Source organism: Vipera ursinii (genome assembly GCF_947247035.1).
Source record: "Vipera ursinii genome assembly, chromosome: 1".
Classification (NCBI taxonomy): domain Eukaryota; kingdom Metazoa; phylum Chordata; class Lepidosauria; order Squamata; family Viperidae; genus Vipera; species Vipera ursinii.
In genome coordinates this window covers 206,457,364-206,578,603 of record NC_139512.1, presented here as the reverse complement: position 1 = coordinate 206,578,603, position 121,240 = coordinate 206,457,364, and the positions used below count along the sequence as shown (strand labels likewise).

The 121,240-nt window shown below is 39.6% G+C and overlaps 2 protein-coding genes across 2 annotated transcripts; one reads left to right on the top strand and one right to left on the bottom strand.

The window, feature by feature from the left end:
- Window positions 1-31,999: 31,999 nt before the first annotated feature.
- CTNNA1 (catenin alpha 1) lies at window positions 32,000-102,298 on the bottom strand. Its single transcript, XM_083379552.1, has 18 exons — window positions 102,054-102,298; window positions 92,246-92,352; window positions 91,809-92,004; window positions 89,914-90,080; window positions 89,231-89,350; window positions 87,609-87,875; window positions 85,288-85,491; window positions 64,422-64,502; window positions 63,321-63,473; window positions 55,252-55,344; window positions 53,495-53,651; window positions 44,479-44,679; window positions 43,360-43,511; window positions 40,981-41,091; window positions 39,446-39,627; window positions 37,296-37,401; window positions 35,622-35,756; window positions 32,000-33,360 (listed from the first exon to the last, which is right to left on the bottom strand). Exons 2-18 carry the CDS (start codon window positions 92,348-92,350, stop codon window positions 33,073-33,075), a joined length of 2,718 nt encoding a protein of 905 aa, XP_083235678.1. The 5' UTR covers window positions 92,351-92,352; window positions 102,054-102,298; the 3' UTR covers window positions 32,000-33,072.
- LRRTM2 (leucine rich repeat transmembrane neuronal 2) lies at window positions 71,758-74,115 on the top strand (the record flags this gene model as incomplete). Its single annotated transcript, XM_083349824.1, is given in 2 exon segments — window positions 71,758-71,898; window positions 71,900-74,115. Coding segments are annotated over 2 exon segments (1,827 nt in total). The 3' UTR covers window positions 73,586-74,115.
- Window positions 102,299-121,240: the final 18,942 nt, after the last annotated feature.

Sequence of the window (121,240 nt, the reverse complement as noted above, 5' to 3'; positions counted from 1 at the left end):
CCTGGTTGGTTCGTAGTTTCTCCCTTTTTCTTGGTTTATTTTTGAGCGTTCCCTCTATTTTACAGAGGATCTAAGGAAGAACAATTTTAAAATGAAAGAAAACAAGAATAGCCAAACAAGTTTATCAGCAAACCTGAATTGTTCAACAAACCTTGTTAAAAGAAAAACACCTCTCCCAGACCCCAGATTACGTTTCTCCAGATATGTTGGATTCCAGTGCCTAGGGAACACATTTGGGAATGATTGCCTTATTGCAATGCATGGATTGCAACTGGAGTATGGTGTTTATGAATGAATTAACAAACCATTTATTTATTTGATTTTTATCCCACCTTCTCTACTTTATAAATAACTCAAGTTGGCAAACGTACCTAATACTCTTTCCTCCTCGTAGCTTCCCCAGAAAGAAAACCCTATAAGATGAGTTGGGCTGAAAGAGAGTGAGTGACTATCCCAAAGTCACCCAGCCGGTTTTTCAATCCTTGCCTATGAATGTCTCCTTGTATCCATGCAAAGCATCTGACTTGCCAGTCCCAGTAGATCTCTGATGGCGAACCTTTTAGAGACCGAGTGCCCAAAAACCGTCCGCGCCCCATCCCCTGTCCCACTGTGCCCCTGCCCTGCTCCACCACCCGCCCCGCCCCACCCACCCACAGGGCCACCCACTGCCTCCACGGCCTGTCGCAGCAGATCGCCCCAGCAGCCCAGCAGCACCATGGTGGCCACACTACTCCGCGTGGGCTGCGCCCAGGGGCGACTCTGCTCCAGGGGGCTGCTGGTGAGGAGGGGGCCGTGGGGGTAAGCAGGGCTGGGGTGACGGCATGCGTGTCCACAGAGAGGGCTCTGAGTGCCCCCCCCCAGCAGGCGTGCCATAGGTTCGCCACCACTGCACTAGATAGACCAAGGCTAGGAAATCAACTCCACAGGGAAGCTAACTGTATGGAAATTGGCTATAAAAACAGAATGTTGCAAGTCTGACCTCCTCCTCCACCTTATATAGGCAGTCCTCGACTTACGGCCACAATTGAGCCAAAGTTTCTGTTATTGAGACATGTGTTAAGTGAGTTTTGCCCCATTTTTATGACCTTTCTTGCCACAGTTGTTAAGTGAGTCACTGCAGTTGATAAGTTAGTAATCCAGCTATTAAGTGATTGATTTTGCTTGTTAAAAGTTTACAAAAGGTGATCACATGACCTTGGGACACAGCAACAGTCGTAAGTATGAGTCAGTTGCCAAGCATCTGAATTTTCCTCACACAATCACATGCCCCAAAGGTCGCAAGTGTGAAAAAAGGTCACCAGTCACTTTTTTCAGTGCCGTTGTAATTTTAAACGACAGTCACTAAACAAACTTGTAAATCGAAGACTATTTGTACTGAATTAGGGAGGTGACTGAGCCACTTCTGATTGTTATCTGGCCATTCTGGACTCAAAAAAAAATGCTTCCACCCCTTTTGCCAAGACAGGAGCTCTTGGATATCTCTGTCAAGATCATCTTCCTTATGCCCTGCAGGACCTGCCCAGAGTGTAAGGTCCTGCCTCAGCTATCTTCTTAGGAAAGCAGGACTCTTGAAATGAGCGTTATTTCAGAAGGGTCTTTTACTGAGAGAAAGTGATTGCAGAGAAGCCAGGCGGAGTCTGAAGTTCCCGTGCAAATCATTAAGCTAATCCCCCCTTGTTCAAACCCCACCCAATGCCCCAGTCCACCAGGAGCTAATTGCTGGTGTGAAGGTGTTGTGAGAACTCCGAGAGGAGAAAGTGATAACAAGTCATTCCCTGGTGCTGCGACCTTGGTAACAGGTGGGAGCTGGCCGGAAAATGAGTCCATCCAGTTGGCCCTGATGTGAAAGCCTCAGAGACTTCAATCCCCAAGTAACAGTAAGGAGCAGCTTTCCGACAGGAGTCTCTCATTTGGGATTTCCTTTGCCTTCTGGAGGGCAGAATTGTTCTGGAAGCTAGAAGTGCTCGATCAAGCAGTTTCCGTTTCCTTCCTTAATATTTATTTATTTATTTATTTTTATTTTTATTCCATTTATATCCCGCCCTTCTCCGAAGACTCAGGGCGGCTTACAAGCTTAGCAGTAGCCTTCATTCTATGTATATGCCTGCTTATTAGGGCTTTCACCCCCCCCCCCAAGCGGCATTATTACAAAGTCAGCTTAATTGCCCCCAACAATCTGGGTCCTCATGGCACAATAAAAACCAAGAGCAATCTTATGATATTTTAAACAAATTGGAAAGGACAGCCCACTTCTAAAAATCACAGCAGCAGAATCATGAGCACCCTGGGAATGTATTAGGGAGCCGGGACTCGATTGATTATGCAGGGGCTATTCCAAGTGGAAAAGGTCCTGTTTATAACATCATCTCTTTGCTGATGTTCCCTGACTCACAATCCCTCTGAGCTCACTCAGGAGGTGTTCTATCAAAAACTGGGTCACTGCAGTCATTTATCAGAGCCATCAAGCACGGATCTCTCTTTTTATTGCAGTTTTCTATCAGGTCTGCTGCTTGCAAGCCTCACATTTTCCAGATTCCTTTTCTGCTTGGCAGTCCTGCTTTAATACTGTAAAAATGATGGGGCTTCTTATCTGTAGGAACTGGGCATAGCTGAGATAGGAATATCTTCCCCTGCACGATAGACTCATTGTACAGGACTCACATAGATTTCTTGACATTGGATAGGTCCTTCTTTCATCCCTGCCATGTCAAAAAAAAAAAAGATCATACGAAAGCAGATGGCTACGTTCTTTGACCCAGGGATCATTTCTGTTCTTGGGGAATATGAACAGATTTTTTTTTTGCCAAAAATTTAACCTCAGAGCCTCTTTCTTCAGTTTTTAATTCAGCATGACCACCAAAGAGGGCATACTGACTCCAAAATTAAACATTTCCTCTTGATCAATCGGCAACAATATTGGCACATTTTATTACATATTCCAGCCTTGTTAGAATGATAGCTACATTAAGAATCCGTTACAGGAATATGCCTTAGCAGGTGGCAATATACAGCCCACTGGCTCATCTCAGAAGCATAGAAAAATTTAAAGTTGACTTGTACTTGATGGGTGATGAACTTCTAGGACAAATGCATTCCAGAAGGAAGCAGTAGAAAATGCCTTTTGAACTGCTGTCAAGAAACAGGCAGGATTGTAATCATTAGGAGTTAAGCTGTACTTGAGAGTGTGGTCTAGGAGAACTCACCAAGGCCAATTCACTGCAGGACAATTCCCCATGGGATAATTCCTCACAGGACAACTCAAAGCTGTATTAATAATTTCATTTAATTACTTTTATTATTGGTGACCACGTTTTCAACAAAATTATTGTAACTCTTGTATTTTTGGATTGACTTTTTTATTATTATTATTGGCTACAATTCCATTGAATTTAACTTTTGTATTTGTTGAATTGTCTGGCGAGTTGTCCCATGCCAGTTGGCAATGATGAGTTGGCCATGGTTAGTTGGTCCATTTCGTGAGAGTGTCCTCAGTTATTTTAACAGCAGAGTTTATGGCTGCGGCTGTCTTAAAACATCTCCCTAGTGAAAGAAACAACCATCAATTTTTAGGAAGCAAAGGTGGGGTGGGAGTGGTCCCAAGCTGAAAAGCTTTTACTTTATTTTATTTTGGCAGTCTAACCAAGGTTATGTCAGTTATATCAAATAATGGCCACAACCCAATTTTCTCTTAAAGCTATTGATGTATCTGATTATTTCACTGTTCGACTTTTAAACAATGAAATTAATGTGAGTGAGTCATATCTTTGGAGTGCATTGTCGTGTCAGGGCTGTAGAAGAGAATTCAACACAAGGCCCACCTCTCCTTTCCTACATACTCTGAGGACTGAATGGTCTCAAGAGCAGGACTTTGGGGAAATGGAAAGAGTGAACTTGGTTGAATCAGAGATAGAAGTACCAGCTTTTTCCCCACATGTGATAGGATGGGAACCGAGAATGAGACCTACTCCCTGTTCTGTTGGTCTGATGGATCAGCCTGGAGGCTGGCTTTATTCCCTGGAAAATTGCAGTGACTTCTGAATGGTATTGGAATCAGTCCGTAGGCAAAAGTCTTCCTCCTGGATGGTGGTGTCATGCATGCTTGCTTGCTGTTGATTTTTTTTGGGTGGGTGGGTGGGTGGGAACAGAGTAATTTTTCCATGCCATTGAACACAGAGTTTAAATTAGCCATTTTTTAGGACATTGCAAACTTTAGCTTAACTATTTGCACAATTCATCTACTCCTGGAATCAGCACTGACTTTTTTGAGTAGACTCCTTGAAAGGGAGAATCATACCGAAACATGGAAAAACTAAGAAATTGAAGTTGTCAATATTACCAATAGTTTTTTAATCAAGTTCCAAGATTGAGAAGAAAAAGTATCTAATTCCAATCACATTATATTCTCTCCCTCTCCCTCTCCCTCCCTCCCTCTCTCTCTCTCTCTCTCTCTCTCTCTCTCTCTCTCTCTCTCTCTCTCTCTCTCTCTCTCTCTCTCTCTCTCTCTCTCTCTCTCTCTTCCTAGTATTGTAAGAATGGACCAAAGAAGAATTTCTTCCACTCAAGAAAAAACTCTCTAGAAACCTGTGAAAAACCTGAAATGATTATAACAGCTGTACTGTATCCTATTTTGGATTATACAGCCCTATAGTAGAAAACAGCATTTTTGGCAGTGCGTTTCTAAAAACGAATAGGTATAGGTATATTTTGAAAATGTTATTTTCTTTAAGCATAACAAAGATGAGCCTTAGCCATTTTAGACCAAGCTCTGTCTTTGTGGAGCCATTGTCATAGCATTGAGAATCTGTTAAAAAAAGCAAGAGACAAGTTAACTGGACTTCGGAAAGGAGGATCATTTTCCAGGGTCACCAAACAATTATTGATTTAGGGGGGCTTAACATGGCCATAGTTTCTTCTGGTAGGATATGAAAAATCTACAAATCAGGACCATCTCTAAGATTTTTGCTGCCTAATGTGGGGCAGCAACTGGTTTTCCCCTCACCATAACGAAGAGTGCCTTAGGCAAAACAAAATACTTTGGCAAAAAAATCAAATCAACACAACTCCTCTTGGGCAGTAAGAAAGCAAGAATCATACTTTAAATGGTTGTGGAATTAAGAACTGTATATTTATCCTGAATTCCAAGGGGTGAGACTAGATAAATATCTTAATAAAAAACAAAGAGAAGTTATAATTATATTGGAATATTGCAAGGAATAAAAGAGGTTGCTTTGCTTTTATGAGCCACATAAACCATTATTTTTTTCTTCAGAGCAAAGTCTTAGGTGAAAAGCAATCCAAAGGCAAAAGGACAAATTTAGGGGCTAAGGACTCCAAAAGTAGACAAACCCAACATTTTAATATAGTATATACCTGTACGTCTTGAGGTCCTAGATCAGTCTTCCCCAAACTGCAAATTCTCAGAAAATCTGGGAATTTAAGTCTATATATTTGGAGAGCACCACATTTGAGGAAGGTGGCCCTCCATGGTGGCCTCCAGTGGTGGTGTTTCTTGGAAAACTAATGTACTCTTAAAAGTATTTTATTTTGATATGCTGGGAAAATTAGGTTGGTTTACCAACCCCAGCTCAGGGAAATGAGAATCTCCTGGGGTTAAAAAAATGGTACAAATGCTTTCTTATTGAATAATACTATTCCTCTTTTCGTTTTTGTTTTTCAATATAAATCTCTCTCAAGGTGGCTTTCCTGTCCCAGAGAAAGGAACGGATAAAGGAAGAAGTGAGATGGTGGAAGATAGGGTGGGTCTCTGTTTACTTCCTCCCAGAGATGAGAGAGCTGCTAAGGAAGGAGGGTGTGCTTTTCTTTTAGGTTAATACGCCATTCAACAAAGAGAACAGATCTGAACGATTATAAGAGACAAGGCTGCAGTGAACGCCAAGTCATTTGCAATAGAGTATTATTCATTAAAAACAAATGCACAGTTGTGAGGCGAAAGATGGAGAGCATCTTTCATTCATAAACATTTGTAATCATTCTCAAAGAAGCTGCTTGTACTTGCTTGTACTCCTTGATAGACTTGTATGTTTATGTATGTATGTATTTCCTGCCCTTATTTTTTTATTATTATAACTCAAGGTGGTGAACATATCTAATACTTCTTCCTCCTCCTATTTTCTTCACAACAGCAACCTTATGATGTGACTGGGACTGAGAGAAAGGGACTGGCTCAAGTCAACCAGCTGGCTTTCACACACACACACACACACACACACAACAGAGAGAGAGAGAGAGAGAGAGAGAGAGAGAGAGAGAGAGAGAGAATTACATAGTATTTTCAATAAAAGATGAGCATATTTCATTGTAATTGTCCAAACAATTATATCTGTAAGCAACATGTTTGTAAATTCCAGATGACATCTTCAATCTACAAAGAGACCACCTGTTGATCTTTCCAATATTAAAAGGTAAGAAGGATGCAGAGAAAGAAATGTTAGCTTTGTCTCCTGCTAAGGCAGTAACAATATAGTGGGCACCATCTTCCACCTCTATTTACTTCTGTCAGCTTGCTAACCTGCCCTGATTATCTACAAAGTATACTCCAGGGATAATTTGCCTCAGAGAAGACATTTTTGTCATTACCAGGAATTTCCTCTTTTCAACATTTGTTAAAAGTTCCTTACATTTTTAGGTCACTGCTCAGGCTGTCATTAGTCATTATATTTGCGCATGTGCCTTTAAGCCTTTTATCCAGGGGTCTGCACCATCACCACCATCACCTCCCTGCAAAATAGCAGATCCCAATTTCCATTAAGCCTGAGAAAGGGGAAGATGAGATGTGACAGCAGCAAACTTGTGCTTCTTTTCAAGCAGGAGTGGGAGTGGCAAAAAGACAGGGTGGAGTTTTCCTCTGCTTCTACATCTCTGCTCACCAATGACTTTTTAGCTTTCGTCTGTGGCTGCTAAAAACCAAATCTTAATATAGTGTTAGAAAGATTAATATTTTATTATAATGGAGCAGTGGTTAAAATGCAGTATTGCAGACTAACTCTGCCGACTGCCCGCAGTTCGATCCTGACCGGCTCAAGGTTGACTCAGCCTTCCATCCCTCCAAGGATAGTAAAATGAGGACCCAGATTGTTGGAGACAATATGTTAATATTTGTAAACTGCTCAGAGAGTGCTGTAAAGCACTGTGGAGTGGTATATACAGTGCATTCAGAAAGTATTCAGACCTCCCTTCACTTTTGTCAATTTTTTATGCTGCAGCCTGATTCTACAGTTGTTGAAATTAATTTTTTCTCATTAATCTACATTCAGTAACCTATAATGACAAAGTGAAAACAAAATTTTAGAAATGTCTGTGTTGTGTAGTGAGTTCGTTGCGCAGGAATGAAGACAAGGTGAATGAGTTCAGCAATGGTCATGTTTATTTGCTTGCAGGATCTGAACTGAGGAACTGAGCTGCAGCCTACAGCAATTTATAGCCTGGCCCCTAGGTGGCAGCCAATAGCAGCACTGGAGACGGGGTGTCTGAGTTTCTGGGAGCTGTTAGCTAGCTCCAGCTTACCACGGGGTGTTACAATTAAGCCCAAAACATAACACCCCTCCCCTCTTAGAATGAACAAACATCATAGCAACAATAAGCGTGAAAATAACAAATTACAAGATTTAACAATAGTATGAATAGGTTTCCATTAACTATACAATAAGACAGTTAACGACATTATAGCTCCATCATTGTTTTAGTACAGTTTCATAGTCAACAATTATCACAAGTACATACAACATTATAGTTCCTTTATTTTACTATATAATCTGCTAAATAAGCAGGAGGATTGCGTCCCCTTGTGGAACGCCTCAGGGGTTCAGTCACTTTCTGGTCTACCAGCTTACCCACCGGGCTGGGCAGACCAGTGTCATTTGATGCACTTGAGCCAGAAAGATTTGGTGCTCTCTGTCTGGCCTTTCCAGGTTGGCCCACCCCAGAGTCAGACTGTTCAGCAGAGTTGGCACAGCGGTTGTGAAAGTCAGGTTGGCTTGCTCCATCAGGGGATCCATGTTGCACTTCCGGACTCCCCTCCTCTATGGCCAACTCCTCATTGCTTGTGCTGTGAGAGTCTTCAGCGTCTATGCATGGGCTGACTTGGTTGCCAGTTTGGGGACCTTGGGAGGGACTTATGATGCATTCCTCGCTTAGTGGCCATTCTGGAAACTGCTTTCTAAGTTGGTCAATGTGGCGTCTGACAGCTCGCCCTCCCTCTAGCCCCACTTCGTAAGAGAGGGGACCAGATGATTTAGTGATTTTTCCAGGAACCCACAGATTCCCATGCCCATAGTTTCTAGCCCACACCCCATCACCCACTTGCAGCCCCCTTGGGGGTTTGGTCGAGAGGCTTCTGCTGCCACTCTATCTGGATGCAACCTGTCCAGTTTCATGATCAGGTGTCTCCCCCAACGTAGTTCTGCTGGGCTTTTCCCAGTAGCAGTGCAGGGCGTGGAATGCTGGCAAACTAAAAAATCTGCCAATCTGTGATGCCAGTCCCCAGTTACTATGTGTTTTAGTGACTCCTTTGTGGTCCTTACCATACGTTCAGCTTGACCATTACTGGTCGGGTGAAATGGGGCAAACGTTGCATGTCTGATGAGATTTGCTCTCAGGAAAGCCTGAAATTCAGCAGCAGTGAATTGGGCCCCATTGTCTGATACTAAGACATCTGGCAACCCATGTGTGGCAAAGAGTTTTCTCAGCACCTGGATGGTCCTAGCAGTAGTCATGTTTGCAACCGGGATTACTTCAAGCCATTTAGACTGGCTGTCTACCACTATGAGGAAGAGCTGTCCCTGAAAGGGCCCAGCAAAGTCTATGTGAATTCTAGACCAGGGAGTGTGCGTTTCCTCCCACCTGTGAACTGGAGTTTGTCAGTAAGCTCCTTGCAGTCTGTTTCTTTGCAAGTTGAATTGTTATCTTATCATTGTAACCATGGTGTGTCACATGTTCAGCCATGTATTTTGTTTGGTTTTATATTTATTACTGTGTGCGCATGTCCAAAACAAAAGTTATTTTCTCTTTCCTTTCCTTTGTGCTCTCTGGTGAGATAGACATGTAGCCATGAGTCTTTCTGTGTTTTTACAAGTTTCTTTGTAATTAAAAGGTTAATAGTAGAATATATGCTTCAGGTTTTCTTTCTTTTACCTGTTGTTTATCATGCATCAAATGAACCACGGTTCATCGCCCTCTGATAAAGTTTTGTTTGATTTACTCTTCTGACAATTTCTTTGCCGGGTTTGTGAATCAGTTTAAATGTGTAAAGGTAAAGGTTCCCCTGCACATGTGTACTAGTTGTTTCCAACTCTAGGGGCTGGTGCTCATCTCTGTTTCAAAGCCGAAGAGCCAGTGCTTGTCCTAGGACGTCTCCATGGTCATGTGGCTGGCATGACTAGACACCAAAGGCGCATGGAACGCTATTACTTTCCCACTGTAGTGGTCCCTATTTTTCTACTTGCATTTTTACGTGCTTTCGAGCTGCTAGATTGGCAGAAGCTGGGACAAGTAACAGGTGCTCACTCTGTTACACGGCACTCGGGATTCGACCCACCAAACTGCCAACCTTCTGATCGACAAGTTAAACGTGTAGGCTGATAGAAAAATAGACCATCTCAACATTCTTGGGGAAAGTATGTGGGGTGTTTGTTGTCTGTTGTAAAGAGTCCCAGTAGTGGTTTGTGGTCTGTGAAGACCGTGAAGTTCCTGCCATATAAATAGTCATGGAATTTTTAAATTCCTGCTACAATGGCTAAGGCCTCTTTGTCAATTTGAGCGTAGTTACGCTCAGCAGAGGACAGTGTCCTTGAATAAAATGCAGTAGGAACTTGTGTTCCATTCTTCTCTAAATGACTCAAGACTGCTCCCACCCCATAAGGGGATGCATCAGATGCTAAACAGATTGGTTTAGACTCCCTAAAATGAGTGACAGTAGATTTAACTGACAAAAGTGCCTTTAGGTCTTGGAAACTTTTCTCGTGAATGCTGGTCCATTTCCATGAAGCTTTTTTATCTAAGAGCCTGTGAAGTGGCTCTGCCAATGCGGCCTTGTTAGGCAGAAACACATGGTAGAAGTTGAGGAGGCCCAAGAATGCTTGTAGCTCTCCTTTTGATTTTGGGCTAGGTGCCATTTGAATGGCCTTCACTTTGGACTCAGCTGGGTTAATGCCATTAGCTTCAATGCAAAATCCCAAAAATTTGGTTGAAGAAACCCCAATACTGCATTTACTCTTTTTTAATTTGAGGCCTGCTTCATGCAGCCTCTGTAGGATGGCTCTGAGCCTGCTGGCTAACACCTCTATGGATTCCCCTGTAATAAGCACATCATCAAAATAAGGGCAAACACCCTGAATGCCTTTAAGCGTGCGTTCCATGATTCCCTGGAAAATGCCTGGTGCAACACTAACCCCAAATTGTAAACACTTCACTTTAAAAGCCCCCCTGTGAGTCACGATCATCTGAGCTGTGGCTGTGGCCTCATCAACCAGCAGTTGCTGATAGGCTTGTGCCAAATCTAACTTTGCAAAAATGGTGCCCCCTTGCATAGATGCAAAGATGTGGTTCACCACTGGGACAGGGTGTGCGTATTGCTTAAGGGCTTTGTTAATTGTGCATTTGTAGTCTGCAAATATTCTAATTTCTCCGTTGGCCTTAAGTGGTGTTACTATAGGAGTTTCCCACTCCCCACCATCAACTGGTTGCAAAACGCCCTGTTCTACAAGCTTGTCTATTTCTGTGTCAATTTTATGTTTGAGGGCAAAGGGAAACCTTCGAGGCTTAATCCTAATAGGGACCATGTTTAGCTTGAATGATATAGGATGGCCTGTGTATGTTCCTAGGGCTGAATCAAATACGTCTGCAAATTCCTCGCAAACACGTTAGATTCGCGGCTTGTGTCCGGTTGATACCAGTTACTTGGATGCCTAATGCATCAAACCAATCGAGTCCAATTAGACTTGTTCTCTGGCCCCCTACTACTATGACATCCAGGTGCCCAAAAATCCCTTAAATTTAATGGCCAAGGTAGCTTCACCCTTGACTGTGACTTTCGCGTTTTGAAAATCTGTTAAAATCATGTCAGAGGGCCTTAGCTTGGCCCATTTTCTACTGTGACTGCACACGAAATTAAATGTGTCCAGAGAAATGATGGAAACGGCTGAGCCTGTGTCCAACTCCATTTTACAGGGGATGCCTTGTAGCTCCACGTGAAGTTTAAATTTGGGTCTGAGGGGGTGTCAGGCCCCGGTGTGGCATACATTCTGTGGCTTGCACAAAACCCCATGCTAAACAGCCCCTGGGCCCCTGTACCTCTCCTGGTCAGATCTTCTAACTGGCACTTCGATGGCCGGTCCCTCTGGCGGGCTCTGCATACTGCTGTGATGTGGCCGGTTTTGTTGCAGGCCCGGCACATGGCTGACCGGAATCTGCGGTCTGCGTGTTGGTGGCGGCTGCCACAACCTTTACATCTAGGTAAGAGATCTGCCTTGTAAGGAGTCTCTTGTTGCTTGCTGCTGCGGTGCTGAGTGTTGGGTTGTTTGTGCAGCTTGTCGACTTTGGCATCTTCTTCATCTGATTCTTCGGTGCGTTCGGCGTCCTCATGGTGGACGGTTTCTTCACGCTGCATTGTTTTGGTGGGCCGGATTGTTCGGACGGCTCCCCTGGCGGCTTCATCTGCCATGACTTTATCCTGGGCTTCAGTGAACAACAGGTAGGCTCTATCAAAAACTTTTTGCTGCAGCTCTCGATTTTGTAGGCTGCAGAAGAGCCGGTCTCGAAGTCGCTCTTTGACATCAGAAAATGTACACAGGCGTGCGGCCTGCCTCAAGGCTGCGATATACTCCAACACAGTCTCACCGAGCTGCTGTATTCATTGTTCGAAGGCGTAGTGCCAGGCAATCACCAACATCTTCAGTTGGAAATGTTCTCTGAGCTTCTTCTTTAGATCAGCGTAGGAGACTGATTCCAGCAGTGTTGGCACAAACAGGTTTTCAGCCAGATCGAATGTTGCTGGGCCGCTGTTAGCTAGCTCCAGCTTACCACATGGTGTTACAATTAATCCCAATACATAACAGTCTGTAAATTTATTAAAAAGAAAAAACTGAAATATCACATTGGCATAACTATTCAGACTCTTCACTCAGTACTTTGTTGAAGCACCCTTGGCAGCAATTACAGCCTTGAGTCTTTTTGGGTGAGACATGACAAGCTTTGCAAAGCTGGATTGGTGGATTTTCTGTCATTCTTCCTTGAAAATTTTCTCAAGCTCAGGCTGTCCACTGATGGTGACCATCAGTGGACAGCCATTTTCAAGTCCCTCCAGAGATTTTCAATAGGGTTCAAGTCAGGGCTCTGGCTGGGCCATTCTAGGACATTCACAGAGTTGTTCCAATGTTACAAATGTTAACATATTGTCCCCAATATGTTGTCTTGGCTGTATACTTAGCATTGTTGTCATATTGGGAAGTGAACCTTCAGTCCAGTCTGAGGTCCTGAGCACTGTGGAACAGGTTTTCATTGAGGATATCCATGTACTTTGCTCCATTCAGCTTTCCCTCAACCCTGACCAGTCTTCCAGTCCCTGCTATTGAAAAACACCCCCTCAGCATGATGTTGCCACCACCATGCTGATATTGGGCAGGGGAAGAGCAGTGCCTGTTTTCCTCCAAACATAATGTTTAGAAATGAGGCCAAACAGTTCAATCTTAGTATCCTCAGACCAGAGAATCTTGTTCCTCGCAGTCTGAGAGTCCTTCAGGTGCTTTTTTGCAAACTCCAAGCTGACTTTCATGTGTTTTGCACTGAGAAGAGGCCTCCATCTAGCCACAATGGTATAAAGCCCAGATTAGTGGAGGGCTGCAGTGATCGTTGTCCTTCTGGAACTCTGCTCCATCTTTACACACGATCTCTGGAGCTCAATCAGAGTGACCATCGAGTTCTTGATCACCTGTCTTACTAAGGCCCTTCTCCCTTGATTGTTCAATTTGACTAGGCGACCAGATCTTGAGAATTACGAAGGCCACTGTGCCCTTAGGAACCTTCACGGCAGCAGAAAGTTTACTGTAGCCTTCCCCAGATCTGAGCCTTGCAATAATCCTGTCTCTGAGCTTTGCAGGTAGTTCCTTTGACCTCATGGCCTTTTGCTCTGCTACAGTATGCATTGTCAGCTGTGGGGCCTTCTTATAGAGAGGTATGTGCCTTTCCAAATCATGTCCAATCAATTTAATTTACCACAGGTTGACTTCAATCAAGGTGTAGAAACATGTCAGCAATGAACAAGAAAAATGGGAGGTGCCTGAGCTAAATTTCACCTGTTGTTGCAAAAGGTCTGAATACTTATGCCAATGTGATATTTCAGTTTTTTCTTTTTATTAAATTTACAGATATTATCAACTCTGTTTTCACTTTGTTATTATGGGGTACTGAGTGTAGATTAATGAGAAACAAAATGAATTTCAACAATTGTAGAACCAGACTGCAGCATAACAAAACTGACAAAAGTGAAGGAGTCTGAATACTTTCTGAATGCACTTTAAATCTATAAGTCTAAGTTGAACCAAAGTCTCACAATGGAGATGGCATACAAATAAATATTGCTTCAAAATGTGAGTGTACTTAATTATGCAACAAAACCTTGGAACGTTGTCACAGTATGAATAACTAGAGATTTATCACTCATTGGAGACAGTGAAAACATTTTTCTCTTCAGTGTAGGAAGATGGATATATGTTCATATATGTTGATTAGCTATGAACGGATGCAATGGAAAGACGTATCAGTATTATTTTGTATGGTCAAGATCAATGATATATTTAAAAATTAGTTTCAACCATTTCCTATAGGTAGCATAGTGTGTTTCTGTTATTCCCCTTTAATTCCCTTTTTGTCCCTGTCTTAATACAAAAACGGTGACAGAATATATCTTTTTAGCATATTCATGCTGACTCAATTGCATTGTTTCCAAGATACAGACAGGTCCATCATTTTATGAATTGTTCTAGATTTGTCCAGGAAATCATATCAGATTGATTGGTCTACAATTTCCAAGATCTTCCTTTTCCCTTTTTTTGAAAACAGGGACAACATTTGCTTTCCTCCAGGGATCTAAAACATCACTCTGTTCTTCAGGCTATCTCAAAGAGAATATATAAAGGATCATCAGCAAATTCCTTTAGAACTTTAAGGTGTCATCTGTCAGAGCCCCGGAGATTCAAATCATTCATAATAAAGAGGCATTTTTGATTCCCCCCCCTATTGGGTTGAAGCTTTAATTCTGCTCCTCTGTTCTTTACTTCCCAACAACCTGGTGGAAGCTGAGGATCTCCACTGAAGATAGAGAAGAACAGGACCCAAGAAACCAACAGATGGTGCTGCGCTAAATTCATACCTATTGGCTTTTGAAATGATCATGCATAAAATGATCATGCATAAAGTATGGTCCTGTGTGGGATAATAAAAATTCATATTCCAAGAAAAGTACCTAAGTCAGCTCATTGACAAATGTTAATACGGCAAGGGGATTATGCAACAGCACCTACTGTATTATATTCATCCGTTTGGCAGCTGTTAAAACACTATGGACCACTGAATACAGTGAGATGCACAAGCCTATGTTAGGAGGAAATATAGAGCAGATGAGTTTGGAGAGGAAGGTCACCATTGGATATAAAGGAAGAGATTACAAGAAGAGATGCGAACTGAACATAATAAGCTTGATGAGCTTTCATTTCTTAGAAAAATGCATCAGTTTAGATGGATGATAATTCAGTACAAGCAGGAGGATAAAAAGAGCTTTTCACTGTCAGATAATGTGGCTTTGCCTCTAAGTGGGATGATGCCTTGAAAGAATGTGAACTTGCTTGAAATAAAATGTGACTGTGTCTAGAAAACAGGCCACACATCTCCCATCCTCTTCCCAGATAGGTGGAAACCAGCAGTATAGTACTGGATATGCTTGCCTTCTATGTCAACATGTTTTATCTAATTTTCGTTTCGTGGACCTCAGTTTGTAATTTTTTTCTAGAAAATGGAAGGGGTAGTCAAATCACACTGGAGTCTAGCCCTTAGGAACTGTTAATATATAAAAAGAGGAAACACATAATTTGTATTTGTTTCAAAAACAAAATGTTCTGTACTACATAATTAATTGAAACTTCACAGAGCTGCCTTAGACCAATTATGGTTTATAAAGATGGATTTCCAGCAGTATTAAAATACAATGATACCTCAATATTCATTGTTACTTGGCTCCAGGAGGTGCAATGAGTATCAAAAACGATGAATATCAAACATTTTTTCCCATAAGGAATAATGTAGTGAGTCACAAAGCAGCCAACATTGACAAGTTCTGGCTTGTGTGTTGAGTACTAAACAAATGATGAGTACTGGAACAAAGTTTTTCTGTCAAAATGCATTGAGTTCCAAATTCAATGAGTTTCAAAGCAGTTAACTACCAACGTGCCACTGCAGTATGTTTAATCTTTTCTCATATATGTTTAAAAGTGGCTTTTTCATGAAGAAATATTTGAATTCAGAATTACATTCTTAGTCTCTGGCCAAAGTCAAGAGGCACAGCTATTCTCAGCATGGGAAAGACCACAATATACCTGTTTGCCAAATAACTCAGAGATAAGGATTCTGTCAAAGACAGGGGGAAAGACCATTTAGTACCCTTGACAGAGCTGAATATATAGAGTTTTAAACAGGTTTTAAAGAAGTATACTCAAAAGCTTTCTACTTGGATGAATGAATCTGTTATTTTTACTATCTCCAACATCTATTTTTAACCATCTTACATTCTTTTAGTCCCATTTCTTATGGAGTAGATTTTGGGCGATGGTGGTGGTGGTAAACCGCCTTGGTTCATGATAATTTAATTTTGACACTGCACCTACACAGAGAGATTATTTAGAATTTTTGTGGAGGGTAGCCAGGAGCTTGGAGAGTCGGATATAGCAATAGCAGTCATTGTCTGATGGGCCTCATCCAGTAAGTCCCAAATTTTCCATCATGTTTATAGAAAGCTGTTGCATATGGGGCAGAGAGAACAAGGTATGGTTTTGGGATTTTCTCTCTGGCATTTCCTATTTCTAGGCCTTTGGAGTGCTGGCCTTAAAAGTCTAAAGCAGAGGTCCCCAAACTTTTGGGCATCAGGGACCGGTTCCGTGGAGAGAGGTTTTTCCACGGACTGGACGGTGTGTGGTTTTGTGTGCTGCCTGCATCTCGCAGATGGGGCTTTGCCTTTTTGTGCAGACCGGTTGCTGACATGCTGAGGCCCGGTACCAGTCCACAGACCAGGGGTTGGGGACCCTTTGGTCTAAAGTGGCCAGGCTTCAGGAAAACTGAATGTGAATCTCAGAATAGGACATCTAAACAGATCTATATTTCATATTTTTATTTATAGGTAGTACTTGTTTTATGGCTGGTTGCTTAGCTACCATTTGAAGTTGTAAGGGGCCTTCCAGGGTGCTTATGACACACTTCTGAAGTTCTAATGCCTGGCTGCCCCCACGGTCATGTGACTGCATTTTGGGGGCTTGATAACTGACCTGTATTTATAGCCATTTGGAGTGTCTTGAAGTCACGGGTCTTTTATGATGTTTTTGCTGAAACTCAGCATTTACTTCTGGTTTTCAGGCTTGTAGGGAACCATTGGTTCCCTTAATGATCACTTATGGTTGTATGTTTAAGACTAGATGTAATTATGCACTTTGAAATAGTTAATAAACCTGTTTTGACTGCTATTTCAATTTTCCCTAAATTCCAAGGGGAAAGTTTCCGGTGTCATGCCTTTCATCAGATGACTTAAAGATTATTCCTCAGTTTTTCACTGAACACAGTTATGGAAATGATGCTTGGGGAACATTATACCCATTGCTTGTTTAGTGATTATCTTGGTTAGTGACCATTCGCAAATACAATGGTAATAAAGGGCAATTTAAAAATCATTTCCCAACCAATGTGCACATTTATGACCAAATTTCATGCATCTGATAACAGCACACATGGGAGAATTGGACTAGATGATCTCTGAAATCTCCTCCAAACAATTCCATCCAACATTGACTCCAGGAGCCCAGTTGTCTATCCCAGCTCAGGACTACCTATTATAGGTAAGTTAAGTTGGGTGGTTGTGCCAACTGCAAAAATAATTTGAGAGCATAAACTAACAAAGCTCTCCTCTTATTAAGTCTGCATTGGCTACATGGAGAGTATCGCTTGTAGTTGAGACATCCAAATTCAAGAACGATTCTGCTGTACAGTGGAAGAAAGTAATCCTATAGCACTTAGCAACAGCACTTGGACTTATATACCGCTTCACAGAGCTTTACAGCCCTCTCTAGGTGATTTATATAGTCAGCTTTCTGTGTGTCAATTTCATCTCCCTGGCAAAGATATTTAAAGCTGCTTTTCTCAAAAGAGAAGAGCAGAAAACTAAAGCTTCAAAACCAGACTGAAGCTTTTCCCCTCCTCTTATTATTATATTCCCGTTGACCTCGGTCGAGCTATCACTTTTCTTTACTTACTGAACTCAGAGACATGAAAAGGTCTTTATTTAAGAGCATGTTCTGAGATACTGATGTATGTGCCAGGAGGGGAACTTCCTGGACATTGAAGCACTGCCCAGTTGCATTTCGTCCAGGTTCTGGCTGCAAAGTGTGGTATGTTCTTTTTTTGCCTTTCCTCTTTCTCTTATAAGCTTGGGTAATTTCAGCTGCCCTATCTGCCTTTTCATTCTGAAGCCGTGCATTTCTCTTTTGTGAAGCCTTTCAATTTTTCCTACATCATTAACTCCGAAGCCCCACCAGGCAAAAGGTACAGAACCATCTTCAGTGGCTTGACAGATACCCTAATTTAGACATGCAGTTTTAAAAGGGTAACCTGACTTAGCACCACAGAAGCAGAGGAAGTATGTGAAATCGCCTTTAGCATATATTTGGTAAAACAGCTTAAGCATCATCAAACAATTTATCAATGACTTGTACACATTTCAACCCACGTTCTATAACAACATTCACAGCAACAAAGCCGAATGTTGTTCGGTCAGTATTATTTGGTACTGATGGCAGAATGCATTCAAATACTGAATTGGCTTTTTCACCTCAAGAAACTTGTTTTGCAGGAAAGTGATAAGCAAACTTATGTTGATTCATTGGATCGTGATATGGATGTGGTTGTTAGACTTAAATCTAGAGAAGAATTGGAGAACGAGGATTATACTTCCCCCTGATTTACACACACGCAATTGTCTGAAAGGTTTAAAGTAGATTAAAAGAAATTGTTTTTGCAGACAAGAAAATGAGGTACGAAAAAAAAGTACTAATGATGAACATCTTTTTGCAAAGGCTTATAAAGTGTCATTGCATTTTAATCTTAAATGATCATAAATATGTTAAAGATTGTATGGTTAAATAGGCTAACAAATTGGTTATATTACAGTATGCTTGATCAATGGGAAAATATGTGGACACAAGGTTTGAGATTTGCACTGAACTATAATTTGAAAGAATGTTTTAATAAAATGATCTATTGATGGTATTTAACTCCTGAAAAATTGCCAAGATGTATAAGGGAGTCTTAAACCAATGTTGGAAATGTAATCAATTTGAAGGAATTTTTACTACCTTTGGGAGACAGGTAAAAAGATATTTTGGAATTAGATATCTTTTTTTAGAATATTTTGAAAATGAATGTAAAACTGAAACCTGAAACTTTTCTTTTAGGGACAGCTGATAAACAGGGGGAAAGAAAACATGGGATTTTGTTTTCATATCTGCCATCAGCTCCAAGGTTACTATAAGGTTACCCTTTCAATACGCATGCCCAAGATGGCGGACGTGCTCGGCTGAGCTCCGCGAGCACCAGCTGCTAGGCGTCTCTTGGGAGCCCCTCACGAGCCTTCGGGCTTTTTTGAGATGGGGATTGGGGGATTATGGCATTAGGCAGCGAGGCAATTAGGAGGTCGACGAAGCTGGCAGTGACCTACTTCATCTGCCGAGCTGCCCGTCTGCTGGCCCTGCTGTCCTCCGGCTGTTTCCTGCTGTCCTCCGGCTGTTTCCTTTGCTGCTGCCTTTCCGGACCATTTGCGGCTGCTTGTGGCCGACGCCGGCTGTTTTCTTTCTTGCTGAGCTGTTCCTTCCCGGTCTGTCTGCAGCTGCTCGTGGCCGACGCCGGCGTTTCCTGCTCTTCGGGCTGTTTTCGGCTGCCTTTGGCGCTCCCGGACTGGCCCCGGTTGGCAGGGAGGACGCCCGTGAGTCTGCTCGGGCGGCGGCGATTTCGGGCGGCGGCGATGGCGGCGATGGCGGCGATGGCGTGGGCGTTGTCTCCGGTGCTGGCTGCGGTGGTCTTTGGGCTGCGCTTGGCGCCGATGGCGGCCCGCGCTCGGCGGCAGCGGCGGCAGCATGTGTTCGGCGGCGACGGCGAAGATGGTGTGTTCTGGCCGTCTTCGGTGGCCAACAGCTGGTGGGACGTTTCTGGGGCCTGCTTTCGTACTGCTTTCGGTGGCACCGGCGCTCCTGGGACTGTGTGGCCCGTTTGCAGTGGCCGGTGGCTGGCTTTGTGCTTTTTGGGCTTTTGGCCCTCTCGCCGGCGGTGGGGTCCCCATGTTGCCCTAGGTCGCCTTGGGCCGCTTTTTAGCGGCAGTGTCGCCCTCGGGCCGTTTCGGCGGTGGAGAGGGCGATTGTCAGTCATCTTGGCGGCGACGGCGTCTTCAGGCCATTTAGTGGCGGAGAAGACGACTGCGGGTCATCATAATGGTGCAAAGATGACGTGGTTCCTGCACCGCTTTTGGACTGCTTTTGCAGCGACGACGGCGACTTTGGACCATCTTCACTATTCTGGCCTGCCTACCCTTTTTGCCTCGGACATATGGACATATATACTTATCATCTTCCTGCCTACCCTCCCCCCTCTCCCCTTGGATTTTGGACACACCTGGGTATCGGCCACGGTGGGAGAGTGGCTTGACTTTTCCATTTGCAGCCCCATAGAGGTGGGAGCTCTATGGGGTTTGCCTACCCAGAGGATATCTGGTCCACCTCCAGGAACAGAGTTGCAACCCGTCGTGAGAGGGCGGGGGGCGGCCTGTCTCTGGGGGCACCCAACTGAGTGGCAGTGAAGTTGGGTGGGGACCTAGATATCTGTCTTCATGTTTCGATCCTCCCATGGACATAACTAATGGGACGCCTATCCTGGACTTGCTAGACTCATGCGACAATACACCAGCACGGACTTATATGCCCTCAGGGGAGCCCCCCTCTCCTGGGTGCGACCCGCCTCTTTAAACACTCTTAACCTCGATGACGGGCCCGAGTTTTGGGACCCTGAGAGATGGCTGGGCAGGGGCAGGGGCCGTCAACACAAATTTAATAGAAGGCCTCTGATTATTTTTTTATCTAAATTTTTTACGGGGTTAGGGAGAGGGGTGGGAGATAGGGGTTGTCTGGCTATGGGGGGTGGCCAAGCAACCATGGCTCAGGCCAGACTTGGGTCCGACCGCTTGGGGGGAGAACGGGATGTGGTTGTCTCCGGGGCTCATGAGCGGGTCGTGGGATTACCGATTCCCACGATGGGGAATGGCAGCAGGTGGATAGACAGAGGGCCGTATCGTTACTGGGAGGGCCATCTCCGCTATTTGCAAGCGGTGAGGCGCTCTGACCCTCTGCCTCTTCCTCGAGGTTCCGGGAGCGAGGATGTGCAGCCTCCTGAGCTCCGGCTGGTGTACCTGAATGCCAGGTCCGTGGTTAACAAAGCTCCCCTCGTCAGGGATTTAGTTGAGGGTGAGCATGCAGACCTGGCTTGCATCACGGAGACTTGGTTGGGCCCAGAGGGTGGGGTCCCTTTGGTTGACCTCTGCCCACCAGGCTTCCGGGTGCTACATCGGCCACGAGCTCATGGTAGGGGTGGGGGTGTGGCGGTGACCATGAGGGAGACCTTATGTCCGCGGGAGACCACCGTTCCTCAGATAGTCGGGTGTGAGTCTCTCTTTGTGAGATTTGGTTCTGAGGCGCAGTTGGGCTTGCTGCTGGTGTACATCTTGCCTAGTCGCACAGCGGCAGCCCTGCCCGAGCTGCTCGATATCCTCTCAGGGTTGGTGGTTGAGTTTCCCAAACTTATTGTTTTGGGAGACTTCAATCTACCATCCCTGGGAGGTTCATCTGAGCTAGCTCGAGAGTTCATGGCTTCCATGACGGCCATAGACCTGAAGCAAGTAATTTCTGAACCTACTCATGAGGGAGGCCACACCCTTGACCTGATTTTTTTATCTGGACGGTGGTTGGATGATCTTGGTGGGGGCTCTCCATTTATTATGCCCCTGTCATGGACCGATCATCACCTCCTGCGGCTGGTCTTCCGTTTTGCCACCCCCCGCCGTGGGGGTACGGAGCCAATTAGATGGTACCGCCCCAGACGCTTAATGGATCCTGATAGATTCCAAGCGGCGCTGGGGTCCCCACCTGCCTCCACTGCTCACAACTCGGCGGATGCCTTAGTGGAAGCCTGGGAAAGGGCAGCCACTGAGGCACTTGACTGGGTTGTACCCTTGCGGCCCCTGACCCGGTGCAGATCCCAGCGAGCTCCATGGTTCTCTGCGGAGCTCCGGGAGATGAAGCGTCGGAAATGGGGCCTAGAGAGCTGTTGGAGGTCTAGCCGATCCGAACCCGACCGGTTGCGGTTAAGAACCCATATTAGGTCTTATCTCGCAGCGATGAGGGTGGCGAGGTGTAATTACTTCTCCACCCTCATCGCATCCGCAGATAATCGCCCGGCCGCCCTGTTTAGGGTGACTCGCTCACTTCTTAATCAGGAGGTGAGGGAGGATCCCTTGCAGGGTCGTGCCGAGGAATTTAGTCAACATCTGTCGGATAAAATCGCTTGGATTCGGACCGGTTTGGACTCCAGCTGGGCAGAGTCTGGCAATCAGGACACGGGCGGTCTTGTCAATGTTATCTGGGAAGAGTTTGATGCTGTGACCCCTGATGAAGTGGACAGGATTATGGGGAGGCTGAGCTCCACCACATGTTTATTGGACCCGTGCCCTTCCTGGCTGGTTTATGCAGCTAGGGAGAGGACACGTGGCTGGCTCCAGGCGGTTATATCTGCTTCCCTGAGTGAGGGTTATTTCCCCACCGTCTTGAAGGAGGCGGTGGTGAGACCTCTCCTCAAGAAGCCTGCCTTGGACCCAGCTGTATTGAACAACTTTCGTCCAGTCTCCAACCTTCGCTTTCTTGCGAAGGTTGTTGAGAGTGTGGTGGCGCATCAGCTCCCTCTGGTCCTGGATGAAGCGGATTATTTGGACCCCTACCAATCGGGTTTCAGGCCCGGGTACAGCACGGAGACGGCATTGGTCGCTCTGGTGAATGATCTCTGGAGGGCTCGGGATAGGGGATATTCCTCTGTCCTAGTCCTATTAGACCTCTCGGCGGCTTTCGATACCATCGACCATGGTATCTTGCTGCGGCGTCTCAGGGGATTGGGAGTGGGAGGCACAGTTCTTCAGTGGTTCTCCTCCTATCTCCTGGGGCGCTCGCAGTCGGTGTTGGCAGGGGGGCAGAGATCGGCCCCTAGGTCTCTCGTTTGTGGAGTTCCTCAGGGGTCGGTTCTCTCGCCTCTCCTGTTCAACATCTACATGAAACCGCTGGGTGAGATCATTCGTGGTTTTGGAGTTGGGTATCATCAATACGCCGATGATACCCAACTTTTCTTTTCGACCCCAAACCACCCCAGTGATGCCCTCGCTGTGATGTCCCATTGCCTGGAGGCGGTTCGGGTCTGGATGGGGAGGAACAGACTTCAACTCAACCCTGACAAGACTGAGTGGCTGTACATTCCGGCATCCCGGGACATTCAAAATGTTCCATCTCTTTCTATGGGGGGGTGAGCTTTTACCCCCCGTGGATAGGGCTCGCAACTTGGGAGTCCTCCTAGATTCACGGCTTACTCTGGAAGATCATATAGTGGCCGTGACTAGGGGGGCTTTCGCCCAGGTTCGCCTGGTGCGCCAGTTGCGGCCCTATCTGGACCGGGATGCTATGTGTACGGTAACTCATGCGCTCGTGACCTCTCGCCTTGACTACTGTAATGCTCTCTACATGGGGCTTCCCTTGAAGACCACTCGGAGGCTCCAACTGGTACAGAATGCGGCCGCGAGAGTTGTCCTGGGAGTTTCCCGGTACTCCCATGTTACACCTTTGCTCCGTGAGCTGCATTGGCTACCAGTTGTCTTCCGGGTGAGGTTCAAGGTCCTAGTCATGATCTTTAAGTCCTTACATGGCATGGGTCCGGGTTACCTCGGGGACCACCTGCTGCCGGCGTCAACTTCCCTCCGCCCAGTACGTGCCCACAGAGAGGGCCTCCTCAGGGTGCCTCCGGTCAGGGAATGTCGACTGGTGGCCCCCAGGGGGAGGGCCTTCTCTGTGGGCGCTCCGGCATTATGGAACCAACTGACCTCCGATCCTTCCGTCGCGGGTTGAAGACCCACTTATTTGAATTAGCTGGTCTGGCCTGATGGGGGAATATGGGTTTTTAAATTGATTTTTAGTATTTATTATTGTTGTTTTAACTGGGCACTGGTTTAATTTCCTTTTAACTTTTGTATTGTTATTTATATATGCCCTGTGAACCGCCCTGAGTCCCTAGGGAGAAGGGCAGTATAGAAATCAAATAAAACTAAAACTACTAAACTAAACTATAAGCACAAAGAGTGAAAGGGGGCCATACACCCACAATGGAAGAATGGACTTTGAAACTATTGGAGCTAATCATGGTGGCGAAATTGACAGCCTCGATTAGAGACAATAATTTGATTAAATTTCTTGCGATTGGAAACCACTGTGAGATTTCTTACAAGACAAGGAGAAAAATCAACTTACAACAACTTTCGGTTTTGAGGATTAGATTTGATTTGATCAGATAAATATTGTGTATTAATATTTGTATGGTGATTCATATTTGACAATAAACATAGTATAGAGAAGAATATATTATGAAAGTTGGGTATTTGGATTGTAGGATATTAGTTTTCTATGATATTTTAATTATTGGTATTATTCATTTAAACTTGAGAGGATGTTTTATTGTAATATTGTCTATATTGAAAAAAGTGAAAGGTCGCTATTGTTATGTATTTGTTTTCTGTATTGTTTTTGCCACTTTACAACATGTCCATATAAAGTCAATGGGGGAGCTGCTTATGTTTAACAAGTGCATGGTTCACTTAACAACTGGGGCAAAATGGTCATAAAATAGGATGAGACTCACTTAACAACCATGTCACATTGCAATAGGAATTCCACTTCCAATTCTGGTTATAAATTGAGGAGTTACTTGTAGCTTGTTAGCTTGAGGGCAACAATGCTCAATTTTTTTCCTAGACAGCAAGTCTGTAGCTTTTTCCTAGACAGCAAGTCTGTAGCTCCCACATAGCTGCTACTGGTAGCAAGGAGGAGGATTACCAAAGGTTGAAGCAAGCAAGCAAGCAAGCAAGCAAACAAACAAACCCTGAACAGGCCCTGGAGTTACCTTTATATATTCATTTTTAAAAGTTACTTATTTGCATTTCTGCTGTGTGGTTTCTTGACATTACAGTGTTCCATTCATTCGCATTTCTGAATGGTAATTTTTCTTTCTGAAACCAAGACATTAAGAGCTGGAGCTTGCTCCGAGCAAATCTGCACTTCTTTAGTAGTGTTAGAGCCTTAGAAATCCAGTGCATATCAATCCTTGAGTACATTTAGTGTCTGGCTGAAACAAAAAAAGGCCTCTTTATCTTTGGATTCTTTAATCTCCAAGCATTGACAAAAACTAATATAGCCATATACTGAAAAACCTTTTTGTGGGGCTGCCCATTCCACCCACTCATGCCATTCACATCTCCTACAATAATTCCTTCCTGCTCTGCAGTTCCTAGTAACATCTAGGAGAAACTTTCATATAATTATTCCTTATCTCTATTCGGAACATAGATAATAATAATAATAATAATAATAATAATAATAATAATAATAATAATAATAATAATAATAATATAAAGTTGGAAGGGACCTTGGAGGTCATCTAGTCCAACCCCCTGCTCAGGCAGGAAACCCTATACCATTTCAGGCAAATGGCTGTCCAGTCTCTTCTTAAAAACTTCCAGTGTTGGAGCATTCAGTGTTAAAATCTTACCTCATTTTTTTTAATTTCAGGATGAAAATTCTTGTCTTTTGATTGTTCTAGTATTTCCCAGGAAGATGATTTGAGATAAATTTGCTATTCTGTTTTTCTGTTTTCTCCCAATTTCTCCAGTATTGATTGCCAAATTAGACAATCCATGCTCTAATTGTTTGAAATGTGCTGATTGAGTTGGTTTATTTTTCCATATGTGTTGGCCTGATTTACCTTCCATTATTTCCTTATTTTTATATTGCCTCATACTAAATTACATCATTCATGCTGATTAATTTATTAAATGTACATAAATAGCCTTATGCTTAAATGTGTATTCTCAACGTGTATTTTTTTTTAAAGCAGATTTGTGCTTCTAGATGCTAAACCATTTTTTTCCTATATTCGGGTCTCAATTCGCACTCATTCTTTTACAACCCCCACATCTCATTCATTCACAATCTTGCTTCAAAACCAATTCCTGGTTCTTTTGTTATAATTCTTGGGATTGTAACATGACTTATCATCAGTTACTTTCATATGCACTTCAAAAATTCAGTTTCTGACATACATTTCACATCTTCCATTTCCTTGTGTAGTGCATCAGATCATTGTCCTTCAGTTCTATTACATCTTTTTTATATATTTTCTTTCCCTTTCCTTTCAGTTTCACATATGCACTTTTCATTAGATTGATTAATTCAAGGTCTTTAACATTTATTCATCCTTGGCTTCAAGTTGCAGCTTTCAATATGCCCACAAGTGGACCCACAAATGTTGATTTTCAACCAAGTTAATTGAGGCTTTCATAAAATGCTTTTATTAAGCTTGACTATGTTATCAGCCTTAATGTACCTGAACCACATTTATAATTTCCTGCTATCAGTAAGTTCTGTGGTCTTGTCAGTTTGGGCACACTTTATCCAGTATATCAGAGGCAACCAAGACCTAAGCACTCTTATACTATTTGATGCAATCTAGAACCTCCAATCTCATGCTAGTAAAGTTATGCTTAAAATCCTACAAGCTAGACTTCAGCAGTATGTGGATCGAGAACTACCAGAAGTACAGGAAGGATTTTGAAGAGGCAGAGGAACTAGAGATCAAATTGCCAACATACGCTGGATCATGGAGAAAGCTGGAGAGTTCCAGAAAAACATCTACTTCTGCTTCATTGACTATGCTAAAGCCTTTGATTGTGTGGATCATAACAAACTGTGGCAAGTCCTTAAAGAGATGGGAGTTACAGACCATCTTATTTGTCTCTTGAGAAACCTATATGCGGGCCAAGAAGCAACAGTGAGAACTGGACACGGAACCACTGATTGGTTCAAAATTGGGAAAGGAGTCTGGCAAGGCTGTATACTGTCGCCTTGCCTATTTAACTTACCGTATATACTTGAGTATAAGCCGAATTTTTCAGCCCACTTTTTGGGCTGAAAAACTCCACTTCGGCTTATACTCCAGTCAACAAAAAAAAGAACTGTCCCTTCGTTCGGAACAGGCTGCTGGGAGAAGCTGCCTCGCCTGCTGCGCCCCCAACAACCGCCGCTGCCGCTTTCCCCCCCATCACTCACCCGCTGCCCCCGAAAATGCCGCTGCCGCTTCCCCCCCATCGCTCACCCGCTGCCCCCGAAAATGCCACTGCCGCTTCCCCCCCATCGCTCACCCGCTGCCCCCGAAAATGCCGCTGCCGCTTTCCCCCCCATCGCTCACCCGCTGCTCCCGAAAATGCCGCTGCCGCTTCCCCCCATCGCTCACCCGCTGCTCCCGAAAATGCCGCTGCCGCTTTTCCCCCATCACTCACCCGCTGCTCCCGAAAATGCCGCTGCCGCTTTTCCCCCCCCCCATCGCTCACCCGTGCCGCCCCGAAAATGCCGCTGCCGCTCGCCCGCTCGCTCGCTGCCTCGCCCGGGGACCAGCACCAGCCAGCCAGCCCGCCGGCGAGAAGCCCGGCCCGGAGGTGAGGGGAGGGAGCGGAGTCGCTCACCCGTGCTTTCCCCCCCCATCACTCACCCGTGCTTTCCCCCCCATCGCTCACCCGTGCTTTCCCCATCGCTCACCCGTGCTTTCCCCCCATCGCTCACCCGTGCTTCCCCCCATCGCTCACCCGTGCTTTCCCCCCCATCGCTCACCCGTGCTTTCCCCCCCCATCGCTCACCCGTGCTTTCTCTCCCCATCGCTCACCCGTGCTTTCTCTCCCCATCGCTCACCCGTGCTTTCTCTCCCCATCGCTCACCCGTGCTTTTCCCCCCCATCGCTCACCCGTGCTTTCCCCCCCATCGCTCACCCGTGCTTTCCCCCCCATCGCTCACCTGTGCTTTCTCTCCCCATCGCTCACCCGTGCTTTCCCCCCCATCGCTCACCCGTGCTTTCCCCCCCATCGCTCAACCGTGCTTTCTCTCCCCATCGCTCACCCGTGCTTTCTCTCCCCATCGCTCACCCGTGCTTTCTCTCCCCATCGCTCACCCGTGCTTTCTCTCCCCATCGCTCACCCGTGCCGCCCCGAAAATGCCGCTGCCGCTCGCCCGCTTGCTCGCTTCCTCGCCCGGGGACCAGCACCAGCCAGCCAGCCCGCCGGCGAGAAGCCCGGCCCGGAGTTGAGGTGAGGGAGCGGAGTCGCTCACCCGTGCTTCCCCCCCCATCGCTCACCCGTGCTTTCTCTCCCCATCGCTCACCCGTGCTTTCTCTCCCTATCGCTCACCCGTGCCGCCCCGAAAATGCCGCTGCCGCTCGCCCGCTTCCTCGCTTCCTCGCCCGGGGACCAGCACCAGCCAGCCAGCCCGCCGGTGAGAAGCCCGGCCCGGAGGTGAGGGGAGGGAGTGGAGTCGCTCACCCGTGCTTTCCCCCCCCATCGCTCACCCGTGCCGCCCCGAAAATGCTGCTGCCGCTCGCCCGCTTGCTCGCTTCCTCGCCCAGGGACCAGCACCAGCCAGCCAGCCCGCCGGCGAGAAGCCCGGCCCGGAGGTGAGGGGAGGGAGCGGAGTCGCTCACCCGTGCTTTCCCCCCCCATCGCTCACCCGTGCCGCCCCGAAAATGCCGCTGCCGCTCGCCCGCTTGCTCGCTTCCTCGCCCAGGGACCAGCACCAGCCAGCCAGCCCGCTGGTGAGAAGCCCGGCCCGGAGGTGAGGGGAGGGAGCGGAGTCGCTCACCCGTGCTTTCCCCCCCATCGCTCACCCGTGCCGCCCCGAAAATGCCACTGCCGCTCGCCCGCTTGCTCGCTTCCTCGCCCGGGGACCAGCACCAGCCAGCCAGCCCGCCGGCGAGAAGCCCGGCTCGGAGGTGAGGGGAGGGAGCGGAGTCGCCGGGGACGCAGCCCGGGGCCCACGTGGAAACAACACAACGCTTGACACACACACACACACACACACACACACATGCACGCACGCACGAGGAGGGAAACAAGCTTGACTGAGGAGGGAAACAAGCCCCTCCCCCACACACACACGCACGCACGAAGAGGGAAACAAGCTTGACTGAGGAGGGAAACAAGCCCCTCCCCCCCCCACACACGCACGCACGAGGAGGGAAACAAGCTTGACTGAGGAGGGAAACAACGCTTGACTGCCCCCTCCCCCCCACACACACACACCCACGAGGAGGGAAACAACGCTTGACTGCCGCCTCCCTAGCAGACCTCCCCATTCCTGTTAGAAATGGAGCCCAGTACTTCTAGTACTCCTGCACCAATGGAGCCCAGTACTTCTAGTACTCCTGCACCAAAACAAAGACGCAGGTCATACGAAGCTGCTTTCAAACTAAAGGTTGTGTTAAGAGCAGAAAAAAGCAATAACAGTATTGCAAGTAGGGAATTTGGTGTTGATGAAAAACAAGTGAGGGAGTGGCGGAAAATGAAAGCTGAGTTGGAAAAGATTCCAAAGGCAAAAAAAGCTCGACGTGGTTTAACAACTCCATATGTGGCTCTAGAGACTGAATTGCATGAATGGGTTATGGAGTGTCGTCAAAATGGTTACTGCGTAACACGCATGGGAATTCGCTTACGTGCCCTTCAAATGGCTAAAGATGACAAATTAAAAGTACCAGGCATTGAAAATTTTGTTGTGTCAGCAGGATGGTGTACTGGCTTCATGAATAGGTATGGCCTATGTTTGCGGCAAAGAACAAAGATTTCACAGAAGTTGCCAAAAGACCTTGATGAAAAAGTGATGTTATTCCATTCATTCATCATAAAACAAAGAAAGATCCATAACTATGACCTGGGAGATATTGGGAATATGGATGAAACACCTATGACCTTTGATCTTCCAAGCAACAGAACCGTGGCAAGTTTGGGAGACAAAACTGTTTTACTCAGAACCACAGGTAATGAGAAAAACCATTTTACAGTTGTTCTGTCATGTTTGGCTAATGGAACTAAGCTGCGGCCTGTCATTATTTTTAAAAGAAAGACCTTGCCTAAAAAGGTCAAATTCCCACCACGAATTACAGTGCACCCACATGTTAAAGGCTGGATGGATGAAGATGGAACAAAAAAGTGGCTGGAAGAAGTTTGGAATGGACGACCAGGAGCAGCCTTAAAGAAAAAACCATCATTGCTAGTTTGGGATATGTTCAGAGCCCACACATCTGATGACATAAAAACATTGGCAAAGTCTTCTCAAGTTACTTTAGCCGTTATTCCAGGTGGGCTTACATCTGTATTACAGCCCTTAGATGTGTGTTTAAATAAACCTTTCCAAGACCGTGTGCGAAAGATGTGGTGCGAATGGATGTCATCTGGTCAAGCCCGACTAACAAAAGGTGGAAATATGATGAAGCCTGACATAGAACTGATAGCAAAGTGGGTTCGTGATGCATGGGAAGAGATTCCAGAGGACATGGTGAAGCACGCCTTCAGGAAATGTGGCATAAGTAATGCTATGGATGGCAGTGAAGACACTGCTTTGCATGAGGAGGACAACTGTGATAGTGATGACAGCGAACTCTGTGACAATGTATATGATGATAACCTCACACCAGCTACAGCTGAAGCTCTGTTTGCAGATACAGATGAGGAGGAGGAATCCAGTTTTGAAGGATTTTGATGCTTGTGTTTTAGCTTGGTTGCTTATTGAGTTAAGGTTTTTGTACATTTAAAGTTATTGTTAATACTTTAATATTATATATTGTTTTTGTTGAATATACTGATAATATATTGTTTTTGTTGAATATACTGATAATATATTGTTTTTGTTGACCCTCTTTTCCACATGCCTCAATTAAAGCAATTTCATTGTTATCTACCTGTATTTTTATTTTTGAAATTTACCGTGAGCTGCTGCATTTCCCAGCCTCGGCTTATACTCGAGTCACCAACTTTTTCCAGTTTTTTGGGGTAAAATTAGGGGTCTCGGCTTATAATCGAGTCGGCTTATACTCAAGTATATACGGTATATGCAGAGCACATCATGAGAAAGGCAGGGCTAGATGAATCAAAAGTTGGAATTAAGATTGCTGGAAGAAATATCAACAACCTAAGATATGCAGATGATACCACTCTAATGGCAGAAAGAAAAGACGAACTAAAGAACCTCTTGTTGCGAGTGAAGGAGAGTGCAAAACTTGGGTTGAAACTAAACATTAAGAAAACCAAGATCATGGCATCCAGCCCTCTCAATTCCTGGCAGGTAGATGGGGAAGAAATGGAGGTAGTGACAGATTCTATTTTCCTGGGCTCCAAGATCACTGCAGATGGGGACTGTAGCCAAGAAATTAAAAGACGCTTGCTCCTCGGGAGGAAAGCAGTGGCAAATCTAGACAGCACACTAAAAAGCAGAGACATCACCCTGTCAACAAAAATGCGTATAGTCAAGGCTACGGTCTTCCCAGTTGCAATGTATGGCAGTGAAAGTTGGACCATAAAAAAGGCTGAGCGCCAAAGAATTGAGGCCTTTGAACTGTGGTGCTGGAGAAGACTCCTGCGAGTCCCTTGGACTGCAAGGTGATCAAACCGGTCAGTCCTAGAGGAGATCAACCCTGACTGCTCTTTAGAAGGTCTGTGGTCAGTAAATGAGGACCCAGATTGTTGCAGGCAATATGCTTTGTAAAACCACTTAGAGAGGGCTGTAAACCACTGTGAAGTGGTATATAAGTCTAAATGCTATTGCTAAGCATAATCTTCCGATGAAAGATTAAAAAGTATGTTTAATTGAATGCTATTTGGATCTGAAAGAAGTTAAAAATGGAATTCTTAAGTGATCAGCCTCTTTCACATGTTACTTTCTCCCAAAGTGCCAAAACTCATCTTTTTTATTATTCTGTCATTAACCCCTAGAATTATTAATTTTAAACGTGTAACCCACTGTTACTCTAGCAGGGGTAGGCAACCTTGGCTCTTTTATGACTCTTAGACTTCAACTCCCAGAATTCCTGAGCCAGCTACACTGGCTCAGGAATTCTGGGAATTGAAGTCCACGAGTCATAAAAGAGCCAAGGTTGCCTACCCCTAGTGGTTCAATTGCCAATGAAATTTTGGAGATCACAAAACTGCAGTATGTAAACCAAAGAGAGAAAACAGGTCCCCCATGTAATATAAAACATCTTTAATTTAAAAATGTATTGTGAACATACAAGGACACGACACTACTAACTCTCTGGAACGAATGAAGCTAGGACCCCAGCTGATTTAACTCTTGAGTGTCTTTTTCTCTACTGGAAGTTACAAAAGAGGTGATTAATTTTTCCCTTTTGTGCACTGAATCTCAGAGCAGGGCCTCTTGTTGACTTTCAACAAAACCACTTAAGAAAATTATGTATGAGTCATTCAATACTGGCCTCTTAAAAGTTAACTCAAATTAGTCAGTACACTATAGGATTAAGCTTACTTTACCAACTGCCAAAGAAAACTCTGACTAGTACAACAGGTTTTTATACTTTATTGGAAAAGATATAAAAACAGAAATCCATAAAAAATTTAAAACAGCAAAATTATGCCATGAAGCTCTCATTATGACAATTCATACCTAGGCTGCAGCCTGAATAAACATTATTTGCTAAGTTTCTCTTTAAGCTTAAAGGAAAATGACTAGCAATTATTACAAGAACACAGTGATGGATTTGCATTTGAATGCCGAGGAAAAACAGGCAACATTTACAGCACCTACTGGTAGCAGGAATTTTATTAGTTTTGTGATAAAGAGTATCAGTAATCTGTAACCAAGCATTGACATTATCACATCCCAAAAGTAAGTAGAAACTTTGTGTTCTAATACATTGCACAATATGCATAAAGTTCCTTTTATAATGACCTCTGTTCCCGAGAGCCAAGGAAAACTACCCTGGAAATGCTGGGTTGGCTACAACTTGTCACTCACTATTATCTACTCCTAATGTGTATTCCCTTAAGAGTTACTTAGAATAAATGCATCAATGTGTTCAGGCTGGAAAGAAGTCAATACCTACTTAAATTAGAAAGAATGCTACAGTATATTACTCCTTCAAAGTCATCTTCTATTGTTGCCTTAGTGTTCTAAGAAGCAATTAGTGCTTCCACTTTCCCAATTATTAAGCAGAGCAAAATTCACCTTTATCCACCCAGCATATATATACTTTTTAAAAAAAAACAAAAAACCCCACATGTTCGATTCCCCGAGACGGCTCAATTTCCCCCCTCATAGAATGACATGATCCAGCTACGTGAAGGATGATTGTTACTGTGAATTTATCTTTGGTTATAGAACAGATTTAAAACAGGGCTTATTTATGCAACACAGGAGCTAGAAATATCACAGAAGCATGTCTAGACAGCATTTCCATATAACATTATCATGCTTGCAGACTGAAAGTTGAACTGTCGTGCTTCCTAAACCCTGTTTATTTCTTTTTACTCTAAGTGATTTTGTCATAATATTAGGTAAATAAACTTTAACATATTCCAGAATGGCAGAAATTCTGAAGGGAAGGGAAGGGAAGGAAGGAAACTGAAATGACAAATTAAATGTTCTCCATTGCTTTGAATTCACTGAGTGCTTGCACTGGGTTAACATGTTTCTTCTGGGAAGCTCGCTTGATTTTGGTCTGGGTCTCATCTTGTTTCTCTCGCTTGACTAGAGGCTTCTTTTCGGGAGCTTTCATTTTCCAGGACACAGCAGGAAGGTTCAGAGAAGCCATCCCTTGAGACTTCTGGTATTTAGTGGAGGCCACGTAGGAAGCCTTCACGGTTTGCACCACAGCATTCATCAGGTTCTTGGCAGCCTGGATCAGTGACATGGCACTATCCACCTTAACAAACACATCCGGAAAAGAGAGTAGCTTTAGTCTGAGACACAGTTTGCTATACAAAGCTTAAGGATAAGGTTCAAATATATCAGAGATGCAAGAATTCCCAAATTTATGAATCTCAGAACAAATGCTAAGAGGAATCTAAGGTTCAGGTTCCTTTACCAAGAAAATTCTTTTTAAATCCAAGGGTGCGACTGCCGTGGTGCTGCAACATTCGTAACCTCGGGACTGTATAGTAAGCGGTTGGGGGTGGGGTGGGCTTATGTCACAACTTTGAACGGTTGCTACTGTAAGTAAACTGTCATAACTCAAAGGATTACCTGTATTTTTATTTCTCATTAACAGAAGAACTTACAGAAATAAAATTATATAATGTGCATGACTTCTGTTTGGTAAGATTTAATTCTTTTGGTTTTCTAAATAGTTTGAAAACAATTTAATGGGAGGGCAAGAGCAGCGCATTCCATTATTGTTTAACTATCCGCTGTGTGAAAGGGGGTACTTACATTATGTGACATGCTTGCTTTTTATTCAATTATATATTACTGGATCTAGCTTCAAGAAAAATTTCTGCAGCAGAAGAGCTCAAAGTTAAATATGCATTTTATAGTCATTATAAAACCTCAGAGGGTTTTTTTGTAAAACTTTTCCCTCCCCTTTTATTCAATTGTGTCTGATTCTCAAAGACTGCTTAGACAAGTCCCTGCAGTTTTCTTGCTAGGTTTTGTTTCTCAGAATGGTTTGCCACTGCCTTTTTCCTAGAGTTGAGAGAAAGTGACTAACCCAAGGTCACCCAGCTGGCTTTGTGCTTAAGGCAAGACTAGAACTCAAGTTCTCCTAGTTTCCAGCCTGATGCCTTAACTATTACACCAAATTGGCTCTCTACTGTAAAGTTAGCAAGTCTCTATTCAATGCCAACATTCTTGCCAAAGATGTCCCAGGATCTTTGGTAGTATTAATTTGGTATACAATATATTTGTTTGTATTGGCGCTCATCCATCCATCCATCCATCCATCCATCCATCCATCCATCCATCCATATTTCACTTTGCCATTATTTAACCAAAGCAGAATTTGCTATTATCACATTTATGCTAGTTGTCTCTTCCCTATAGCTTGCTATGTGATTTTATCTCCCTGAAAATAATTGTCTAACCCAAAGGTGAGTGCAAACTTTTCATATTTAGTAAGTACCCAAATGCAAATAAAAGTATAATCAGAAAATTTATGGGGCAACAGAAATGTTATCCTCACTACTGAGATTTCTAGACAGAGGTATAGATAAAGGGACCCCTTTCTTCAGTGAAATTAGGACTATATTGTTTGTAATGAAAGAAACTGCCTCTTCCATGTAAATAAAACTCAGAAAATGCCAACTTTGGTGATGAAGAAGGGAAGTACAGTGCTTTGGAAAAGAAACTTGAACATGGCTCCTCAGGCTTACATTTTAACTTCACAGTCAATTCAATAAAGACTTTCAAAATATTACAAAAATCACTGCCATTTTGAAGAAGGGTTGGTGATCCTGACTATCAATTTGTTTTTCTTTCCATAGAGAATAAATTAGCTCTATCCAAGTACAATCTGAGGTGTGCTAAAATGGTTGGTAGACTACAAAATTATATACATGAGAAGAAAAGATAAACAAGATATTAATGTGGGCTGGCTCTGTTGGAATTAAGGATGAGGATTAAAATGCATTCACAGCCTGGAAGAAAGTTTTCAGAGAGAGTTGGAGAAGAGGAAGTCTTCTGATTGTAGAAGATAGAAATGGATGTAAGTGGCTGACTGTGAGAAGGCCTGAGGGGAAAAAAATCGCTAGAAAATATATAACAGAAATTTACACTCAAAAATACATGGGAAGTTTGAAAGAAGCATAGTTTCTGTGTAAATACACAGGAACCTGATAAGACAGTATACAGTCACTGAATGATTTGAGAATCCAACAGATGATGGCTTTGGCCTTGGAGTACTGGATGAAAATGAGACTTACTTCAGGGTACTTTAGCAAAGAAAGCCATTTTCATCATAATGAAATCTATGCACTGGATTGTTTTAAACCAGTTTGGACCACACAATCTTTCTGAAGGAAAAAAGATAGTATAAATGTCTCCAATCCTGGGACAAAAACCTTGAGAGGATTTGAAGATGCTGAAAGAACAGCTTTACATTCTACACCTAGAATTTCACAAAGGAAGCAAACTAAGCTTTAAGAGCTGAACCTAGAAAGACACAAAATGAACGTGAGCACGTGTACATACCCCAGATACCACAAGCTCTCCTCCAAGGTTCTGAACTTCTGCCTTCACTTTGCTACAAATGTTCAGCTGGTGACAGTATAAAGCAATACGCTGCAGATAGGCGAGCAGGTCTTGTTTGCAAGCAGAATCTGGGCACTGTGCAGAGGAAAAAAAGACAATTCATTCTTTAAGAGAGTTTTGTACACTCCAAATGCATTGTAATACAAGTCAGTATTTTGGTCCTTTTACTTAGTGTTAAGCCTTAATTCTAAATAGAACTGTAACAGAGATATGGAGTAAGAAATAATTTACTACTATAGAATTCCAAATAAAATTCTTCAAGGGCTCACCCGACCCCCTAGACAGGTTTTCAGTGATTTTTAAAAAAAACATTACTGGGGGAGCCATATGGATCTCTGTGGGGAGGTGGATTCAGAGGCAGGCATCACAACAGAGAAGACATAATTCCCAGGTGCCAACAGATGGCATGTTTGCTTGAGGGGACTGGAAGTATACACTCTGTTGCCCAATCTTACAGGATGGACAGAAACTAGTGGAGATAGGCAGCCTCTCTGATAACCAGGCCCTATGTCATGAATTACACCTATAAACCAATTAGCAACAAGAGAAGCTTAAGAAGTACTGGTGACACATAAGTGTATCAAGGCACATCCATTATTGCCTGTGGTACTTCATTCTGGACCAGTCGTAGTTTCAAGTGATCTTCAAAGGCATCCCCAAATAGAGCATGCTGAAATAATCCACCAAACAGAATTTAATTTCCATCAATCTTTATTCTTAAAAGATTCAGGTAACAATAGTCCCATTTTGTTTACCTAATGAAACTTGCAGATATTTAAAAGAAATGTTCTAGAACAGCAGTCCCCAAACTCTGCAACTTGGTGGCCTGGCTTTTTTTGGGGGGGGGGAGAAAGAGGGAACAAGGCCGCGCGAGCGGTGGGCTGGCGCACACGCAGCTCAATCTGCACAAGTTGAGTTGTGTGTGCATGCATGCGGGCTCACTGCTTGCACAGCCCAGTTCCAAATAGGCCACAGCCCAGGGGTTAGGGGCCCCTGTTCTAGAACGCAGGGAGAAAAATCCCAGATAAATCTTGAAAAGCTAAGGTAAGGCTAATATCCTTATCTACTATATTGGCAAAAATATGGACACCACCATGTTTATTCTCCCAGCAAGGGCAATATACATGCATTATCTTTTCCCTATAGAGAGGCAGTGACAGAAAAATGAAGTGGACTGAGAATCCCTGTCTTTTTTAGGTGCCACACATTAGATTTTTCTACAATAAAAGAGTCTGTGCTCCAAAATAAAAAAAAATAATTATCTGGTGGCATCAAAAAGAAAACATTAGTACATGTTAGTGCCTCGAATTAAGCGGGTATAAATGTGAAACTCTGTATGTGACAGAGTATTTTTTTTTCATTCATGCATGTGGTATATATGCATCTGGAAGTTTTTATCTGCAGTGATTATTTGGAAAATAAGTTATCAGTATAGAATCCAAACCTATAAATGTTGGGAGCAAGCGATGAAGAAAGCTTCTTAGTGGAGGAGGATACAGAATTAAGATCCTTAGATAGATTCCATAAAGCAAACTACTGACCCCTGAGTTCATAAATATATTGTAAAATTAAAGGTGATAGAAGATTCATAAAAAGAAATCAGTTACAGCTTACATGATCAGCAATTGTCCGCCCTAGTTTATCCATTCTTGATCCTGCTTCTGCAATTTTCTTTGCTGCACTGATGACATCAGATGTATTTTTTAGAGGTCCTTTACCTCTGCAAAGGGGAACAGAATATTTGTCTTCTAGAATCAAGGGCACACAGTATTTCCTTGCACATTATTTCCCTATGACAGACATGTCAAACACAAGGCCCGGGGGCCGGATCTGGCCCGCAAAGTGGTTTCATGTGGCCCGTGAAGCCATCCTGGAAACAGTGAGGGAACAGCTCCCACTGCCTTGGCCCTGGCCCAGAGACCCTCCTTTTGCCAGAGACCCTCAGATCTGCCCCACTCCTGCCCAGGCCCCCATAGGCACCCTTGATGTGAACGATGTAGAGCTGGCCACGCCCACCCAGTAGGCCATACGCACTCTAGCCACGCCCACCCAGTAGGCCACGCCCACCCTGGCCATACCCACCTGGCCCCTTGAGGGCAACCACAATGCTGATGCGGCCCCCAATGAAATTGAGTTTGACACCCCTGCCCTATGATAAAGGATTCACTACAAGGTAGTCAAGTAGTCCTCGTGTAATGACTGTTTGAAGCTATGACAGACTCCCCCCTCCCAAAAGTGACTGATGATCCATCCTCAAAGTTACGACTGCTGTGCTCCTGGGTCACGTGATTGTATTTTAGGCACCTATGATTGGTTGCTGCATGCTGTGGTCATGTGACCGTGATTTATGATCCCCCCCAAAAAAATTTGCTGGCAAAAAACAAATGCCCATTTGGAATAACGGATTTGCTTAATGACCTAATGACCATGGTGACTCATTTTATAACCATTGTAAAAGTAGTTGTAAAATTGAGTCAGTTCATGTGGAGACAGGATTAACAACTGCAATGACTTATGACCAAAATTCTAGCCTCAGTTGGGATCATTAAGTGAGGACTACTTGCATTAACAGTGATACTAAAATACTTCAGTTTCATGAAAATGAAATGTATCATTACAATATCCTTAGAAATAGCTTTTCCTCCTTAAACAATCACATTTTAATATCTTATTAAAAATTACTTAAGCTTGGCCATGGTTTATTTGATCATGGTGCACTTAACAAGCCAAATTAGTTTTACAGAGCAAAGTAAATGTAGCTTGTTCTTGTGTGTGTGTTTTTTTCTTTTTTTGAGCTGCTCTTACATTGCCCCTTGCGATTAGAAACTTGGGTAGGACATCCTTTAGGCATTACCTCATCAAGATTTCCCTTATCAGAGCTTTCCTAAATGATTTGATTCTGTGGCAGGTTCTATATGGTGTTCAAAGTCACAATCATAGAAGAGAAGCCCAAATCCAAGGAATATCTTTGAGGTCTATCCATTAATCTATAACAAAACATGGGCTACACCTCAAATAATTTCAACAGGACCAGACAATAAAAGTTGTTTAATTATTAATTGCCCACAATTTACTGTCAGTTTAAAACAAATTGTATTTCAGCCCAGAAACGAAGACTACCAAAACTGTTCCAGCTTTGTGCAGTTACTAAAAAAACTTGACTCAAAACTCATTTAACTCTAATTTTCTAAGCCAACTCTTCAGAAGATATAGGATTAAAATTATTTTAAGTTTACATTTAATTATGCATGTGCTAAGAGAATTTCCTATACAGTTTATATGTCTCTCTGTAACAAGCTAAACAAAGGAAAATCAGAAGGCAAAGTTATAACAAAAAATACTGTTAAATACAGGCAATGAAATCTTATTAAGCAAAATTTAGCATTTCTCTGTTAGGGGGGAACCTGAAAAAACAGGTTAGCTGGCACAGCAGACAAACTACCCAATCTTAGCATCTCTACCTTGCCTAGATTGAATTGTAACTTTAACTGGTCCTCCTTCAGTACATGACCCAACTCTGGAACAGTTGAATGAAATGAAAAAGAAAATTTGATATCGTACTTATATTAATGACCCTGCTCTCTTTTAGTAATGTCTTCAGAATGAGAGATGGGAGAGAATAAATAAGATCATTTTACAAGGTGTCCAAGACTGTTTCAGGCATATGCCCAACTGCAGTGGATACTGTCAAGGCAAACTAGCTGAGATACAAGGAACATGAACTAAGGTTGCCCTTGAAAAGCCTACTTATACAGAATGCTTACCTGGTGAAGTCTGTCATCTCCATCATAATCATGCACATTTGTTTTGCCAGAACAATAATATCATTACCGCTGTCATCCCATTTGGATACTTCAGCATCCAATTTACTCTTTTCTTCTTGGAAGCTGGCAACTTGTTCAGCAATTTTGGCTTTATGTTCTTGAGGGAGTTGAGCCATGATGGCCTGGAATGAACAATTATTCTATATATAAAATGCTTTTCAATAACTGGCTATTCAGATATTTTCATTAGCCAACCTAAGAGTCAAAGTACTGTATATTCAAAGGATGAACGGGAACGTTATTTTTTTTTTAACTCTCTACTATATGGAAAGATGTACTAGTGAAAGATGACTTTTTAAGCATCCCATAGGAAAAAAAAATTGGCAACATAGGAAATTTATGTTTTCTTCTCCATTTTTACACCGTATGGATGCATATTTTGAAATTGCTACAGGGGATGAAAAATAAAGAGTTTTCAGACAAGAAAACTGACATATTTTTGAAAGCCAGATTGTAAATACTGATCAAATCTTATTCAAATCTTCCAAATATATGCAAAATTGGAGGGAAAGACAAAAACCCAGGCTACAGTGTAATTATTAGATCATGATTATATGATTCAGATCTTTAAATCACCTGAGATACATTTTGAGGCAGCCAGGTTCAGGTTGCCTACACACAAAATGTAAGGCTATTGCAATAAGTGAAAGCAAATTTATAACAGAAAAGTTACAAAAGTGTTGAGCTTTGTGAAATAACCAAGACGGCAGTCTTAAATACTCGCTTGGAAGACCACCTCTTCAGAAATGTATCTGATGGCAAGAAACCACCCCCACCTGAACTTTCAAGTAGCATGAACTGTGGGAACACTTGAAAAAGTGAAATATTACTTTGAGGTTCCTTCTGAACTATATTTTGTATAGTATTTATTGATGCTTAACACAGCAAACATTCCATGAGTTTCTCTTTCATTGTTAAGCACACAAGAAACAAGATAGGATTCAGAACTTTTTTTTTAAGAAAACATTCAAAGAATGGGAAAGCTTAGCACTTCCATGCAGTTTTATCTAATTGTAACTATAACCTACAAGGACACTCTCATGCAAGTGGAGAATAAAACTGCTATCAGAAAGAATAAGATAGCCATTTATGTGTGTATAGAAGATAAAAATATAATGGTATTAAATGGCAACATGTTATATTGGAGATAATTTTTCTCAATAGAATTATATTAAATAAAAATAATTCCAGTTTGAAGAAATATTCCTTATTCCAGGGCTAGGCTTAAGTTTTAATCAAGGATTGACAATTCAGAAATCAGATTAGATGATGTTTACAGTTATGTGATTTATATCTATACCGAAGAAACACAAATAAAGGAAGAAGATAATCCCAAACAAGAAGATAAATAAATAATGCTATACAGATAAACAAGATATACTGGAAATGACAAAAATTATGGCGTCTTGATTTTAATGTGGCCAGGGCTATATACAAATGAGATTAAAGCAGATAATTAAATAGGTATCTCTTACTCTTGCACTATGACCGTGAATAAGTTGATCATCTTCAGTTTGAACACTTGTTCGGCTTCTAACATCAAAATCTTCTGTCTCAAAGTCAGAATCATCAAGTTCCTCGGGTGTCTGCAAAAACAGTTTAAGCCCAAATCAAACTTAAAGAGTAGTCTAGGGGAGCAAATGTTTCCATGGTTTTGGAACACACTGAATTTAAAACCTGTCAAACTGCATTTTTTAAAGACAGATGAATAATTAACAATGCCAACCACCATGTACATTTTATACATGTTTATCTAACACAACTGGGAGATAGTTTGATAAAAAGGTTAAACACTTTAAAAAGTAATTGTCATTTAATATTGCCTACTTATATTTGCTATATTGATTTTTCTTGAGCTTGAGCAAACAGATATAAAAATATTATTACTAGTAGCTTCCTATATTGCTGTATTTGTAACTTTATTTAATACAATTTTTGTAGACGTAAAATAACTCATTCCTGTGCTAGATTAAACCAAAGCAATCCATTTTTCTTGTAGCTTCAGAAATCTGCAGTTTGTACTGCTTTTATAGTAGGTGTTTTTGCTGATTTCTTTCTTCTAGAAAATCTGTTTCCTGGCTTACCATAATTAGAATGTGTACTAGCTGCTGATAGTAGGAACGTTGGTAGTATTGCAGTGTATAAACTATCTACAGATGGCAATGGGAAATAGGGTGGGGGAAATCAATTCTCTTTTAGCTTCATCTCATTTGAATAAATTGCTTTGTGCATATCTCTATTCTTTATTTTCAAAGTGACTAATCCCTAATGGCATTATACAAGTATTTATAATACTTCATTTGGGGGCTTGCTTTGAAAATACATCCAATTAAATGCAGAGCTGTTACTAATTAGGTCTCTTAACAAACACCTAAGAAAAAAGGCATTTGCCTCTTATAATTTATTCATTTTTTAAATTTTTGCTGCCTCATCTCCATCAAAAACAGATAAGATTTTGAATATGATTTCTGGATAGTAAGAGAATCCTGTCCTTAGTCCTTATAAATTCTTCTTTACTGAGATTTTGTTTTCCAATGCAAAGGGGAAAACTTTGCAATGAGCCTATTATCTCATCCTTTGACACTTCTAACTTGTTATGTCAGCCATTTATGCACACTTAAACAATCAAAAGAGCATTATAATAGCATTATAAAACCATTAAGATACAAAACTCCACAAATAGATGATAATCTAAATATAGTTAAATATGTGCAACTTTTTCAATCATCACTGAACACTCAAAACAATGGCAAGTACAATTTGGATTCATGAATCACATCAAGTAAAGTATAAAATATGTTTTACAAACTTGTAATAGCTGGGTTGATCAAGCACATAAAAAGAAGTTTGTCTGTGGTCTGGTATAATGCAGAAACACTGAACTTTTTCAGTTTGGGCTTTGAGTGACATGTTGACTGCTTACATTCTAAAGTGGATGGGTCTGGGATAACTCCAATTTTTGGACATGGACAGTGTTTTTATGGCAACAGTTTTGCTCTTTGAAATCCTCCCAAACTTCAAATAATGAAACTCCTTTAGTTATTGGCCTTTCCCACTCTGGAATATGACATCTGCCTAACATAAATACTATACAATGGAAGCCTTGTTCTAAATACAATCCAAATGCATATTTAAAAATGTGTTGGTTTACATTGGAAAAGGGAACAGCTGAAATAGCAACACATAAAGAGCTGGACAGACTGTACGCCAAGCAGTAAATTAAATTGTGACCAGAGTACTAACAGGCCCAAAAAACTGAGGTACTTTAGCTTTATACCATCTTTCTCTTCTATGTGGGGAAGTGATGTAAATACAACAAACAGCTGCCTGTACTCATATCCTGTCCAACTGGGACACCAGGCACCAAAAGTCATTTCAAACATCCTAACTTTTGTAGTCTCCATCACTTTCCACAATTGCATACAATTTAATTGCATTTATTACTGAGGTTAGAAGAATGGAAAGTGATTAAAGTGATTCCGCACTGTACAAAGAACTGCACGTCAATATATAGGTAACGGGTGGAATTCAGAATACAAAACATTTAGCTGCAGATACTGGAGCTGCTCAGGTTATTAAGCTGTTATGTAAATTACGTTTTGTAATTTTTTAAATTGGGCTATTGTATTTAATATATTTTTTAATTTTTATATATTGTTATTGTATTGCCCTGTACACCGCCCTGAGTCCTTCGGGAGAAGGGCGGTATAAAAATTAAATTAAATAAATAAATAAATAAATTATGCACTATATGCGTGCATGAATTTACACAGAGTTTAGTATATGTTTTAAATTTTTAATAAAACTCATTTTGAAAACTGAATGCTATTTTAAGAAAGCTGAAGTTCACTCACTCTGATCATCAGTACTGCTTTTCTGATATCACGAATTCCATCATATACTAGTCGTGAAGCATCAATAAATTCATTTTCATCCATTGGCTGAGCAGGGTCAGAACTTAATGCTTCTACCGCAGCTTCTACTTGTTCAGTAAAACGTGGCATAACTACAGAACACACAGAAAAAAAGAATTGGGGAGAACCAGAAGAGAGAAAAATTATACAACACAATACTCAGTTTTAATTCATATGTATTATTTGGAGGAACACTGTGAGCAGAGAAAGTTATGTTTATACTGGTAGTAAAGAATAAGACATATACATGAGAAGATATATATATTTCAGAGGGCAGAGGGCAGGCCATTGTGTATTATATAAACATGGGAACTGTAAAAAGGATGGCCAAGAGCTGTATGATTCAAAATGATGCCTATTTTCTGCTTTACATTGTATAAGCAACCTTTTCATGGCTGACAGTCATATGTAACATTTAAGGGACCAGGATGAGAATGCAAATACTAAAAACCAATATTCTGGTAGGATTTTTCATTTCTTGTTTTTAAATTTCATTTCATTTTTAAGATACTTCTTTTAAAGTATATACACCTATTTTAGGACATACACTATCAAGCATAGCTCTAGGGAATGTTTCTCAACCTCAGTAACATTAAGCTATGTGGACTTCACTTCCTAGAATTCCCCAGCATGTAAGGACCATGCTTGAGAAACATTGCCCTATAGCAGTAGCACTTAAAGACTACTCCACAGTACTTTACAGCACTCTCTGAGCGGTTTACAAATGTCAGAATATTGCCCCCAACAATTTGGGTCATTTTACTGATGGAAGGCTGAGTCAACCTTGAGCCAATCAGGATCGAACTCCTGGCAGTTGGCAGAGTCAGCCTGCAGTACTGCATTCTAACCACTGCACTATCAGGGCTCTATGGCATTAGTCTGCCTATTTCTGCCTCTAACTTAAAACAATTAATTGGTATTTTATGACAGCGACTTCCTAACTATTAGACAATAGTTATACACTTACAAAGGGGCTGCAGAAAGAAGTGAGGAACATATTGTCCTGGCTGTTTCATTAAGACTATCAAATTAAAAGCATGATTATGTTGTTTACTTTACCTGTGTTTGACAGCAGTTTTGTTGCTTCCAAAACCTTTTCTGTATAAACTCCAGGTTCATAATTATCCATTTCAGAAGTGACAACATGAATTACTCTTGCTGCACGACCACGGATTGCACCAGCAGTGCGATCTAAACCATCAACATCTTTTTCTTGGAGAGCAATGACACATTTATTTACATCTTCTAGAATATGATTTTCTGGTGATTAAAAAAAGAAATGGGAAAATTGCATTTGCCATTGATAATGTGTAAATCAATACCAGTAAGCTAAAAAGAAATTGCTACGTATATTTGAAATACAAAGTTAGCATGAAATACACCACTTAAAACATTCTCATTGATAAAGAAAACTCTCTCATTTCTTTCATTGAAAATTAGCATAAATATAGGATGGCATAAATATATGCCAATCTTTAAAAAAAAAGATTCACAAGCTGAATCTTGTCAGAGACTGTATGCAGTCTTATAGTGCCACAGATTCCAGCTAATGACGAAAAGCAGAGGAAGTAATTTGATTACTTAATAGACAGTGACCCTCTCCCTTTATTTAGAAGCTTCCAGTTACCAGGTGAAACACCATATCCAAAATTCAGCCCTATCTTTTTCTTTGGGGAGGGGGATGCTCTCTATAGAATCCTGATTCTTGCAAAGCTTCTCTCGTATCTTCACAAAATAAAACTCTGCATATCAAGCTGGGTAAGAGGGAACCTTTTCTTAAGCTACACATGGCTAATGAAAGGTTAAGATGATGATGTCAAATGCAATTGATAAAACTGGGCAATGCAGAAAAAAAGAAAAATAAAAATTAATACAGCAGGAACTACTACTTGCTCAGCTCCAGCTTGAACAATATTTAAAAATATTTATTGTGGCAGAAGAAGATAGAAGAGAAAGGCTGGTGAACGAGGCAAGTTATCAACTAGCACAGGACATAAGCATATTTCTTTAAGGTACAAGATTTGGAATACGCTTTTATTAAGACTATTGAGGCTTTTCGCCTCATTCCTTCACCAGGATACCTTGCTTTAGGTGACAAGTAGAAAAAAGCAATCTGTCACTGTTATTTTAATAGCCACTTTCTGCCATGAGTGGAGAAAAAGAATTGTAAGAATAGGCCATCATTTTATCCATTCAAAAGTATTCCTAACAGAATACTGTCTCCCCCCCTTTTTTTAAGTCTGGGAGCTTACCAAAGCCTTCAGGAAGTAATAAGATTCTATACACTATTACATTGTCAAATGCTGGTGAAATTTGATCCTTAAATTCACATTAAAAAATCTTTATTTTACTTTCATCTTTAAAATTGTTTTTTTAACTTTTGTATGGTTGATTTTTAACTCCCTGTAAACCGCCCTGAGTCCTCAGGGAAAGGGCAGTATATAAATGCAATAAAATAAAATAAATAAATAAATAATAAAATAAAATAGCCCCAGCTACAGGCTATTTTAACCTATGAAATAATATGCAAGATATTCCTGAATACACAAAAATGGGTTTTCCAGAAAATTGTAAAAAAGCATTTCTATGGTAAAATATCAGTTCTAAACAAAATGGCAGCAGAAACTTAACCATAACAATTTATTTACGCTCACTATCTATATGAACGTGTTAAGTGAGGCCATCCACAAATTGTGGGGGTTGGTAACATCGGCATGCTTCACTTGGGGTTGCCTGTGAAGAACCCTTGGAAGCTTTAAATGCTTTAAATGCAAAACAAGACAGTGATAAGCGCTTCTTGGTTATGTCCCTTTTGCACCTTCTGGGTGCAATTAAAGCCCTAATTGGTCTACAATCTGGCTAACTGAGGGATCATCTATCTTCATGCCATTGCCCAGCCAGTTAAGAGGAGACAGGATCTCTTCAATTAAACAGTGACAACTATTGGGATCTAAGAAGTGTCCTACCACCTGCCTTCTTAAGCAAGATTCCCCCAGAGAGCCGTATGTTCTCTCCCTGATGGCATCCTGTAAAGCCTTAAAAACCTGGCTGTTTTCCCAGGCCTGTTTGTTTTTATTGTGAATTACCCCATAATAGTCTGGAGTTGGGCATGGCCTATACTGAGTAAACAAAACACAACAAATAAAGCCCGTTTATCAGAAGAGATTTTCTGTGGTAGTACTAGCATCGTGAAATTCTCTCTGTCCTTCCCCACTCACCCAATTCTAAAGGACGCTACTATTACCCCTTTTCCTGGAGGAAGTATTCCAGGTATAAAAATTAGCTGAACACTCGTATGTCCTCTTTCCCATCCCATCTTCTTAAAGATGGAATTGCATGGAAAACGCAGAAACAGACTAGGAAGCTAAGAAATGAATTAAAATTATGAATAAAACATTTCACATTCAAAATACTCTACGAGAAACAGTCACTTCCAATTTGAACTGGACTGCTTAGATCATGTATTGTAAGTTCTTAACTAATTAAAACAATAGCAGTAGAAATTCAGCATATATATATATGTGTGTGTGTGTGTGTGTGTGTGTGTGTGTGTGTGTGTGTGTGTGTCTAGGAACTGTTTTACCCAGTTAAACAATTCAAACAACTGTATGCAAATCCTGCAACACGATGAACAAAATCTGTAGGATGCCCAGCAGAATTAATGGAATTACATAGATCAAGCAATTAAAAACAACTTAGTCGAGACATGGGCATACTGGCATGTCTGGCAGAAAGTAAAGTTCCTACTCAGTCTTGAAGAAGGTAGTGATGCTGAATTTATATGCTTTTAGCATTTACCTGTGTTGTGTATACAAAATACAGATGTAAAAACTTCAGCGCTATTTATGTATTAAATCACACTACAGAAGCTGCAGAACCTGCTTGGAGCAACACAAGTTTTGTAAAAACAAAGCTAGCGTAACAGATGTGAACCAAAAACTATGAAGGATACTGAGTGAGGAATACCAATTATAGTCCATAATATGAAAGGATGGTTAATTACAGCCACTTTTTCCTTTCATACGTCTGCTGAAAACTTTTACTTAATTATACAAGGAATTATATGAAGGAAAATAAAATGATAATGCTACAGCTGCTGGTCGACCAATTCAAATGTCTGAGATTCTAATACCCAAAGGCCTAGTGCTGTTGTTGCTTGCAAAGGGACAAGGGCAGATAAGTAACGTGCCAAATACAGACTGTAATCATATTCTTATTATTGAAATGCATACTACACGAGGGCCCAGTCAGATCAGGAAAAAGGCATGTGCGTGTTGAATTTGAACTATAGAAAAATTTTCAAATGTCTCTTATCAGTTGATGTTCTTTACTTGCTTAGTGTGTGTCCTTGGAGCCAAGTACATTGTTGTGGATCCTGCTGGACAGCAGACAAGATGTTTTATAATGGTTTTCTCCATGTTTCCAACTGAGGCTGTGTGATTTAGGTTGAATCTTATGTTTTTCAGATCATCTTCAATTTGCTTTGCCCCTATTGTCTTTGGTGCTGATGTTGGACTTTATGCAGGCCACTTTCCCATGGAAAGGTAATATTCTGCCATTCTGCATATGTGTAACTGAAGCATCTTAATTTGCATTTCTGCATTTAGTTCTCAAATGTAGATAGTTCACTGCATCTATCTGATATCATTCCTGAGAAGGCTGTTTAAAGACTCCCAGTATGCACCACAGATACATTAATTTTATTTAGTTTTGGTTTTAATAGTGTCCGTGTCTCAAAATCCACATAAGAAGACTGGCAGGACTAGTGCCAAGATTTGCATCCTGGTTTTCACAAAAATGTTTCATTCCTTCCATAGGTACTACAGGGCCGTAACAATCTAAAGAGAGGTGTGGCTGTTCTTCTTCTTCCCCTGATGATTCACGATATTTCAAGTGCTTCACTAACCCCAGTCATCTGCCATATGATTGATAGATTGATCAATCGATCAATCGATCAATCAATCAATCTTGGAGTAGGCTTTTGTGGACACGTACTTAATTATTTTTATTTATTTATTTTTATTCCATTTATATCCCGCCCTTCTCCGAAGACTCAGGGCGGCTTACAAGCTTAGCAGTAGCCTTCATTCTATGTATATGCCTGCTTATTAGGGCTTTCACACACACCCCCAAGCGGCATTATTACAAAGTCAGTCAACAAAAATAATTTACTTATTTTCAAGGCTTTTCTTAAAGTTGGCCAGTATACACTGTTGAAGGTTGCTCGAAAGTCAACAAAGTCAGCGAGTGACAGTTTGTCACATCAAATTCTCTTCCATTAGTTGTTTGATGATGAAACTTTGGTCACTGCCTCATTGGGTTGGGTGGAAATCGGGTGCTCTTCTTTAGTTATCTGTTCCTGCTGTTTCTGGAAGAAAATTGAATCATCCTCATGAAGACCTTTCCAATGATTGATAGAAGGCTTATATACCAGTAGCTTTGGTATTAGCAGCTGTCATCTTTTTTCAAATTAGTGATGTATGTGCTCCTTTCCACCCAATGGAGAGTTTTTCTGAGTGCCAGATGAGTCGTAACAGTGAACGCACTCACCAAGTCAGATAGTTTCCACCAATTCTGAGTGCCTCAGCCATGACTTCATCCATTCCAACTGTTTTACCATTTCTCAGTAGTTTTATTGCCACTTTTATTTCATCTATTGTGGCTCTGCGTTCAAGGTCTAATTTTATGGTCTTTGAATGAGTACTGGATTTCACTGATAGTCCCAGCAGCTCTCTCTATTTACACATTTATCACATCCTGGAAATTAGTCATTTAAAGATCTTACAATATCTTATCAGCTTAGTTGATGTAGTCCTTCCCTGTTGATATCTGAGAGGGGTAACAAACACATGGTACTTGTGTTCTTGTGAAGCCTCTTTCAGTTCTAGGATCATTTCATATTTTTTATGTTAAGCTTTTTAAAAATAAGTTTTATTGATGAAAGTTTACCAAGTTAAGAATTTAAACCTCAAACAAAATAAAAAGAAAAGATAAAGATAAAAGTGTTAAAGGAATAAAGAGAAAAAAATAGACAACTGCTTTTAATAGATTTTTAGATAAAGATATAAAACAAAGACTAAAGACTGAGAAAAAAACTGTAGAAGAAAACATTATAGAAATACTTTTTAATGATGTTTTCTCCCCTTCCTTTCCATTTTCAAATGCTTCTCCAACTGCTAATCAAAATATTAACATGGAGGATGATTTGTTAGTAGCTAACAAATAATTTGTCAGTTTTATCGATCTCTAGACTAGAGGAGTGCAGTGGCTCCTGAGGTGAGAAAGCTGGGCTGACAATCAGCAGGTTCATGTTCGAGACTCGTTGCTGCCACAGGGTGGGGTGAGCTCCTATCACATGTTGCAGCTCCTGCCAATCCAGCAGTTTGAAAACAGATGACCGCGAGTAGATAAATGGGTACCACTTCGCAAGGCTCATTAATGGGGACATGAAAGGACCCCCCAACTGTGCATCTCCCAGGCAACGGTGATGTCACCAGCTAATCCTTTCACCATGGAAGAGCTTCAGTGTTTCCAACATGGAAGTAGTATCAATCGCCTAATCCCCCCCCCTTAAAACCACTTTTCTTTTTTGCCTTGCTATATGATGTGTAATACTGTATATAAAGGAGACCCTCCTGCTTAAATTTGGTTAAACTTCTATTATGAATATATATTGTCAGTTTTGCTATTGCAACATACTCTTCAATTTTGGTCTCTCAGTTCCATTTCACCAGCAAAGTTTTTCTTTTCCAAATTTGTCTTTGCAGCTGTCCACATACAGTATATATTAGTAAATGGGGATATTTCTCATTTATGTTTTCTGGAATTATATCCAATAGAAATATTAGTGGCTTTAGTTCAAATTTTATTTTAAAATTTTGTGAAAGATTTTGGCATATTTTCTTTCAGTATTTTTTTAAAAAAATTATGTGATCACCACATTGTGCAATGTGAACAAACTTAGCTCATTTGCATTGGCTCAGTGGGTTAGGCTGCTGAGCTTGTCAATCAGATGGTCGGCAGTTTGACAGGTCGAATCCCGAGTGCCGCGTAACAGAGTGAGCGCCTGTTACTCGTCCCAGCTTCTGCCAACCTAGCAGTTCGAAAGCACGTAAAAATGCAACTACAGTGGGAAGGTAACAGTGTTCCGTGCGCCTTTGGCGTCATGCCGGCCACATGACCACGGAGACGTCCTCGGACAAGCGCTGGCTCTTCGGCTTGGAAACGGAGATGAGCACCGGCCCCTAGAGTTGGAAACGACTAGCACACATGTGTGGGGGAACCTTTGCCTTTACCTTTTTATCAAGTTTAAGCATTTGTCCAAGATTTCTATTTAGTACTATATAGTCAGGCACACACTTGGGACATTTATAGATAGCTTCTATAAAAAGAACAGAAAGCATTTGGAAGGTGGGTGTATTTAGATGTCATTTGGGATAATTTCAATAGGTGTGTCAATAAGAACATGCATGTTTGAACAGAATAGTTAGGTGGCTCCAAATTGGTTGGAATGCCAGCATACGTTTGACTAGCCCAATATCTAGAACAGACCTGGGCATATCAAGCTCTTTGGCTGTCCCTATCAAGCCTGCATCGATTGCTTTCAGTTTGAAGGTGACTGCTATATTTTTCAGTTTACATGTGTGCGTGTGCATGCCTACGGTCGTCACAGCCCTGTTGGTTAAGTCTTCCACAACAGTCAAAAGTTTCTCATGTGGCCCCTGGGTGGAATTAATTGTCCACTCTGATCTAGAATGAAGGCCATGCCCTTAGAATGGTTTCTCACATCAAAATAAAACAATACATCTTCACTGTTATCTGGTACCTGTAAGATTTTGGTTTCTAATTCAGTGTAATTCAGATATTACCACATTACAACACTTTGACATATATCTCAAAATGTTGTAATGTGATAATCTCAAGCAATGAATTCCTTCTTGCCAACACAGAGTTCAGTGTGTCCATTCGAAGAGACTGTGCAGATGTTTAATTTTGGTATAATCAATTAATAGTTTGTTATGTAACCAGCTTTTTGGCTAGCTGCAAACTTTCACTAGCATTCTGGCTTCAGTTATCTGCTGGGGTTGGCACATCAGAAGCCCCAAATTTGGCAGTATTTCTACGTATGATTAGTCTAATGTCCATGGATTAATGTCTGCAGCTGGCCTCAACTGTGGAATGATGTACAATAAAGGAATCTTGTTATGCTAAATACAGCTTCAATATTAAACAAAGCAGATAATTTTGACAGTCTTAAAATTCTAATAAAGTGATTTGGGATTTGAACTTTACAAAAATTCTTTGTGTCAGAGTTCTCTTTAAATGTTTCAGCAATTCACCAAAAATTGATCATGAAGTTTATTCATAAGTGATTCTATAATCCACTAAAATTATACCATATAAACAGTCCCATTTGTATATTATGTGGGTGGGACTGACATCAAATGGGTACATTTTATTATGCTAGATGGCCATGCATAATCTGTCAGTCCTTTTATTGAAATTTCTAATAAAACTGGGAAAGAACATCCCAAAATCCTTTTTAATGAATGCAGCTGTCAGTTTATCATCTATTTTCCTAAGCCACTTAAGGTTTGTTATTGCAAAATGCTAAAAACTTGTTGTCACTGAATCAGAAGTACTTAAAAATGTGGGAACCTAACAAATATAAAAATGTGGTAATTTCGCAAAAGGGAGCTTTTAAAAATTCTTTACTACAAGTAATTGGTCACCATAGCATTAACTATATTGCTGAAGCTTTATGCCTTAGAACTCTGGATATTGAATATTTATTAAAACAAATTATATGGTCACCCATCTCACTGTAGCAACTCTGGCCAATTAACAGTAATAAAACAAAACAAAAGCAATTCCAAACAATTACAGTAACAATTGATATGCCCGTTGTTCAAATAAATCCGTTTAAAAACTAACCAACTGGACTCCCCTGACCACAATACTTAAGGGAAAAGTTAGGTCTTTAATGTCTTACTTAAAGGGCAATAGACTCAGGACTGTCAGAATCTTGGGTAGGAGGAAGGGAATGCTATTCCATAGGGCAGGCCCCACAATACTGAAGGCACATCTTCTTGGTCTTGTGAAGGGCATTGTTTAATAAAAGAAATCAGCAGTATGGCTACCCCGTTGGAACTGGTGGTGCGAAGAAGTAATTGGAGACATAAAAGTCCTGCAAATAACCTGGCCCTGAATGAGAATGACAGATGTCCCATTTGATTCAGCACTGATTTCTTCTGGACAGGACAGACTACTGCTTGTTTCAGACCCTCCCTCTGAAGAAAGCGTTAACTACTTCATTGACTCACTTGAAAGTGAGAAAGTGTTAACTACTTCATTGACTCACTCTTCTTTTTAAATGGTCCCTTGTAAGAGGCTTTGTTTCAGTGGGATCAAGGTGGAAGTACTCACAGCTATTTATATTCAAGAAACTTCTAACCTTCTCTTTTATGTGTTTAATTTATTTCAAATAATAGGCTCTTTTGCACAATATATTAATGTGTTAAAAATATATTTTCCAAGCAGATAAATCAACAAAACTTGCAGGGTACACAATAAACACAATTACAAAGTGATTAAGTAAAAACAGTGTAACTTGAAACACGCAATGTCTTAACTCCTTTTGTAAAGACAAAAAGAATGGAGACTATCCATAACTCCTGAAGGAATGAATGCATGCCACAGCTTAAGAGTCACACAAAAGAAGCTTCCCCCATATTGCCCACAAGAATGATTCCGAAAATAAGGTCAATGGATTTGCTCATAAAAACAGAAGTTCCCCCTGGATAAAGACTGTTACGGCTTTAAATACTACAAGTTTAAATTCTGCCCAGAAATCAACTGGGCATTGCCTCAAATATTTAGGTGCAGGGACAATGTAATACAAACACTCTATGACCGTTAGCAGTCTGTCACATTCTGTACTATTTTCATTTTTGGGACTCCCTTCAGAAGTAGTATATTAATAGGAATATTTTCAGGATTCCTTAAGGCAATCTTCAACATTCATAAAATTTGATCAACTTCAAAAAATAAAATTTAAGCAATGTATAACTATTACCTGATACTGCCAGAAAATCATCAATGGAAGTGATGTCATCCACAGCATCTGTTAACACACGCACTTGCTTTTCCCACTGTTCTTTAAACATCTCCATGTTCTCTTGAGCCAGTTTACTTTGTGGCTTGGCAGCCAAAGCCAATGCTGCATTAATTACCTGCAAAGCAAAATGTCCAGAGTTGTTGACTTACCAATTTTCACACCATGCCTGGTTTTCTATGAAACTGACAAGTCACTCAGTAAAAGCCTTTCTCCTATGGCAGGGGTATTAAACTGCCGGCCTGCAAGCCGGATGCATTATGCTGAAACCCACCCACCCCAGCTCCGGCAATGGGGAAAAAGTCGCAATACGTGGCAAGTTTGACACCCTTGTCCTATGGAGCACTGAGAAAGCCAAGTGATTTAGTTATGCTAACTACAGGTAGGTTTAGATTTAATAATCTCCCAATTCCTAATGCATATCTTATGTTCCCTTACTTTTATTTTTTTTATTTTAAACCTATAGCCACCTTTTCAACAGGGCAGCTAACAAATCAAATGCAAAAGAACCTGAACTCTCCTCCCTATAATAAATTTTGGTTTGCTTAAGATGTTTTGGAGGGCTTTTGTTCGCTTATGTCAGGCACAGCCAATCAGAACCACTCACAAATAGGCCCAAGTAGATATTTTGTTGTTGATCCCTTATATTACAAGAATCTCACCAGACTACCTGCCTTCCCTTTGGAAGGGGTAGATGTGGACCTAAGGGTTTGACTCTAAAATATCTCTATTCTTTCTAAGGGGCAGTGATTCCACCACAATTTGTGTGCTGTGGTGGTAGTAATCTATTGGTTGCTTTTGAGATGTTTTTGATGTACAGTAGTGTTATCTTTTTCACAGCTTGTGCTGGTTGTGCTGTAGTGGATAGAGTGATGAAGATCTTTACCCACAGGTATTAGGATCTGGTCCTTGAATAGAATGCAGTCAAGTGGATAGAAGTTCAAGTGATAGAGGTTGTAATTGGCTATCAGTGTAGTGATTTGTGTTTGGCAGGGAATGAAATTGGCTTGCCATGGCCATATACGTCCTACTATAAATCCCATTAATTGGGAAACTACAATACCCTAACTAGATGAAGTTTTGGAATGCCCTTCAAAGGCCATCTCAAGTAGTATACATTATAGTACTGCTCAAGACTCGTTCTTTCAAATATGACAGAATTTTCTGCCAGGGGCTTCATTTCCATAAGAATGAAGTCTTAGGAATAAAGCAAGTTTTGGGCAGGGCCAAAACCAAAGACTTGTACACACTTGTTTTCAATGATGCATTTTTAAATTTTAATAATACCCTTTTCTCTTTCTTCAATTGTAAGCTTCAAGAAAAGCATAGAGAGCTTGCATGAGTGATGTCATCTCTAATAGTGGAGTCCTGAAATAGTGCGTTGCATACAATTAGCCTGATAAAAGCTATAGGTAGCTTTCCCCTATGTTGCAATCTTCAAAAATATATCATTCCTGCTGGATCTGGCAAGTTATTAAATTAAATGTTTACGCTTTTTAATAAATTACTTCTAGAAAGATCCAGTTTCTTGAATATAGCCAATAAATGTATGTTTTTATAGCTTCTTGAATGAGCTTCTGTGTTCTATCTAAAAAATCAACCTACCCACAAAATTGTTATTTCAGACAATAAATTAGATTTTTTCTAAAGGTACTTATATTCCACAGCTCTGATATACAATTGGAACATGAAAATGATGTATCAAGCTTGCAATTTACCTGAGGACAAAGTGCTTCAAGCTGACTTGCTGACATGTGAACCAATTTTACACCTTCTTCGTTATTTGAGATAGAACAGGCCAAGTTGGCAACCTGGTAAAAAGAGCACATTGATTAAATTTATATCCCATCTTTCTACTAAAATGGTTTTCAGGGTAGCTAATAATAACAGACAGGGAATTTTAATAATGTAAACATATATTCATAACATTGTAAGACTGGTGTCCTGTATTTTTTTTCATAAAAATCTAGTAAAATTTTAAAATCTTTTACAATTATTATCCATGAAAATTTGACAATTTAACTGAACAGATTCAATTCTCTTAATCTTGCCTACTTACAAGTGAAAAGCAACTTTTAAATATATAAATCATCATCTAATTAAGGTATGCTTAAAGTTCTTTACAACATAACAAGATTAACAATGTACCAGCCAATTAAACTGATTATTCTCAATCTTTGTTTCTCAAACTTTCTCTAAATGTGAACCATTAAATATTGAGAAAATGTAGGGATCACCCAACAAACTCTTTACTGTTTTTTTTTTAATCTTAAAGGACAAGGACCTTTACGTTATTCTATAAACAATGAATATAACTGCATTTTTGTATGGCTTGTATTTATATTGGACAGATCTCCAGACCAATTACATTCCATCTTTAGACATTTACCATTTTATGTCCTATTTTGCATTTTGATCTTCTGGCTGCTTGTGTGAGATCACAAGCCAACATAACACAGTACAGGTAAACTCAGTCATTAATTAGGTTTAAGACCTGCTCACTATTTAGTTTTCTGAACTATAGAACTTGTGTTGCTACTTCAGTAAATAAATATGCTGTTGGAACCTATTTGTGAATCAGATGATTAGTGATAGATAGAGGTAGTGAGGGAGCAAGGACTATTGGGCTATGCAGGGTTGGCAGATGTGGAAAGGTGGAATGGAGGCCTCTGAGAGAGGAATATGAAGAACCGCAATGAACCACCTGCTAGAACTGCACTGACCTCATGAAGTAAAAAATATATAGAGAATTCTACCTATAATTGCAGTTGAACCATTTAACTTCTCAAAGGAATGCGGTACATGATCGTCTCCTTTTTGTGCAGGCAGTTCATATGTATCCAACTTCAATGCAGAAGAGTACATACTGCTGCCAACTGGTGCAGAAAAATACCACAACCAGCTGTTTCTAGAGAATTGCTTGAAAACTTGTCCTGTTGTCTAGGGACAAGTCTTTCCATTTGCTTTCAGGCATGGTAGTAAAAGGTCACACAAAGATACGTTACTTTTTAAGTGAAAAGTGTTTTATATTTTGGAACATACCCTCATAGAGCATTCTATAATGTTTATATATGTTTATATATATTAACTGACCAAGCATATGACAGCCTGCTACTGAAAGCCTTATTCGTACACGGAAATACACAATAGTAGTGCAAAAAGACAAGAACAGTGTGTCCATCCCTCTGGGAAATGGCAATCTTTTCCCTCCATTTAGCAGTAATTCTCAAGAAATAAAACATGGTTAGTAAACCAGGTGGATCTACCATGTTTTCCCCAAAATAAGACCCGGTCTTCCCCCCCCCCCCTATTTTCGGGAGATGTCTCTTCCATTGCCTCACCTCGCCGTGATGGCAATGAAAGGCCCGCCCAGCTGGCCACTTCTTCTGTGGCATTGTCCCAGGGCTCCATTTCACTGTTAAGGGCCTTCAGGAAATGCCTCTGCAGCTGAGAATGGACCTTTGGATTGATGCGCGCATCACCCCCGGGCTACATTTCACCATCAGAGGCCTTCAGAAAGGCCTCTGCAGCCGAGAACTGAGCTCCACATTGACACGTGCTGTACAGCCCCCCCCTGGCCTCCATGCTAAAAGTTATTTGATAAAAATGCTTTACACACAGGTATTTATTTTACATGATTCCACAAGGATCATCCTACAGAGATCAGTTATGACTCATGCTGATAGAACTGATTCAATTGGTTATTAATAAATTTTCAGGCTTTATTTAAAACAACTGTGTTATGCAGCAGTTATATATTTATATCAACTGAATTTTTATTAACGCATAAGATCCCAACTATGATTAAAGGATCATAGATTTCTTTGCTTGCTCTGTTATTTGTGTTTTCATAAATATGAAAACATAAACTTAACAGCTCTCCCACAGAATGAGGTAACTATTAAGAAAAAATTAGAAAATGCTAGGAAAAACCTCCCCGTCCCTTCCATTACTAAGTTTCACCTTTGATTTGTCTAAAAACATAATTCACTGGTTCTTTTTTAAAGCCATGCTTAACTGGATTGCCCCAAACTGAAAAGAGTCACAAATGCATTGGATCATGGATGGCTGCTTTCTTTGTATCTCCCTATAGGAGTTTGGCAGATGTTTTATTTTATATTAAAAAAATATATATAAAAGTGATGTGTTTCCTACATCTATTCTATTGCTATCTTTATACTATTATGACAATTATGATATATATTCAATTACTATGACAGTGTTTATACTAATATAGTATTACTATTCAATATACAGATAGTCCTCAACTTATGATCGGTCACTTAGCAACCTTTTGAAGCTACGACAGATGCCCCCCAGCTACTTATGACTCAGTTCTGAAATTATGATGGCCACTTCCCCAGACGGTCATGTGACTGCATTGTGGGCACTCAGCAACCAGCCCACATTTACAGTTTTTTTGCAGTGCCCTGCAGTCACATGACTAAAATTCACATCATCCCCCCCCCCCCGAAACAGGTGTTTACTTTTTTCTGGGGGAAAAATGCACATAGCAAACAATGAGTTTGCTTAATGACCACCGCAAAAAAGATCATAGCATCGGGTCCAGTCATTGCCAGACTCAATTACAGTCGCAAGTTGAGGACTACCTGTATGGTATTCTATTACTATTACTTATTACTCTATCACAAGACTCCATATTATTATTCGTACAGTTCAACATTTCTTCCTTAAACCTGTTCTATCTTCAGTCTCCTCTTGAGATTTTTTTTCTTTTTCCGTTAATGGACAGCACGTTTTTAAATTGTACTTTCTCGTTTATGTTGGGCCTTTACACTTCTTTTCCTCTCTTTTGAACGGTCCATTCCTTCTCAACGAAAAACAACTTCTTTGATTTGGCTACTATTCTCAGTTTGCTGGAAGCTGCACAGCTTCAAAACACCTGTTTCCTCCCCAAAACCATGTCAAGTTTGCTGCCTCATTGGCAACTTTGCTGTGCTGACAAGGGCGGCGGGGGGAGGGGGAGAAAGCTAAACTGGGAGGGAAAGAACTACAATGCAGGAGCCTGCAAATTTCCCCCCCCAAGCAGCCCACTCTTCCACACAACCCTGAAAAACTCACAACCCTAAAGAAATAGAAATTGCTACAGTTTCAGATGGCAAAATACGGTATTTATGCTAGGCATTGATTTCTCCTATAGTTTCCCCTCACATTTCTTTTTCTGAAAATTATGGTGTTATATCTGTTTGAAGTTGTAGAATGTAAGAAGAAAAATAAATTTTCCATATTGTAATACAGCATTCGTATTTTCCCGTTTTATAGCTTGTCGAAAAATGTGGTGTTCTAGAGTACAACGCGTACAGGTAGTAGTCAATTTATGAGCATTCATTCAGTGACCATTTTGAATTATGTCGGTGCTCAACCAAGGGACATATGTACCCTGCCTGAAGTTACGGCCCCTGCGATCACAAGAACAAAATTCAGGTGCCTGGTAATCTATCTGGGCTTAAAAACACTGCAGTGGGCTTTGCCTATCTTTCTCCCCACATCCCCACTGAGCCTGCTTCCCACCTCACTGGGTCCCTGCAGGCCTCAGTTTGCTTCCTACCCTGCTGATCCAACATCCTCCTCCTTCCTGTCACGGCTTGGTCCACTTAGCTTTTCTGTAGATCTTCTATAACACGGGTGTCAAACTCGATTGCGTCATGTAACATATCATGACATTTTATGCCTTTGCGGAGGTGGAGATGGCCTACGTGTGAGGCATCCGGCCCGTGGGCCGCCAGTTTGACACCCCCTTCTATGGGAAGCAGCCTACACAGAGGACATATGTTGCTGCCCTGGGAGCGGGCATGTGGGGAGCAGCTGCAAAACGGTGCCCACTTCTGGGATGGCACCACGTGGCCTCTGTCCTGTTACCATACGAAGGCTGAGGGTGGACTGGCTGGTTCTCTGTTCCAAAGGCAAACTCTGATCTCTCAAGGCCAGCAGGAATCAAGTGAGGCAGGAAGCAGGACCAAAGCCTGCAGGGAGGCAACAGGGAAAAGCTGAGTGCCGGATGCTTCAGGGATTGGAGGAGGACTTGGGAGGCCCAAGGCAGATCACGTGTGAGCTGAGGAGGTGCTGCAATGCATGTCCTGGCCTCACCCCACTCCTGGCGCACTCCATGCTCTTCTTAACAACTGCAACGGGGAGAGGCAGAGATTGTGGTGGTTAAGCAAGGCCATCACATGGGCACCTCGCTTAATAACCACCACAACCTATGATCATAATGGGAGGGCTCCATTATGGTTGTAAGTCGAGGACTACCCGCATCGATCCTTACTGCATACACAAACCACTCTCACGAAAAAAAATATAACCACGAATGAACACATGCCCCTCTCTCTTTCCAGCAGGAACAGGAAAAGGAAGAAAAAAATTACAAAAGAAATGAGGTTAAAAAGGGGACTGTTTAACACACACAAACACAGCACAGACAAAAACAAGTGGAAAAAGATAAAACTGGATGGAGGTAAGGAAGAGTTAATTGGACCAAGAAAGACTGGAAAGAGAAGCCTTGTTTTAGTGTTCTAAAAGAGTTAAAGCAACCAGGTAAACAGCATCTCCCAGGCTGCAGCTAATTACCAGGCTAATTGCCTTCTCCTTTCAAAGCATCAATCACTTCTCCCCCAGATTCACAGGTTTTGAAAAAGGAACAAACTAACTTCCTACTCTGAAAAGGTATTACATGTCTTCCGATTCCAGCCCCCATCTTTCCCCTTTTGTTACTTTGAAACGTCTAGAAAGTTTTAGAGTTTTATTTGCCATGCATGGAATTCTACTCTGGAATCTGAAACTAAGGCGATGGAAACTTGCTCCTCTCAGTGGAGGCAGAAATTTGGCAGGTTTGCTCATCTGAGCTCTGACTGAATTATTAGGCTTCCAGAATAAGCACCACCAAAATATATGGTTCCATCTATCCATTCAGAATAGTGAAGAACCTGACAACAAGCATTTGCTCAGGAAACACAGCATTAGTGTTTCATGTGATCAAAGTTTAAGAAGTGATCTTGGTTTGCCTACAAACTATAGGTAAAACATTGTTTGTAACTGGGCGGATGGTCAACACTTCAATAAAAAAAAATGTAAGTCCACCCAAGACCACAGTACTGTAAGTAATCTCACATTTTAATATGGAAGTGATAATGAAAACAGCAAAGAGTGATTTTATTGGCTTGGCAGCACCAGATTCTTGTTCTTCTGGTGGGGATTGAATCTCCCTCTAGCCCAGACATGTCAAACACAAGGCCCGGGGGCCGGATGCAGCCCGCGAAGTGGTTTCATGTGGCCCACAAAGTCATCCCGGAAACAGTGAGGGAGCAGCCCCCACTGCCTTGGCCCTGGTCCAGAGACCCTCCTTCTGCCAGAGACCCTCAGATCTGTCCCACTCCTGCCCAGGCCCCCATAGGCACCCTTGATGCGAAAGATGTAGAGCTGGCCACGCCCACCCAGTAGGCCATGCCCACCCTGGCCATACCCACCCGGCCCCCTGAGGGAAACTGCAGTGCTGATGCGGCCCTCAATGAAATTGAGTTTGACACCCCTGCTCTAGCCATTTATTTTAAAGTGGCTGCCACTCTGTCTGTCCACTCATCCTTTAGTTCAGGGGTGTCAAACTGCTGGCCTGCGGGCCAGATGCATCATGGCAAAACTGCGCCCACCCCATTGCCTGCAATGGAAAAAAAGTTGTGACATGTTGCAATACGTCACGTGACGTTGCAAGTTTGACATCCCTGCTTTAGCTGAAAGTTTTTCACCTTGCTAAGCATTGTATATCGTTCAGTCTCAGGATAATAAACTTCCTGAAGATCTGGTTGGCTTTGTCCATTGATACAAATATGCAAATAAGACAAAGAACCAAAGCATATACCTCATGTACCAAAGGAAGGCAGAAGGTAGAATAGGATTTACTAAACCAAGAAGAATTTATTTTTAATCTACTTATTTCCAATCTGTCATAAATCATATTGCTAAGATGAAGAAAACTGAGGTAGGGGATTAAGAAGAGATTTCTGTACATGAAAAGACTGCATTTTCTTAATCTCCGGTACTAAAAATAAATTTCTGGGCTCAAATACTAAAGTCTAATTTTGTGTTTTCTGTCAAGCGCTGACTGATGGATTTTAAGGTTCTCGTAAAAGTAAATAAGAAAGTCATTTGCCATCAATCTGGATTCTGTCTATCCTGTCATGCACTGTTTTATGAACTAGGAAGGAACATTTATAGAAATCAATGACTAAAACATTTTTCATAGTAGGTAAGAGATATATACTTTTATGAGAACTTGCATAATGCAAAAATAATTAATAGCTTGAAATAGGGAAATGCTTCTTGTAGTGCAGACAAGGCAAATTAAATTTCAGTATAATTCTCTAATAATGCTTTTTGTCAAATTTGTAATATCCTCTCAGAATCTGTCTATTACATTTTAAGAGGCATGGATGACCTCAGGCTGACTATTGCTGCTACCAATAGTCTGATGAACAGGTTTTCTATTTACTTTCATCTTCCCAGATATATGGATAAGTATAAGTGTTTGTCTAAAATATTTTGTGCCAATTTGAGCTAATGTGTTGGGTAATCTAGACTATGATCCAGTCCAAGTGCAGATCAAGTCTTTTAAATTTTGCTTTGAAATTAACAAGTACAAATGAATAAGGTTGAAGTGCAAACACATCTTAAGTCTAAGAATCTATTTGCATAAAAATGTATTATACTTAAATATTTGAATAAGCAAGTGGGCTTGGGTTTTTTGGGTGTGTGTGTGTGGTGGGATTACATTCCCAATGGATTGTAAAAATCAATTGTCAAAAAGGGCTACTAGAACATTAAGTACCCCAAATCCATCAGGTTGATGTTGTAAAATTGTAACTCATAGTTATTGGCTATCCTTTGTGGAAAAAGCTAGACCGAAAAAAAAACTTTTATACTGCTTATAGAACACTTAGTAAATGACTTTTCTCAAGGACTTTTCAATTACCCTCATCTTTAAACTTTTGGGCTAAGGTAAACAAGCCAAGGTAAACAAGGGGGACGCGGTGGCTCAGTGGGTTAAGACGCTGAGCTTGTCGATCAGAAGGTCAGCAGTTTGGCAGGTCGAATCCCAAGTGCCGCGTAACAGAGTGAGTGCCTGTTACTCATCCCAGCTTCTGCCAACCTAGCAGTCCGAAAGCACGTAAAAATGCAAGTAGAAAAATAGGGACCACTACGGTGGGAAGGTAACAGCGTTCCATGCGCCTTTGGTGTCTAGTCATGCCGGCCACATGACCACGGAGAGGTCCTCGGACAAGCGCTGGCTCTTCGGCTTTGAAACGGGAGATGAGCACCGGCCCCTAGAGTCGGAAACGACTAGCACGCATGTGCGGGGGAACCTTTACTTTACCTTTAAACAAGCCAAGCTCATAATCTTCATGCATATGTTTGCTTACTTGAGAAATGATGAATCTTAAGCTGTTTTGAACACTTTACAGTGATTTCTAAATTCAGAAATTTGTACAGGGATTTGTTATTTGCTTTAAACTCCTACATTGAAATTACATGAGTGCTTAAACTTTAAAAGAGAGATAACTATTCTACTATGTTCATAACTGACATTTCAATTGCCCTGTATAAACTATGTATTTTTCTGTGCTTCAGATAATGTATTTTCCTTTCCACAACGTAAGAAATAAACTTGAGATAATTCACTGAATTTTGCAAAGAGCTCAGGATAAAATACTTCAAAGAAGGCATAATCTATTTCCCACAATACTCATGTGGCATCCAGATTTAATTATCATAGTACCTCAATCAGCTTGTTGGCATGTTCACGGAAAACCTGTGCATATTCCTTAACTTCTTTCTCATTTCCATTTTTAGCAGCTTCAATCAAAACAAGGAGTGGCACATTTGTTTCCAGAAAAGAATCTGAAACGTGGTCCATAACTGCTTTACGGAGCTAAGAAGAGAAATCAAAACAAAATTCAATTGTTCAACAAGGTAAAATACTATTTTCAACTTCTGCATTACTTAAATATACTTTACCAGTGATTCTTCTAAAACATATGTGGCCTTTCATGGAGAATGATTATTTCAATGTACGGTAGGTGGGATTTTGTTTTTGAAATCTCAAAAAATTACTTGCTTAATTACTTTCAGAACAAACCTAGGTCAAAACACAGGTTTAGCTTCCATTTTGGTGTGACCAAAGACAAAAATATAAAACTGCTTTAACTAATGCCTCTAATGATAAAAAAAAACCCTAATGATTTTATATTTTTTTTCAAAAAAGAAAATTCATTCACCGTTATAGCAGGGAATGGTAACCTATACTGATCCCTAAAGAATCTGTCAAGGGCTGAACAAGTGATCAAGAATGTCTAGCCACTTACTGCCCAGCGGTCTGTCTTATACACATCTGAAATCACTAAAGAGAGGAGTTAATCATGGCTACTCCAGATGACAATTTCCTTGTTGGTTGTGCATTAGTGTTTCCTGAGGTGAAGAAACAAAGCATTCAATCCCATCTTCCAAGAATCCATACAAGGGCTACTACTAACAGTTGTGGAGAAAAATTCTAGGTTCTCCTGCCCAGCTAATGGCCAATATAAAGGAATATGCTTTCTGGGGTGTACAGGGAAGGCCAACATTTACTGGCAGCATTGGCTTTCTCAGTTTGGTCCTGTCACTGGGCTGAGGGGAAGAGAAAAAAAAATATTACACTCGTGAATGTGACAGAATGAAGAAAGCATCATACTCGAGACTTAAGGTTAGCCTACCCAGTTTTAATGAAATCCAAGCATTTAGTTTTCTATAATTGACTGATTTTAAAAAAATTGCTAGAAGAAATGATATGCTATGTACATAGCAGACTACGTGAGCACTTCATGCATATTTAATACTATACCTGTCTGCGCAAATCTCTTGTCTTTTTTGTCATTTTGTCTATTGCCGAGTTTAGGGCATCACTTCTTTCTTTGCGTCCAGCCTAGAAAAATCAAATAAAGCAGCATTAGTTTAAAATACTATAATTATACAATAGCCAAAGTCTAAATTCCATTGACTTTTCCACTCATTCAGTATTAATGGCAAACTGAAATCAGCAGAAGTCTTGTATATCAAAACAGTAGTACGTAGGAAAAGTGTTCCTGAACAGATCTAGAAACTAGAATACAGTATTTGTATCATATATCTGATAATGCACATGGTTTAGATTTCATATTTGGTTTCCTTAGTTGCACTTTATAGGCTTGAGTATGGATTGTAGCAATGTTCCTAACCAGCTGTCTGAGTCAGTTGCGATATTGTATTCATTTTGCCCAACATCCAGGAAGCCGCTATATCAGTCATTGGTGGAACAATATCATGGTTAGATTCAGACTAAAGAATGAGGCTGGTTTATTATGGAAAGGAAATGGTGTCATGGGTCACAATGGGTCCTTGAAGATGTCCTATTTGCCTAATGTATATGATGGACAAAAACTCTGCCATCTTAAAATTTGCACAACTATGTAGTATAGGGCACATGGAAGAGGTTAATTCTCTGGCACAATCATTTAATCTAGTTGAAACTATATTTTTCCTATTAAACATTTCAGAAGATAAACTTTAGAGAGATATCATTTTCGAGTATCTCCAAAACAAAGCACTAATGCTTTGGTATACTTATTTTACTTATTTGTATGTTTAGCACAGGCAATATGTAAAATCACTGCCGCACAATGTATATGTAAGGGTACAAAGTATATGTAGTTACAGTATGTTCAACAATTTTTGTTGAGTATGCTTAGAATTGCACACTTAGTTCCTGTAGATTTCGAGCTTTGTTAGGTGTGGCAGAATCTCCCATTACTTTAAGACAGACATGTCAAACACAAGGCCCGGGGGCCAGATCCGGCCCGCGAAGTGGTTTCATGCGGCCCGCAAAGCCATCCTGGAAACAGTGAGGGAATGGCCCCCGCTGCCTTGGCCCTGGCCCAGAGACCCTCCTTCTGCCAGAGACCCCCAGATCTGTCCCACTCCTGCCCAGGCCCCCATAGGCACCCTTGATGCGAACGATGTAGAGCTGGCCACGCCCACCCAGTAGGCCATACGCACTATAGCCACGCCCACCCAGGCCATACCCACCCAGCTCCCTGAGGGCAACCGCAATGCTGATGCGGCCCTCAATGAAATTGAGTTTGACACCCCTGCTTTAAGAGGAGGCTGAGCTTAGAATTCTTGCACTGCAGAAGGCAACACAAGCCCCCTGAAATCTCTGAAGCCTTTTGACTGATCCCAAGAGAAAATGCAATCAGTCTGGCAAGATTCTTGTAACATAGGTGACTAACAATAAAACCTCTGCTTGAGACTACTCACGAATGATTCTGGTTGTTTGTGCCTCAAACTAAAGGTGGTTTGTACATTTCACTATGATATAACATGGTTGTTTAGTTTCAACATAATTAACCATTATGGGCTATTAGCAAATCATAGTTAAATAAAGCATAACTTGGAATAATGTATGAATCCAGATGCAAAATTAGTTGAATTAAAAAGAAACCTGAATAAAGATGAACCTCTTAATTACATGGGCAGATTGTTCTAACTCCTAGGAAAATTAATAATCTTGTTTGATTAAATAGCCCTTAGGGATCTTTTTCTGATTAGTTCCATCTGTTTAGAAGTGGTCATCTTTTTCAGAAAATGATGGAGACATCACTGTTTTCACTTAACGTAGCAACTGTTTCTGTCCCCAGCTATTTCTTAAGCTCCTTGTGGCCAACAGCTCTTGTGTCGGGTTTACAAATATGGCATCTGTCTATAAACATGGCAAGCTTTGTTACATTATGACAGTATAGAGAAGGAGATGCATGAACCCAAGATTCTGTGTCCAGAATCTTTTCTGTGCAAAAAGTCAAGGGAAATCGAAGATTTATTTCTAAGGAAAAATGTTTAGTACTAGTAAAGCACAAGGCCCCTTTTTATACAGGTGGCAGTATTGTACTAGAAAAACATCTGTTGAATTTCACTAAGCAAGCAGGATATGCTTATGCTAGGATATAAGGCTACTTATAGAGGGACGCGGTGGCTCAGTGGATTAGGATGCTGAGCTTGTCGATCATAAGGTCGGCAGTTTGGCAGGTCGAATCCTGAGTGCCGCGTAACAGAGTGAGTGCCTGTTACTCGTCCCAGCTTCTGCCAACCTAGCAGTTCGAAAGCACGTAAAAATGCAAGTAGAAAAATAGGGACTACTACGGTGGGAGGGTAACAGCATTCTGTGCGCCTTTGGCATCTAGTCATGCCAGCCACATGACCATGGAGACGTCCTCGGACAAGCGCTGGCTCTTTGGCTTTGAAACGGAGACGATCACTGGCCCCTAGACTTGGAAACGTCTAGCACGCATGTGCGGGGGAACCTTTACCTTTAAGGCTAGTTATAGTTATTTAAAATATTTTGAAAAGAAAACATGACAAACATTACTATCTTTGAGAGCTTTTAAGTTAAAAAGGCAGGATAAAAATAACATTCTCCAGGAAATAAAGCATTAAGATACAACAGAAGATGTAAACAATAATATGTAAGTAACTCTAGCCAACCCAGATTATGTTAAAATGAAAACATGCATGTGGAAATGCAATTTCTGTCTTTATATCCTTGCATCCGTGCAAGTACAAAGTTGTAGGTTTGGCATCAAGTCTGTTTTGTCATACCCCTGTCAGGTATCTCTAATACTTATGGATAATGGGATCAGGAAAGTGGAGGGCAACAAGGAATATAATTATGCTGCCATCATATATTGTGCAAACACTTGAGATATGGGGAGCCCCCTCAGAAATTCAAATTTAACCTCATCAATCTGGATGCTAGATTGCCTGGGTATCCTATGATAAACGATTTTATTTTTTAATCTAAGGCAAACACATTACTGCATTTCTAACCCAGGGTTTCCGAAATTGGCATACTCTAGCTGACTCCATGTTTTTCTGCTTAAGAGTTATTGACTATATGTCAAAACAATAAATTGAGCTCTTGAAAGGATGGAATCTCATAAAACGAAGACAAATTCCAATAGCTGGATTCAAACCAATGATCTGCTTCCAAAAAGTCTATGCACCTATTTGCTGGATTAAATTAATTCATGTATTTTAAGTGGAAGTTTAGACTAGTAGCACAAGTGGAAATATATTTGAACTGGGATTTAAACTTGTATATCACTATTATAGTAAGATATTTTTATTGTATGATATTGACCTATGATATATATTTTAATGATGTGCACAGTGTCTAAAATACTGTAGTTGGTGGGTAGTCTAGAAATATAATAAGCAAATGAACATACAAATGGAGAAACCACTCCTATTTTTATGCATGTTCCCTTTGAATATGCTACCAATGTATAATAATTCTGGTCCTACATATGATTTTTACCTAAGATAAACTACAGTACTATCCATCTTGGAAAACGGTTCTTGGAATTCTAATGTCCATTTGGAAGCCAAATGGCTTGGCTCATTCTTTCAAATCATTTATAATCTGAATTCCCAACCCCACAAATGCTAGCTATATGCAATATTAACCTCATTTTCTTTATGTCTTCATTACTATCATTTGTTGGAATATTTCTCTTTAAACTTCACTTTTAAGATTTCCCCTTCTTCAGTTGCCTTTGCAAGTACCTGCCATTGTTATTTCTATTTTGGTCTTCCTTTAGCTCTTCTAAGATCTGAGCAGTTAACTAACAGCAGCCAAATGGCCTGCTTGACTATCATAAGGGCATCAGGCAATTGCAAGAAAATTTTGTGGACACTAAGTTGATGTTGAATTTAATTACGGCAGCAAGACTTTTAGTAGGGCAATATTGGAAGAAGGAAGAACTGCCGACTATAGAAGAATGGACTCTAAAAGTTTCCAACCTGGCGGAAATGGCAAAGATCTCAGCGTACTTGAAAGACCATTCGCAACAGAGATATATTGTGGAGTGGAAAAAATGGATTGATTATATCCAGAATAAATATGGGACTAAAAAGTTTCATTTAGCATTTGAATAAGTTTTGATGTGATATTTATATTGCTTGTAGTTATTTTATAAGAGTTAAAGTGCGATAGATTTAATAGTTTATTGTTGTTTGCATAAGGTAGATTATGATTGTTTCTACTTTTATACCCTGTATTTAGCTCTGGGAAGTCGGGGAGGGGGGAGGGGGAGGGAGGGGTTGGGGAGGGTTGGGGAGAGGGGAGGTGGTTGGGAGGGGTTTTGTTTTGTTAAAAATAAAATGTACTGTAAAACTTTTCAATTAAAAAAAAAGAATTTTGAGAAATTTACACATCACAGAAGCAACTCTATCCAAATATACTGTCAATAATCTAAATTGTTCAATTCAATTACATAAAAAGACAGCAAAACCGAGAAGAAAATAATTACTATCTTTATTTTAAATGATTCCCTTAATTAAAGTGGAGATGCATTTTTCTTTCATAAATAGTACTATTTAAACAAGACACTTTCGTCCCATATTCATACTCTCTCTCTCTCTCTCTCTCTCTCTCTCTCTCACACACACACACACACACACACACACACACACACACACACACACACACCAGCTGTGTGGCAGAAAGGATGATAGCTACTTAGCCTCCTCTTTTGACTTACAAATGGAGGGCCAACAGTTTTTTTCTCTCAATTATTTTGTCTCCTCTCTTCCTGTTTGGTTCACCTTTTTTTTCATTCCAAATATGACTATCCCTTTTTCACACCCTTTCTCCATCCCGCTTTTCTCTCTTTTGTTTTTGCTGCTCATCTGAAATGAAGATGTGTGTGCGTACTTGCATCTTTATGCAAGAGGGAATACTTTGTATGTGTGTATGCAGAGAATCAATTTAAAAAACTGGAACACCTTATTTTACATACAACTAGGAATTAATTCAATTTTAGCTTTTATCCTTTTTTAGATTGTGGCTTCTGGCAAGTATCTATAAACCCGAGTAGAAGTATGCCATATGCACAGTTCCTTTGGAAGGGAAAAACCTCCAGGACTGGCTTCAGTTGATGGTATACTTATAATAAATGAGCATGCTCATAGTTTTTTTTTTTTTTAAAAAAATCTCTTTGTTTCTCGGACATTGTTTAAAATTCAGGGACTCTTCTTTTCATGTACCTCGAATAACTGAAAACAATTATGCATGATTTAAGAATATTAGTTTCAAGATCTAAAATAAAAAGGACTCTGCTAAGATAGTGGGGAGTTTAGTACTTTAAGATAGCCATGCAGAGCATCGAGCTACCTTTCAGTGGGTATTTGAAAGTCTGGCATCTTCAGTTTCAAAACCACAACTCTGAAAACATATTTTCTTCCCAATCACAAAGTTCAGCAGAATGTTTAATCTGATTTGGAAGTTTCTTTATGACTTAGAACCAGACACAAGAGCTCCACATCCCACTGCTTTTGGTCTAGAACAGGAAAGAGCTTCTTCAGCTCAAACTCCTCTATCTTTTTTCAAGGAGGTACTTTTCCCTATTTTGTCAAGTCTGCTAACTACTAGTCACTATTTCAACTCAGAGCCTCTTTGGACTTTGCGTGCTTCCTTGGTTGCTGTTGAACAGCTTCCATCATTCTAACTGTGGATGGACCACCACAGTTTTTGGCTTGGTTAATGAGATCTGGTAAAATAACCTCTCCCACCCCACTAACAAAATCTAAAGATCAGATTTAACAGTAACTTTCTGAAAAGTACTGCATATTCAAAATTCTAAGAACAGTAACTGAAACTTCCTGATAGATTATCTTCCATAAATACTTGATCAAGAATTCTACAAGTGTCAGCTGAAAAGGAAGTAATTTCCCTGAGAAAAACAAGCATAGAAAAAGTAGCATAGTTATCTACACTGCTAAATTGTAGTTTTACCATCATGTGTACACACACACACACACACACACACACACACACACACTCTATAAAAAATTACAGGCTACTTTAGGAGTTAAAAAATTGTTGCAGTGACAGAATAATACTCAAAATACAAAGTGAGAGTTAGGTTCTGTTAGCATTAATTCTTATTAACTGAGAATTATGTTTCAATGCTGCCAAATTTGAATAAAACTACTATATTACCATTTCCAAATCAAATATTTACCAGGTTACTCACATTATTTGAGCTGCTAACTACAAAGCTGAGCATGCAGTTAAATACTACCGCCTTTGGCTCACCTTACTATCCTGCACATTTTCAGGCAGGGACACAATCCTTTGGAATGGAATCCACGTATGTATGTATACATGTTTCTAAATTCTGTCTGAACTATCCAGATGAAGAATCATCAAAGCCCAGTGCAATTGATTTTCACATACTACTTTACAGTTTTTAAAATCTTGCCTTTTTAATATAAGCTATACATTTATAAATATCTTCCCTTTTTTTAAAAAAAAAACTTTATAAGTGAATGGTACTAATTTCTAAAGTGCTATATCGTGTGCAAATTTTTCCTGTTAAGTTTTTTTTGGGGGACAAAAAGTATGCGTGAGGTGTAATGCTCTTATGTACCACCTCTACAGTTTTCATACAGAACACCAACACAAATACTAAATCACAAAAACCAAAATCTGTACAGCTTAAAATTGTAGCAATAGGCACGTAATCTGCAAGAGACACTCTTGAAAAATCATTCCCATCTCCTGGATATTGGCTGAAGAATTCTTACTTTTTTTTCCTCTTAGTGGTAGTCTAATCTCACAATTCAGAGTTTGCACTATAGTGCTTTAAACTGCAAAAGCTTCTGGAAAACCCAAACAAAAAGGAACGTCACGGGATGACGTCAGCCTATATACAGTTGTGTGGTAGCAGCACATAAGCAAATGCGTTCTGTACCTTAGCCCTGAAAGCTTTTCAGCAAATGCATTCAAGCGACTACAGAAGCTTCTCTCAGTGATGATAAGCTACCCATCTGCCATCAACAAGTTAAGAGTAAAAAAGCCATAGCTGTGGAAAGCGTTTGCAATTAAGCAGCTGTACAGTATAAGAAAACCTGCCAATCAACTCAGCACTGATTCAGGAATTAACAGCTCTGCCACTGGAAACCAAGGTCATGAATTCAAAGGAATATATTAGAAATGGAATGTGAAGCCTTTTTTTTTACTTCAATATCAAAGAACAGTAAAGAGAGTAAATGATTTAAAAGCTGTCAACATTAGAGCTTTTTACAGACTCACTGTGTTGAGTCTAAAACTACGACTGAATGCAACCTCCAACGTACTCAAAAGAATGGGTAAGTTTCCATTATTTGACTTGTTTTATAATGTGCAGTTAATCCAGCTCTTGAAATGCACGTTTAGGGAGCAATACTTTTTTAAGACTGGGAAATTGCTTATCAGTAATTCCAGTAACTTAGATAGCTCTACCAAGAATATTTTTTAAAATAAAAATTAAAGCTCCAAAACAATTTAATGCATGTCACTATTTGCAGCAATCTTTCTCCTCTTGTTCTAAGCATACCTCTGATAAGAATATCCTATTTTGTTGTTTCCCTGAATTATATTCTGCAGGCTTACATTTCAAGTGGCCATTAGGGGCTCCTATGCTGGCAGCAGTATATGCAATGAGTATTGTTTTTAAAATGCTGCCTGCCTTGGGCACGGCTTGTCCACCAAAATGCCGTTGTGAGAAGCTGCTCTTTTACTGTGACTCTCAGGGGTTTCACTCGGTGCCAAACACCACTGACAAGGGCTGTCTAGGTTTGTCATTGAGGCACAATTTTATTATGGAACTTGAAGGGGATCAGTTTGCAAGCTTCAGTCAACTTACCTGGCTTCATTTAGACCATAATCAAATTGGTACAGTAAGAGAAGATGCTTTTCAAGGACTATATAAACTCAAGGAATTAATTTTAAGTTCAAACAAAATATCTTATTTATCGAACACAACTTTTAGCCAGCTGCTTAACCTGCAACATTTGGATCTGTCTTTCAATCAATTATCTGCTTTGAATCCTGAATTGTTCTATGGCCTTCGTAAACTGCAAACCCTGAGTTTACGTTCCAATTCTCTGAGGACTATTCCAGTCCGCCTGTTTTCAGACTGTCGTAGTTTGGATTTTTTGGATTTGAGCACAAATCGCTTGCGAAGTTTGGCACGCAATGGATTTGCAGGATTAACCAAACTAAGGGAGCTTCACCTAGAGCACAACCAGCTGACAAAGATTAACTTTGCTCACTTCCTTCGGCTAAGCAACCTGCACATGCTCTTCTTACAGGGGAATAAAATTAGCAACCTGACCTGTGGGATGGAATGGACCTGGAGCACTTTAGAAAAGCTAGATTTGTCTGGAAATGAGATCAAAGCCATTGATATGACAGTTTTTGAAATAATGCCTAATCTTAAAGTTCTCCTAATGGATAATAACAAGCTAACCACTCTGGAGTCCAAGGTTTTATATTCACTCAAAACCCTAACGACTGTGGGTCTCTCCAGCAACCCCTGGGAATGCAGCCCCAAAATATGCGCACTAGCCACATGGCTCGGTGGCTTCCAAGGTCGGTGGGAATACTCCATCCTTTGTCATAGCCCAAACCATACCCAGGGAGAGGATATTCTAGATGCAGTTTATGGTTTTCAGCTTTGCTGGAATGTATCAACTGTTGTTACACCCATTGCTACAACTCACAGAGCTCCAACAACTGAATATACAAAACGAATAAGCTCCTCAAATTTCCATGTGGGAGATAAAGAAATTTCAACCACCACAGGCATACCCTTTACCACAGAAGAGCAGATGCCTGAACCAAACAATGTCATTTTCACCCAGCAGGTAATTACAGGAACAATGGCTTTATTATTTTCTTTCTTTTTTATCATTTTTGTAGTGTTCATCTCCAGGAAGTGCTGTCCTCCCACATTAAGAAAAATTAGGCAGTGTTCAATTATTCAAAGCCACAGGCAACTACGATCTCAAACACGGCTACATATGTCAAATATGTCAGATCAAGGACCATATAATGAATATGAACCTGCCCATGAAGGACCCTTCATCATCATTAATGGCTACGGACAATGCAAATGTCAGCAGTTACCCTATAAAGAATGTGAAGTGTAATATCTACAGGTAATCAAAGAACACAAAGGAGATAAACTTATTTTAAATTGCAGGGATCTGATACATTTTTTTAAAAACTCAAAAACTGAGAAAGCCTAGATTTTTTTTTCCTAAGCAACTTGTTTTGAGTGATGCAGTAGTATTTCAGGGTGTGTGTGTGTTGTTGTTTTTTTTAAAATAAACCCACAATATTTTCAGTGTTCAAATAACAGTGTTGGCATTACATTTGCATTCCTGATGTTTGGAATCTAAATATGCTCAGCCCAAAATATGTATATTGTTTCATGTTATGTAATTATATATGTATTTTTTATTTTTTTTACTCCCAAGCCTCCAGATATAATTTAGAAAAATAATTTGGATGGAAAATATTGCTGGGGATATATTTAATGGACTTAAGGGGAAATATTTTACCAAATGATGCATTGTAATTACTAAATTTTACCAACATTTCAACCAGTTCAGTGTTTCATGAAATACATACTAACCAAAAAAACCCCCAAAAGGTAATTTCCTTAAAATATTGTTCTCTGTCTTGTGATCTATAGTAGAAAGGTGCAGAAAAGGGATTTTTTCAGTCTACTACAGCATGAAATTTTAGTACAATTTTAACTCTATAGTAAGAATTCAGAATTCTAAATGTGTTGCAAATTCAGAATATAGCTACTGCCACTTCTAAATAAAGATCACATTCATTACTTCAAAATATTAACCTGCTACAACTATTCAGTAGCATTTAGTGTGGTCTCCAAATATTACATGAGTTTCAACTTTTGTTAAATCTGTCCTGACTTTAATGGGATACATTTCATACCAAGGAACAACATATAAAGAAATGAACACTAAGGATTTGTTAAAGCAAAAAGCCCTCTTTCTTTTCCTCAATAAGCCTAACTGCCTACTTAATACTAGAAAACTATTTTCTATATTCATTACTATTCCTCTGGCACCAAATTACGGTATTCTCACAGAATGAATTCTCAATTACCACTGTAAATTTCAAGCCTGGATAATTTAAACACAAATCCAATATTCAAGGAGAGGGCTCTACTGATTGCAATATAATTAATTAATTAAATTACACTTGTGGAAAGAATAAGAACTTTTAAAACTCAGATTGGTGGTTTTTTTGTGTGTGTGTGGAGAAAATTATAATGTCATTTAAAGTAGGACAAAATTTCTCTGAAAAGCAAAATAATCAGTTTTTGGATCTTATAAATTCAAGATTTGGTGTTTATGAAACTTACTTTACTACACATTTGTGTAGTTTAAATGTAATACAATTAAGAAATTATTTAGTAAAACTCTCAAAAATCATGAACACGTAATCAAAGGTATAATAGTTTGAAGAAAATGTACATATGTAGTTCTAACCATCATGCCAAGTTCAACAATGACATTTGTTAGTGGGGAAAAGAAATATTGATGCTTGGATTCTTTAAATCAGTATATCACATTGTATATTGTACTATGCTATAAGGTTTTCAAGCAAACCATCCTTTTTCTGATGCATATGCTATATAAGCATCCCTGAATAAATATTGCAAAGGTCTGAACAGGGTGAAAAGGATGGAAATTTCAGGCTTTAAAAAGCCAGTGCATCAAATCCCAGTACTTGCACATTTTATAATTGACATTACTTTAGCTCAATATATTGGATTGTATTACTTAAAGCTCTATTAAACCAAACTATTAGTGAAAAGCAGATAAAATCTAGAAATCCTCTACATGATAAGCCATTATCTTTCAGCCATATACAGTATGTTCTATGCATCTGGTAACGAGATTTTCTCTGCATCGAAACATATCTATTAAGGATCTATGTTCCACTTATCAAGTTGAGAATTGCCTATGTTTTGGTCTATATTTCCATCTACTAATTTAACAAGAACAAACTGTGTGTAAGCAAATTGGTTTGAAGGTGAAAAGAGAGGTATAAACTGCAAAACATTTGGAAGGCAACTGAGTAACAATTATGTTAACAATCACATTCTAACAGAACATTTTTCTCAGCGTCTTAATGACATTTGTATCTCATAAGATACTCCATCAGAATACAGCCCAACATTATTTCATCAGCATTACTTAACTACTATATGGAGTTGCAACAATTGGCTTACTAATTGGTCAAAAACCTTTGTTATTACTAACCCTTCTCTTCAGGCTAGTTCACTAAGTCAGGAGATGCTGCAGGAAGTACCAGTAGCTAAGAGATGTTATTTTCTCCTATGTCAATCTGTTAGCTTTTCCTTCTGAATTACCTGAAAATACCTAGACAGTCTAATATAATTTTCATAGATATACAAGATTTGAGAATACAAATTTTAGCCCCTTAGCTAGTATCTCATATTATCATGTCTACATATTTGATTGCTTTAATCTAAAGAGAAAGTGCAGGACAATATTATGCATTAATCCTATAACCTCAGTCATATGGGCTGCATGGTACAATTATATAATTACCAAAATATATTAGCTTGTAGACCAGTTTGGTTCTAGTTATGTTAGTTGGATTTCTCTACTTTACTTTTCTTTACGAGTCTAACAAGAGGGCATTTTTTAAAGTGGCAAAATTAACAGCTACTGGTATCACATTCAGTAATGCGGCAAGTATTATTTTAAGACTGTGACCAGTCCCAATATGTATTTTCACACTGACAGGGTCATTAAATAAGAGTTTGAATAGGTGAAAAAGCCATAGGCAAAATACTAACATCACCTCATAGCAATTGAAACACAATTTTCAGTGCCCCCCCCTTTGATTATTACTTATTCATAGGAAGATGGGTATGATATAACCTTGGAAAAGATCCAAATGCTGAATCATTAACTATAATTTTAGGTGATATGCTAACTTGCACGAATTAATTCTAAACTGGTGTTAAATTACAAGCCTATTGATTACACCCAGCCCAAAGCATCATCTCTCTCTCAAATGCTCCAACCAAAGCTGAAATACAGATTTTGCCATTTTTATTTAGTAGTTCTTAACAGAATGCCGTCTTGAATTACTTCATCTTCTATAGTTGATATTTCAAGTGATGATTACACCAAGCCCAGAAGGAAAATAAATATTGGACCTATCACTTATTTTAGCACTGTTCAATCAATCCTTGAACATATAAATTATTTCCATTATTTCAGAAAGCAAAGTTCCTGAATTAAATATTCTCTGCTACCTATAGGAAGAACAAGCTATGATGGTTAATTATGTTCTATATCACTTCCAGTCCAAGATCCAATACAAAGACTGAACTTTATAAGTTTTTAGCTGGCATAGTATTGTACTATAAATTCATATTAATTTAATATTACAGGATCTATTTAATGGAGAAATAATTCTGCAAGAGTACAAAACTTATTGAGACATCATATAATACAAATCATGTCATCTAAATGAAAATCAAATAATGGTCATATCTGCATCATCACTTTCAAAGATATATGCTATACCTTTTTCAGTTATCATTCTATCTTCCCCCTCAAATTTTTAAATGTTCAAAATATTAATAGAAAATTCAAATGATTTCTACTAGCAATATTCCAAGTGCATTTTCAATGGTGGTGGTGGGAAGTTCATAATGCAGTAAGTGCAGTGTACAAAAACATTAAAAAAATCTATACATTATAAAACTAGAAGCTGACTCTTTCTTGGTGCCCTTTCAAAATAAGAAACTGTTTGATTTTTTTTTCTTGGTTATAAGTTTGCTTTCCTTATAATTACAGGTTGTAGGAAAATCTTTTTTTTAATCATATTGTTTTGCCCTCTTGTTTTGGATATTATCAATGTCATGGCATCATGATATCAAGATCAAATAGACATTATTTTGCTACATATCAGATAAACAGAAAATTTCTGGTATCACAATCATCTAGATTTTTCTTAAGGATGACAAATTGTAGAGGGCTGCCTTTTTTAAATTCCAAGAACACACTATTGAATTTGAATGTGAAGGAGCACAGTATCATTAAATTAAATATTTTCACAAATTTTCATATTCTTCATGTTCTCATTTGCAAATTATTTATCAGGAACCTACCTTGTGCATAACTTCCAGTTTTATGTGTTAAGATTACTGTTGGTTTCAGAGACTGTTCCATAAAATGAAGAAAAAAAATTCAATAGATTCAACCATTTTTTTTCTTTTTGGCACCTCTGAACTGGGCTCTCCCAATAGACATAAGAGAATGTAAAGAGATTCCTTTGATACTCCCATTTTATGAATTTTCTTATATTAATTAATCACTTGTTGGTTGCTCAACTTGCTTTTACTGAAATCACTACATAGACAGTATAGAACCTTCCAGAATACATGTGAAAAATCTTTTTTATATCAAACACCATATTTTCCAACATAGTCAAATCTATCAAGCTGATAACTTGTACAACAAAAATAATTTCCAGTTCCTCTGCCAGTTTATGTGCAGTCAGCAAGGTAAGGCTGATAGCAAATTTAATTTCTAGACCTTAAATAAGGAGATATAATATAAACTGTTCCTTGTTTATTTAAGTTTCTAAGTATGAGACTTAGCAGTCCATGAATGGAAAAACATCAGCCTCAAATTGCTCTGAGGCCATTCAAAGACTTACAGAAAGCATTGATAAAAAAGTTCAAGAAAAAACATTTTGTAAAAGGATCAGAATGGTAAAGAGATTATGAAGTCTCAGATCTTGTAAAAACAGGTTTTTGCATTTTAAATTATTTTATTCATTTAAGTAGATTTCAAAGATATTAAAACATTCAACATATGTAGTTCTTAAGCCCATTTCTACTCAAGGATCTATATCCCTAAGATAAATGTGCAGTTTAACAGAAGATCACAATAAGTAATAAGAACCAATTACTGCATTTAAATTAAGAAGGAAATCATTTTTATTAATATATGGTGAGCCTAATGTACATTAGAGATGCTTATCTAGGGTTTTCAATCTAAAATTGAGAATAATTTCTGGGACAGACATATATTCTAATATTTAGTCATCTCACTGAATAAGTGGCTTTCAATTATCATAATTGCTGAAATTCAGACAACCTGACCTTAGAGGCTTTTGTAAAAGCACATCAATCTTGCCACAAAAATTATCCAGTGTTTTCTAATAAACATAGCTATTTGTTTAAAAGACAAGGTTTAGTTCTCCCTTTTCCTTGTACTGCTCTTCACTTTTCAAATGCCTACAATTTGCAGTATATTTCAGAGGAGCAGTTTTTCATTCTTTTCAAGACAGAAAAACACCTCCAGATTAAAGACACATTTGAATACTTGGCTATTATTAATACTGATCAGCATACACACTGTAGTAGTAGTAGCAGCGCTATTATATCTCACATTAAATAAGATCAGGATGTTGCAGGAGTGGATGCCATTCTATCAGCAGAAAGTAAACATGAATTATTCCATATTATTTGGATGAAGCAATTCCTTTCCCTCCCTATAACTAGACAGCCTTGTCTGATTACAAGAGGCAGAGCTCCAATTTTCTAGGTGCTGTCTTAGCTTTTCTTGCTTAGAGGTTGAAAAATAACAATTTCTCCTTTCAGTAATATTAACTTTTATTCTGAGATTTCCTTCAATTATTTTGGTTATATGCTCTGGAAGTAGTCTAAGAGGAATTAGGCAAAAGCAATGTGCATGTAATTTTCTTTTCATAAAATGAGGAAATAATTTGCTCTTTAGATACACTTTGAAATATAATGATATTTGAATGCCCAAATGGCCTAATTTCCTGGTAGACAAGCCCATTATCAATTGAAGCTTAAAAATGCCTTTGACCTTTCATTGCCTTCTCAATGCTTTAACTCTTATTAGGGCTGGAAACCATTTCTTGGTTTAGCAGCCATTGCATAATTTTGATTCTTCTAACAGGGAAAGAAAAGCAGAAGAGACAGAGATGCCTTGTTAATCAGAAATGGTTCCTGGCACATGTGAATATTTTTTATTTTACATATTCATCTTTCACTTTTTCTGAAAGCTCAAAGTGGTATATAAATCCTTCCCCATCAACTTGTATCCTGTAATAGTTTTAAGAGCCTGAGGGGGAAAAATTGGTCCAGTTAATGACATAAGTAAGCTCTATGGTGAAGAGAAGAACCCTGGGGTCTCCAGTGCAAATTTAATGCAGTGGCAGAAAAACTCATCACAGTAGCCCAGTTTGGAAACTGAACAGTTTTCCACTATGAAAAATTCCTACTCCCCTATAGAGCTGCAGACACTGGAAATGTTTGCTTTTAAAAAAAAAACATGAGCTAGGTTAAGATAATCTGTTGGTTTATTTTCTTAAATAAAGATAAGCTTTTAATTAAACTTAAATGAAAACCAAAACCAAAAGTGGTTTTACATCTTCTCACAATTCTGCCATATGGCAAGCACAAAAATGGCTATGGGACTAAACAATAAGTATTTGATTGAGCTACACTCCTGTTACAAATTGTAATACTGTAATCGGTGTTTCATATCCTGGGATCTTGCCACATAATTCTATATCTTATAACTAAGAGTAACCTATCAAATATGTATTAGATTTAGATACTTCTTTAAGCTATAATCATAGAATCATAGAGCTGGAAGGGGCCTTGGACATCTAGTCCAACCCCCTGCCCAAGGCAAGAGTCCTCACACCATCCCGGACAAATGGTTGTCCAATCTCTTCTTGAAAACCTCCAGTGATGGATAATTGAATCAATATCCATATAACAATTTCATTGTTTAAATGGACCAAATATCTGAAAATAGGATTGGGAAAATGCAGACCTGCTGATACAGCCAATTTTCTTTTCTGCATACTCGTAGCATTTCACAGCTATTTCTGAATTTAATTTTCCCAATAATGCAGAAAAGAAATTCATGAAACGCTATAATTAACAAAGGTGAATTTTTTTTTTAAAAAAATAGTCATAATTTCTGAGGCTGGTTACGTGGCTTCCATTTTTAAGAGGACTGAATTAAATTTATTATATACCAGTAACCACTAAATGAACCGATTTTTTTAAAAACACTCATAGACTCAAGTAGAAGCTTTCACGATGTCAGCTTTACCAGTTAGGCCAGACAGGAAACACGACCAGAAGCTAATTCTACTTTATTGTAAAGCTACCTTAGCAGTGCCTTCTGAAAGGACCAATCTCCTGCCATCTCCTCTATAACCCAAGAAACTAAAGAGGGTCCCTCCTGAGCCTCGTGCCCTGCCACTATCCAGCTGCAGGTTATGCTGTCTCTTATCTGACCTATCTTTATCTTTGTTAGACTTATATACCGCCCTTCTCCCGTAGGACTCAGGGCGGTTCACAAGGTTTTTAAAATAACAATACAACAATGACACAAATTAAGATCAGTTAAAATAATTACATTTAAACCTTGAATAAATATAAAACCCCAATTAAAATCCAATTTAAACCCCCAAATTAATACTCTCAGTCCAGGCCAGAAAGCTCAAAGAGCCAAGTCTTCAGGTCCCGGTGGAATGAGCGAAGGTCAGATCCTGTCTCCCAAAATCTTTTTCATGTACATTATACATCAAGTCCTGTTCAACACTGTTTTTATTTAAACTTTCAAGTCTCTACACGTTTTCCATTTTCCGTGCATAGTATGACAGTATTGAGACTGATTTAACTGAAGACACCGATTTCTGAATAGGGCAGATTTTGTTTCAGAAATTATGTCTTGCCTTACTTGTCATTATACAGACCAGTATATTGACAGTGAGGTCCTTCCCTTTCCCCATCCTCTGGGCAACAAGGGTGACTGGGGCTTTAATTTGCAAAAGGATGCAGTTTTGAAAATTGTGTAGAGCTACCTAAAACTCAAATATACCTCTTAAAAGTTGGGTACGCATGCATTAAAGGGCTATTTTTTATTTAGTGTAGTGTTGGGTTTGAATCATTACGTACACTGTTTGTGGCTGCTAAATCAAATTAATCTCATCGTATAAAATTGCTATTTGGATTTCCAAATGTTCCAAACTATGCCTGAGTGCCATTTTTTCTAAGCACTTTAAGTACTACAATTGCACAACTGACAACAAAACCAATGGCTTTATAAATTACTATAGACTCATTGTTCAAGATCTAAATAGGCCTTTTCAATCATCCTCTCCTTACTACCATACTGTAATCCAGTTTTGAAAGTAAGTACACAAGATAATTTCACCGAAATATGAGAAAATATGGTTGAAATGAAGTCAAATTGGACTCCAACTTGAAGCACAGCTGCAAGAGTTCTTCAAATTCCTAGCTACTATGAAATATGTGTTAACTGTAGATTTCCAAAAGAATGTTTATACAATGGTTTATATTTAAAATGTAAAATGAAGAGAGATAAATATATTGAATACCTGGCTATCTTTTAGGATGTTTTCGTGATATTTAGAGCAGACATCAGGAAAACTGCACTCAATTTCCCACCATTATTGGCTTCATTCCCCTTATGTATTTCACAAAATCTAAGCTGACGGACAAAGCTGAAGTATCTGTTGTAAACGTGGTGATAATTTTCACATTCTATTGGAAGTCACTCCAGGAATGCTCTCTGAAGATACCTCAAGTCTAGGAGGATTTTCAGGAGGCACCTTGAATATCAAGAGGTATATAAACACATTCAACAGCCATAGGTAAAGTTTTAGATGCCAGCTTTTCAAATGTATATTTATTTCTATAGAGGGAAACATGGATTCTAATAATTAAAACCTACTTTTGTCAATTATGAACAATTCAGAGTTTTTTTAAAAAAGCCAAATGCTATGAATGTATGCATTCTGGTGTCACCAGCAAACAGGTGTAATTAACCAAGCAATATGACTCTCCATCTGTAGTTTCAAGTCTGTTGTCCAAACCAGGGGCTTTGTCTTACTGCTGTTTGAATATGACAAGGAAAGAAGCCAAGAACAAGCCATGATTTATTCAATGATTTGTTCTAAAAGCCCACTATTTTATCTGAGGAGGAAAAATAATGGAAAAGAAAAAAAGGGAATTGTAAAAGAATAAACTAGTTTAGTGATTGAGTAAATTTAGATGTTTTTCTAATAAACGAACCAAAAGAATACATTATAATACTTGCTACAATCTTCTCTGAGGTGGCTGGATGGAGTCACTGAAGCAGTAGGCGTGAGCTTAAATGGACTCCAGAAGATGGTAGAGGACAGGAAGGCCTGGAGGAACATTGTCCATAGGGTCACGATGGGTCGGACACGACTTCGCAGCTAACAACAACACAATCTTCTCTTGGGTTTTTTCCCCTTTACCAACTTCTTCACATTTCCTCAATTTAAAAAAAGCCTAAATTCTTTCTTTGCAAGAAGTATAGACTTGCTATCTGGTATCTCTTACTTTTCCAAAACTTGTCTCCCTTTTCTACCTTCCATTCAAATAGAAATAGTTCCTTCATAAAGACAGATTGGAAACTAATTGATTGTATCACATTATAGTTGATTATAACACATCAATCTTGTCCTTTATTTTACAAACAGCCATGCTATGTCAGCTAGAGCAGGTGTTGTTCAGTCTACCTGAAAAAAGATTTTTAACCCAGTATTTGCCAATAGATATTACAATTCTGATTATATTCCAAATGTATTTCCAAATATAATTCATTTAGAGAATTTTGATAAGCTCATCACAAATTATTTTGAACAATCTGGCTGCAAAGAAAATCCCTGAGGGCTTCTCCCAAGATCTTTGGAGGCTGGATGTAATCCAGGACTTCACTTTGTATTCTCTAATCCAGGGGTCCCCAACCCCTGGTCCATAGACCAATACCAGGCCGCGGCATGCCAGCAACTGATCCGCACAAACAAGAAAAGCCCTATCCACAGGATGCAAGCAACACATAAAACCACACCCCCTCTGGTCCATGGAAACACCCCTCTCCATGTAACCAGACCCTGGTGCTCAGAAGGTTGGGGACCTTTGCTCTAATCCACAGAGTGTGGGAGATGTTTTTGTTCAGACATTTTTACATACGTGAAACATTTAAACAGTTAAATGAATTGAATTTCGGCTACTATTGGATGAAGGAGGCTGGGCAATCTACGAAGGGGTAGATTTAACATTTTTATCCATCAAGCCATTTTCTGGGTTATTTTAAAATTTGATAGCAATGCTAAGAGTACTTGAACTTTGATATATCTATGTTTTCACTGTTTGCCAAAAATCAGCAGGAAATAATAATATTATTCTTCAGCAATCTAATGCTAAAATGTGATGGCATAATCTTTCAGAGTTCCCCAAAAGGGACTTTGGAGGCTCCATCCCTCCATAGGTTGTCCACCCTGCTCTATTCAATACAGTTGTACACTTGTAACTGGGCAAAGAAATGGAGATGAGCACCGCCCCCTGAGTCAGACACAACTGGACAGGGGAAACCTTTATATTTACATTTTCTATTCAAGCACAAAAATATATCCTGTTAAAAATTAATATTACTGGGAGTTATGAGTTGTAGACACATAGGCGTATTGTTTTAACTAACTGTAACATGGTTTTTATATGTAAGACATTACTTCAATTTACACATATTATGTATTTTTAACATTCCTCTGACAGAATCCTGCCAAATTCAAGAACTATTTCTCTCACTCTTTTAATACAGAATCAATTCTAAATGAGGAAAAATCCAAGCCTTTGAAACTCTCTACTATTCTAATTTATCCTCAAATCAATTTCAAAAATTAATAAAAAAAATAATACACCGATTCAGAGGATTTTGAAGATTAATATACAATTGAGACCAGAGGTTTTTCTTGGGGGATTGATGTTTTGAAAAAAGTTGTGGAACTTTCTTTTTGTACACAATAACTGCAGTGAGATTACTACATGCACAAAGGAAAAAAAACTGGCATTACCCACAATGAGGAATGGCTGGTAAAGATGACAGAATGTGCTAAGATGGACAAACTGACTTCCTTGATCAGAAAAAAAAGACAATTATCTATGTTTATAGTTGACCTGGAAACTCCTTATAGATTTTTTGCACGAAACAGAAAAAAAAATAACTTATGATTTATGGGCCTGATGATTAGACAGAATAGATTATTGAAAGAAGAGACTTATGTTGTAACCATAAAGTAAAAGGAAACTCTATGTATTTATAACTGCTGTAAAGAAGATTGGAAGTTACTTCCTTGTATTTTTTTTCTTTTTGTACTTTTAGCTTTCTTTTTGATTTAAACATCTATGGAGATTCTCAGTAATCCAGGTCATAGTTGACTCAAAGGTGCTTTCTCTTTCTTTCTTTCTTTCTTTCTTTTTTTCTTTTCTCTTTCTTTCCTTTCTTTCTTTCCTTCCTTTCTTTCTTTCTTTCTCTTTCTCTTTTTCTTTCTCTTTCTCTTCTTTCTTTCTTTCTTTCTTTCTTTCTTTCTTTCTTTCTTTCTTTTCTTTCTTCTCTTTCAAAAGGCAACCGGAATTTTTTTTATTTGAGGAAAAAGATGAAAACGCTTTACTTCTTATCCAAGACGTTTCATCAGTTTTAACAGTTCTCTTTGATTTCTTTTTTTTTTCTTCCCTTACTTTGTATTAGTTTTTAACTTCATTTAAAAAAATATCTTTGCATAAAATTACACAAGACAGCAGAAGACCATCACAGGGCAATTACAATTTTAATGACCTAATTTTACTTTCAAGAGAACCTGTACACATCTTTTAATTCCAATCACATTATATTACTTTCTCCGAAATTCAAATGAAATCTTCGCAAGTGTAGCTGTTACTTACATTTCCCATGTATTCCGAAAGCAGATCTTGCAAGGCTTGTCGCACTGCATTACACTCTGCCACTATGCGTTCCCGTCGGTCATCGCGTGTGCAGGATGAGTCAGCCATTAGGGCCGCGCCACTAATGATGCTCTCCAGCCGCTCTTCTAAGGATGGCCTAAAACGCTCTTCACTGAAGTTCAATGGATCTACAATAATTTGTTTCTGTTTAAAAAAGAAAGAAAGAAATGGTTTATAACTTTTAATAAAGTGACATGTTATTCTGGATTAGTTTGATGAAGACCTCTTTAAAATTACTACAAAATAGTCTCTGCTTAACACGTGTAAGTCCTAAAACGTTTAGATCAATTCACTACCCAGAATTAACCCAGCGTAACACTGGCTAAAAACTAGATTTCAGTCTACAGAGATCTATGTTGACAGTTGGATTTTAGTCATTTTCTTACCTTCAAGTATTAATTTTAAAAATAAGTATACAACAAAACATTCATTAGAACTTAAGGCTGCATTAGTGACTTCATTTACATTATCAGAGAGTAGACTCCGGTTTTGTGGTTTGTCAGTCTTCCAGTTTTTCAGCTTATGCTGTATACTGTTATTCTTTAATGTTAAAGTAATATTCATTAACCAGGTTTATTATTTTAAAAAACTCGGCAGTTGTTTTTCTTAAAAATTCTCCTGGCTGCTAAGGTTTCTTTGATTTAGTATCAGCAGGCCCAAATTACACTATTTATGCCATTATCTTTTATCTGTTGATTTTTTTTAATTGACATCAATTGTGCTACTTTACTGCAAGAATGAAACTGCTCAGTAAAATCTCATATAGCAATATTGTTTGTATATTCTATAATATTTTACATATCTGAGAGTGAATTTATTTTCTCCACACTTTGCCAATGTAGCTAGAAGTGACCTATTTGAAATATTAAAAGGGAATGTTAAGAGACTGTCAGGGGTGTCAAACTCAATTTCATTGAGGGCCGCATCAGCATTGCGGTTGCTCTCAAGGGCCAGGTGGGCGTGGCCTACTGGGTGGGCATGGCTAGAGTGGGTGTAGCCTACTGGGTGGGCGTGGCCAGCTCTACATCGTTCGCATCAAGGGTGCCTATGGGGGCCTGGACAGGAGTGGGACAGATCTGAGGGTCTCTGGCAGAAGGAGGGTCTCTGGGCCAGGGCCAAGGCAGTGGGGGCCGTTCCCTCACTGTTTCCAGGATGGGTTCGCGGGCCACATGAAACCACTTTGCAGGCTGGATCCAGCCCCCGGGCCTTATGTTTGACATGTCTGGACTATTTTGAGGAAAGAAACCCTTTTACCTGAAACAAAAGTTTAATAGTTGATCTACGAAAGTCTGAGGCCAACTTCTTTTCTTAAATTTTTTGAAAGAAGTTTACGCATTCTCTAACCAGAGGGGAAAAACGGTACCAAATATTTGGCATATCCCCCTAGTAAGAACATTCACAAAAAACTATTGCTCAAACATGAGGCAGCAGCGTTTTAGGGTCACAGAATCTAGTAACTCATTTAAGATCATCAGGTTGAAAGAAAAAATATCAAGAACACTAGCTGTACAAGCTGCATCTCCTCAGATTCTATCTTCTACGTAATTATCAAGACACACAGTAGTCTTGACCTCATTCCAAGTGGCCAATCTGAGCTCAAACTGCTCGGGGATGGGGTGGGAACTGGGAAAGCTGGATAATGGAAGATCTATTTGGCTGGGAAAAGTACCTTGCAGATTATGGAGAGCTGCATATGGTTGATTAGAAGTGGTTCTCAACCAGAGATATGTGTATCAGGTGTGTCACTCAAAAATTGTTCAAGTGGAACACAGAGTAAACTGTAACTGTGTTGAGAAAGCACAAGGGCCTTATTCCTGGCTTATCTGACAGCCTGTCTGAATTCTGGAAAATCTGAAAGCCTAGCCTCCAAACTAGAAGCCCGTTGCACTTTCTCTCAAAAAACTGAAAATTGAAATTTAAAATAAATCGATACAAAACTCTGGTTTTCCAATAAGAGAAGACTTTAAGTGCTGTTATAAAATAGAGTTACAAGCAATTTGCATTTCTAAATTGCTAGAGTTGGTTTGAGCTGGGTATTATTAAATTAGGTGTTTGTTGTACGTAATTTAATAATTTCCAGTTCGCATTCCTACAAATAAGTTAGACCCTACTATATTTTGAAAGATAATACTTTCATTAGTTTTTACAATTACCAAATAATGATTCCCCCTTATGTCAAGGTTGCAAATCAGAAACTGTTAATTGTACTGCTCCAGAAATATAGTGCCCAAACTTATTTATGGTACAAATTTAAAACTTACATCAAAGTTATTAAGTGCGTAAGCCAACTCTCCACCGCCACTCTGATGCTGGACAGAATCTTCAGAAGCTGTCGCTTGGGCAGCATTAGAGATTCCTGTGACTGCCTGCTGCAACTGCTTGTAGATCAAGTCCCTATTAGCTTTATAAGCAGCTACATCTGGATGTTGCAGGCAAGCTTGAGAAGCGGTATAAAGTATAGGAATGTTTTTCTGAAGAATTCCTCTGGCTGCAGCCATCTGGTCACGATGACCAATGTCTTTCAGTTCCTGTAGAAAGAGTTACATTTTATTTAGAGATAAAAAGATTTTTTTTGGAATTTAGTTTTTATATCAGCAGTGACAAGATGTGAGACTCCAAGTATAAATCCCAATAGCCAATGGAGAGGGGCTGATGAAGTCCCACAGCTCCAGCAGAGGTACATATTGTCCATTCCTTATCTGACCTATTTCAATGAAGAAACATAGGGTAACCCGTATCAGGATGCATCAGGAAATTACATGATTTCTGGAACACAATAATCTTTGCAAATGAAGTCTCAAATGTCAATTTTGTGAACTGAAGTTACAATTCCATCTGAATTGCAGAAAAAAAATATAAGCCAAACCTTAATGCTTAATCTGTAAGTGTGTATTAAACAGGCAGCAGTATCTCACGACAAACATCCTTCTCGTCTCCTTATACCAGTTTATTCAGCAGCCTCTCCCATTCTAAGATCCTGCCCACTGTGTATTTTTTTGTTAAAAAAAATTGGAACAAGTTATTCAACTGAATAATTATGTAATTAGTAATAGCTGCATAGATATGACTCTTGTTCTATAGCGTTTGAGAAAAATGGGCAGCTTGATTTTAACTTGTTCCATAGAGGAGCGATTGCAGATTAACTAACAACACTGTTGGTATTTTGCTAATCTCTATGAGGGAGACAGGCAGTTAAGAAGTTTGATATATATAAATAAACAAGCAATCTTGTTCGAGAGACTAGCAAAACTGAAGCAGCTGACTAAAGATCTTCTTCACATTCAGCCAGCTCCTTAGGACAGGAGATAGAAGCAGTTATATATTTCCTGAGAGACCTGTAGTAAATTGGAGCCACTTTGAATCTTTCCTTCTGAAAAAGGATCAGACTGAAGATAATGACACCTTACATGTCTTAGATTACACGAGCAGCATAATGTAGAAAGGAAAGAGCCAGGCAGCAGTATTGCAGGCAGGAGATTTGCAATAAAATGCAGATTTCTATTGCAAACAAGCTCTTCTGTGGTAGTAAAATGGTCACTTGAGTAGCTACTCAGACAAAATTGGGTGGATTCATGTAATTCTTCCAAGCTTATTATGGCATTACTCTTTCAGCAACTTATAAACTGTCAAAAGTATCTTTAGAATGGCTGGTTTCCACCAAGGCGCACTACTTGCAATTGTCTCCCTTGTAGATAACAGTGTTTCCCTACCCATGTGGCGGCTTTAGCTTTCCTTAAAAACAAAAGCTCCTGCAATTACATCACAATTTGTACATCCACTTCACACAATGGTCCATGTTATCATTTTGACATTTCTATTATGACTGTTCCTGTGTTGTAACAGTCAGAATTTATAAAAGCATATAATCCTAAAATTACTATACCTGTTGTCTCTTGCCTGCCATTATATTAAGCTTGTCCACTTCTGGTTTAAGAGCTTTATATTGTATTCCTAAATCTTGTTCAGTTCCAGCATTTCTTAATTTTAGAATGCCTTCTTCCACCTAGAGAATGAAATCAGTTTTAAATTGTTCACAATATCTATAATTCAGTATGAATTCTACAAAAGCAGTTATTTATAATGTCACCATACTTAAGCAAGAGAAATATGGTCTAATCCCAACCCCAAGCAAATCAATAAAATCAGACACGCTAGCAAAACAAGAGAAAACCATTATGTTTGTGAATATCAGATTTCAATAAGCTATTAATGTTTTATATTGAATTTAGCAATAGCAATTTATGTTAAAAGGCCATGAACACATCGGATCCAAATTAAATTAAAGAACTGCCTGGGGTAAAGAAGTAAAACAGAATTCGTTCCAACTGATGGCAAATCTGTCAACCAACATGTAACAATATAGGAATAGATCTTTTATTTTACAGAAATGTTCCATTTAGACCAGAATCTTTTCCACAATCATCCAACATTTCTTAAAAAGTCCAAAGCAGGATATAAAAGACACGCTCTTGCCCTATTAACACCTTTTCCTGCAAGTTAGAAACAATGATTCTGAATTCCTTTTATTATGCCATTAAAATAGTGAACAATATATTCAAGACTTACAACTTTAAGTTGCACAAGTAATCTGTAGACATCAGCCATATCAGCCAAAATGAGGAGCCGGGTAACTGCTGACAAGAGGGCCCGAGCTGCTCTCACCATATTCCCTCGTTTCACAGAAGAACAGGGGTCATCAGCAAATTCTCCAGAGGCACTCTTCATTAAGTCTCCTATATATATATATATACAGAAAGTTAGCTGTAAGGCTTCAGCTTTTAGGATGATGAGGCAAGTATACCCAATTCAGCCAAAACCAAAAACGGCAAGAACATTCCTCATTAAAACATCTATTGCTATAATTTTCATCACATTCTCTTCCAAAACAATTCAATTTTGGCACTTAGGCAAGTATTTCAAGATTAAGGATTTGCTGCTTATATAGGATTCAATGGCCTTAATACAATGTCCAAATGTTCAACCTGAAGCTGGAGAGACAAGGAAACTGTGTTACTGGCTTTTTAAAGAAGTCGCATCTTTGTCTGATGTACTTAGCAATACCATGCAAGCCCAGGAAAAGGCATGGCTTCATTATGGAAGCATTGACCTTGGTCTCTATGCTGGATTTCAAATACCTTTTAAAGTTCAAATACTGTACACTTTGAAGTCTAGCCAAGGTACAAAATGGGAACAATGTAAAATATCGACTGTTATTGCTAAATAATAAGTCAAATTTAGGCCTGTGCAAATCTTGAACAAGGTGATGTGGTGGGTACATGTATAAAGCATTGCTTTATGAGCTATTAAAACATACTATTTTTTTAGAAATGTAGTTGGAAACTGTTCCTGGTTTTGTTGACATACATGTGGATAAATAGCTACTTTGCTTTGCTGGGAAAAATGAAGCAAAACTGCATGCACGTTAATGTGAAGACACCTGGGAGATTTGTGAAGCAGCTGCACAAGCCTAGAAAATGATTTGCCTGTTTTAATTATGAAAAAAAGAGTGCTCTGTATGTGCCACTATGTTCTCAAACATCGTTTTAAATGGTTTTCATAGCCCCATTAAAATTATAGCTTTTTGTCAGATGATAATATGCTCTATTAACATTTTAAAAATGGGGTCAAGGGGAAGAAAATACTGTTTTGGATTTTTTGTGTAGTAGAAGATATCCATTCAATCACCTAAGTTAAAGGCAATTTAAGATCATCCAATTTTATACCAAGCTTTTTGGAAGTAAGAAACAACAAAATCCTCTGCGGGTAATAATGGATCCATTTTCAATTTTATAATAAAATGTTGCTTAGGCAGTACTTTCATAGACACCAGCCAATAAAGACAAAATTTCATTCTACAAATTTAATGGCTGACTCAAGGTCATTCAATATTTTTGTGTCCAGCCCTTCTCACAGGACGTGAGATTAAGCTGAGAGCGGAATAACTATATACACTTCTTTGAGGCCCTGTGTATATACATAAAAAATGTAAAATTACATAAGACATGCTGATGCATATCAAAAGCTGAGCTTATCCCCAAGCTGGTGTTTAAATATACTGTATGCCAGACATGTCAAACACAAGGCCCAGGGGCCAGATCCGGCCCGCTAATTGGTTTCATGCGGCCCGCGAAGCCATCCTGGAAACAGTGAGGGAATGGCCCCCACTGCCTTGGCCCTGGCCCAGAGATCCTCCTTCTGCCAGAGACCCTCAGATCTGTCCCACTCCTGCCCAGGCCCCCATAGGCACCCTTGATGCGAACGAGGCAGAGCTGGCCACGCCCACCCAGCCCCTTGAGGGCAACTGCAATGCTGATGCGGCCCTCAATGAAATTGAGTTTGACACCCCTGCTGTATGCAAATCCTGACAGGCAAACTATTTCTTTTTTAAAAATCTGTAATTCCTGTGAACTAATTTACAAATGTGGACAATCATAAGAGTTGCAACTTCATCAAAGGTATACCTTGTTTGCGAACATCTTCGACAGCTGCTACCAGTTCTTCTTTAAGAAACTGGCTCTCCTTTGCAATTTTGTCCCCCTTTTCCAAAAAGTTCTCCGTTGCTTGCTCAACGGATGCAGCTAGAACATGTGCCTTTTTAGATCGGCCTCTTTTTTTGTTGGAAGGACCTTTGTTGCTTGTATTGACCAATGTTGTGACCTGAAAACAGCATAATATGATTGCTTGAACAAGATACCTCAAGTAACACACTCCATATTTAAGTAACAAAGCTTTAGTTTTTGGAAGATGAAAAATCTGGAAACCTTCAAAACATTTATACATCCTTGTGAGCTTATATATCTATAAATAAGTAATGTGTGGAATTTTGGGGAGAATTCTTGTGGAACCAGAACATTAATAAAAAAATAAATAAAAGGATAACCATATAGTTTTTTATTACCTGGGTAACAAGAGGTTCAAGCAGTCTTTCAACTGCCAGTGTCCTTATTTCCAGGCTTTTTGGGTCCCATTTGAAATTAACATTTCCTGTATTAATGGTAGTCATTTCTGGAAAAGAAAAGTATTAAATCATTTCAATTCTCTACACAACACAAATGTCTACTTATGCAGCAAACTCACTATAATCAATGGAGGTTACTCAAAACTAAATTCAGACTAAATAACTCTGACCCAAAATAGAGCCATTTACATGTATCATTTTGAGTTCTTCTGACCAGCCAATCAAATTGAGATTTAGACTAGTAGTTGGAATTTCTTTGTTGACCTTTACCCCAGGGAGCAACTTCGTGAGTGTCACTATGCGATCTTGCACAATAAAATTAACTGAAAATAGCTCAAGATCACACAGTGAAATTTGATTAAGAAAATTAATTTTGAGGTTGATTTTGTATGCCATCCTGAAACCCTTGTTTTAGATTAAACTTTATCCCATATTTTTCTTATCTTTCCCTTCCTATAGTTTTCTTTTAAATCAATTACTCTTTGAAAAGAGAATATCCCACCAGTTAAGTGACTTATAAAAGGAATAATCCTGTAGAATGGAAGGACTAGATACACTTCCCATTCCAGCCATTTCATGAGTTTGCAATAAAAAAACACAACAGCAATATTCTAGCTGCATTTTTATATTCTGCTGCCACAATGCTATATATAGTATATTGCACCCCACGCCCCTCACAGGGTTATTGTTGCAGGGAAAATAGGAAGTGGGAGCACTGTGTACTCCATATTAAGTTATACCTAACAAAGGCAAATACTAATTTAGTTCTAACCAAAGACTTGGATCTTCATAAAAATGCTAAGGTTTAATTACTTGTAGTTGTAGCCAATATAGTTCTACTCACTTTTAATAACAGCTATTTCCATCTAACAAAACTACAAAAGAAGTACATGGTGAAACATGGCAAGACACCTGTGCTTTTTGCAAGTATTTCTTCCCTGTAATCACAGATCTAAAAGTTTATTCAAATATAAGGTATTTTACATGCTTTAAGAAAGTTATCAATGTCGATGTCTTCCTGCTAACGCCCTTTTCTAAACATTTACTTTTCTATCACATAAAATGCAAAGAAGTTACTTGTGTACATTCAAAACCTTGTTTTTTGGGTTCTAGAGGTAATTCTATAGAAAATGTCATCGTTTAAATATACCCTATTATTTTGCTCTATAGCTAGTCTGCAACAGATGACCATAATTGAGCTGAGAATTTGTTATAAGTTGCTGCTGTTAAGCAAGGCACCCACGTGATCACTTTACTTAATGACTACAATGCCACCTCTCTTTTAAATGGAGCATGGGGTGACTGAGGGGGTGGGGGAGGTCCTGGGACAGCTGGTGCAGGCCTAGGTCTGCACTGCAGCACCAACCCAGCTCATACGCCACGTATGAGCTGGGGCTCTTGCATCCCAAGGCATCCCTTGCACAGCTTCCCACCCTGCTGGGTCCCACAGCCTTGGGCCTCCTATCTCTTCCAAAGATCATCTTTCCAAAACAGCACTCAGGTGCTTCAATGCATGGCCTTCCTCCAGAGGCCACCTTTCATCATTCTGGGAGATCACAAGAGTTGCCCATTTCCACAATGGAAGACCAGGCATCGCATTGTACGGATGCTCTTTTGGAAAGGCAATCTTTGGAAGAGGTAAGGGGAGTAAGGTGTGACTGGGCAGGGAAGAGGCCCAAGGTTGTGGGACCCAATGGGGTGGGAAGCACTCCCAAGGCCTGTGGGAAATAGGTCCAAGGAACCCACCCAGGCAGGATGAAGAGGGAAAGTTAAGCAAATGTGGCAGTTATAATGTCCCTGAGGCCAGTCATAAGGGCCTGAATTGTGATCACTGGACTATGAAGGTGTTGCAATAACTGCAACTTTGGATTCGGGTTGTAATTTCAAATGGCTGCTGAGTGAATGGTTGTAAGTCAAGGACTATCTGTATAGGATTGTACAAAATCTTCCATATTTAAAACACTGTATTTGAACACAAAATGCTGTGTTTTGATGCAAAATAGCTTAGGTTAAGTATGAAATGGATTCTCAAGCATTCTAGATATGTTTTGTCTGTGAAACAAGAGACATGCTTGAAACACAGCTGTTTGAAACTCAAAAACACTTCCAGAATGCCCAAAACAACATTTTGCTAAAAACAGCAATTCATCCTTGAAAAAATTCAGTATTTTTGCACATCTTTATTGCTTTCCATATAATGATCTGACTCTAGATCTCATTAGAAACTTGCATTTAGAAACTTGCAAAGCAAAATCAGAAGAGACTTCTAAATAAAACTTAATTACTGCAATGTGTTCAAGTATAAGGTGTATGGACAATCATAAAATAGCACATTTATATCAATTTCATTATGGAATGACATTATCTTAATAACTAAAATCCACCAAGAATCTTTAAAACATAAAATGGAGACAGGTAAGTATCCTAATATCTGCATGCGATTTAAGTTGAAAAAATATAATGCTTTTTTAAAAGTGCAATTTAAATAATTAATTTTTAATCTGAATATATGTAATTCAAAAGTGAGAGCCAGTTTGGTGTAGTGCAGGGGTAGGCAACCTCGGCTTTTTTATGACTCATGGACTTCCAACTCTCAGAATTCCATGAGTCATAAAAGTTGAAGTCCATGAGTCATAAAAGAGCCGAGGTTGCCTAATCCTGGTGTAGTGATTAAGCACCAGGCTAGAAATCAAGAGACTCTGAGATTTAGTCACACTTTAAATATCAGACCAGCTGGGTGACCTTGGACCAGTCACATACTCTCAGCCCTAGGAAGAAGGCTGTGGCAAACCACTCCCTAAACCTTGCCAAGAAAAGGGCAGGTGCCTGTGCAGGCAGTCACTAGGAATCAAAATTGATGCAAAAAAAAGCTGCAACTCAGAACTACAAAATTATACTGTCAATGAACTAACCAATTTAATTTTTTTTTAATTTTGATTATAATCAAAGTATCATTTAGTTGTTTTCAGCAAAATTTTTAAATGGTGAAGACTTCCTCAATGCACAGCAAAGCCAAACCATTCAACTGGGGTGGGGGAATCAATTCTAAGTTTCCAGTCATATTATTTAATTCTAAGTTGCCCAGTCAAGACAACTTTCCATGAAGATGGATGGATCTAGGTGGATGAACTGCAATATGAAAACTGACAACTCCCCAACCCAACTGGGTGAGTGAACTCTGTTTTCAAACTATTCAAGATAGACGATGCCTTTTTTGTCACTCCAATGTCATATTATAGCTACACATTCTCTTATACTATTCCATAATATTGGAACTTTAAACTATGGAAATAGTTGAAACTGGTCTCAAAAGCCCATTTCCTTTCTTTACATTTTGAAAGTTTATTAATTTTTATGTCTGTATCTTAAGGATGTTTATGGAAAAGAGACAAACTCTAGCTGCTGAAAATTTTACAATTACAGGAAATAATCTTATTTTAAGCACAACTGAATTTCCCCTTTGATTTTCTTGAAAACTCAGTGGTTCTGTATCACACTGAGCTTTCAACACAACGGGCTGGTCACATTCCATGGAAACTTTTGAAAGTTCCCTATTTTCTTTTTTGCACTGCTGTCCTCAATGGCTGTTCTGGTCTTTGTTTCCCTCACCATTTCTACCATTCTTTCTTTTTCATTTCCCCAGTCTATAACTTCTCATTCAGCCACCTTGCATCAGATTATTCACGGTGGATTTTGTAGTTAGCAAACCAAACATCAAAAGCAGAAATTTAAATACATGAAAACATACCAGCCAACCTTCACTCTATAGATTTCAATGAAACACGTCTGTGACATCTGTCTAAAATGTATGCAATTGTTGAGCAGATAGCAATATGGTGATGTCATTAGTCCATTCAAAAATTTTACCCTTGTTTTTTTTTCCTGGTACTTTCACTCTAGATACAGCAAAAGATACTGTAGTAGTTTTGGCAAGCAGCCTAGATGACAATTAAATGACTGCATCATTAATGAAAGTACTATACTGTACTTGTCTGGCAGATTATATAATAGCCATTAATCCTCCTATCCAGAGAACTTTTGATTACACAACACATACTCCACGGAGACTTAGTATGGGGCAAACAATAATCACAATAAATGGAACATGTTTTCTTTAATACTGTTTATTTTGAGCACTCACATTAAACCAACACTGGATGAATCAATTAACGAATGGTTCCACAATCACACAGCAACGGGGAAAAGGATATGTTACTCCTGTAAGAAAGTGTATCTGTAGGAACATCCTGAATTTAGACTTTATTTAGTGATTTTTGTCATTTTATGATAGCACTTTCATTACTCAGTTTTCCCATTTGCTCTGATGTAAAATGGTGAAAATCTGAGACTACTTTTGAAAGAAGATAAGTAACGTTCAAGGAAGTTATCCTAAGTACCATATGAAAACCTGGAAATATGTAAGAATTTCAATGGCATTTAGTGGCAATTTAATATTATGGACACATATCAAAACTAGGTAGATACAGTATATTTGGAATTTTTTTTCTCAATGCTGAACAGAAAGTTATTAAAAACCCACCTTCAATACAAGACAGGAGAAATTGGTGGGATATATTTTGTTACTTTCTACTTGAAGCACACATTGCTGTAACATATTTAGAATAGCTCCTTCTGGTATAATTATTGCAGTAAGCATCTCTCTTGAATTCTCTGCCAAGTCTTTTAGCTTATAATGCCTAAGCATGCCCTTAAGAAAACCTCCTATGGAAATACAATACGAGTCCTTATCACTGACAAAGAATATCCTGCAACTTAAAGGGAGAATAGTTTCCATATCTGAAAGGAATCAATCACAGAAGGGGCACACGTATGAAAAGTGCTGTTTGCTCATAAATCAATCTGAATACATATATAAAAAAATTATGCAAACACACAACTCAAAATGAAGGTCTCTAAAATGATGCCCAAGACAAATGAAATATGTATGAATATCTCCTTTGGATAACTTTAAAGCGCTTCAGATTTTTAATTTTAAATTAAAAGGAGAAACTTCCTGATAGAACAATTAATCAGTGGAACCACCTGCCTCCAGAAGTGGTGAATGCTCCAACACTGGAAGTTTTTAAGAAGAGACTGGACAGCCATTTGTCTGAAATGGTATAGGGTTTCCTGCCTGAGCAGGGGGTTGGACTAGATGACCTCCAAGGCCCCTTCCAACTTTATTATTAGTATTATTATTATAAATTTGTTACAAAGCAAAATGACAACTTTTAGCATTGTCATTATTTCACAAAAACATTGTGTGGCCCACAAACAAATTGGAAAATAAAAACAGTGAACATCTACAATTTAATTCTTTATTAATGCACCCATTTCCACACAAAACCATTGGGGGGGAGGGTAGAAAGGATGCCAGAACACTATAATTAACTGTTCATCCCTTCATTGCAACTATTTTTTGAAGAAGCTTCTTATAGAAGACTTATATCACCCTCAATATACTCCCAAATTTCAAAGCTCATAATTTAACAAATGGAAACAAAGCCCCAAACAGATGTTAAAGTCGTGCTTTAGAGTCGTAAAAGGAGTAGTGTATAGGTTAAAAAGGCTTTTGTTATTTTCTTAACTAACCCTTCTGAAGCAACTGCACAAATATGAAGAGATACTATCAAACTCTCTACACAACCCCTTTTGAAACACAAGGCTAATCAAGAAGGCATCCTCCAGTACTAGAAAAATATCAAATCATACACATAGTACACCAGCCTTAACATTTATGGATATTTATTACTACTTTTATTTTATATGATTTGGTGTCCCCATCTCCAACAATTCTGGGTGTCTCACAATTCTAGAGAATAAGGAAGTGACCTTGATTAAGATATTCAAGGTGTGCTGCCTATGAAAAAAGGGGCTGAAACATTTTTAGGTCCAGAATGAATAGTTCAGGCAGCCATTTCCAGAATTCACTGACAAATAAGGGGGAGAATATAAACAACCAGAGTTGCAAGATTTTGTTATTGCAATCCAGAGGTCTTCAAACTTGGCACTTTTATGACTTGTGGACTTCAACTCCCAGAATTCTTCAGCCACAACAACTTACCAATATCCAATAATCAACAGAGTCCCCATTCCAAGGCCTGGGAGAATGCCAAGATCTATTTGGGCCCCTGGTAAGACAGTAGGACGGGAGCCATCTGGGTGTTATGGGATAAGGTAACCTCATTCCCCAAGGCATGCATTGAGAGATATTGTTTGAGCAAAGAAACCTGGAGCACACCAAATCTGTCAGCTCAAATCAGCTGGGAAGACCCCAAGGAACATAAGCGATCCCTTAAATCAGGGGTCCCCAACCCCTGGTCCATGGACCAGTACCAGGCCGCGGCATGTCAGCAACCTGTCCGCACAAACAAGCAAAGCCCCATGCACCCTCTGGTCTCCGGTCCGCAGAAAAACCTCTCTCCAGGGAACCGGTCCCTGATGCCCAAAAGGTTGGGGACCTCTGCCTTAAATAACCATCATGTACGGTATTGTAGCTCATAACCAGCACCCTGAATTGTACCTAGAAGCAACCTGGTAATCATTGCAGCTTATGGAGTCACATGGGCATATAAAGGCATTCATTCTGGACCAATCAAAACTTCTCAATGGTCTTCAAGGGCAATTCCACATAGTGTGTGTTCCAATATACCCATATATTTGGCAATGTCATATCAGAATATGAATTTTCAGTTTAGGTGAATGCCTAATAAGATAGCCGTCCATTTCTACTCTTGACACCACATTATCTTCTAAAACAAAACAGGCTGGAAAAGCATTCCCTACCTCTAATCTGTCATATTAAATCACAATCTAGAATACTTCATTTCAGATAGTTTTCACTTTAAAATCTTGAACATGCATATCACATATTACTGATAAGAAACTTTATTACTTTTTAATTGAAGAGTTCCCAACATCACTTTATAGCTACCAATACAAAGAAAAAACTAATGTAAGAATCTTAATGAATTTATTGGGACTGTATAATTTTAAAAAAATCATCTTTGCCTTATATATGTGACTGTTTTCTGCTTCTTGCTTCACACAGTTTAGCATTTGGGTCCAAATTGTGGACCTTAGCCATGTCTATTTTTCAGATGTATGCAACAAAGGGCAGTTTGGTTATGCTAGAACCAAACATTCTTATCCAAGAGGGGTTCCAAAAGCAACTGTTCAAAGTTGGGCTTCTCTCTTTGCCAGTAAGAAAAAGAAGAAAGTATACTAAATATGCACCAAGTGGAGAAAGGGGGCAGAGATGACCAAGGGGGTGAAGAAATATTAGATTAGGACAAATAAGTAGTTAAATAAGCAAAAATCTGATGTATTTCATCACAATATCTCTACTAGAGACATAATAGATGTTTTTGTAAAACATACAGCTGGAAAAAAAGGAATGCTATTTTACAGTTCTACAAAATAAAAATAAAAAACAGAAAAGCAACAGAAGGTAAAAAAATGTTTGGACACAAAGTTACAGATATACCCCATAAGCACAGACAAAAATTAATAAATCCCTTATTTTTATTAACACATGGATAATCTTAATGGTGTTGCAGGAGCAATGCTGAATTGCTTTCATGTGCTTCAAAGGTAAAATTATTTTTGAATCAAGCACAATTCCTGGTGTCTTCAGATACATCCTTACAGTTCTTCTAAGTGACATTGTGGAAATCTCTCTTACAATATCACCATTACTAACACATCCTGGCCTTTGAAAGTAATATTCAGGTGATACAAAAGCTGTGAAGTGGCAGGATTTCCTATCACACAGACTGTACATGACTGTTCCTGCACTCTTGTTTAGATTTCAATTTACAGAGCCAACAGGCCCATGTAAAATATTTGATAATATTTATATAAAATTTGCCTACTATATTCAATAATATACCAGAATTACTGACATATTTTTAGTTCTTGAACCATAATAGACACTGATATCATAACACACAAGCTGCGAATGTTTCATGTCATTACTCAACTCCAGGTACTTTAATATCAAGTCTGTAAAATCACCTTCTTTATCAGAAAATATACTCAACTTCTTCTCAGGCTCAGCAAAAAATACTTACAAGATTACAATTACTTTTCATAGTAAAAATATTCATCTTTGATTAATGCTACTTATAGAAAAGGAAGTTTATGGGAAAATAACAGAAACTGTCCTGGCCATTCAAAAAGCAGATTTGAATTTTTTTAAAAAAACCCTATCAGAACAGATTTGTGAAACTTGGAATATTTCAGTAATAGATAACAGAAGCCCAGGCTAATAATGGTTTAACGCAGCAGCTAAAAAAAAATATGAAATACTATTTATCCATAAAGATTTCCAGCGATTGTTTTATAAGCTGTTTCCCCCCCCCCCGCCCCCGCAGACCTTTATATATCAAAGTAAGATTTAACCAGAAGGATTTAAGACAGTTTTCCGAAACCTGCTCCTCTTTGACAAACCTTTTTTTTCCCCTTTTTAAATTAAACCGTGTACTGCAGGGGTCTTCAAACTTGGCCCTTTTATGACTTGTGGACTTCAACTCCCAGAATTCCTCAGCCAGCTGGCTGGCTGAGGAATTCTGGGAGTTGAAGTCCACAAGTCATAAAAGGGCCAAGTTTGAAGACCCCTGGTGTACTGTGTAGTTAAAACCAGCTTTAGATGACCGCGGAGCTAATAACTGCTTAGCGAGCGCTTTCGTTGCTTTTAACACTTAGCGGTTTTCAAAAAGTCCCTGAAAAGTTATTTTACTTTCCATTGGGAACGAAGGCACCCACGACTTCCTACCTCAGCTGCCAGCGACTCCTCACGCTGGTGGTGTACGACGGGAAAGGGAGTCTTTTTTTCCCCTCCACCCTCCTCCCCATTAGCTCAACTCGCGTCCTGTTTCCTGTTTTTTTGGGGGGAAAGGTCCCATTTGCACTAAGTTACCTCCTCTACAGCAAAAAAAAAAACAAAAAAAAAAAAAAACCGCGAGACACGGCAGCGCGAAACCCGCCAAGAAACTTCTGACCCTACTTTCCACACAAGGCAGATGAAAGTCAGTCTCTCCTGCCGTGTCCCGGAATCAGGGGTAGGCAACCTCGGCTCTTTTATGACTCATGGACTTCAACTCCCAGGAATTCTGGGAGTTGAAGTCCATGAGTCATAAAAGAGCCGAGGTTGCCTACCCCTGCCCGGAATGAACAAACTTAAAGATGGAGGGGGGGAGAGAGAGAGAGAGAGAGAGAGAGAAACCGGCTTCCTCGCTCCGCCTGCCCTGCCCTTCCCCTCCCTTCGGAAGAGGAATGGGGACACCGCCCGGGGGGGGAGGGGGTAGGGAGGCCGCTGGCGGAGGAGGCGAAGAGAACGAGAAGCAAGAGAAGCCCCCCCCCCGCGGCCAGTTCCGGGTCTCCTCTCTCCGCCCTAGCCTTTATGGCCAGGGGTCTTTCAAACTTGGCCCTTTTATGACTGGTGGACTTCGACTCCCAGAATTCCTCAGCCAGGCATGCTGGGCTGAGGAATTCTGGGAGTCGAAGTCCACCAAGTCATAAAAGGGCCAAGTTTGAAAGACCCCTGCTTTACGGGGAAGGGAGGGGAGGGGGAAAGGGAAGAAGTTAAAACTTAAAGGGAGACGAGGCCGCCCTCAGTCCCGTCGCTGTTAAGGACGGCCCCGCCGCCACTTTTTCAACTTTCCAACTCTAGCCCAAGAAGAGGCCCAAGCCGGACAAAGCGACGCCGCGCCATCTCCAACCGGCCTCGACCTCGACCGAAAGTTACCTGCGGCGGCTGTTTAACCCCCTCCGCTGTGGCGACGGCGATTTAAGCGTTGGCTTTCCCACCGACAGGCCCGCCTGGCTTGCTTTTCCTTCTTTCCTCCAGCCGGCGCTTTGTCTCGCGGCGCTCGTCGGTTAGGTGCGGCCGCCTCGCTTGGCCTGGTCCTGGGCTGCCTCCTCCGCCGCGTCCCGTCCCAAACTCAGCCCGAAAAAGTCCGCACGGGAGACGACGAGGAAACGGACTCTTCCGGGCACCTCCCCCTGTGCGTGTGTGTGTGTGTGTGTCGCTTTCCCGGCTCTTCTCAGCACCGCCCTCTGCTCCTCGCCGGCTCGTCCCAACACCGCCCTCCTCGGCCGCGTTTGCTTCCCGGCCCTTTCCAACAGCGCCGGCTCTTCCGAGCACCACCCGCCTCTGAGCGGCAAGCAGGCAGAGCCCGGCCTTTCTCGAGAGAAGCGCGCGGGCGGGCGCGCGCAGGAAGTGGGTGAATCAGGGCGAGAGTTTCAGGTGAGAGTTTTTTTTTTTTTTTTCAGGCTTGGCGCGGCCGGAGAAGGAACCGTATTCCGAAGATTCCCGACGGGCGCGTGTGTGTGTGTTTTTTTTTGTTGTAACACACCTTTTTATGGACATAGGGAAGTGTGTGCTTTCCTCGTTTTCCATATACGGTCGGGAGCGCCTGCGCTTCTTTTTGTGCAAAAAAAACCCCAAACCCAACGAAACACCCGTGAAATCCAGTGCGAGCGACGTCACGCCTTACGAGAAAGGCATTTTGCGAAAGAGTCGAGGGAGACGACTTCCCGTGGAAGACTTAACCAGACTTCGGAAGAATTGCTTTTAAAGTGCGCTCTAAGTTAAAACAAGAAGGTCAAGTAAGAGTTTTACAGAATTGGAATAAATATTCAGTTTGATCGCGACTGGTGAAGTGGAACTTTGACCGTATGGATGGTAAAAATAAAATAAAATAATGCCCTAATACAGGGGTAGGCAACCTCGGCTCTTTTATGACTCATGGACTTCAACTCCCAGAATTCCTGAGCCAGCTTGGCTGGCTCAGGAATTCTGGGAGTTGAAGTCCATGAGTCATAAAAGAGCCGAGGTTGCCTACCCCTGCCCTAATAAATTCGATGGCCTTTAAGCTCCCTCTTTTTATTTGCCGCAGACAGCAGACGGCCATTTTTCCAGAAACTTCCTTGATAAAATTTATTTATTGAGAATGCTTACACCTCACTGTTCTTTTTAAAGAAAGAACTTAAGACAGCATAAAGTTGGGCCAAAAAAAATCAACAATAAAATACAACTTGAGTGCACTGGCTAAGCCTGATTGCCAGCGGAGCAGAAAACAAGGCCAGCTCAGCCAGTTTTATTGTCAGATAAGCTTTTATTTATTTTGTTACAAAGATTGGTTCTTTCTGCTTTTTAACAAACTCTCCGGATCCTTCTCATATTCGATGCATTCTTCAGGTAGTACACCTGGACCTGGATAAATGCTTGTTGATGTTGATTTGGCAACTTTTTGCAATCTGGACGTCTTTAAGCATATTCAAATCTCAACTCCCAGTTTCCTTCCTGAAGGTATGTTGGTAATACCAGTCAGGAATTCTAGGAACATCTCTGGAGGGCTTTTGGTTGGATAAGGTTGATTTTAATATTCAGATTGTTGTAAGTGTGTAGAGGAGATATACTGAAGAAACTTTTTTCTAACTTCTGGCAATCAAAGATATTCTAGGAATGGGGAGCTTTAGTACATCAGCTGGACCAAGGCAGTTTAGACCAGTTGTGTGGTCTTGCTGGCTGAGGAATTCTGGGAGTTGAAGTTCTCATAAAGTTGCTGAGGGTGAGAAACATTTGCTTTCGAGTGATTGGTGCATAAGATGCTTACAAATTAGTTAATTAACTTCCCAGCTGAACATCATTTAACATACACAGTAAATATGCATGGCTTCATGTTCTTGTGAAGTATCATGATTAAAGCTAGTAAAAATTGGTTGATACATGATGTATAAGTCCAGTGGCTCACAACCTTTCCAGGGGAAAGGTTTTAAAAATTATGGTGTATAGGCAGAATTCATTGCCGTTATTTTGAACTTTTATAAGGGGTGTGAGAATTTATCAGAAGTGTTTTAGGGGTGCGGGGTATAGGAAAGGTTGTGAGCCCTATTGTTGCAGCTGGTTTAATCTGAGTCACATTCCCCCCCCCCCTAAAAGCACAGCTAATATTGTCCTAGTGTGGTCTGTGAAGTTACTGGAGTAGGAGCTAGGGAGATCCCAATTCTAGTCCATCACCTATGGAAGGTCACCTAAAGCTAACTTTAGGCCGGTTACTGTCATCTGAACCCATCTCACAGGTTGGGTAGGAGGGAGTGTTAAGTACACTGCCAGGAAATTAACTGAATGAAAGGAAGGATGTACATCTAATTAAAAGGACTATCCAGCCACATTTTTAAATATCTCAGTATCAAAATATGATGCTTGAAATATCAGACCTGAATCTAGGAAAAGTTAGCCAAGGAAATTTTATAGGATACAAATTTTAGTTGTAAGGATATATTTATATTATGCTAAAGAAATTTGAGTACAGGTGAAACTCGAAAAATTAGAATATCGTGCAAAAGTTCATTTATTTCAGTAATGCAACTTAAAAGGGGAAACTAATATATGAGATAGACTCATTACATGCAAAGCAAGATAGTTCAAGCCGTGATTTGTCATAATTGTGATGATTATGGTGTACAGCTCATGAAAACCCCAAATCCACAATCTCAGAAAATTAGAATATTACATGCAATCAATAAAACAAGGAGTGTACATAGAACAATATCGGACCTCTGAAAATTATAAGCATGCATATGTACTCAGTACTTGGTTTGGGCCCCTTTTGCAGCAATTACTGCCTCAATGCGGCGTGGCATGGAAGCTATCAGCCTGTGGCACTGCTGAGGTGTTATGGAAGACCATGATGCTTCAATAGCGGCCTTCAGCTGCATTGTTCGGTCTCACGTCTCTCATCTTTCTCTTGGCAATGCCCCATAGATTCTCTATGGGGTTCAGGTCAGGCGAGTTTGCTGGCCAATCAAGCAAAGTAATCCCACGGTCATTGAACCAGGTTTTGGTGCTTTTGGCAGTGTGGGCAGGTGCCAAGTCCTGCTGGAAAATGAAGTCAGCATCCCCATAAAGCTCGTCTGCGGAAGGAAGCATGAAGTGCTCCAAAATCTCCTGGTAGACGGCTGCGTTGACCCTGGACTTAATGAAGCACAGTGGACCAACACCAACAGATGACATGGCTCCCCAAATCAACACAGACTGTGGAAACTTCACACTGGACTTCAAGCATCTTGCAGTGTGTGCCTCTCCGTTCTTCCTCCAGACTCTGGGTCCTTGGTTTCCAAATGAGATTCAAACATTGCTCTCATCAGAAAACAGGACTTTGGACCACTGAGCAACAGACCAGGTCTGTTTTTTCTTTAGCCCAGGTAAGACGCTTCTGACGTTTGTTGTTCAGGAGCGGCTTGACAAGAGGAATACGACATTTGAAGCCCATGTCCAGGATCCGTCTGTGTGTGGTTGCTCTTGATGCACTGACTCCAGCCTCAGTCCACTCCTTGTGAAAGTCCCCAACACTTTTTTTTATTGAAAAGTTTTACAATACATTTTATCTTTAACAATCCCTCCCCCCCTCCCTCCACCCACCCCTACCTAACCCTCCCTATCCCTCCCCCCCCCGACTTCCCAGAGCTAAGTACAAGGTAAAAAAAACAAAAAACAATCATAAACAACCATATGCTAACAACAAACTATTAAGTCTATCGCACTCTAGCTCATATGAGATGACTACAAGCGATACTAATATGCCAAAGGAAAAAAAAACTTATTCAAATGCTAAATGAAACTTTTTAGTCCCGTATTTGTTCTGGATATAATCAATCCACTTTTTCCACTCCATAATATAACGTTGTTGCGAGTGATCTTTCAAATAAGCCGAAATCTTTGCCATTTCGGCCAGGTTAGAAACTTTTAAAGTCCATTCTTCTATAGTCGGAAGTTCCTGCTTCTTCCAATATTGTCCTATTAGAAGTCTTGCTGCTGTAATTAAATTCAACATCAGCTTAATGTCCACAACAGTAGCGTCTGTAATTATACCCAATAAGAACAATTGCGGACAAAACTTTATCCTTTGCTTGAAGATCTTCTGCATATTCCACCAAATTTTTATCCAAAAAGCCTTAACCTTTTTACAGGTCCACCATATATGAAAATACGTTGCATCTTCGCCACCGCATCTCCAACATTTAGGTTGATAGTTCAAATACATACTTGCAAGCTTTTTAGGATCTAAATGTCACCTATAAAACATTTTATAAAAGTTCTCCCTTAAATTTTGGGCTTGTGTAAATTTTACATTTCTCACCCAGATCTTTTCCCAAGTGTCCATTGTAATAACTTCCTGAATATTTTGAGCCCATTTTATCATACAGTCTTTAACAAGTTCTGTTTCTGAATCAATGTCTATCAATGCAAGATAAATCCGTTTGATATGTGCTGGACCCTGGTTTCTAATTTGCTTTACCAAATTTTCATCAGTCATTGAGAAACCAATTTTCTGGTCTTCTTTCCACCTGGCCCGTAATTGACCATATTGAAACCAAGTTTGAACGATCTTCTCATCTCGCAGAAGATTGTACGGCTTCAAACACCAGACGTTCCTCTCCAAGCTTAAGATCTCCTTGTACGTAGTCACATCATGTTTGAAGCCAACATTTATGTTTTCTATTGCATGTTTCGGGATTGCCCACAACGGCATCTTGTAGTCTAACTTGTGTCTGTACTTCTTCCAAACTCTCAGCAATGCCTGTCTTAAAATATGCACTTTAAACACATTATCTACCTTCTTATCATACAACAAATATGCATGCCAGCCAAATAACAAGTCGTGGCCCTCAAGATTTAATAATCTCCCTTGTGTCAAATTAATCCAATCACTTATTCCTGACCGCAGCAGCTTCATAATTTAATTTAAGATTGGGCATTTTAAGACCACCTCTTTCACGCGTATCCTGCATAATCTTAAGTTTAACTCGTGGCCTTTTCCTTGCCCACACAAATTTATTGATACCCCGTTGCCATTCTTCCAGATTAGAGTCTTTTTTAAGAATCGGTATCATTTGAAATAAAAATAAAAATTTAGGCAGGACACTCATTTTCACTGCTGCAATTCTTCCCAGTAGAGACAATTGCAATTTTTCCCAACTCTCCATTTCTTTTTGAATTTTTCCCCATAACTTTTCATAATTATTTTTATATAACTTTGCATTTGAGGGTGACAAATACACCCCCAAATATTTGACCCTTTTAACAATCTCAAATCCAGTTAATCCTTCTAAAAGGGCCTTTTGCGATACTGTCATGTCCCCAACACTTTTGAATGGCCTTTTCCTGACAATCCTCTCCAGGCTGCGGTCATCCCTGCTTCTTGTGCACCTTTTTCTTCCATACTTTTCCCTTCCACATAACTTTCTACTAATGTGTTTTGATACAGCACTTTGGGAACATCCAACTTCTTTTGCAATTACCTTTTGAGGCTTCCCCTCCTTATGGAGGGTGTCAATGATGGTTTTCTGTACAACTGTCAGGTCAGCAGTCTTCCCCATGATTGTGATTCCTACTGAACCAGACTGAGAGACCATTTAAAGGCTCAGGAACCCTTTGCAGGTGTTATGGCTTAATTAGCTGATTAGAGTGGGACACTTTAATCCTAGAATATTGCACCTTTTCACAATATTCTAATTTTCTGAGATTGTGGATTTGGGGTTTTCATGAGCTGTATGCCATAATCATCACAATTATGACAAATCAGGGCTTGAACTATCTTGCTTTGCATGTAATGAGTCTATCTCATATACTGTATTAGTTTCCCCTTTTAAGTTGCATTACTGAAATAAATGAACTTTTGCACGATATTCTAATTTTTTGAGTTTCACCTCTATATAGTCTTCATCCCATTCTGGGAAGCACTACAGGTGATTTACAACTATTCATTTAGATTCGACTGACAGTAAAAAAGTGACTGATGACCAGTTTTTACACTGTTGCAACTTCCCCATGGTCACCTGATCAAAATTTGGGTTGCTTGGCAACGGGCATGTATTTATGACAGTTGGACTGTCCCGGGGTCATCTGATCACCATTTTGTAATCTTCTTTGTCAGCTTCTGACAAGCAAAGTCAATGGGGGAAGCTTAATGACAGCATAATTCACTTAACAACTGCAGTGAATCATTTAACAACCCATGGCAAAAACGTAAAATGGGGCAAAGCTCGCTGAACAACTGCCTTGCTTAGCAACAGGAATTTTGGGTGTAATATTTAATTTAATTTAATTTAATAATATTTCTATACCGCCCTTCTCCCGAAGGACTCAGGGCGGTGAACAGGGCAAGAATAAAAATACAGAATTACAAAAGTTAAAAAATGATTAAATACATGCCCACTAAAAAAACAATCAATACTTATTATTAAAACCCCAATAAAATGACAGTAAAAAACCCCACCAATCCCCCATCAGGCCAGGCCGGCTTGTTCGAACAAGTATGTTTTGAGATCGCGGCGATCTCAATATGGGGTCTATATTCACTTTAATAAATATAAATATGTCAATGATTTTAGTGTCAAGGGAACTCCTGTATAAGATCAGGTAACTTAGTATTTTCAGATGTACTGGGGGCATTGGGAATATTTTGTGGGGTGCTTTGGCTGCTGTGCTAATTTCTGCGCTTGCAGAAAGGGACTTTTGCTTATTCAAATCTGATAACACAGATATTTAAAATGTGGCTACTAATATCAATGGAGCATATGATATAGTGGTGCCTATTTTTTTTTTACAAAAACATATTTTCTACCATATGTTATCTTTAAGAATCAAGTACTGCTTTAGAGATGGTATCAAATATTACAATGTAAGAGAGCAGTCTCTCAATTTACTAGAATGGATTTCCCGCAACACTGCAGTCTTTCTTTAAAACAAATGGTCATTTTAGAGTAGCTGGAAATGTGATAGATGCACTTTTGCTGTCTAACCTTCCATTTTTGGAGGGGAAGGAAATTGCCTTAGATTTAGAGTTGGCTTCCTTTCCAGTAAATTTCCAATAAATTTATAATAACTTTCCTGACCTAGTAAATATAATACATATAGAAGTAACTCTAACTAAGGATACATTTTACTTATTTGTCATTTTTATGGGCAGGTGGGCATACTTCCAAAGTGTTGGGTTGTAGCCATCCATCATTTTTATATTATAAAATATAAAATATAAATATAAAATATATGTGGTCTGTACCATCGCATGAGGCATTACTAGAGACAAAGTTAATACTAGAGGTGGATGCTTTATTTGCAACATGTCACCCGTACATTTATTTCTTTGTTTAACTGAAATAATTGAATGAATAATTGGAATTAGGTAGAAAAAAAGAGATCAGGGTGCCAAGAAATGCCATCTGCCAGTGTATAGCCAGACATTCTGGTCTTTCTACTGGTGGACTGCCTACTCTGCCATAGCTCACAATGGTTTACCATCATTACGGTACCTTGTTTATTGCCTGTGTAATACCATGACTTTGGGAGAACAGTGCATTTACAGGTTGTTGTTTTTTTTGAAACTTCACAAGAAAGAATGTTCTACTAGCAAAATTTTGGGTTTGTTTGGTATAGCCGGCTTGGCCTTCACAGCGTTCATCTTGTATTTACCATCCTGTAATTTATGCTTCTTGCATTCTCTTATCTAGAACATAGTTCACATTTGTCCAACCTTTGACTTGCCTGGGCCAAAGGTTGAGTGAAGAGAAATTGCCTTGGGTCACATATAAAATATATAACACCGTTAATGCATGTAAATAACAATTTTCCTTTTTTTAATATTTTTATTATCTTGTGGGACTACATTATGAGCTGTCTAGGGCTGCATGAGGCCAATGGGCTGTGGGTTGGACATGCCTTGTTTGAAAACTGGCTGCTGTACTTCTAAATTTACCCACCATTTTGGTATGTGGAAGCCTATGCAGTTCCCTAAGACCTTTCCATTGACAATATGTGTCTTACGTAACTGATGAAGGGACCTAGGCATGTAATATTCCTGCTGATGCCCCAGTGCATGTATATAAAACTCTTCTATGGCTAGGAAAAACAAGTAATGGTATACTTACGGGCTGGTGGAATGATACGATTTTCCAGTATCTCCTAGCAGTCCTCTCTGATGTGACTGGATAATTTGTTCACTCAGAAGTCCCAGGCAATGCACATGTTACTCCTAGATGCCCTCACCCATATTTAGAATTCCAGTGACCTTGTAGTTCGCTGGAACATACATTGTTGATATTGTGGCTACTATTTTATGAATCCATTTTTCAAAAAACCCCTTCAGTATTTTTATTGTCATAACTTTTTGCTTCCTCTTATCAGACTGTATATTTTTCCTATACCTAAAACTTTTAATCCCCTTTAGTGCCCAGTTTTTGAAATCATAAAATTGCTTATCTGTGGTATGTCTCGTAAAAACCAAAAGAACATCTATTTCCCATGGCAAGCTGTTTGTCCTTTACAAATTCCAAAATCTTACTGTGAAAATTCCAATATTTAAATTTTATCTGGACCCTTAGTCTGTTTATAACTTTCTTAGATCAAAATCTTATTCAGCTTTTTTGCGGTTTATTTCACTTTCTTTGAATTCTTAAGCTTGTAATTATAATTTTCTTTCTTTCCAAATTGAAAGGAGACTCCTGGTGTTTTCAAAGGTCTGTAATAGGTTAGAAGTAGTTAATGAGCAATTTCAGAAAGCAATCAGAAAGTGATGTTTGCAAATTTAGTATCCTTTAAAAGGCTCTGCCACAGTTGCAAACAAGATGGCTGATCCTGTCATCTCTCGGTGCATAAATTCACAGAAAAACGCTGTTCAGTCTCCTTGCAAGGAGCATCCATCAAGAGCATATATCAACTCGCATCTTTTCCTTATTCAAAGAATCGGTCTACTCACTGGTTCTTTGGTCTTTGCCATAGTTGTCTTCAGTTCATCATACCTCCCCACAAGTGTAGATGTACTGTCATTCCTAACTTTTTTCCTGCTCTCTGTCTTTCATAGAAGGATGTTTATCCTAATGAATTTTAACATATTAGCCTTGAGAGTCTCAGAGATCTTCGGTAACATCTTATAGTCCAGGGGTTCCCAACCAGGGGTGTAGCCCCCCCTGGGGGTGTGAGATGATATTCTAGGGGGTGCAAAAACTTGGGTTTTCAAAATTATAGTGCATATGCATAATTTGTTGTGGTTACTTTGAACTTTTGTAAGGGTTGCGAGAATATATCAGAAGCGTTCTAGGGGTGCAGGGTATAGAAAAGATTCGGAGCCACTGTTATAGTCAAAGCATTTGAATATCTTTTTAATACATTTGATTTTAACTTTCGTGGCTATTGTGAACTACGAAGATTCCATATTCCTTCCCCTTATGATATATCAATCAGTTTGCCAAAATTTCTACAAAAATTGCTAAATTCTCGGTTGGAATTGATGTCACAAGGTGATGGGTTTTAATGATGTTCAGGCCTGTAGAACTTGGCTAAATCTTTTGGGTATAGACAACTGGTAATTTTTAAACATCACCATTAACTTGGTTCTGATGCATTTCACTATATCTGTTTTCATTTCATTCGTGAGCATAAATTCAATAAATCATATAAAAAAACACAGGGCACAAATGCACCTCCTCCTAGCAAGACATCAACCTGTAATTTGCTGCTGTTAGTAAACTAGTTACTACTTCTAACTAGTTACTGACCAATACTAACTAGTTAATAAAACTAGTTACTAGTTACTGGTATTTGTTATCAGTTGGATGTTGGCATGGAAATTGGTCCAGTGGAGACACCCAGGGTGGAAACAGCTTTAGTTGTGCTTGTCAATGATCTCTGGTGGGAACAGGATGTGAACAGTGCATCCATCCTTGCTCTGTTTAGCCTTTCAATGGTTTTTGATACCATCGACCATAGTATCCTTCTGGAATGGCTTTGGGGGTTGGAAGCGAAAAGCATTGTGTTGTCTTTCCTCCAACAGCCTGTATTGTGATATTGATAGATTGTACCTGCCCCACAGAAATGGAAGCACAGCTTTAATTCAGGTCAAACAAACTGTCGAAGAAGAGCATGCATTGGCTGATTATGTAAAAGACAACCAAAAACAAATAGTGAGAATTAATGATTAAGAATTGAAACTTAATAAAGGTACAGGAAGCAAAACATGAGTATCAAAATAATGTAATAAAAACAAGAACAGTATGCTGTCAAGAAAATATTACGTCAGTTTCTACTAAAAATTGAGGGGAAAGTGTATAAAGATAAAACCTGGCAGTGGCTTACAACTGTAACATAAAAAAAGATACTGAAGGGTTGATTTTGACTGCGCAAGAGCAAGCCATTCAAACTAATGCAACAAGGCTGCAATTGAAAAATGATCAAATGATTCAAAGGGAAAAGTTTGCAAAGCAGCAATGGAAACAGCAAATTATATAGTCAGCTTTTGCAAGAAGATTGCACAAATTGGTTATAAACAATGACATAACACTAGAATATCTGTAAAAATTAGCACGTACCAGTAAAGAAAAATTGGTGGGACCATACAGTTGAACATGTAGTTGAAAATGAGAATATCGTAAGTTAATAATTGTGTCCTCATTTGGCAGATAGCTAGATAAATGTAGACTGAATGAAACATTAATACAGTCAGAAGTCTCCAAAATCCATTGGTATGCATTACACTTTATAATTAACAGTCAACAATTCACTGGCATACTATTTATTACTATACTGCATAAAATAGATAAACAAGATAAATGCAATGAGTTATTGTGCTAATCTAAACAATCTTCCAATGGATTACATTTGTGCAAACTTTTGCATCTAGAACTCTCACGTGTGAGCAGGAAGACAACAATCTTTATTGTTTAAGATACTGCAATATTTAGATAAAAGTGGCTTAAGTCCCTAGTCCAAGATAAATGAATAATACAATAGAAGTATATGGTCAACAGGTTCCATTTTCCCTATTGGACATAGATAAAGATAATCTGGCAATGAGCTACTGCTGAATCTAATTCTGATTGTGCTAATGGCAACATGTTATTCTAACCAGGATGAAGGTCCTCAATGTTTTAGGCATAAGATACTGGCAAGATAAAGAGCTCCTGGGAAGGGTTTACTGAGTAAGCTGAAGTGGTAAGACCATGGTTTAGGTCTTTCGGGAGATTAATTTTAAAAAAAGGCTGTATCATTTATTCCCTTTAATCATAAAGGTACCATAGAAAATCAGGGACATAAAAGGTGTCTCAAAATTTAAGCCAGTATTTTACATAACAAGGCAACCTTTATATTTGAATTGAAATCGCTCTGGTTTCCAACGTAGAAAAGCAGCAGGATACATCTTGCAAATTTCTTAAAAATTTTGATTCAACAGTTTCCAAGAGAGTGTTAGAGATTAGGTAGTTTATAATCTTTGTCCTATATACCTTAATAGCTGCTGAAACATCTTTATTGCCATTCTGAATCACAGCATTTGAAAGCCATTGAGCCTCTGTGAACACTGTCTTTATCTGTTATTTCCAGGATGTAGAGGCATAAAAAAGACCCCAAGATATTTAACGACTTTGACCTAGTTGGTGCTAATGCTATCTTTTCATCCACAAATACTGATGATTCTTAGAAAGATGATTATTTTTCCTTTCTTTTGATTAAAGTCAGGCCCATTTTTCGTACAGAAAGAGACAAGACCCCCTAAGGCATTTTTTAAAGACATAGAGAATATGATTTCATTGTTTGCATAAAACAACATTGAAACAAGCCTTTTGGTTAATGAAGGAGAGTGAAACAGTCTGGATGTGAACAGACATTGTTGATTTTCTGACTACTATTTTCTGATTCCATTCTTCAAAACCTTCCTTCAGTATTTTTATTCTCATAGCATCTTGCATCATCTTACCAGCCTGTATATGTTTGGTAAAGTTATAACAACCTTTGCACCTGAAGAGCCTCAGATGTGTTGGACTAATTCCTATCATTCTCAGATAGCATGACTGGAAATTATGGGATTTAAAGTCCAAGAAGGAGAACTGTTGGGGAGTTGCAGCTAAGGTTTGACAAAAAAGATTGCCAAGCACCTCAATCTGTAATTCATTGCATTCTGTTATTTAAAATGTTTGTAAAACAATCCCAGAAAGTATTGTCCAATTAGTTTGCTGAACATTATAAATACTTTATGTTACAACACCTTCATACTAAACCTATGTATTTGAATGATAGAAGACAATGTTCTACGACCTGAACAAGCTAATTTCAGATAAATTAGATCATCTGTCTAGTTCTCTAGTGCCAAGCCGAGAAATATACTTTCCATCCAAAAAGCAAACTGTATGCTGCCCTCGTGGATTTGAAGGCCATTCTGTTATTTGATTCTCAAAAATAGTTTACAGGAAAAATTGACTACATCAGGGATTCCAGGGAATGCAAAAATGTGGGTTTTCAAAATTATGGTGTATAGGCAGAATTCATTGCCGTTATTTTGAACTTTTATAAGGGGTGTAAGAATTTATCAGAAGTGTTTTAGGGGTGCGGGGTATAGGAAAGGTTGTGAACCACTGGACTACATCATGTATCAACCAGTTTTTACTAGCTTTAATCATGAAACTTCACAAGAACATGAAGCCATGCATATTTATTGTGGCTTTCAACAATTTACCCTATTTACCTCCCAAGTGCCAGTCCAAAATAGATAAAACAAGGTTATATCTTGGCGCCAATCTTTTTAATAATTACATGGATGACAATTAACTTTCCCACAGTAAATGTTTGGCAGGTGCTTACTTTAACAGGTGCTTCAGTTAAGTATGTGTGTGGGACACATATTTAAATATATATGCTTGAACATACAGTATATACTCATACAGTCTGATTTTGCAGTGCACATTGATTAACATTCTAACTTAAAGATATCACTTAATCAGCTAGATCATAGTATATAGGGTTTTACTGTAAACGTGGACTGCTTATAAAAAAATTCTATTCCTGGGTAATCACAGTGTAAAATTATTCAGTTCTACCTATAGATTGTTTCAGCAAGAAGTAAAATAGTGGCCAAAATTCACCCTGCTGATTAATATTCTGCAACTTAAGAAATGTTCTTGGAATCCATTATAATTTTCTATAAAAGAATTCTCATTCTAGGTACATTGTGTGGCTATTATGCTCAGATGATGGAAGTCATAATTGAGCATGTTTCTAGTGAGTTATATTTTGCGTGTTGTCTTTATTTCAGAAATGCTAAGAAATTCTTAACATTTCACTCTCCTGGAATGGATTAGTTTTATTGACAGCCATGGTTGATATGAGACTTTGCTTAGACTACACAATGACAACAGTCTGTCACCTTCCTTCTTCCTTGATCCCTGTAAACTTCAGGTGTTTAAGTACGTTATCAGCATTGTGATGTCATAATTGTGCTTTTGTTTGCTGAGCCAGGCCTAAGCAGCCACTGATGTGGATAACAGCTAGGAAAGCTCATTTCTTCACAGCATATATAAATGAATGTGTTCATACATTATAAGGGAAAGAAAAATCAATCAACACAGAATTGTCCTTTTTAACTGAAGCACCGTATGCCTGCAGTAGATTGCAGGTTGGGGACAAGGGGACACCAGCAGTTTCATTCCAAGCTTTGGATGTGTTCCAGAGTTCTACCTAGCACAGCATCACATTCTGACTTCTGATTCTCCTTTGCCATTTCTTGATCAACCACCTTTTAAATCCACTGATAAACATCATCCATCCAAGGAATGGGTAGAGGATATTATAGGTTTAGAGACTAGAGTATTGACAGGAAACTATTTCTGCTGAACAGATTTGCAGAATGATCAGTCACAAGTTCATTGATCCTGTTCCAGTTATATAGAATCACCTCCTTAGCAAAAGGACACCTTACCCATCGATCACATTCAGGATGTTTGAAGAATAGCGTACATCAGTGATGGCAAACCTTTTAGAGACCGAGTGCCCCAAAACTGCCCCCGTCCCCACTCCGCCTCCTGCCCTGCCTGCTTCGCCCCGCCTGCAGGGCCATGCACTGCCTCCATGGCCTGCCGCAGATCGCCCAGGCAGCCCTGCAGCGCCATGGCAGCCACGCCCTCCGCCCACACTGCATCAGCATCTGCATGCTGTGGGGCGCGAGAGCGGAGCCTTGGCCCTGCTACCCAGCTATCTCCTTGGCTGCGCTGCTCCAGGCGGGCCGCGCCCGGGGGAGACTCTCCTCCAGGTGGGCTGCTGGTGAGGAGGGGGCTGCGGGGGGAGGCGGGGCTGGGGCAATGGCGCACATGCTCACAGAGAAGCTCTGAGTGCCACCTCTGGCACGCGTGCCATAGGTTCACCATCACTGGTGTACATCCATGCGATTTAAAATTAAAACAACCGCTTCAGTATTGGACAAAATTCTGATATCTAGTACAACTGGTTTTCTTGAGAGTGTTTAAAAATGCAAGCAGAGAAATTGAATTTGAATTTGTTGGGCATGTAATTTATTTTTGATATAAAATTCCTTTTCAGTCTATTTTGGCAAGTAATCAAGAATTGACCAGAAACATAGCAATAATTTTAAATAGTAACAGTTTTTAAATAGTAATATTTAAACCACATTATATTAGTCATACTTTTTGTAGATTGCATTGAGGGCTTCTAATCAATTTTGTGTATACAGATAGTCCTCGACTTATGACCACAGCTGAGCCCAAAATTTATGTTGCTAAATTTGTTCAGTGGGTTTTGCCCCATTTTATGACTTTTCTTAACACATTTGTTAAGTGAATCACTGCATTTGTTAAGTTGGTACCACATTAGTTAAGTGGATCTGACTTCCCCATTGATTTTGCTTCTCAGAAGGTTGCGAAAGAAGGTCACATGACCGCGGGACGATGTAATCGTCATAAATATGAACCAGTTGCCAAGCATCCAAATGTAAATCACGTGACCATGTGGATGCAGTCATACGTTTGAAAAATGTTCATGTCACTTTTTTCACTGCCTTTGTAATTTTGAACAGTCATCAACTGAACTGTTGTAAGTTGAGAACCACCTATAGTTTGGTTTCAGTACCCACTGAGTTAGTCAGCTCTTGGAGAAATTGAAAACATGAACCAACAGCTTTTACTAATTAATGTGGTACAACCCATTCATTTTTAATTAGCTGCTAGATTTATAGCAAAATTAAATTAATTAAATTGGTGTTTAAAAATTGTGAGAAATACTACCATATTGGCTGAAAAATTAGCACAAAAGATTAAAGATTTTTAAGATTAAAAATAAAATTCACATTTTGTAATTACAATTGAATGATGAGGATTGTACAAAATCAGTCTTTTAATTTGTTCCAATCTTTAATTCAAAGAAAAAAAAAAGGAATGGGTGGTTTCACCGTAAAGCCAAGAAAATATATGAGAAGTGCCCAGAATTGTGTTACAACTGTTCACAGTATCAGCTTACTCAGATGAAAACTCTTAAAATTTTTGTTTGTAATTCTCCATATTATCACACTCAGAAAATATGATCATCCTGGTCATTCTAAAACTTCAACAGCCATACTAAAACATAAAATCTACATGTCTTCCTCCAAATATAAAGGAAAGCATTACACTGTTATCAGTAATTTCTATTTGCTTCAACAAATTCTTTTGCAGTTTCAGAAAAATTCCAGTAAATCCTGCATCTCTTGTCTTCAGACAAAAGCTAACACTGCATCCAGCAAGACTGCGCTGACTGAACCCTTTAACTCTCTCGAAATGAATTTCTCCCCAAGGCTTTATAAATATGACACACGGGAGATGGTAAGGATAAATACCTTATTGATTTCACAGGCTCCCCAGACATGTAAACATAGCTGCACTGGAATTTTCTAGGACTGCTGCTCAAGAACCGAGAGGGCGTAATTGGGAACTTTGGTTCGAACAAAGGAATAAAGAAGCCAACCGTATAAGCAACAAAGTGCAGATTAAATTGTGAACACAGTTCTCCTGGGCATGATCATTCTTAATGAGGCAGAAATATGGCGAAAATAAGGAAGTCCAAACTGACTCCGTTTTCTTGATTAGAAAAGTAATCCCACAGCCCCCTTTTTAATAATTTGTTCTTTGCTTGGTTTGCACTCCGGTGCCTTACATTTGGAAGATTGATATCAAACGCCTGTGTTTTAAGATCACACTGAGATGTCCAATTATTTTTAGAGCTCACTTCTTTTTTTTATTCCAGTTAACAGTTTACTGCCTCTGTGTTATCACCCCCTCTGAAGGAGTTTACAGTACTATATAACAAATGACTGTTGAATACAAACCTTTACAGGCATAAATCTCACTTCCCAGTAAAGTTTGCTGCTAGTATTACTTACCAAGCAAGGCAATGAAGAAAAAAAAGAAGAAATCCCAAAACTTTGTAATATATCAATGTCTATTATGTATATGAAGACATGCCAACATTTCCCCAATGGATGCATGAATATAATTGTGGGTTTTTTGCTTATTATTTGATAATGGAATCAGGTTGTTTTCTTACAGGTCAGATCATTGTACCACAGCTAAATATCTACAGCTGGCAGGATAAAGTCCTTGGGTTGTCTGTGGCATCAGTGTTGTGACTCAGGGCCAGCCTGTGGGTACGGCAGCCGGTAGTTGGCTGAATCAGAACAATCAGAAGCTCCCTTTTCAAGCCCTTCTCTCACCCCAATAATTCTGATGCCACCTATGTGTGTGAAAGGGCTCCACCCATTTTGCATCGCTGCCCTTCCACTGCAACCTTCATTCAGTCAAAAACTAAGCCATAATCCTGATTACTAAAGATTTGCCCAGCCCTGATATGCAAACAGTGGTGAGAACAAGAGAGCAGGGCCCCCCAACCTCCGGTCCATGGACCGGCACCAGTCCGTGGCATGCCAGCAAATGGGCTGAGCAAACAAGCAAAGTCCCATCCGTGGGATACAGGCAGCATATCAAACCACACCTCCTCTGATCCGCAGAAGGGCCTCTCTCTATGGAACCGGTCCCTGGTGCCCATTAACAACATGTCAGTGTTGTAATGATATGTGGAATGACCATGGGAGACAAAAGAATGAACCTCAGACTAGACACTGGTCAGATAAGAAGCAGTTGAACCTGCAGAAGGAATGGGGGTAGGGAAAGCATCTCAGAAGGACACCCTCCCACCCTCCCCATTTTCCTGGATTATAAAGGCAAGGAGGGGAGAGATCTACTTTCAGTCTTGGCAAGTTTTTCTTTTAAAAAAATATAACTGTACTATAACGATAGGGCTATCTTTATCTACAGCAGCAATTGCCCGTGTATCAAAAGCTTTTTGAAACTGGCTTAGAAGGAATCAAAAAGGGAAATAATAAAATAATAACACCTCACCCCACCCCCGATTGTCCACTATTCAAAATAGAGCTGAATAGGAATTTGTGGATTCTGTATGGAAATGAAAATTTAACCAAGAGACTTTTGGTTCAATGTACTTCTTAATTAAATAAAAAAATATGGCTAAACGAAATGCCCAAAGAGTATGAAGAGAAGTATATGTGGTGCTATCGCTACCCACAGATGCTACACGGGGGACCCAAAGTGTGACTGAAAATGGCCTCTTAGAACATTTGACTAAGATAGCCAGTCCTTCGCAAATGACTTGGATAAAGTCACTATTCACACCATCTTGCACATCTGTAGTGGTATGTCAATGAACCAGTTAATAAACTGTTATCAAAAGCGTATCATATGTAAAGATTTCCTGACTTTCTTCACCAGTGTGGTTTTTCACCAGATGGATTTTTGAAGTTAATTTCCAAAGCAGACGTGTGTAAAGACCTGTGCCCTGGGTGTGAATCACATGGGACATGTACCATGTTCACGAGTCCCAAATAAGGCTACAGCTAGCATTTCATTCTAAACTCGTATTCTAATGGAAAGATATTAGTATACACGCAGCCATTGCCAGCAACTTTATCAGATAGGGTTGAGCCCCACATTGAAGCTTGGATCTTTAAAACCTGGCTGTCTACAAGCTTCTCTTTTGCAAGCTGATTTATATCCACCTCCATGGGATTTTGAGTGCCAGTTTCATTCAAAGAGTCAAAAGCGCAATGGAGTCATTCTGCGCTCTATCTACTTGTCTGAGAGGCAAGTTATTAAGATTGTGTAGACTGTTCATTTATCTTTTCACAATCAGAATTGTTTAACAGGAGTTATAGAGATGACAAATTTTAATAGCTTTGGCTTTCCAGATTGCAATAAACCATATCTTTAGCGTCGGCTGCATTCAGAAATACGGTCACTTTTATTTTTGATTAGTAACATATTCTCAATCTCGCTCAGTAAATCTTGAACAGCATTCATTAAATTATTTAGAGTGCAGTTGTATAGCTCGATTACATGGCTAAAGGATCTTGAATTCATTGGAACTATTTTGTGGTAGGATCTTGAATTTATTGGAACTATTTTGTGGTACAGTACTATCGCCATCATGCTCACCACAGTTGACTCAGATACACTCCACAGAATGGTGAATGCGGTACTGATGATGGATCGGGTTGTGAATAGAATGATATTCCATTCCTCTCACCTAACTGAAACTCTACCTAAGCAGGTTCACATAAGTAATTATCAATAAAAGCTGGTGAAAAAACCCACCAACTAACCCAGGGGTAGGCAACCTTGGCTTTTTTATGACTCGTAGACTTCAACTCCCAGAATTCCTGAGCCAGCCGGCTCAGGAATTCTGGGAGTTGAAGTCCACAAGTCATAAAAGAGCCAAGGTTGCCTACCCCTGAATTAACCATATATAATATTGAACCCAAAATTTATGTTGCTAAGTGAGACATTTGTTAATTGAATTTGGCCCATTTTCTTACCCCAGTTGTTAAGTGAATCACTGCAGTGGTTACCTTAGTAACATGGTTGTTAAATGAATCTGACTTCCCCATTGACTTCTTGTCAGAAGTTTGCAAAAATTGATCACACAACCCTGGGACACCGCAACTGCCCTAATGTCAACTAATGTCAACTGCCCTAAACATGAACTAGTTGCCATGTGTCAAACATTTTGATCATGTGACCACGGGGATGCTCTAACAGTCACACGTG

What these genes read in the sequence shown, in the direction of transcription:
- CTNNA1 (XM_083379552.1), bottom strand. Translation starts at nt 92,350, where the DNA reads ATGACTACCATTAATACAGGAAATGTTAATTTCAAATGGGACCCAAAA. An exon ending in ATGCCAACAAGCTGATTGAG is followed by an intron (nt 55,345 to 63,320) that starts GTACTATGATAA and finishes TCTTTTTACCAG; the next exon opens with GTTGCCAACTTGGCCTGTTC. An exon ending in TTCACGGTCATAGTGCAAGA is followed by an intron (nt 39,628 to 40,980) that starts GTAAGAGATACC and finishes TGTTCATTCCAG; the next exon opens with GCCATCATGGCTCAACTCCC.